The sequence below is a fragment of the Falco peregrinus genome, chromosome 5 (assembly GCF_023634155.1).
Source record: "Falco peregrinus isolate bFalPer1 chromosome 5, bFalPer1.pri, whole genome shotgun sequence".
NCBI lineage: Eukaryota > Metazoa > Chordata > Aves > Falconiformes > Falconidae > Falco > Falco peregrinus.
Window position 1 is genome coordinate 53,561,953 of NC_073725.1, and position 114,485 is coordinate 53,676,437.

At 38.9% G+C, this 114,485-nt stretch overlaps 1 protein-coding gene and 1 long non-coding RNA gene across 4 annotated transcripts; one reads left to right on the forward strand and one right to left on the reverse strand.

The window, feature by feature from the left end:
- Positions 1-451: 451 nt before the first annotated feature.
- On the reverse strand, positions 452-15,923 carry LOC114011200 (uncharacterized). 2 transcript variants are annotated; one of them, XR_003553047.2, is made up of 6 exons: positions 15,633-15,923; positions 7,173-7,290; positions 6,096-6,228; positions 4,506-4,661; positions 3,091-3,281; positions 452-2,991 (listed from the first exon to the last, which is right to left on the reverse strand). It is a non-coding gene; the product is annotated as an uncharacterized LOC114011200 (long non-coding RNA). The 2 variants fall into 2 exon arrangements; XR_003553046.2 differs by having other exon boundaries at positions 3,091-4,661.
- A 98-nt stretch (positions 15,924-16,021) lies between these two features.
- VIPR2 (vasoactive intestinal peptide receptor 2) lies at positions 16,022-72,952 on the forward strand. 2 transcript variants are annotated; one of them, XM_055804932.1, is made up of 13 exons: positions 16,022-16,341; positions 19,348-19,450; positions 33,238-33,345; positions 35,242-35,339; positions 52,502-52,599; positions 57,536-57,677; positions 60,841-60,991; positions 61,918-61,978; positions 63,301-63,370; positions 66,592-66,683; positions 69,930-70,059; positions 70,146-70,187; positions 71,850-72,952. In XM_055804932.1, exons 1-13 carry the CDS (start codon positions 16,291-16,293, stop codon positions 72,021-72,023), a joined length of 1,320 nt encoding a protein of 439 aa, XP_055660907.1. In that variant the 5' UTR covers positions 16,022-16,290; the 3' UTR covers positions 72,024-72,952. The 2 variants fall into 2 exon arrangements, with proteins under 2 accessions (XP_055660907.1, XP_055660908.1); XM_055804933.1 differs by lacking the exons at positions 52,502-52,599; positions 57,536-57,677 and having other exon boundaries at positions 16,100-16,341.
- The last annotated feature ends 41,533 nt before the right edge of the window (positions 72,953-114,485 follow it).

Below are 114,485 nucleotides of genomic sequence, written 5' to 3' on the forward strand. Positions count from 1 at the left end.
TGATATTTATGAGTTTTTTAAGTTACAGGGCTGGGTGGGTATGTGTGGGAGGTGGGGGATGGACACGCACAAACAAACCCTCCAAACAATCTTCAACCTAAACCCCAATTTTTACAACTGGTGGAGAGCAGATACATATCAGCAGTGTGATCACAAAGGGCTCACAGCCTTAAGAAACCAGATACAACTTTTTGCAGACCACCATTAGGACAGGGCTTCAGATCTGCAGCCAAGTATCTCCAGTAAACCTCTTCATCTTAAATCTTAGCAGGTGTGTTCATAAGAGATAAGAAGTTTTCTTACTTTAAAGGCTGAGACCTCACTGACACATGCTTTACGGTCTGTAACTGAACCATGTTTCGCTCCACCTTCAGCAAAGGAAAAATACTATTAAAAAATGTGTATACGAGTATGAGTCTAAAATGAAAATTTCAGGGTAATACTCTAGAAATTGGAACTATGAAAACAAGTTTTATTATTATTTTCAGGTCAGCTGATGTGAAACTGAAATAACCTTTATCAAAATTATGTTGACACAGTATTTCAACAAGTTTATACCATCTTTTTCATCTAGTTATTTTAATACAGCTTGTTTTCATATCTTTATGCATTTGGGGGCAGGAAGTGGTGGAAGATACTTTACTAGCTGGGGTGGGATGTGGAGGATATCTTAGATACCAAGTTCATTCAACTAGTTGCCTATGCATATACAACGAAGTGAAGAAATAAAAGGCAGTACATGAGAGAGACTACAATCTCATTTTGGAAACTGCTAAAAGAACGTTTACTTTTTGTTTTATTAGCAATTGGAATATACACAAAAGAGAAGAATCGCATATTTCCTGCCCTAATGGTTTGTTCGGAAGTGCAGTAACTATTCTCAGGCTTTCCTCAGTATTTTGAACAAATGCCACAATTTGATCTCAAAGACATTGAAAAAGAGCATCTCTTCATTTTCTGCAGCCTAGAAGACCAAATAGGACCGTTGGGCTCAGGAGAGTGGAATTCAGCCTCTGGCCCATAGACTGACCTCAGGAAAGCCACCTCATCTCTCCAAGAAACTTCAGCTTTGCTGCTTGTTTGGGCTGGCTGGGGTCTTGTGAATGCCGTGCGCAGAGGTACAAATTTCAACATGAGAAATTACAAGTACTCCTTCCCGGAACAAACATTTTCTGAATGATGGGCTTAAGCCCCATTACATAAAGAAGAACTCTGCTCCCCTGCACTGATTGGATACTCTTAATTGCAAGGGTTTGGAGCAAAATTATTTTTTTTCCTCTCAGTGGACTCTACCCAAGAGGTCCAAGCAATGGAGGGCCTGCCTGAGACCCTGAGCTCCCGCAGATATGCTGGAGTGACAGAGGAGCCTTAGCTCACAGATCTCTCTTCCGTGTTTTCTGGAGATCGGTTTCAGCTGTCCCCACTCACAGCATTGGCTGTTGCAGTTCTTCTGAGATAGGACAATTCCCCACATTTACTACACAGGCACTAGGGAGAGACTTTTTACTTCATAATACTTCTGATCAATGGATAGGGACAGGAAAACGTAATGCACAAGTGTCTGAGAAACCACGAGAAAGATGTTTGTAACTGGGGACAAAGAGAACTGATGGAGCACAGTTTGACTCAGGATGAGTAGGAACAACTAGAAGAAGAAAGACCTCTACAGAACTCTGTGAGCAGTATGAGAGCTTTGACATAATAGAAGTTGTTGAGTTGGAGGTATTTAGAAATAGGAATGACTTGATCAAAACTTTTGGCATAGCAAAAGCCTATGCATAGACTGTGGAGATGTTAAGAAGAAAACCAAACAGCTGAAGAGGAGGATCAGAGATCAAAGTAAAAAAACAAATTCACCTGGGACTGCTATCTTCTACTCCGGTAGACACCCCCTACAGAGAGCTCAGGGTGTTCAGTAGCAATTTGGAGGCACTTCATAAACTTTCTTATGAGACATGTTGCCCATAGAAGCACAAAAGAGAACCTGAACTTTGTTACGTTATAGTCAGACTTATTTTTAGACAAATAAAATATTTTAAAGGGGCATCTTTTTATATGAACTAAATAGTTGGAGTACTAGAGAGTAAATTGCTAAAGCAAAAATTCTGCAATATTCATTCTGGCATAACTTTATTTGAAGTAGGTTAGTGCAGATCAGGTAGAAAGGCATGAAAGCCATCCAGTGGCTAATATTTGGTCTCACAATCAAGCACTGCTACCAAAGCCTTCAAACAGAATATCTGGGTTATTTTACCTCATCTGGAATGAGGAATTGGAAACAAAGACCTATGCTAACATTCACAAATGTACTTAATTTTCTTTTACCTGATACCCAATTATATGTTTTAAAATCTGGGGGATAAATTTTCCATCTTCTGTTTGTGGATGGAACTGGTTTATAGCTGTTTATCTGATTTGTTTATAATTCAGTAGGAAGGATTTGGAAATTAGATTTATCTTTCAGAGAAAGTTATTACAGAGGAATGAAGCAGTTTGGAACAGAAATAATAAACAAGGATATGTATTCATCTTAGCAATACTGACCTTGCAGGAAATTAATTTATGTTTCTGGGTAATTCCAGGGAAAACTTTACTAAATAATACACAGCTTGTTACTGAAATACATTGTATAAGTATAAATATTTGGAGTTAACTAAACAGTTTGAGCATTTGTATTGGGACCCAATCCAGCCTTGTGGTGTTAAGGCTGCTTAGTCTTCACCTAGCAGCACTTTTTTAGGATGGAATCCTAAAATCATAGCCAAAGTCTAGAAACACATTGATACATGCTTTTGGAAATTACAGTCTTCCAGGAAAATAAACAGAAGCTGGCAATTCTTCTCCTCAGGACAGTCTGCAAGTACCAGGGTTGAGCCCAGAATCTGCTGAAATACATTTTTCTTTTGTCCACTAGCAATTGAAGTTATAAAACTTTCCTTTTAGCTGAATTCTGGACAATATTTTTTAAACTTCGCCTATGCCAGATTTTTCCTGATTTGAAAAAAGAAAATTAACTGTGAGAGAGATCTGGATAGTCTTTAGAAATAATACAATCAAACACAGCCATACTGTCACCATATCCATACATACCTAATGAGATTCGAGGAAGAAAATAGTCCTTTCTGTGTGCAGTTTTTTCCGAGTAACCCCATATCCATTTTGCTGCAGTAGCCATACCAGCGCAAACTTGTGAGCAATGTTGAAGTCTGAGAAGAAGTATCCCATGTTCCCATACCAATATGGAAGCTATTGGTTCTTTCTATCAAGGTACTCACTGATCACTGTAGAAAGCAACATGTTGCCAAATGACTAATAGGTGTTGCTTAATCAGTTACTTCCCATTTATTGGTAAGTAACAAGAAGCTTTCTGGGGATGGCATTCACACACTATGCCAAATCATTAATGACACTCATACAAGGACAGCTTCCCTTCAGGGAATATCCTTTAGGATACGTTTATACACACACCCATGCTCTTGAGCCAGAGGCTTTTCAGTCCTAACAGTACCTGCAAAAGACATTCCTCCTTCGTGTCCTCTCTACTTGAGATGAGAGGAAACCTGTTTCTCCTGAGTGTGTTTTGCCTGTAGCCTTACACCTCAGAGTATCATTCTTCTTCAAGTCCCTTTGCAAAACAGTATATTGCTTTTCCTTTAAGGAGGTATATTGTCTTTTTCCTTTACATCCTGCCCACTTTTTGTTCCATAACTTTGCAATGTTCAGCCTGTGTAAGGGGTTGTGTTAAACGGACATTCCTTGCATTTGTTTGGCTTAGGAGAGCATGATATTCCACAGGAATATCACATCTATGCTGCCAAGAGCTAATAAAGAGCATCTTGGAAGTTCTTTTAGTTCTATCTCTGGCGCAGGCGAGCCATGCTGCAGAGAGTAACTGATTGCTAATGCAAATTTTGTTTTGGAAGTAGTGAAATACTGTGAGTATTCCTGATAATGCTGCAAGTCTTTGGAGCTCCTGTTGTGAATATTATTTTAAACTTCAAGGATGAGGGGACTCCTAGACTGTATAAGGTATGTTATACCTAATCAATTTATGGAATAAGCGGTGTAAGAATCAATCTATTTTCCAAATAAAACATCAATCTAAATGGATCTTTCTCTGCTTACTAGTTTGGGAACACAGTGTACCATGGACTTGGCTAATACATATTACTAGTTGTTGTTTCTACCCTTTAATAAAATCTTTTGAGGTTGATATGATTTCAGTTTTCTGTTTCCTTACAATTAAGTGAACACCAAAAAGTGCTTAAGCAAACTTAAAATGGCAAATATATAATCATTAAAAATTATTAATAATCCTGCCAGTCAACAAGAAATAAATGTGCACTTCAAACTAGTAAACAAGATATTTGCTAATGTCTATACATTTACACAAAGTGTATGAAAATCCAAAGCACAAATTAAAACCAAAACTAATGTGAAAAAAAATTAACTAAAAGGCAGAGTTTTGATGCTGCCTGCCCTTTTCCTGATTTTTGTTTCTTTACCTTTCAGTCACTTCTAACACATTTTGGGTAAAGCTGTAGAGGAGTTAAATAAACAGGGATTATTTGCCTCATTTCTTCATCTCCCAGGGAATCGCTTCACATCAGGTTACTGAGGATGATTCTGGAGAAGGAACTTGCCCTTTTCCTGTTAACTACCTGCAGAAGAACCAGCAAAGACAAATTTGCTTATTAAAACTGTTGGAACAGAAAGAATACCTAAAAACCATCAGGATTTCCACATTAATCCAATACCCTGTCTCTGACAGCAGCAAACAGCAAATAATGTAGAGAAGAGTATAAAAACAGCACAAAGACAGTTGGTCTTTCATAAGTATTCTCCCAGAATCCAGTGACTTGCATTTAACATATTTCCTAAGCCAATGGTAACATTTTTGTACTTAACCCTCTGTGGGTTTTTCTTCCATTAATTTGATCAATATCTAACCTGTATAAACTTTCAGGAACCCCAGCATCCTCTGGAAAGGTCTATGCATTGTGTGAAAAAAGTAGCTCTTTTGGTGGTTTAATGTCATGTCCTAACTAGTTTTTTCTATTGAGAGAGAGTAGTAGCAATCTTTCATTATTCATCTTCCTGCTACCCACACATGTCCCCTGGAATACCATTTAAAAATCTGTACTTTATTAGCTCACTCTCAATCTTCTGCACCAAATTTTAAGTAAGAAATTGCACACTGTTGTTAGCAGCTTGGATCTTTCACTTGGTAATTCCTTTAGGATCCTTTGGGAATATTGCCAGAGCTGGTAGTTACTGTTCTTTTTGTCTCTTTGTTCTGTAACTTCTACCAAAATCTTTACTAGAGACAGATTTTCCTGAAACACTGATTATAAGCAAGGGTTTACCAAGGTGAGCTCTCTAGACTCCTTCACTGTGATCACAGATGCAAGGAATCCATTTAATTTTTCTTCTATGTCTTATTTTTTTAAAAGTCTGATGTACTTTGATCCTCTATTGGCTGTACTGACACTCCAGTAGACTTGTTGCTTCTGATGCGTTTGAGAAAGATTTTACTATTAGTACTGATGCCATTTGGAAGCTCATCTCCTGTCCTATTCTGCTTGTTTACATGTAATGTGTGAAGTTTTATGATTTTCTGGTTTTCCTCATTTAGGCACATTTTCAGCTTTTGAAAAGTTCTTCCTTTTTTCCAGTAACCTCCCCTACCCTTCTGTTCAGCCATGCTGGATTTTTTTTGGTCTTTCTAAAATTGGATGCACTTGCCCCGAATCCCTATGTGGTATCTTTGAATAGTCTCTGCTACCTGCCAGAGTGTTACCCTGTGACTATCCTTTTTATTGACCTTCCTCCTCTGCATGCAAATCTTTTTGAAAATAAGAGGAACAGCATTCTTGTTTATGTATCTCCTACCACAACTGAAAATGACACCAATGCCTTACCCAGACATCACTTATCCCTTAACCCAAGAGGCCCAGGGGAATCAGACTCCACAGAAAGTGACAGTGTCGAGTATCATCCTATACACCTTGTATGGAATACATCATCATTCCATGAACATTTATTGCGTTTCATCATTTCATGAGCAACCATCTATGTCTTCAGATTTGTGCTACCTCCTTGAATTTGATTCTTCCCTTCTGTATCCTTTCTGCAGCATCATGTCTTCATCATTCTTTCCATCAGCATTAACATAATCAATGCACTTATCCCTTGGCAGAATGGCAAGCCCTTCGTATTTCAGAGTAGCTACAAGAAAACAGAAAAAAACCCCAACCATTCATTTTCAGAAACACATAATTCTTTCCAGAAATAACAGAAAGGCTGTTCATTTCAAATTCAGTTAGGCAAGTGACCTCTACGAGCAATATATTCAAAACAAAGTAGTAATGAAGTTGCTGTGGCTACTGCGGTCAGAATCTTAGTCACTGGGTAATTTGAAATCCTGATATTGACCACACATTGGGCTCCCCAGGTAAGTCAGCATCATGGCTTGACAAGTGGGAGCTGGCAAATGACCTTAAGAAGCTGTTGAGGGAAAAAAGAGTAAAATTACTACCAAACGCTATCTAGTGCCCAGCCAGTACAAGGTGGATAGACAGCAGAGCAGAAAGGCCAGATGAAAAAATGAACAGTGAGAACACAAGTAGATGACACTTTGAATCTGAGTCCTGTAATTCATCACCATACCACAACCAAAATGCAGAACAGTAGCATAGGGTGATGAGTAGCAGTTAAGGGACAGAACTTCAGCAAAGACTTAGAGAATGTGTGAGCTGGGGGCTGTTTCAGCAATAGAGAAGAAGAAAATCAGTAATACCAACATGTAAATTTAGTATTGCATGAAACCTGGTGTTAGCATTTCATCTTTCCTGTCTTCCTGTGCCACTTACGGACTGAGATACTTCTAGTGAGTACATGCAGTTAGTTCAAGCATAATGTAATTTGAAGCTCATTTACTTTAGAGCAGCCCAGGCAATCAAAGCTCTGTCATGAAAGCTGTTTTGCAAATAAAAAAAACCCATCAACATTAAAGGTTTATTACCAATCGGCATATGCAAATGCATTAAGAAAAAGAGGGGGAAAGTGGAATGACTAGGAAGGGAAAGTGCACTGTGTGTGCTCTTACTATGCTCTATTTGGGCAGAATGTCACATTTCACTATACCCAAAAAATATAAAAATAAAGTAAACCTTAAAATCTCTGTAGGCAATTGCTCATAATCATCTTCTAGGACATTCTGAACTTGTTCCTTTGTGTTGGGTTCTTGTCTTGTTTTAAATGCTTTTTGCCCTGTGCCATTGCTGACAACTGTGGAAGGAATATGTAAAATCTCATCAAAATCTGAAAAATAGGACATTACATCCACTCCAGTCATTTTTCTCCCACGTAAATCACTACGTAAGGTGAAAGGTAATAAAGATTGAGCACCATTGTATTTCCATAGCTTGACCTTAGTATTAAATCCTATGACTGGTGAGTCAGTTTCTGTCTGGTTTTTTGACATTTGCCTCTCACTAATCATTCTGCACAATTCCATTAAAAACAGTATATATTAAAGCAGCGAAATTACATCTCTTAGGATTAATTTCTAAGCTTCCAACCCAAAATAGCTTTGCAACTGGGGAAAAGTTGAATTGGCATTTCAGTTCAGCAGGCGTGGTTAGCTAATTGCTGGCATATTTAGTTAGTGCTTATCATTCCTCAGTATATGAAATGCCCTACACTATAGGTACTATAAGATACTTAAAAAAGGAGAAGACTGTGCCATCATTCCTCTGATGATCATAAGCCCAGCCAGCTATGTGCTCACCTCAAAAAGAGCAGTGTGATTTATAGAAATTTTAGGTTGGAGCAGTATTTACATGGTTTCAAGCCAAGTGCTTGACTGTGTTCCCAGCTGAAGCCAATGGGACTGTTGTCATTGCTCTCAAAGTGAACAGGGTTGGGCCACAAATGCAGGATTAAGGCTAACAAGCCAACATCCAGTTTCTCTTGAGGGTTCCATGATTCCAGTCTGAGCTTCCTCAATACCCACTTCAGCTACACAAACCCAAGGCCACTCAACACACTTCTAGAATCAGAGCAAGCGATCTCAGAGTTAGTTTCTCAGGACTTACAAGTTGTTAAAGAATGATTCAGGAAATATGGGGCAAGATGCAGCCCAAAAACATACTTTTTTTTCCAGCAAGATGTGAGCATCTAGGGCCTACAAGCACTTTATTACATCTATTTAAAGCCATAGTTGTTAAGACACATCTGTTGTGTAATACCACAGCAATGCACTGGCCCAGGAAGTGGGAAATGTGGGTTTCCAGAGCCATGTAAGCCTGAAAGGGTTTGAACATACAGCTCCTGGCTGTCCAATCTACTCTCTCTGCTCAAATGCATCCTCCATGTCTCCTCTTGAAGCTGGACCATGAATCTGGCTGTCATTTTCCATCCATTTCTAACAACTTTCAAAGCAAGTAGCTCATATCAACCAAAGAGAAAGTATCAAAGATGCCATCTCCACACGACAAAGCACACCTTTGTTCCTAGTATTTCGTTTTGCACAAATGCCCATCTTTCTTCACCCACTAACACTAGCAGCCTGTGTGACAACTTTTCTGTTTAACTTGGGCGCCTGAAGTGGGTGGTATTGATTTTGTCTGTGGAACATTCCTGTGGATTACAGGGGCTTGTTTTGTCAACATGTATTTCTTTTACCCTCCTGCTATGTGGGAAAATTCCTCATACAAACTTCAGTAATCCATTCCTGATCAGAGCATCGTTCAGATCGCATTACACTGAACAATTAGGCTTCAATTACTACCTTATGCTGTTGAATTTTTGTCTTAATGGAGACAGCAATTTTCATTTGTTTAGAAGTTTGATTACACTAAAGATTAAGTTTCTCCTTTCATGTCTCCTGGGTATACTTGAGCTAAGCAAGAGAAATCAAGTCCCATATTGATAACTACACTGAAATCTCATCTCCTTTCTGAATTTTTGCTTTATGTATAACCCATTAGGCTGTTGGTTATTCAGAGGTTTTGGCACAATAATGTTCTGGATTTCTAAGGTATGCCAAGCTTCAGTCTTCTTCCTGAAGTGTCGGAAAAAAACCCCATGGTATAAACAACATTCTATCCTAAAGATACAAAACCTTAACAATCAAAGCAACCTCAAGCTGTAACTTACTCTGACTAAGAATTCACTATATATGTACTTGGCTGTATTAAAAGACCTAAAATCCTTCAGAATTAGCACTCTAATGTACCAAGACTAGGGGTGGCCTGGATTTTTCATCTCCTTTTTAATCACCCTTTAGTACAAGCCTTAATGTTTCATTTTCCACTGTTTCTGGAGAAGAGCCCAGTACAGGGCTCTTGACACAAATACTCCCAGATTACCAAAAAATGAAGATCCAGATCCAGCTTTTGTAAATTGGCCTAAAATCTGTTTTGTACCAAGAAAAGGTCCCACTGAGTGAAAAATCTTCAGAAAGTAGAGCCTGGTAGAGATTTTTTTTTCCCCCTCTAGCAAAATCTATGGTTGTTTTGAAAAGCCCCAAATGAAAAAAAATTATACAAAAGCTAAATATTTGTATTTCTGGCAAAAAATAGACCTGTTTTTGATGGAAAACAGGTATTTTCCACAAAGGTGTGCACTTTGTATAGAGAATTACTTTTTCTGTGTAAAAAGTCAAAAAACTCCAGCAACCAATTTTCTGTAGAACAGTTTTAAAGGTTTGGAGGGGGACTACTTACCACAAGGTAGGATACGGGCTTGGGAAAAGACCTCTAGAAAAGCCTGGCCTCCTGTTTGTGCACGGGAACACAACACAAAATCCTTTTCACTGGCTGATCAAATTCTACCTTGAAAAGAAATTTCTTTTTTTGCCCTCACTGTTAAAATATTTGTCCAGAACAGCTATCTGGATATCAATCTATGCATTTACTCTCACCTAGGTTAATCCACCTGTTTTTTTGCCAAATTTCCTTAGTCTACATAGTTCCTTTCCTGGCAACATATTTCATCTCGCTTTATATTTTAGCAGGCGATTGAACCAAGTGTTCTCTAAAATACTTAGGTTTTCATTTATTTGCTCTGCACCTTCTAAATTAATCGTTCTTGGCTGTGGATTGCTAAATTTATATGCAACACTCCAGATAAGATCTGACCGGTCCTTTGCGTGTTAGTTAGCCTCATTACTTTTCTACCTCTACCAGCAAGTATCTCTCCCATATGTGTTAAGATCACAGCTATTTTTCACAGCCATGTCACATTAATATTCGTATTTGCCACACACTGACTTGTACACACAGGACATCCTGCTATTGCACTTTAGCTTATGGTGGAAACACTTGCTCTTTAGCACATGACCTTCCATTTTGCTTTGTTTTATTTCCAGCTTTTTTCTAGTACTTCATTTTCAGTTGTTCCAGTTCTGTAGGATATCCACATACTGCTTACTATTGACAACACCTTGAATCATTAGCAAATTTTGTTTTGTCAATAATGAAAACAATTGCTAAAAATAATAAAATAGGACCCCAGCATGATCTCTGAGGAGCTTTGCTGCTATTTCCTTTTATCCTCCTATTTACACATCAGCATTATTTGTCAGGTTCATTTAACCACATTTTGGCCAAACGGATTTTTCATTAACCTCCATCATTTCAATTTTAACTAGCAGTTTCTATGGCACTGTATCAAATACTTTACTGACAGCTGTCTAGAATAAATCTAGTGCCTTTTCTTTGTATAGTAAGACAATTTCTTACTTTTTCTCGGTAAAGAAAAGTATTGAATCAAGCTGATACTGACTTCTCTTGATAAATACTATTTGTATTTTATTCTATTTTCCATTTGTTTTCCCTTCTGCACGTATTCTTCTCTACTTTTCTGAAGCCTTGCCTGCCACTTTCTCAGTTGTTTTTTGTTTTGTTTTGGGGGTTTTTTTGCAGTTTTTGAGTTTTGCCTCTAGCATTTTGTGGCAAAGTCTACCCTTTAAATTGTACAAAAAAACATTATCATCATAATAACTAATCATTACAAAACCCCTAAAAATAATAGGGAAAATTTTCCTCTCATTGCATAAGAATAAAAAATACATCAGAATAAAAAGATTAGATGTCTTCATGGCCAGTAAAAGACTCAAAGCCCACTGATCAAGCCTGGAGCTTTGTAGCATATTGTGGCTAAAATTACATTAGCCAAGTATTTTCCATTATGCCAGATACCCAAATAATTTATTTTATATTTAATTTATAAACTTAAAAGATCAGATTCTGCTTCACCTATATACGTGAATGTAACAGAATACTTACTAATGGAATGCGTTCAATAAGTATTAATGAAAGGACTTGCCAGAAAGGGCCCTTTCTCTTGCCTATAATGGAAATAGGAAAAATAGAATACCCTAGAAATTGGAGAGGTTTATTATATTGAAGGGACTTCTCTCGCTCTTTTGAAATTACAAAAGATGCGGGAGTCTTACAAATTTGAGGGAGAGGTGATAAAATTGCATACTTCACACGTAGTATTATAGACTACATGCTGTGTCTTTGTGAAAAATGTCCCTGTGCCATATCCTGACCGAAGACTTCATGGTTGTAGACATCTCTTTAAACAAGCAGTTTAAAAGTCCTGGGCTTAACATACCAAAAAGAAAAGTCTATTTTCATAGAATTTCTTTGTGCTTCTAATCTGCAAAGACCTATTTTTGAGTAGTCAAGCTACCTGCAGATTACAGAAAGACCACTCTGAAGAGTTCTTCATATCACTATGTTGTTGGTTAGGAATATGCACTGTTTCGGTGCATTTGGCATGCTGAGGTTGGTAAATTACCATTTTGCAGGCTACAGCAAAAAAAGCAGTTTGTGGAGCAGTTTGTGCACCACCAGTAAAAGACATGCTCTCAGCTACAGCATGAAGCTACTACAGCGGGGCACTGTTGGGGATGCTGAAATGGAAGAGAATTAAAAAGTTGAGGTGACCCTTAAAGATAGCTTTTTCTTAGAAAACTCTCCCTCTGCATGGTATTGCTTCTTTTTCTAAGAAACAAGTATAAGGTTCAAGTAAGATGATCAGTAACAACAGAAGAAGTTCAAAATAACTAGAACTTTTTGAACACTTGCTGGAGTTGCAGACAAAATACATTGGTGAGGTTTTTTTGTTTATTCAGAGAATCTACATTTCACCTTATCCTCTTTACTGCAGCTACTACATTTGGTGCAGGAGGGTCAGCTGCTGGACAGTAGCAACCCTACACTGCTGCTGAAAGGGGGGTGTGTAGCCCTATGTCCCCCGGCACCTGCCCAAGGTCTGGATTCCCATTGTCATAAGCAGGACACACGCTGTTTGCTCCACTCAGGCCTGGCACCTTCTTTGATATGCTTCCATCTGATCATTGAAAGAGGCTCAATAGGATCATTCATGTTAATAGTTACTGATGCTAAAATTTTGGGAAACTTTAATCTTCTTCCATATAAAAGGTCCAAACAGCGTGTACATTAAAGTCACAATTTCTTTTTCCTGGAAACCCTCTCTAACCTCTATTTCCATGGCTGAGGAATCTTAAGTATCTGGAATTCTGGGGGTGGGGTGGGGTGGAAAGCCTAACAAAATGCAGGATGACAGTAGAGAGTGCCTTTGGGAGATTTGCGAGTATCTGACGAAGACCTAGTGTCTTTGCTAAGTGTGAAGACTTGGGAAGTGCATTCCTTTTGCAATGGGAGTTAGTACAGAATTCTGCATAAAGTGAAAGCAAAAAATCTCTCTACAGTCTTGAAAGCAGGACTCAAAACATGGGAAATAACTCGAGCAGCTCAAGAGATGGCCACCCTTGGAAAAGGCATGTTATCTAAGACATCTTGTACACATGCTTTGAGGGAAACCCTTCTAAGTTTTTCATGTGGTTCAGGTATTTCTGGCAACTGTATGTTATTGCATTGTGTAAACAGTAATTTTTAGATGATTGAACAAAAGTCAACCTCCTTTTAAACAATGAAAGCAATAGTTTTTTAGTCTTTATACACATGACATGAATATGATTTGTGGATAGAACACAAGTTGTCAAAACATCTTGAACTCCACAAACAATTTAAATAAGGATTAAGCTAAAATGGGAATGGATGACATTGCTTCAGTATGGAAAGCCTGACCAAAATCACATCAGCTACTTTATTGCCAACACTGTGTATTAGAGGATTCCGAAGAAACAGATAGCCAGACAGAAGGTACTTACTACTTCTAACCGCACTGGCATGTACCTTTCTTTGCAGCTAGACTTATCTAACAGCTGGAATTGGAGCAAACCTTTTGGCTTCTGCATATGCTGTGGGAGCAGAGAGCCTGCGGTACCTTGGCACTGCTTGCCACTACGTCCATTACCTGCTGCTGAACTTTTGATTTCAGCTTTTACTGCCCTTACTGTTAACGCTCAGGCTCTGCTGAATTCAAAACAGTATCTGTTTCAATCAAACTGCATTTACTTTTCTACCAGCTTTATTGTGAAGAGAGGATGAATTTCTCTCCATGTTTGGACTCCATCCTTTTCTTCCATGTCTGTGCAGTCCTCCTGTGCCTCATGGATAGCTCCACAAAATCCCTCTTTGTTCTTTCCTTTGAACTTGACAGGTTGTTCTCGGAAATGGCATCAAATCTACACTGACTGTCTAAATTTATATGACTCCTTGGCTCCTTCATAACCCTATCCATTCTTTGCTGAATAAAAGCATCAGTCTCATTCTTATATATATCTATATAATACATAGACATATATAACATAAATATACACCATTCATATATATGAAACAGCTGGTTTAGTTCCATTCTTGTTCTTTTTCCCCCCTCTGCTTCTGCTATAACAGGACTCTGAACTGTGCTATGTTTAAGTGAAAAGAATTTGAACCACATTTTATGGGTTTCATCCATCAATAATTTGTATTCTCTTCAGGAAAAAAAAAAAAAAAGTACTTAGCTATATCTAAAAAAATATTACTATTTGATGCATCTCTTTCATCTGATGTCTCTTTCATGTCAGAGTCACTGGGAATAGCGACAGAAGAAACGGCTGAGAAATAACTGATGATTTTTCTTTTCACCTAAAAATGCTGATTCATTGCAAACAAAACATCACAAAAATCTGACTCTGGACAATCTTCTTACAGAAAAGGTGCAAGTTTCAAAACTTTTTTTGCCAGTTGTGGGATATGTGGACTGCCTACTACCCAAGATACTAGTTTCTGTCATTCCACAGAAGGAATAATGATGACAGTTCCCAAGACTCTTTCTACACAGCATGTTAATACTAATCCGTTAGTTGGTTTCCCAGGCTACTCAGCTTCAATAGCTTAATGAATCATTTGCTCAAGGAATCAAACACTGGGTTTTGGTGTCTGGCAACTCTTGTGTCCTCAGCAGCTGGGGCAGTGCTGCTGGTGGACAGTCTGTCTGACAGCTCCTCCACACACAGACTGCTGTTGGGTCTACTGCTGAAGTAGCTGAAGAGCCTTCTCGGCATGTATAAATTTCACTCATGAGAGTGACTGCTTTCTTAGCAGGATGCCAGTCATTATGACGTGGAAAAAAAACCCACCCCAAACTTGTAAAGAGAAGACAGAAAGGATTTTTCCAAAGCCTTGCAATAATGATAAGACATCAAGTTCTTGTGAAAGATAAGATTTAAAAAATGGTTTTGAGAAATGGTTTGGAAAAGACCTACGGCTCTTAAGAAATTGCAAGGAGCGCGCCCAGGCTGCACGTGTCAATAACCAGGAGCCTGCAGAGGAACCTCAGGCATCGGTGTCGGGAACCAGCGGGGTTCCGCTGTGCAATTCTCCATTTCCAAGAGGTTTGACCTGAGAGGCTGCCCAGGAATCTCAGAGCTAGCGGCAGAACCAGGTTCTTCTCCAACCCAGCTGTTTCAGGAGTAGGTGCAATTTGGCATTTCAGTACACCTGTCGCGTACAGATCAAAGTCAGTCCAAAGGGGTACTATTTTCTGTCACAACAAAAGTATTTTCGTTACTTAATCATATGCTATCCTACAAGAAGTTTTTCTTTCTGCATTGTTTCCCTCTGCTCTCAGCATGCAGGTTATAACACTGCTCATTATGGCTTGTGGTATTTCTTTTTAATGATATCACAGGTTATAATCAGGTCTTTCTTCCCAATATATGAAAACAAGTTTTGCAAATGCATTTAAAAATGTGAAAAGTCTCTTCAGCTTTCTTGCAGAAGTGTCCTTGGTTTGCTTATAGCTGGTTATTTTGGGTGGCATATGACTATTTAGGAGAGTCTTACGTTGCCCACTCAGTCCCTTTTCACACACAGTACTTAAATTACAGCACATACAATACAGGGGAAAGACAACTACTTTATTCTCATTCTCAGCTTTTAAACCAGCATACAAACTCAGCTTTTTCTACAGAAGCCATGGGCTAACATAAATGTCACTTAATTATATATCTTATATGCCTTGTGAGGCGAACCCAAGATCCACACCTGGTGTAAACTGCCAAGCAACCACACCGAGTTGCCTTCAACTTGGTCCTCTGTTGAGACCTCGAAAAAGAAGCAGCTTGAGGGGAAGAAAGATTTTGTGATACAGTTGCTGATCCACCCGGTGACAAGACTGACCCTGCCAGGGATCATTTCACTTACCCCGCATCGGGGGGCGGGGGTCGTGTGTGTCTGTCCGCGCTCGGTTACCTCAGCGGTTTCACGGCGCTCCGGTGCCGGCTCCGGCAGGCTGCCCGGACGGGCACCCAGGCCCTGCTGCGTGTGAACCCATGAGAAGGGGCTCCCCCGGCACACCGAGCCAGGCAGAGAGGGGTAAATGCCGTCCGTAAGCCGGCGGCAGCCCGGGGTGGCGGGGGAGCACCTGCGGGGGGCTGGGACGGGCGGGGGGCGTCCCGGCGGCGGGGAGCGGCTCGCACCTCTTATGGGGGGAGCAACCGCGGCAGGGAGAGGGAGGAGGAGAAAAGGAAGCCGAGGAGAGGGGCTGAGGAGAAGCGGGAGGGAAGGGAGCCAGGATCTAGAGGAGGAGCTGAGCGCAGAGAGGCGGTGGGCAGGGGCTCAGTCGGGCCGGGAGCTGACGGCCGCCGGAGCGGCGGGCAGGAGGCGGCCGGGGCAGGTGCGGGAGGCGCCTGCAGCCACAGGGCGGCAGCCGCCCGCGGGGCCGGGGGCTCGGCTGGGCGCGGCGGCGGCCCCCGGGCCCTATGGTGCCGCGGCGGGACCCGGCCCCTGCTCGCCGCCTTAGAAAGGGGCCCGCGGAGCGGCGCGGGGCAGCGGAGCCTGCCGGCCCCGGCATTCGCCTGGCATGAGGAACCTGCCGGTCCTCCTCCTCTCCCTCTGCTGGAGCCTGGGGCGGGTAAGTCACCCCGCGCTCGCCGCCGGGAGCAGGGTAAAACTGGCCCCTCCAGACCGCGGACGGGGTGACCCCTGCGGCTGTTCCCGCCGCCCCCGTCCCTGGGGTGCCTGCGCGGAGCCCCGCGGGCTGGGGTTGCCTCACAGCTTCCCCCGTTCCCGGCCGCGGCGGCGGGGGGCTCAGCGGCAGCCGTAGCAGGTGCGGACACTTCGGCCCCACCGCGCTCACTTCGGGAGACAAGCGACGCCCGCCGCTCGCCCTCACCGGGCGCCCCGGGCAGGGCTCTTGCAGAGGGGAGCGCTCCTCAGCCGCCACCGGGCCGGACGCGCAGACGGGGGGCGCTGGCGCCCCGCACGCCCGGGCGGTCCTCGGGGGCCGGGACGGCTCCGCCCCGGCGGGGCAGCGCGGCTGGGCCCGTCCCCACCCCGGCGGAGCGGCGCTGGGGCGGCCGGGCCGTGGGTCGGGGGGGGTTTGCTCTGCGCTGTCCGCCGGAGCTGTCAAAGCTCTGCCCGGTGCGGCTGGAGGATCGCTGGCAGCCGTCATGTGGGGGAAAGCTGCCGCGTGGTTAAATTCTCCTACCGCCTAACAACGTGCAAAGCACTCAAGAGTAGTAAAGTCGTCAAATTTAGGGCGTCTGTTGTTAACGTGTTTGTATTTTTTAAGCATCTCTTTGGTTATTTGTAGAACTCTGTAACGTTGCTGGCAACGCGATTTACGAAAAAATAAAAAAATCTGCCCTATAAATGTTTCCATCTTTTTTTACTGTAAGTTCAAAATAACATCGCTTCCACCAAAAGTCGGGAAGCTGCACTGAAGGTAAATGTAAGCCGCTTTTGTCAGAAGAAATGTTTTTCCAGTCAAACTGCTTTTCTGGATGACTGTGAAACTGCTAAATCCACAGGGAGACCCCCCAGCCAGACCCCCGGCTCGCTGTGCCTGAACCTGTGCAGTGTGCTCAGTACTCGGTGGTTACAAAGGGTATCCTACCCTTGGGAAAGCAGAGGGAAAGGTGGATGAGCACCAGCCCTGAAAGGTGGAGAGTGCCCTCAAAATCCATTTTGGGGTTCTTGATGTGTTTAGGGATGTGGTCAGTGCCACAAAGTCTCGAACCCTAAATCTCTTTAGCTTGGTGAAGTACATGTGAATGAAACGGGTGTATGTATTAGAACAAAGTATGTTACAGTGCGGCAGGTGTCCCAGGTTTGGAAAGTAATGCCTTACCTTTGGGTCCTAACAAATTTATATTCTCAAAGTAACCATCACTATTAGGTCACTGGTACTGGGAAGCTTGCAGTTCTTTTGGAAGTATGAGAGACAGAGAAGTCACTTTGGCAGGTTTCTTAATTGTAGTAGCTGCTTTTATTTATCCCTCATTTAATTAACGTTTATATTTACTGGCATCTAACTTTCCAAGACCCAGTAATTATAATACTTTTTGATGAGTAGATCTACTCTCAGTTACCAAATGTTTCCAACAGGGAAAAAAAATATTAAAAAACTGTTACGTGAAAGGGAAAATGCAATTGAAACTATTATGTATACATGGGACTTTATTTTACATGGCAGCTATCTTGCAAGTAGATAATACATAACAAAACACATAAATTTTCAGTATAACACAGAATTTCTTTTATAAGTATTAGAAGTCCTTATTTCTGTTAAGGATTTGTACAAATTCACTTTAAAAAGAGAAAAAAAATCTGCCCTGAAAACATACAATTTCAATAGTCAATGTAGAGAAAAGATGGGGGAAAAGGAGTAAGGTTCTGATGTTGTAGATGGTCAAATGAGACATTTGGAGAAGAGACAGATTTTCTTGAGTTTTCATAAGAGCTCCTGCTGTTATGCTTATGGCTATTACACTGTATTTTTAAAAGTTGTGCAAATGGCTTGCCCACAAGGAGACTGCAGAATAACTAGGTCCTCAGTCCTAACTCTGGGTCCTAGTTTCTGGGTCAAAGATCACAGCTTAATTACTACCATTTAAAAAAAAATACTGTCTCATGAATCAGAGATTATTACCAGATCCTATTATTAAGTATCTCCTGAAAAAAAATTAAGACAGAAACTTGGAGAGAGCCCACACTTTTCTTGGTAACAAGCATGAAGGTGACTGAAGTATTGCATATTCACATTTTATTTCATTATGATGTTATTTCATTTGAGCTAATCTCACTGTCCTTTCAGCTCTGGTGAAGTTTCCTACTGTCCCATTTGTCACCTGCTACAGTCATTTCTCCCATGCAGTCCCTTACAGACTCCATGTGTTTCTCATTTAGGCTCTGTCTGCCTCTTTGACTCTACCTGTCTTCAGTACAACTTCACAGCGTCTTGTTTCTTTCCCCTACATCCCTGTCTCTTCCTGTGGACATAAATAGCCTTTTCTGAAAACCAAGGAACTGGGGGCAGGGCTCTAAATCAGTTAAAGGCAATAGTGCTTTCATTTTTAAAGGAGTAGGGTTTTCTTCCAGTGTAGCGCTTGCTTGAATCAAATAATCATGTTCTGGGGCCTTCAGGAGATAAAATATACATGGCTGAAAAGGGAAGAAAAGCAAAATTTACCATGTCAAAGAGAATGCAGTTTGATCGGTTTTAGTGTTCTGTGATTTGTATTAAACTTTCAGCTGCCTAACTTACTACAAAAGCAAAAAAAGCAAACGTGTTTTCTTTTTCAGTTTAACTCAGTTTTTCTTGGAGGAAAAAGTCTCATGAAACAGTATTGGTGAATGCACTAGAAAGTTAAATATTTTCTTGTAAATTACAGTTGGCCTTGAAATGCTACGGGAAGGACCAGTGAATGCTCTAGTAGCTTATTTTAACATTTTGTTTTGAAAAGTCAATGTGTGAGAAGCTAAAATGGGCAATGACTGTGTCTCTAAAATGCCTAGCAAATACTTGGGCAAAGCCAGTGCCAGTTAAACTGTGGCTTTCATTATTGGTAGTTGCATCCTTCATAAAGCATTTTAATTCATCTGTCGAGATCCTGGCCTATTTTTTAATTTGACACAGGTGAATGGTGTCCATCCGGAGTGCAGATTTCAGCTGGAGATTCACAAGGAAGAAACAAGGTGCATGGAACTTCTAAAGAATGTAAAGCCGGTGGACTACAAAGGTAAGAAAAGATAAGCTGTGATGTAGGGACGACTGGAGTATTCAGAATTTTCTCCCTTTACCCTATTTGCTGTTGTGGTTGCAGTTGCCATATTTGTCTGTACTTATAGTTTTATGTATTTTAGAATTTATGCAGATTTTGCATTAAAGGTACACCTGCAGCAAACGTGTTGTGAGAGGTGTGCCAGGTGCTAGGCACACACTGGGTGGGACACTAGATGGGAGCAAATGCATTCACATGTTTTAGCTGTTGCTGCTAGTATTTTCTGACTAGTGGAGAAGCTGCAGGCTGGTGGTGACAGGACCAGCAGAAAGAACAAGTCTGAAGAAAGGCTGAAAGCCTTGGATCCAAGCATCTCTCTCTAGCTATGGTCAGAAGTAAGGTTACAGTGGCAGGAATAATCACTGGGTTTCCCAGGCAGAAGATGTTTCAGACGTAACATCAGATTCACACACAGAGTACCATGGAGTCATGCAAAGGGAAAACTGGAGAGCAACGTTACATCTCTTTTAGTTTATTGGTTTTATTTTCTCTAAATAGAAAGATAAATATATACATACAAATATGGCCAATTGTAATTTAATAGAAGAAAGAAGGAAGAAGAGATGTAGTTTATTATTTTTTAACTTTAGATTTTACTAATTTCCTTGCTACATTTTCATGACTATAAAATAAGATTATGAAAAAAATGACATTTTTTCTTGGGAGTTAGAGCTACTGATAGAGCCATTTGATCAGCAAGCAAAATATGAAGGCAACAAACAAATCCAGACAGCCAAATGAAAAGCAAATCTGTAACATTAAAGTAGCAAGGGAAAAACTTTGCTAAAAATTTTTGGCTTTTTAGGAAAGCTGGAAGCGTGTATTTATTTTTTAATGACAAAGGTATTGATGTTTTATAATTAGTTACCGTTCGTTAAATTGTATGCCAGAACTTCTGAGCAGAAAGGAGTCTCTACACACCTGCTGGTGCGAAAGTAGAAGTGCTTCTTGGAGTGCTTCATTTGCTGGTGACAGGTGAAATACTGAAAGGAAGGGTGGACTTTCAGTGAGACTTAGATAAAGGGGAAAGAAAGTTTAGATCTAAAGAAAACTGGCTTTTTTTTTCAGTTCAAACTACAATTTCGATTTTTACAAAGTAACGTCACACCTAAAACTAATTATTAAATTTCTGCTAAATGATCTTTAAGTGGCTGGAAGTATTTAATTTCAAATTGGTTCCACAAAGCCCTAAACCTCATCGGTGTCCTGCCTTTTGCTATGGTAGTCCAGGTACGTATAATCTCAGAATAACTGGGCTCCTTGGAATACCACAGCTCTTGCAGTGCAGTTGTTTTCCTTTGGCTGAACTAGGTGATACATAGTGTATTTGTTTTTTCATATTCGGTCCGTTTTGAATGTGCTCCGAAGATTACTATGGTACCTCGGGGACCTGCCATCTGCGGTGCCCTTTGAGCATCAACATGAATCCCAACTCACGATACTTTCTCCACCTGTCTTCTTGATGTAAATGTGTAACTCCCTCAGTGCATAGTCTAGTACCAATTTGTATACACTAAAATAATTAAAAGGATCATCAGCAGTTTGTATGTTATGATAATTCCTCCTTTTTATTACTCAAGATCGGTAATTAGAAAAATTATAATAACAGTTACAAATTTACATGGAGATCTCTCCAAGCAAAATCTTAGTGGAATAAATCTTCTACATTTAAATTTTTTTATTTATATGACTGGTGAAGAGAGATGGCTGTTAAATAAATAACACTGGTGTAAAGCCAGATGGAGAAATAATTAGTAGCCCAGCTTAATGAATTAAATCTTGAATTAATAAATTCACTGTTGGCTATTATACAGCTTTGAAATTCAAGCTTTCTTCAAGATCCACTTTTGTGATCCAGACTCTGGCCTGCTCCAAGGGTATTCTTGTGATGCACACCAGTTTTATTTTGGGTTCCCTAGGGGAAGAAAGAAGTTTTCTGTCAAAATTTTCTTCACAGCCTCTTTTCACTGGAAAAGAGGGGTGCCTCCTGAAGGCAAACTGCTGTGGAAGAACTTCACGTCTTAGGAAGAGACAGCGTGTCTGATGGTGTTGATTCAGCCCCGCAGGTAGTGATAAAACAGCAGTGGAAGGACTTACACATTTAATTGAATGCCTGGCTGAATCTAGGGGTATATTTCATTTTGTCAGAGACATAAAGTCCCTGTGGTAATGAACCCTTAAAAACTGTATGTTTAATGTTACAGGAGAATTTATCCTATGTTTCACGTTACAGATACCTTTACCAAGAGCCTGTTCAGAAGAGCCTACATTAAATATATGCATTTGCATTTCCAAAAATACCCATTCTCTATGTGTCCTTATTTTCCTGATAAACTCTCTGTATTCATACAAAGATGTGAGGAGTATTTTGAACAGAGACTTGCAGATTGTCACAGTGACACTCTGACTGCTGATAAAGAAGAATTACTAATGAAAATTGGCAAGCTGGAACTAGTCCAAGTCCTGGCTCCACACCTAAAACTTGTAGTACTTTTGAAACATAATTCATTACAAGAAATTCACAAATCCTATTTCACTTTTTCCTGAATTGGAAAGGTGGTTATGCAGCCTTTGTCAAGCTTCTCTAACTTTAGTATTTGCTACCTGCCTTAGAAAAGCTATCATGAAATCTATGAAGGTCCTGTCTAGAATTTGGAAATAAAGGTTTACTGAGATTTTCCACTATCTCAGTGGAAGGCCAAGGCCTCCCCTATCAATGTAAGTGGGATTTTTTTCATTAAATTCTTGGGCACCTGAGAAGCCTTCACACCTCTGTGTAACGTGCTCCAGAATTCGGCTGGCGTGCACAGCTACTGAATTTGAAGGATCCAAATTTACGGGACAGGCAATTTCTCCTTTGTCATAGATGCCAATTACGTATTTAATACCTTATCTAATACTTCTCAGCTCCCAGTTAGGGAGACATAAAGGAAAGATTTAGTGGTGATTGTGGTTTGTTTTGTTTTTACGTAATAAAATGATGTTACCTTACCTGAGCTGCCTCATTACATGGGCTGAAGAATTTCACTGAGTAATTTTTGGAGCACACCTAAAATCACTGACTATGAAATCTGTGAAGGACTTTCTGACTTCATGGCTGAATAAAGCAATAGTGTGTTTTGCAGGGAAACACTGTATAAATACTGTGTAAACATCCTTTGAACAATGCTAAGGATATGTTAAAACTGGAGGACCCAGTTTGTCTAAATTCTGCTCATTTGCCAATGCCAAACTGTTAGACATCTGGACCTCCTGCTTTGCACCCTTTGGGGGATTTTCAGGCATTAGCACATACTCTTCCATTAGTGGAGAGCATTACACTCCATTTAGGGAAGAAAGTCATTCTCCAAAGATCTGTAGCAGTGCCTTCCTCTCTGTAGTGCTCTAGCAATTCTAGTTGTTTATCTTATGAAGACTGCATTAGCTTCTGTCTGCATTTATTTTCTTCTTTGCTTCTATAATTTGACACCTGAGGTATGGATGCACCTTAGCTGGAAGCCTAGCAGAGATATTTTTTTTTGCATACTCATTTTTGGAGGGCAGATGAATTGCATTCTAAATAGCTTATAATAGCTACGAACTTTGATGTCTACGTGGAAAAACACTGGTTTACTTTTTACTTACTACCCACAGCTTGTCCCAATAGAGAGGTCCCAATAAAAGTGATTGAAAATACATAAAAATTGGCCCACTGCAAATTTCTGTCTTTATTATTTAGAATTTTTCCTTATAAAGTAATTGCCTCATTTCTGTTCACCTTTAGTGAAATCTTATGGTAAAAAGTGTTAAAACTCAGTCAGTAGACTTTATAACAGGGTTCTACAACAAAAAGTTTGAAAAAGATTTTATTATGAAAAAATGAAGTCTAGGATTTTTTTATTCATTTTGGACTGAGTGGCTGCACAGTTATATGAGTCTTCTTGGCTCTTGCTTTCCAAAATGTGTTTTTGTGAGACCCCATATGCCAGATGACATTTTTAATTTTAGATATGACATCTTAACTTTGAGGAAGGGATGTAGATGGAAGGAGAAATATCTTTGGAAGAATTTCATAAATCTCTCAGTGAGGCTTCATAATGCAGCTAGTAATGGGAAATTAAAACAGACAGGACTACCAAAATGACACTCTTACTTATTCATAAATTTAAAGAAAGAGGGACCAATATTGCTATATAATCCAGTCTCCTGGATTAGGCTGCCAGTAGAATTTCACTCAGTGATTCCAGTGCTGAGCTCATGATCTTGTGAGTGAAACAGAGCACATTTTTCTGAAAGCTCTTCAGAATAGTGGGATGCATATTCAAATGTTGGACCCGTGGGAAGTTGTCCAAAACTTAGTTTATCCAACTAACCTCTGCTGTTAAGGTTATTTCTCCAGTAAGAAAGGTGCCTGTTTTGCTGTCCAAACCCACACGTACGCACACACATATATCTCTGTATTGCACAAAAGGACTGACGTAGTATAACAAAACCAACATGACGATCACTCTCACCTCCATGTCAGTAAACTGGAGACACACAAAGCCAGATGAGACCTTTCTTTTGTTACATGAAAAGGAATCTCTTCAAGGTTTCCCCTTTCTTAATCCACCCAATCTCGTCAGGGTCTTCTGTCAGTTTTTGTTTGGTCTTTCAGCTATTTCCTCTGTAAAATAAGTCAGTAGTTCAGGCTGCGATGCTCTTTAGTTATCTGAGGTAGCATTGAAAGTAGAATTACATGAGAGAGCGGGATCATGGAACTTCCTTTCATGTAGCAGCAGGAGCTCTTGGCAGGACAACTTTAGCTTTCTTGAATCTCTGTGCTGCTGCTTTTCTAGCTGTAGTAAGACATATTGCTACTTTTTGGTTCATGCGTTTGTTTTTTTTTTTTTATGAGGGGAGCTAAAGGGGCTGCTTTGAATGTTTGTCTATTTTGGCTTCCGTTACTTGAAGTGTCATCGTTAATGACACTACATAAAACTGATCGTCCTTGTGGTGTTCACGATGTCTGGGCTTTGTGGAAGCTATACTTAATTATCTGAGGGCAGAAGAGAGGCAGAGCTGGCTCATCTTTTGAGGAGGCTGGGCGATAGGTGAGAAAGAACCTTGAATGAAAGGAGTTGTCTACTGAAAAATAACCAACAGGAAATCAACATTGAAGACCAAGAAAATGTCCTCATCAGCTCTATTCAAAAATCTGACATAATAAAGGTTACTAAGAGTGAAAATAACAAACTTTTTTGGAAAGAAGAAAGGCAATACGTAGCCACAGATACATTCTACAGTTTTGAAGGTCTGAAATTTCTACCCCCTCAAAACATGAATAGCAATTCAACAGTCAACATTAATAAATGGCATTTGGAGCCCTGAAAAGGAAAACTGCACAGCCAGTGAATTTATTGTGTTTTTCAGAAGATTCTGAAAGAAATACTGCCCCGCATAGTTTTGCACTTGAGTCCTGATAAAGACAGCTGTGGCCATGGCAGCCTGCTCTCCATGATATCCAGAGTTCAAATACCACAAGGCAGCCACCTTGAATACCAAAGCACTAAAAAAGCTCCAGCTAATACAACAAATAGCACATGGGTTAGGCATAATCCAAACTAACGGAAATACGCGGTTCCAGTACTTTACAGAGACCATTAGTATTTTGTGGTGGTTTATATAAACAGAAGATTGAGATTTAATAGTAGCTTTTAAAGAATGTGTAGCATGTCTAAATTGGAGCAATGCGAAGATGAAGGTACCTCTTACTGCTTTGACTATACACCCATTAATATCTTTGCACTATAATGGAAAATAGTTTTCTTATGGTAAGGTTAGAGTGCGGTCCAGTCATACAGAAGTAAATGCTCTTGCCTCCAAAGAACATTTTGAGTAATTGGAAAGCAGGATTTACTTGCTGAAGAATTTGGATGGAAATATGTTTTCTTTTTCAGAGGATTTTTTCCAAAGTTTTTAGCAATTTCTGTATTCCCTCATGGAACCCTAAAAATAGGTAAATTCCATTAAAAAATATAATTGGCTTATAGATTTTTGATTCTCTAACAGGAAACTGCTCTTCAGAAGAGAAATAAGGCATTTCTTTTGAAATATTTCATTTAGTGAAAAGTCAGTAGTACCCTAGGAATCTTGGTAAGCACATTTTTGCCATGCCTGGTAATAGGAGTGGCTTTTGAAAACCTATAAACTGCAATCATTTTAGGTGAATATGAGATAAACTCTAATGGTTTCATCATTCTGTGTAACTAGTTACATCTGATGTGTACTGTAGACTTCCAAAATTCTACATGCTGTGTAGGAGTAGTTTTTGTTGACTGGCAATTAAAAAGTTTACATTTGCATTTCTTCAGTATTCCTGACTAATCAGAGCTTGTATACACTACACAATTTCACAACAGCGCTTTAGTTCAACATAAGCATATTGGAGCTGCAGTTTGCAGCCAGTGTTTTGGTTTTCACACGGGTGCAGGTTGGCAGCTCCTTGCAGAGGGGGATTGGGGGCTGGTGGGCAGGCAGGGCAGGCAGGGCAGGCAGAGCCTGTCCCACCAGCAGCCAAAGGGCAGCCACGGCCAGCCCCAGCCTGGGGCATTGGGCACCTCCAGGGGTAGGGACAGCTGTGGACGTTAGCCTGCAGGGCAGGGGTCAGGATCTGGCCTGGTGCAGGGGACCAGGGTCGAACACAGCCCTAGGATGGCCGGGCAGGGCCGTAGTGGTGGGCGGGTGCCCAGGCAGAAGGTGGCACAGGTGCTGCTGTGGCAAAGCTGGTCAGGTGCCCCATACCACCGCTGGAGGCCCAGACCTGAGCTTAGATGGGACCCTGGACAGGGGAGTGAGGCGGGACAGGGACGTTAAGGCCTATTAGTGCGCTCAGGGCCCAGACAAAAAGTAGATGACAAATAACTTCAGCAAACTAGCTTGAGGCCATAGTATTTTTGCTACCGTCTTATTCCTATTACCACTTTAAGCAGTTTTGCTGTGGCTTTGCTTCCACTTTGCTAGCTCGCTATTTCTTTAGTGCCTCCTTTCCCTTTCTTCATTATTACTTGTGTGAAAAAGCAGAAAGAATTTCAGTCTGTGTACGTTCATAAATTCTCAGGTAGTCTAAATAACGTGCTGCGGCATTCAGACCTACAGTCTGGAAAACCTTTCCCGTAAGAGGTGAGATTGCTTCTGCCTTGTCAAGTAAAGTACAAAAAATCAAAATGTTTCCCCATTCGAAAAATAAACCCTTGACTAGCTGACAACTTTCTGGCTGATTTTGAAAGCACTCTCACTTTTTTCCATGTATCACACACGCCTAGGCAGTTTAAAAAACGCTAGGCCTCTCTTTGAATTGGAAATTTTTAAAATACAAATGCAAAGTGCCACCTAGTGGTTAATGTATGGATAAATGTATATATAAACAAAACTTTCCAGTACAAACCCAGTGTTACACATTTTTATAGATGAAGAAGCATGTAGGTAGGTAAGCAAACTTGTTGCTCAAAGACTGGCCTTCAGACTGCAGGGTGATGAATGCGTTGACCATGCTTATGTAAGCTGAAAAAAATGAGAAACAAAATGTAGTTTATAGTCTGTTATGTTTCCTTTCATTGTGAAGTTATCTGCAAAGGCATCACAAGCATTAAAGACTAAATATTCAAATAAAGTAAGTGATCTCATTGAAACTAGCGAAGAATAGCATCTGCAGTATCATCTGGAGGAACAGGAGGGAAGAGCAGTAGAGGAGTGACACTGTAGCCACACTTTTGAGCGAGTCATTGAGTAAAGGTTTTCTGAGAAGGTTGATTCTTTGCTTGGATATGCTGTGAATGACACACCAGAGAAATAAATGATGCAAATGAAGAGATTAAAAAGAGATTGCTGTATGTACAGTGCAGGAGTGTTCTTCTAGACACCACAGAAGCAGGCCTGAGGAGGCTGTTTTTTGTTGGGTTTTGGTTTTTTGGTTGGTTTGTTTTTTGGGTTTTTTTTTTTTCTTTGCTAGCTTTATTAATTGGTAAAGAAGCCAGTAAAGAGTGTAGTAGTAGAGATGCCCAGAAAAAATTGAGGAGCTAAGAGAGACAAAGAGTTGGACTGGTTTTATAAATGTACATATCGGAGTGAAAGGACAAAAACGTTGAGAATTTATTGAAGCAGGATGCAAAACATAGAGATTAAATCCATTAATGAACATAAAAGTAAAAGGATAAAAATGTACATGAAAATACTTTTGGGTCCTTAAAATATTTTTAAAAGTATGATAAAATTGAAGACTTTATAGGTTATAAAGATTGAAGCAATTTAAGTCTTATTTAAAATGTGAGACATTTTCTGTAGAATTATTGGTAAAATTGTTATTAGAAGTAAAACTCGAAACCTTATTTAAAGCTAAAGATAAAAATGTTTTGTATATTTGTTGATTAATATCCTTTGGAGAAAGTAGGAAACAGGCTTATATACGTGGGAGATGAGTGAAGTTTCTGGAGAATAAGAGCATACATAATGGTTTATATGAAGTGCAGCGGTGATGGATGACAGTCCAGAAATCCTAACACTGATTGAATTAATGGTTGGACAGAGAGCAGTAGACAGTGAGTGAGTAGAGAGGAGAATATCAAGCTTGATCAAATTAGATATTCTACGTGCAGAAAGAGACACATTTAACCTAGTATTTATTGCACCTTCATTTTCCAAGTGTAGGTATTTATAGCACTGTAGGCCGCTGTTGTAGTCACTGGGGGGAAACAGACAATTGTTGGGAGCAATTAATCTGGCCTGCTTTCATATGTTTTAGGATGAAGTGATTCCTCCTCTGCCATCCCCTGACAATATCACTTATGTCATTGTTTTAAAAGGGTACTGTGGTGCATAAAGAACAATATCTACTTGAAGACCTGTGAAAATCACCACGGTGTCCAGTTGTGCCACACGTTGAATTTCCAAGACCAGTGAGAAATTAATTGCTAATTCCAATTGTGCACAATTAAGCTCATGCTGTACAATAGAGATATGTTGTTGGAATGGAAGAGACAAATTGATGCAAGTGTAGTAATAATGGACTTGTTAATTGTATCCCACCTCTGCATAAGGGTATTTTTTGCTAAGAGAAGAAAAAGATACATGACTGCAATATTGTCATAACAGAGGAAGGGGAAATGAGGAAAGGTGTGGTCTGAAAGCCCAGAAAAGTGCATGTTGTTTAACAGTTGTACTTCTAGCAGCCTGTAGCAGTATACCAGTAACACTATCATTTCAGTATTCAGTCCTAGACCAGTTTTCAGAGGCACACTGTGGGCATTCAGTGAATATAAATGCCTCCAGGACATTTTAGCAGTTTTCTCAGATATCCTGTACCATAATAAATAAGCCTGTAAATATACATGAAATGGAGCTTTATGTTCATCTTGGAATTCTGATGACAGCCACTCAAGTTTCACTCTCATGATTGCTGATGCATTTGAATGTAGTCTAGGTGTAAGAAGTACATCTTTTGTATTATTTCATCTATTTGATTTAAGGAGTCTGAAAAAGTATTCTCAGCTGTGCCATACATGCCTGTAAAGTCCTAAAATACTGAGGGAAAATTGAGGTAAAAAATACATGCCCCAGAAAACATTAGGGACTTGTAATGTTTTGAATATCAAAAACTTGTATACTGATTCCCTTCATGCAAGCTGGCTTCGAGATCTGATACAAATTGTGTTGATTAATTTTGGTGGGAATAGGACTTGGATCTCAGTTTTTCTGTGTAATATTTCATGTAATGGAAGACTGAGTAAGAGTTGTGTGGGATTTTGTGGAAAATGTAATAACAGAGCTCTGAAGTCCCATGTTGTTCAGCTGCCTTCTAAGCAAAATCTTCACCTAGTTCATATAGCAGTGTAGCAAAAATTTATAAAAGCCTCTGAACTGTTTGCAGATTACTGTAGCAAATCCACCATCTTTCAGAGAGTATGTTGAACAAAAGGGAAAATTTGTGAAAGTAATCAGCTTTTATGGGTGTGCATGAACACTTTCATGACTCATCTCAGCTTTCACTTATTAGTGGAAATGGGGATGAACTAAAAAGGTCTGAAGTTGCACAAGATGCTAATTATTCTTGTGTACTCCAGGGCTTGTTTATGCTGGCTCAGGCAGTACATCCATCAAAGCCAAAAGAGTTTCATTTTGTCGCTATAGTTCTGAGTGCTGGCAGATGAAGAAAATAGTTTCTTTGTCTCTCTGGTTACTTGTATGTCATGTTGTTGATGATGTTTCTGGCTTAAAATCAATTGGGGAGGAAGCATGACCTGAATTGGCTGAGGTGAACATTCTTTTACTTTGCATAAGCCCTGGTGCTGCATCATGAAGAGTTGGACTTTGTTTTGATCCAGTACTGCAACTCAGGAAGCACTTCAGCATGTTTAAGTTCTGTTGACTTCAAAGGATGTGAAGATGACTTGCTCACATGTAAACCCCTTAAATTATATACAGATGACCAAGTCAATATCATCTCAGACATGCTATAACTAATGATAAAAGACACAAGAGCTACAACGGAGTACCAGGTAGACAGGTAAAACAGAGCATAGATAAAACTCATGAGTTAATTCTTAAATAAATGTATGAACCACCTGTAGGGGCAGATAAATTAGAAAGGACAAACTCTGCATGATCAATGGGGAAAATAGGAGCGTATATGGAGTTCAAAGTGTGTTACACTCTGTACTAAAGGAACCAAAACAGTTAATCCTCTTCGGGTGACTGGAGAATTCGACAAGCTGAGGTTAATCCCACAATATTAAGAAAATAAGGATGGGGTTGATTGGAGTAAACACAGGTACCTAGAGTCTAGACTCTGCAACTGGATTCACAACTTCAGGCTTTTTGGGGAAAAAATAAGCAATTTTTTTTAGGTTCAAAATTCTGACCCATTTTAGGAGTTGGCTTTAGTTAATTTAAACATGAGTCAGCAGTGCACCCTTCATACACTGTGCTGCTGGTATATCAAGAGAAGCAATTGTCTGTCTCTATTTGACACTTGTGAGACTGCATCTCAGTGGAGTACTGTGTCCAGTTTTGGGCTCCTGTGTAAAGAAAAGCCATTAATTGGCTGAACTGAGGGCTTGGAGATGGCACTGGTATATGCCGTATATAACGACTAACTGAAAGCTGTGTTTATTTAACTCGGAGAAGAGTGATATGAGTGCTCTCTTCATCTACCTAATGGGATTATAGAGAAGATAGAGCCATAGTCTTCCCAAAGGTGAACAGAAAAACAAAAAAAAACAACCAAGAAACACAACAGAAAGCAATGGAAGCAACCTGCAGCAAGGGAAATCCTAATTAGATGCATAGAAAAATTCTTCATAGAGGAAGTTGTGTGTGTGCTGGTTGCCTAGAGAGGTTGTGGTATCTCCATCTTTGGAGATTTTTAATGCTTGGCTGGAAAAGAATATGTGAATATGGCAGTGTGTGTGTAATGAACATTTAGTACATTTCTTGCATACCTCTTTGGAGGTATACAGGGCAGTGGAGGATAAGGCATTACAAAGAAGAGCAACAAAGCTGGTGAAGGGTCTAGAGAACAGGTCCTTTGAGGAGCAGCTAAGGGGACTGGGGTTGTTTCGTCTGGAGAAGAGAAGGCTGAGGAGACCTTGTTGCTCTCTACAACTACCTGAAAGGAGGCTGCAGCAGGGTGGGTGTTGGTCTCTTCTACCAAGTAGCAAGTAATAGGACAAAAGTAAATGGCCTCTTGTGCCAAGAGTGGTTTAGATTGGATACTGGGAAAAATGTCTTCACTGAAAGGGTGGTCAAGCACTGGAATAAGCTCCCTGGGGAAGTGGTTGAGTCACCATCTCTGGAGGTGTTTAAAGGAATTGTAGAAGTGGCTCTTAACAACATGATTTAGTGGTGGAGTTGGCAGTGTTAGATTTACGGTTCGACTCAGTGATCTTAAGGGTCTTTTCTAACCTAAATGATTCTGTGATTTTGTGTTATCTATCCACACAGATAAACTTTGTGAAGTGTTCCCATTAGTAAACCCTTATATTTGGTATCATCTTTCTGAATATAGAACAGATGCTGCATTTAGAGCTGTACAATCCTAAGAGGAGTGAAGAAAGACTCAGTCCCCATGAACAAGTGACTCCTCTAGAAAATAGCATTTCCTTGGGAAACTGTGTAAAGGGGACTCTATGGAATTGGTGACTGAATGCAGCATTTGCCCCATAATCCTCCTCTCATCTTCTTTTTTCATCTCCAAACCCTGTTCTTGGTACAGCAGAGAGGCTTCCTTCCAACTGTTACACTTAGATGTCTTCCAAAGGAAAGGAAAGCCCATGGAAATGCTTTGCCACTGGCACTCCTTCATGCTGCATACAGGACATGCCCACAGGTGCAAATCCATCTGCCAGTTCTGTAACACATTCCTGGGTTCTCTACTTTACATGTACTTTGAATGTAACTAAAACTTTGAAAGTAGGGTACTAGACACTTTAAGTCAACACAAGCTGTCCAAGTTTAATTGCTCTAATGTGGTTTAGAACTTTTAAATATTCCTTTTACAGCTTCATTTAACTCAGTTGGCTTGATTTTGGGCATGACCTCACTAGTACAGAGTAAATGAATAGTGAATTTCTATTACTATAATTATTGTGAAGAACAGTATTATACATGAATGTGAGCAGTTCCTAATCCAAGTTTCATGATCTGTACTGAAAGGAACAAACTGTCTGTTACAGTTTCTAATAATCTTATGGAGATAACACTGGTAGGATAAAAGTTTCGTTTCTCTCTTTAGTGCTAATTAAAAACATAACTTGTCAATTGTCAGTTGCCTTATTTGAAGACATAAATGCCCAGAATTCTGCACAATTTATTTTTTTGAGATAACTTGAACTAAGACAATATGAGTAACATTTCCTTACTTTTTTCTCGTAATTCTTCCTAAGGCTTATATTCAGAAACCTTCATCACTCTTCACTTAGGTTAGAAGGCATGCATTATAAGTAGACACCTGTAAGCAAATAGAGCATGGTTGATCCAAGTGCCTGTAGCGGGCTAGAGGAAGATTTATGTTCATTCAGAAGATACCGCTTTTGAGCCACATTTATATAGATATCAGCATGGGCAAAGCTGTAACAAGTTGTGACTATCTACTAGTTACAAGTTATTACTAGTACTATTAAAAAATATGCCTATAAAATTTTATGACACACCACACCCCCCATCCTGAAATCAATATACAGAACCATTCTTTGTTCAAATCTCTGTTATTTAGTTTAGGAGAGATGATTTTGTAAGTCCACACCCATTGTTCCTCATTTTTCACTCATGAAGTGCTCATATCGTGCTTGTGAAGCTGAGTCCAATGAACTACTTAAATATTTCTTTGTGATGTTCAATCTGCCTATTACTGCAGATAAAAAAGTTCATTCTGTGATTAAGAGACTCTCAAAACTTTGTTAATCTTGTTAATAAGCCATATTCATACTCAGAAGTTATTTTGTAACATTTCTTATCTTTTCTTAGCATCATCCCATCAAAATGACATAGTTTTAATGAGGCGTTTTGCAAACAATATATTAACTGACCTAAAAATAAGCTGGTTAATCAGCAAACTCTTAAGATTCTCCTAACATTTTCATAGAAAATACCACCTTTGCATCTTTCTTGGAATAGTCTAATCTTTCTTGAGCTATTCATCCAAAACTTCCACCAATTCTTGAGAAGGTAGATAACGGTCCAGTGATTCAGGCCATACTGAGCTTTCAAGACTGTTACTGCTGGTTTTGTTTCAGGATGTGTTGGAGTTTGGGATAACATCACCTGTTGGCGTCCTGCAAAGATTGGAGAGACTGTCACTGTCCCTTGTCCAAAAGTATTTAGCCTTTTTTCTGGCAAACCAGGTATTATTTCATTTTAAGGTGTATTTTTGCTTACTTCTCTTTGGTATTTTATAACATACTGTGCTAAAAATGGTTTATTTGCAGTTGAAGGTTTTTGTTTTCATTTTAATGATAATTGATTCTTAACAGAGCTATTTATGATAGATCATGAAAAGACCAAATAATGGTCTTTGTGGTCCATATGGTGTTCTTTGAGTCAGATACTAAATATGTATTCTGATATAGTGTTACTCATCAAAGCTGAAGATACTGCTTGCTCTTTTTGATCTATTTGTGTTCATTATTAAGGCAGCCTTAACCTTTTTAACAGTTGTGTGGAATGATGGTGTAGAAATAAACAGTGTCTTCCATAGAACATTGCCTAATTCTCTCTAAGGTAGAAGGCCTTACAGTACATGTAGTAGAAAATACTTCAGCATCTTGAGTACTTAAGAGTCATTTTCTTGCAAAACTGGCTTTGACGTAATTTGTCATGCTGGTAACACATTCCTCTTCTCTGTCTAGTCAGAGAATCATGATGTACTTTTGAAGTGAAGACTCTTCAAAGTGTGTAAAAACGTTACATTTTCTTTAAAAAATTCCATATCTATGCCAAATAGCAGAAGTGGTCCTGGTGTTTGAGGAGACACTGTGGTTTGAGGTCAAGGCCTTCTTATAAGCCAGAACGATTTGGTTGTTTGCTGTTCAACCATTTGTAGGATATTTACAACTTTCCACTGAAGACTTTATACGGAGAAGAAATTCCAGTAACCAATCAGCAAAATAAAAATCACAAAAGCTTTAATTTGAAGTGTATATGTAAACACGCTTGGTTATTCTTTGCCAAAGTTGATCTGTGACACATAAATTTGTTCTTGTGTGGTGAAAACCACGCATCTTTAAGTCAGTTAAGACAATGGTAAACTGAAAACTAAAGCAATATGTGATTATATATTTCAAGTATGATGGATATAAAAATTCTCTATGAAAAGTGAGGGCAAGTTGCTTACAATTTAACATTGTAAAAGTAAGTTATAATAATTTTAATGACTATTCTTTATTCTGACATCAGACTCTTCAGTTTTCTCCTATTGAAGCTGTTCCATGTTGTATGAACATTAGTTCATATTAATTAGATTAAGGAGCAGAATCATGGGCTGCCCCCATCTCATCTGCATGACTTTGTCTGGGAAAAGAGTCAACTTCTCTCCGTTCCAACCGAAGAATCCTTTCTGAAATTAATAGATGCTCAAAATTGCTTTCCAGCCATACTCGCACATCTCCTGCATGTTCCTTGGGCTACATTGTTTCAGGAATTGGCTCAAGGAGTGAGATTCAGCATGCATATTTATTTCCTTGTTCTTTAACCTATCACGTAATTTGGCCTTTAAAGTGCATTGCCAACTCTACAAACATTTGCTGTAGCAGTAAATCATTGCCATATTATCTAAGAGCTTTTATAACTCTCTAGATCATTTGGCACTGCCTTCTCAGAAAAGCTGAAATAGGAGGTTAGAACAACTCTCTCTTAAATTACTTTTCTATCAAATTGCTTTACCTCCGAATTATCCGCTTTATGGAGTAAGCTGAAAGAGTCCCTCTAGAATACTTCAGATAAAACATCAAAATATTTTAGGCTTTTGCAGGTGTAATAGAAATAGCTATTATACCAAAGTGGAAGCCTGCCATCATAGCTTGGAATTACTTTTGTTTTTCTCTAGTGCAAAGGCAACTGAGCAAAATTAAAAGCCAAAGTAGTATGAATGAAGAGCACATGAAAAGAAATGGCTGCGTTGCTTTAACAGGTGTGCTAGGAAATACAGGATGTTAACAGAGAATGACAAAGTTGTCCAAAGATTCATCGATGAGGAGAATTTAAAATCTTTCTGATTTAAACTCTCTATCGTTGCTTTACAGGAAATATTAGCAAAAATTGTACGACTAACGGATGGTCAGATATTTTTCCTGACATTTTAAGTACTTGTGGATATAATGACTATGAAGATGATTATAAGGTAGGAAAAGTACTTTTTCTATGAATTTAGATGCTGATGTTCAATACAGCTATCAGACATGTTCTGTTTCTAAATAATTACTGGTTTACTCTATCAGAATTAATGAAAATCGGTAGTAATTTTTAGTAGCAGTCTTGCCATATGCTTGGATTGCAAATGTCATATAAGATAAAATCAGAAATGTAGAATTCAGTAACTGAAACTCAAGGCTGTAAGCAGTTGGTAATTGCAGTAATGCATCTGTATTTCTAATATTGCAGTGTTATTTGGCTTGCACACAGTATGTTTTACATTGTGTTATTTCTAGATGTTTCTGTTATAACAAATCCTAATAGTGTAATAATCTGTTAATAATACATGCATCACTTGATTGCTGGTATGGGTTTAAGTAAAATAGAATGAATTTAGGTCATTGGAATTATTGTAGATTTATATTGGACTTTCAATTGAATTAGCAATTAGAAGTGGTTCACGAAGCTAGCAAGATATCTTAAATACACTATAAATGGAAAAATTAATTTGATCACTTTGCAGATACTATTTCTTGTTCTTTTTGTTGAGGAAAGTACTTTTTCCATCACATTTTACCTATTTTCTATCTGTTTTCCTGCTGAGGCTAACAGAGCAAGATTTTGTTTATAAGCATGAGCTCATAGTATCAGTAAAACTTGTTATCATGAACAGATGGAGTCCTCTTATGAATAAAGATATTTGGCTGCTTGGGTTTTTCTGGATTTTAGTATGTGTAGAGTGGCTTTGGCAGATCTGTTCCGTCTGGTTTGCAGAGATGTACTGGCATTCTAGCTAAGACATGCAGTTCATGCCATGTCTTTCGTTACTCAAAAGCCTAACCATTACTGCAGCTGAAAATAGATAATAAAGAAAATGTATAGATTATGTTTTTTCCCAACTTTTCTGAAGACATATTCTAAAACATTGGTATCATCTGACAGCTTGGGAGCAAACATGCGTTACTGCTAAAACAGCCGTTTTAAGACACCATCAGTCAACCCAGACAATTGTCATGTGGAGTGAAAATGGGTCAAGATTTAAAAATTCAAATTAACAGAGGATAACATTTCTAGTAGTGAGAAATACTTAATTAGCAGATGAACTAGTATAACAGAAGAGCAGTTTGTTTGACATATTCATTAGTAATTTGAAGAAGGAGAATGAAGTTCAAGTTGACTATACTTGCAGTAGTAAACCTAGAAAAACTGGAAACAGGAAATAGTTGTAACATTTACAAAAGCCTGGAAAAGAGCAAATAAGAAACCAGTGAAGCTAAAAATCAGAAAAGAGATGTGAAAAGCAGATACTGAAAAAAAATTATTAACAAAAATACAACAGCTAGAGTATCATAGCTACCTAATACAGGTATGGAGCAAATGCACAGCATGTGGCAGGGAGGGAAAGGAGAAATGCAAGAACTGATTGCACTTCAAGCAACATGGCCCAAGGGCACTGTCCTTTTTCTCAAGTACCAGTGTCATTGCTTAGGGAATATTCTTTGCCTGAAGATCATAAACTGGTTGTTTCAGTGGGACAAGACAATTTTTCTGACTTAAACAGTGACAAGTCGAAAAGTGGATACAGCAGTGCTGGCTTGTCAGAAGCTAAGCTGTTCCTATGCAAATGTTTTTGGGGTTTTTTTTAGTTAAAGAAAGGACAAAAATTATGAGAATAAAATCTGAAAAGGGAAACAGGAAAGCATATGTTTAAACCCATCTCTTCATGGGAGGTAATATAAAAAAATGAAAGTATCATGCAATTGTGAGATTTCAGAAGTTATTTAAGGTTCTGCATCAGCCAACTGCTGCACAGAAAGCTTTCTTGAATTTGGATCTTAGTGCTCAGTGGTAGCACCTCAAAACAAAGTATCTTTACTCAACATAAAGCAGTATAGTTCATTTTTATTTGACCTAGAGTTTCAGAAAAAAGAGCTAAAAAGGAAATCCTAAGTATTTGGATACAAGATATTTTGGACACAAAAGTTTCATGCAACAGTATGCTTTGCAGATGATATATGACGTTGCCCTCAAAACTGCAGTAGCTAAGGAGATAACACTTTAGGGAAGGTGGCAAAATGCTTTTCTTGTACCGAGTCTTAAGTTTACTTCTCTATGCTTTCTCTGAAGACAATGTTAAAGGAGTAGGTAGAAGCTCTGACGTCAGTTTGGTGCCTGCGTCACTGCTGAATGAGTTTCCATTACAGATCCAATAAAGTATTTATTCCTGGGGTTTTTTTTGCTGTCTTTTAGGATATGGACTTGTGTCTTTACTTCAAAGGGGACTAATGTATATACATATTTTGTATTTATTTATTTATTTATTTGTATATATGCATATACAGAGACAGATATCTCTCCAGATATGTGTCTGCTGGCTTGAGCAGTTTTGAATATTCTAGAGAAGATTTAAATGATAGAGATTGTTAAGCAAATACAGAATTCTTTCTGCTGAAAGAACTTGTCTGCTTCAACAGTTTGCATTGATTTTAGTTACAGTTAAAATGTACAATTTTTATTCCATGTCAAATGGTGTATTAGCAGGTTTTATAAAAAGGAATTATTTGCTTAACATTTTTAAATTAACCGTAAGTTTCTGATACAGCACCATTAAATTGAGTATTTTATCTTATATTAGGTCTTCTGCTAGTATTCTTTAGTACTCCTGTCTGTATTAATAGGGGACCAATATGTCAGGTAGGACAGTGTCTGAACAAACTATCTGCATGTTGTTATTACATCAGACTGTATATCTAAACCTTTATTATATACTTCCACTCTCTTTCCTATAAGTAAACCTACTTATAGGAAATAAGTAAACTTTCTATAAGTAAACTGCTAACCTTGAAGATTTAGGTTCATCTCAGTTATCTAAATAAGTGTGGGTTTTTTTCCTTTTATACTTCTGTTGAGCTCATGGCAGCACAATGGCAAAATTAATAGCTTGATTTGACCATGCTAGAAACACACATCAAGGTATGTTAACACGACCCGAGCCTAACTGCAGCCTTTCCTTGACATATTTTGACATCTTCTGCCTAGACTGAACAAGCTAGAGAAGTGTCCTAGGTGTCTTCATACAGAGTATTAAACTCGCTGTCAACTTTATTAACAAAACGGCAAGATGCCTGGTGAATGTAGAGGACTGAAATGTGTCCACTTTGTTTAAAATAATGACTGGGTCAGTTAATAGAGCTTTGTTTGATCTTACGATGAATTGGCCTAAGATTTATTAGACCACACAAAAACCCCAATACATCCAAGTTACAGGCTATGAGATTTGAACACCTAGGGTCATACAAAGACAAATTCATGGAAAGAGATCCTCAGGGCTGTTAAGCATGGTGATACTGTTGCAACTTGTGATTAAGTAGAAGCATCTTTTATGGAAGAGGTGTTCCCATATTCTGGCCAGATTCCCAAAGCATTCACTCTTAGGCTGCTCTCAGAGATAACCTCCTGGATGTGCTACCTAGTACCCAATGCAGGTGTGTTACGCAAGGCAAGGGTAGTCAAGGCAGTGAGGTCAGGACTGACACAAGCCCTGTCTTGAATGTCTGTAGCCACCTTTACAGAACAGATGCATTACTACTGCCTGTGAAGTGGATCATTGCACTAATTGGACTAATGGATTGTTTGTACTGAGTTTAAATTGAATCCTTCCCTCTCAACAAAATGTAATGCAAGGCAGCCATCTACCAGCGCTTTTTCTTTGTGCCTATAACTCATACTACTTTTATTTACATTACATTCTGCATTTTTCATTACTTTTTCCATGAGATGTGATTAAGAGAGCAGTATTCCTTAAAATAAATACAAAATCTTCTTCCTGTTCTGGTTTCAGCAGGGATAGAGTTAATTTTCTTCCTATAGCTGGTAGAGTGCTGTGTTTTGGGTTTAGTATGAGAATAATGTTGATAACACACTGATGCTTTTAGTTCTTGCTAAGTGGTGTTTATACTAAGTCAAGGACTTTTCAGCTTCTCAGGGCCTGCCAGCAAGTACTCTGGGGGGCATAGGAAGTTGGGAGGGGACACAGCCAAGACAGCTCACCCAAAGTGGCCAAAGGGATATTCCATACCATATGACATCATGCTCAGTACATAAAGCATGGGGAGTTGGCTGGGAGTAGGGGGGATTGCTGCTTGGGGACTGGCTGGACATCAGTCAGGGGGTGATGAGCAGTTGTATTGTGCATCACTTGGTGTTCTTTTCTTGAGTTTTATTTCTCTTTCTCTTTTTGTTATCTCCCTTTTCATTACAATTATTAGTAGTAGTAGTATTGCTGTAATATTTTACTTTATTTCTATTATTAAACTGTTCTTACCTCAACCCACGGGTTTTACCTTTTTCTGATTCTCCTCCCCATCCCACCAGGGACAGGGGATGTGAGCAAGCAGCTGCCTGGTACTTAGTTGCTGATTGGGGTTAAACCACAACACTTCCATTGACTTCAAGTGAGAAGTACTAGCTCCGAATATAAACTGGTATTCTCTCTTCTAGAGCACAGTGGGAATTGAATTTATTAATTGCAGACTGTCCAAAGACACTGCGGAATATCAGTATGCAGTGAGAATGTTCACACTCATGGACACATATATGCTGGTGCATGTTTACACATGAAAATATGGAGGTCTGTACATCTGTAAAATTGTCGTCACTCTCACTATGGTTAGGGAACTTTGAGTAAGAAGATATTCTTACTGTCATACTTAGAATTAATGATACTACTATTATTAAGAGATACTTAAGGCACTGCTGGTCTCATCTTTTTAAGGTGTTGTTTAGGCTTAGAGTGAATTGAAAGAGAAATGTGTCAGAAAAGGTTATCATTAATTACTTGTATAGAGGTTATTAAATAGTATGAGGAATACCAATTTTTATTATATTTTTATTTTAATATTGCATTTTTATTAAATTTTGGTTTTCTCTGCACCCTTAAAAAATGTGTAGAAGTGCCTGATAAGAAAAAAGTGAATCCATCTCTTTATCTCAGTTTGCCTTTATTCTCTTCTAAGTAAGTACTACAAGGTTTTAGAAACGGCTACTCTGTTGTTGAAGTTAATTTTGCAAAGGGAAAGAACTGGGGTTCTTTATTCCACTTTTATTCGCATTTGCTCATTTCGGTGCTTGTAAAGCGCTGAACTCATTTGCTAGGCCCAGTTCTGATTTACATTGTTTGTGCAGGTTAAGGTTTTCTGATATATTCTTCTAGTATGAATATTTGGATATTATGGAATGTACTCTGACACATGTATCATGAGAATGTAAGACCACAAACTTTAAGCAATCGTATCTGCGAATACTATACTCTCTTACGGGAATGTACTAGCCCACAGAATAAACAAAATGGTAAGTCCCTTGGGATGAAAATGATCGCCAGTACTTTACTAATGATCAGTTATATTTCTGGTTAAATGAATAAAGAGGTGTGGGGTGTTCTTTTATATTAAGGGTGGCTTCTGGCCAATAGCAAAACTCCTTTGGACAAAGAATCAAGGCTTAAATGTTAGAGCGTTTTGACCTTCAGGATTAAATTACCCTCTCACCCCTAGAGGTCCTTCCAAACCAAGGTTAAAAGATCCACTGAGTAACTGTCAACTTTGCCTAGGAAGCTTCAGTGCTACATCTATTCTCTAAGCAGAAGAATTTTGTCTCCTGAACTTAGTAAAAATAACATGACACTAACTTTAAAGGAAACATTAGCAGAAAAAGGTGTCTGTTCTAAGAAAATGTAAGAATAGATGTTTCAAAAAAGTGTATTGAAGATAACACTAGTTACATGAACTTGTACTAATCAAATTTATTGTTATATCTGTGGGGTTTTGTACCCTTTTAAAAGCTGTTAAGTAGCCACAAAAAAGGAGGAAACATTTTAGGATTAGATCTTTTAGTCTAGAAAGCAGTTACAGATTCTGTAAACATTTCCATAAAATTGTTCTGAAAACCATAAGCCACTGATTTTTGCTGTGCCTAACCACCTATTGAGTTCAGTTTAGTGGTTTTAATTAGCATATTGTCCTCAAAACTTTAAAAGTAAATTGTTGGATTTCAGTTTTGGAATCAGTAATGCTCAAATAATCATGTGAATATTTCGCAGAGGCCAGCTGTTCTTACTACTGTTGCAAATGTACTATTTTTGTTAGACTTGCAGAAAATTTCATGTCATTTCAATTTCATATGCATGGCTGTATTTATTCTGTGCTAAAATCTTTTAAAAATACAAGTATAATTTCGTTTTAATTTCTGTTTTGGTCAATCTCTACCTTCTTTGCACTCATTCTTGCCGATCTTGCACATTTTATATTAAGTTCAGAGGTTAAAGCTAAAATTTAATTGAGATCTGACTAATTGTGGTTTACACAGAATAGTAAATAAGAAAAAAATATGCCAATCTTACATAAAAGATATTGATTTTTATGTGCTATCAGATTTGATATTGCTTTGTCTGCTTATTTTGCAGCAATACAATATAAAGAACTTGTTTCTAAATGGTATTATGTAAAATACAGAGTAGTGACAAATATTTATTAGGTGTAACTGCCACAACACAATGCAGAGTTTAATTCTTTGTCTTTACGAGGGTCATGTATATTTAATAAACACATAATTTCAGAACACAATTTGCCAATTGTTTTGCTGAGTGAGTAGTATTTATAGAGTTCTTACAGGCAAATTAAGACACTTCTATTTACACTCATACAGGAAATTTAAGTAGCAGTATGATTGCATCCTCTTTGATGCTGAGACTGATAAAGTGCCTCATACTAACCATTTTTGCTTGTTTTTGAATATCGTAACTCCTAAACTTAAATAGTTGTAATTTTCAATGTAATGGATCAAAATGTAGTAGCATTTACTTAGCTTTGCAACAGTTTGAAAAGCAGGGTAAATTTTTGATCAGTCAAAAATAGTAAAACATTTCAGATTTCTGACTAATACTAGACGAGTACGATGGTCTGAAAGAAGGAAATGTGTTTATTAGCTACACTTTCAAGTGTAGAATAGAGAATAATTAAAAATCTCTGTCGTATGACAAAGCTATTGTAATTGTGTATTTATTTCTTATTTGCTTGTACTCAGTTTGAACAAAATGACCATGGTCAGTATTAAGGGAATGTCAAAATACTCTTGGCTGATTAGCTTCAGTCGTGACTTATACCTCCATGTAGCTGTTTTGTGTTCATCCATTTGGCAAACGAATGACTGACAGATAGTCTCAGTCCTGCTGACACTGACAGCTATTGTGGTGGACTAGAAGTACACAGGATTATTGTTTTGATTTTACTCTGACTATTTGTTGTAGGGGTCATGTGTGTGTATGGAATGCCAGAAACATTATTTTAAATAATGTGTTTTTTTCTGGAGGAAGACAACATCTTCTGTTCTCCCCAGTGGGTAGAAGTGACGGGAGTCATTACACATGCAGCCTGCCTGACAGCTACTGTCAAGCTCAGAGTACATAGCTAGAGGCTAAATTAGAGGTGCAGTTACATCCAGTCTGGCTGGACAACTGATGCTTTGTTTGGAAGTTCATGTGGGATTTCACCTTTTTTTCCATCGTTTAAGAATTCTGAAATCAGATACAAGTAAGACAGGCTCCAGTTTCAAAAGAGTCAGTCAATGGAGTTTTTCTCAAATCAAATCTGGACAGATTTTTCAAGATGGCACAGAATGATAAAAAATGGAACAAGTCCAGCTTTTTTGTTGGGTGTGTTTCAGTCAGCCCAACACTGAACCACAGCTACTTTCTGTATGCCAAAGTACAAAACGCTGTCTTATTATATAGTCTAATGGCTGAAAAATATTCAAAGTAAGATTTTCAATTCTGTAATATCAACACCTGCCATGCTAGTTTGTTTATAGATGGCAACAGTTTTGGTAAGTTTATGCAGTTTAATGCAATTTATGTATCTACATCCACAGTTGGAGTTATTAGACAATAGTCTAGCTCCCAACTTGAATAATGGGGTTTATGATGCCTTCAAAATTGGCAAGGTGAAGGACCTTTCAACTTCCAATGCTATGAACATAGTTAACATAACTGGTATAGTTCCGTATGCTTCAAAAGGTGACACATGGCTTATATATAGAGGGCATGACTCTTGGGAGAATGTAAATAGGATGGCTCCTGTATTTCTTGCCAGTGCTATAGAATTGGCCATTAGATGCTTTCTAAGCACTGAGATTATCTGAGTTGCAAGTTGTTAATATCTGAAGCACAAGAGAACTTGAGTAAAGGATATCTCTAGTGGGAATCCTTTATTGCTTTCAGGGGATTTCTGCACCATTCACTATTTCCTTTAGCAGATGCTTTTACTACTGACTTTGGAAATTCACTCCTTACACATAAAAATAATCTCAGAAATGCTGTTAGATAGATTTGTGTTGACTTTTGTGACTGCCTGCAAATCCAGTTAATCCGCTTCCCTTCTTTTTGAATATTTAGAAATATTTTTTTAAAAGTACATCACTTTTTTTTCTCCATATGTTGTTCCTTTTGTCTATTTGATGCCTTTGCAAACTGACAGCCTCCAAAGTTGGTTAACTTGGCAGCATGATGGCAGATACAGTCTAGCCAGGCCAGTCCAAGAGCAGGAATTGAAAGGAACAATTTGTCCACTTAACTGTGAGCACCAAGGGATTATGGAATGAGATATAAACTCTCCAGTAAATTGTGGAGTCATTATTACAGACAGGTCAGTCAAGAACTTTGTGCAGTATACCTTATTGGTAAAACCAGCAGAGAGTATTTTATTCCTAAAGGAAGGAGGCCATTAGGCCAAAAAAAACTTTCAATGATACCATTCTCTCTCCCTCTTCCTATTTGAGTTTAGATTCGCATCTCAGGAAAGAGATGGTACAAGTCAAAAAGACAAGTTATACAGTGAGGTATTAAGAGCAGACATAGCTCTAAGACATTGATTGTAAGATAAAAAATGTGTTAGAGAAGGGCTTTTAACTCATAATTTTTTTATCAAGCTTTTCCTCAAGCAAATGCAACGTAAAGGTGCTATTAAGAAGCAAGAAATTTTAAATAGACATCTTGGTTTTCTTTAACATGCTATAAAATCATTCTGCAGTACTGTCTTTGCAAGATACCTTTTAAGAGAAAAGCAAAGGATATTTTGAACAAAAATAACATCTGCAGTTTACAGCAGCTAGATTTGGAACTGCAGTCACGATGTGCTCTGTGCTTATTTTGGATCTGTTGAGAATGATAACTGCTTTTAACCACTGTCTCACTTAGAATGAATGTATATTGCATCAGAAGCAATGAATTAAAAAGACTAAAGCTCAAACTCTGGTTACCCAAAAAGGTTAATCAATTTAACTATGTAGTTTTGAAGTAAGCTGAATTGATGAGCATAGTCTTTAATTCTTGTTAAGTTAGTTTACTTGAATTACATTAATTTCTAACTGATGTATAAAATATACATACATCTGTGTACATGTATATATTAAAGCCCCTGTCTATTGTGAGAATGATGCAATGCAAGATTAAAATCCACAATTTTATATATTTCTGTGGAAAACAGTACTTGAAGCAGAGCTTAATCAGGGACTTCTGACAGCTGATCTTTTAGTAAATATCCTTTTAAAAATGCCTCCTCCCTCACTTCCCTGTAATTTCTCCGTACCAAGCACTGCTGGGTTCTTCCTCATGAGTGTTTAGCAACATGGGGTTATGTGTTCATTGTGTTACACACTGGCATCACTAGGACTGTGTGCAGTTACCAGTAAAAGCATGATGGCTGCTAAGGTATGGAGACATTACAAAGACGAGATTTTTTAACAGTATGCAAAAAATACATACTCTTGTGTGACTAGAATTACAATTCCAATGAACTTCATCTGACTAGATTGTAGTGTACTCAACAGCATTGAATCCAGACAGCCTATGCCTTCTCTGCAATGACTAATTCTGTTGAGTTGCCTACCTTTCAGAAAGATTACAGCCCACTGTTAGATGTATTAAGCTAAATGAGTTTTACTTTATTAATTTAACCTAGTCATCAGTAGTTGTTTGAAAGAGTTTAAAATAATGTTACATTTTTATTCATGATATTATTACTGAGAAAACAGATTTGTGGTTTCAGAAATCCCTTGAGAGTTAGACCTCAGATGGAAAAATGACAAATAAAAGCAAAACCAAATGCCAGACTCCAAATGTTGGCCTTCGAAACAAGATGGAAAAAAGAATAAAGACGAAAATCTTAATGGACGTAAAACCAAAGCTTTGTAATGCTTTTACTGCCTGATGGAAAGCTGACCAAATCAGTGGAGAAACTCCTGGGACAGAGTCATGTTGTCTAACTTTAGACGTCTGGCATCTGCATCTACACTAGTTTCTCTAGGTTCTGTTTGTATTTAATGAAGAAAAAGTAGGTGGTTTTACTTCACTATCCTTCTAAATTATTTTAGATGCCTGTCTTGGGATGACATGAATAGCACTCTGCTGCTTCACTGGTTGTAAGGAGATTCTTGATACCTACCTCAGATGGAGTCATCCCTGCAAAATCCAGTGGCTATTAGTGCATCTGCTTATTTACTGTACTGTCCTGCACTTTATTCTAACTTGCTTTGAGGAAGTAAACAGGAACTCCGCATTCCTGGGCATGGAAAACATTTAAAGGAAGACAAAACTGCTTATCCTAAAATCAACTTTATAGAGATCTCAAAAAAAATTATTCCACAAAAAATGGAAAAATACTTAATTGAATTACATAAACTAGATAAATTTCAGTGTTGTTCTCAGTGTAATGGATTCCAAGAAAAGGAGAAGGAAAAGATATATTGAGTTCAAATTGTTCTTGCCGTGAAGCAATGCAGAACATATAAGCAGAATCAAGGCTTTCCCATGGAAACATTGGTCTGACTGCAATTTCCCAATAATGACTGCTGGTCCAGAATCATTCTTATAAACATTTTAGTGCATGCCATCTAAAGACTATAGTGACTGTGGGTTGTTAGAATCTGTAAATCAGTTGATTCTGTGTTCTTAATTTATGAAAGTATAACAGGTGCTGTCTAGGATAGGAATGGGAGGAGGAGAAGAAAGTAGGAGCAGTATAATTCATTCTGAAATGAAGATGGGCAAAAATATGGAAAAAGCAGACAAAGGCAATGCAGACTAAACATAGATATAAATTTTATATACTTGGCACCAAACAATTTACAATTTCCTAAAAAACTTCCAAGACGAAACAAAAATTAAGGAGAATATACAGTCTCTCTCTAGATCTGGTATGCTTGGGCCTTTTAAAGTAGCATTAACATAAAAATGCAATGCATATATAAGAGAATTATGTGATAACTTAAGTGATGACTGTTTTATAAGCAGCAAACTTGTTCAACTGCAAATAATTGCATCAGAAGAAGTGATCAGAAAACAAAAAATTTGTTCTTACCCATTCAGAGTAGAAGCCGAATGTGAAACCTTTCACATTATGCATCAGGGTTTCTTATCTGGTGGGCACTGACTTGGCTGTGCGCAGAACATCAGAGCAGGTGCTGGAAAAAATTTCTTGGGTCTTTCAGTCATGTCTGTGCCAACACAGCCACATCAAATTCTCTCCAGTCGTTTGCATTTACATACTTACCATGTATTTTAAAACCTGGAAGGCTGAAATTCAACTTGCAAATCAAAATTCCTAAAGGTAGATATTTATGTAGGTGTCTAATCACGAGTGTGTGGAAACAGGGTTTGATGTGAATGTCTAAACATAGGTATCTAGTGCCATTGGACTCGCCACTGCCATTCTGGCAAAGAGGTCTTCTGACACATCTGCCATGCAGATGTCTCAGATCCCCCAGAGCATCTCACGTAATAGTAGATGACTACATTTAGGCAAGTAGGTAGTTTATTATGTTGGTGGAACTTCCATTGACCAAAAGGTGATGTATGATTCTCTGTTTGGTTTTCCTTTACGTATTTGAAAGAAGAGAATGAATGACAATGAGTTGAGGTATTCCTATGCTGACAAGCAGAATGCACACTTTTGACTGTGATTTAAGACATTAAATGTAAAGGTGCTAATGCAGCTTAACTGAATCACGATATATGAGAGTAAGATGTGTAGTATGTTTGTGTCTGTGGATGTTGTACAGCCTGGATTAGTCACTTAGAATGGTAAGGACATATACCCTTTATATATGAGACCCTACTATAGTCTTTAAAATCCACTCCCTGTAGTAGATACAGAAAGCCTTTGGGTGAATCAGTAATAAAGAATGTTATGACTAATTTTTGAGAAACTAAGGTTATATTCAGTGTCAGATAGAAGCCAAGGCCTTGAGTAATGAGTTCTCAAAAATGTCAAATGTGTTCAGGAGCAACTACTTTCTATTGTTGAAAGGAAACTTGCAAGTTGAAGTTATTTCTCATAGCTGCTCGACTGATCTCTCATGTAAATATGGGCTAAGTAGCTACTAGCAACAGAATTATATAATCAGAATTGCTAACAACTTTATTGCAACCTAAATGTATTTTATTAATTCAAATATTTTTAAAGATCTGTGCATTAAAATTACAGTGTTTCTAGTACTGTCAGCTTCCTAATAATTCCTGTGTATCTTGTGTGCATAGTTATCTATGAGATCTGCAGGAAAATGGTTTCAAGGCTGTCGTGGGCTGACGCTGGCCAGCAGCTCAGCCTCACACAGCCCTTCACTCGCTCCCTCACAGTGGGATGGGTGAGAGAAATGGAAGGGCAAAAGTGAAAAAACTCCCGGGTTCAGATAAAGACAGTTGAATAGGTAAAGCCAAAACTGTGTGTGCATGCAAAAGAAAATCAGGAATTCATTCACTGCTTCCCTTCGGCAGGCAGGTGTTTTAGCTATTTTCAGGAAAGCAGGACTTCATCACACATAATGGTGACTGGGCAAGACAAATGCTGTAACTCCCAACATCCCTTTCCTTCTCCATTCTCCAGCTTTTATTGCTGAGCACGTGTCATATGGTGTGGGTTCAGCTGTCCTGGCTGTGTCCCCTTCCAGCCTCTTTTGCACCCCCAGCCTCCTCACTGGTGGGGCAGCAGGAGAAGCAGACAAGACAGCACTGTTCAGCAATTGCTAAAACATCAGTGTGTTACCAACACTTTTGGTGACAAATCCAAAACAGCACCCTATGAGCTGCTATGAAGGAAATGGACTCTAACCCAGCCAAAATGAGGACAAATGTCAGCAGTGAGAGAGTCAGAACAAGGGCATTTTTTAATGAAGCGAGGAGGTGATGGGGGGAAGTTTAAAGTCTAGCCAGAGGGAACTAATTTTAAGTCTGGAGTATAGAGACCATGGTACTTAGAGAAGAATATACAGCTGGGTCAGTTTAGCCATCAATGTAACAGCAAATGCGTGAGTTGGTGTGTGTCAGTCTCACACACTTCTTGCCTCAGAGTTACTTCTGCTCCTTAGGCAAACCCAAGACTCTCTTTGGAGCAGGTTTTATAGTCAACTCATAGCACACGCCAGCTGCTCAGGAGCAGAAAGGAACCTTACAACTGCTGTAAGATTTTCTAGCACAATGAGAAACTTCAATAGAAGGGAAGAAGTAATTTCTGCTGGGCACTGGGAAAGTCCAGGACACAATTTACATTAGAAGTTCTGCTTTGTTTTCCTTTTGAAGGCTATTAAAAAATAAATTACAGGAGGCCAGTGGTTACTTTAACATATCAAGATTTGTTGAGCTACTTGGTAGTTCCCAGGATAAGAAGATGAGAATGGTGCAAAGTTGTCCCTGAGTGCATTCTTTCCAGGTGTTGTGTGCATGGCTTTAGGATACCTGGGGAGACCCCTGTCTCTGCTCTGCAGTAATGTGATGTTGAACATCACTGTTACTATTAAATCAATTTTTTCCATGAAAGTGAACAAGAAATCTTCCACTCTGTATTTAAATGGCACAGATTTATTGCCATTGCAACTTCTTTTGCAAATGACATTTACCTCCCTGAAATTTGTAATATTTATGTGGTGGGTGTTAAGAAATTTTGATTTAGAGACCATTCAGGCTTCTATTTGTACACTCAGTGTAAACGTACTTAGCAGAAATGGGCTCTGCTAATGCCAACAAGAAGATAACAAATAAAACATATTGTGGAATTGCTGTGCATCGCCGTCATGGTTTAACCCCAGCTGGCAACTAAGTACCACGTAGCGCTCGCTCACTGCCCCCACCCCCAGTGGGATGTGGAGGAGAATTAGGAAAAAGGTAAAACTTGTGGGTTCACTTAGGAACAAATTAATAATTGAAATAAAATATTATAATAATAATAGCAACAACAATTTTAACAACAACAATTTTAATGAAAAAGAGAGAGAGGGACAGAGAAATAAAACCCAAGGAAAAAAACAAGTGATGCACAATACAGTTGCTCACCACCCACTGACCAATGCCCAGCCAGTCCCCCAGCAGTGATCAGAGGTTCCCAGTCAATTCCCCCCCAGTTTATATACCGAGCATGACATTCTATGGTATGGAACATCCCTTTGGCTAGCTGACCTGAACTAGCCAAAGGGATGTTCCGTAACATAGAACCAGTAGAGCACGGGAAACTGAGAAGTCCTTGATTCAGAGTAAGCACTACTTGGTGACAACTAAAACATCTGTGTGTTATCAACATTATTTTCACACCAAATCCAAAACACGGCACTGCACCAGCTACTAGGAAGAAAATTAACTCTATCCCAGCTGAAAACAGGTCAGTCATTTCTCAGCTTTACACTATATTTGCAACTCCCGATGGGCACAAAGTCGGGAAATAAAATTCCCTTTCTTCCAGAATACTGTTGATGGGGACATGAGGCTGCCAAATTGTTAACTCATTTATCGGAGTATCCTTTTTTCCATTATTTTGCAGAGCAGATCAGGTTGAATAAATGAAGGGGGACACCTGAAGTATTTACAGTGTTGGTGCCATGGGCTGTTGTAATTGCTGCTGAGAAACTGTTTACCGCTCTGTTCCCAGAAAATCGCCTGGAGACTGGCTGATGTTCCTTTTGCTGTGACAGAAGCCAAATTAAAGAAGCGTAGGGGTGGTCTGTGGTGTTTATCTGTAGGCATAGTTTTCAGAGCTGTCCAAAAATGAGCTGAACTGCAGTATAATTCTGCCATTCTAGCAGGGAATTGAAGGGCAGTTCTTCAGAACTGATTTTGTGTGAAATTATGTTAATTTAGAAAAAATATTTTTCACATTGTATTTGAAAACCATTTTAGAAACATTGTTCAAGAAACATTGCGCTAGTTTAGAGTCCTATTTGGCAAACACAGGATTCATGTGGAAAACTAGGATGTTTTGGGGGCATCCATCTAAGTGCAGGCATTTGTATGCTCTAGGTAGCTACACTTCAATTAGTCACTGGGGGGCCTCTTCATTGCCTGTAGAAATAAATTCAGTGAAGTCCATGTTCAGTGCTTACATAGGTACAAGAAGTACTTTCTCGAAGGCCCTGTGAAGACACCCTACATTGCCTTAGATATTTATATTTGCAGTGTAGACACCTCATGGTAGGTGAAACAGAGCCTACAATAGATGCTCACAGAGTCCTTAAGACTGCAGTGGAGCTCTGCAAATATACAGCAGACTCTTTATAGAGAACAATAAAGTAATACTTTAGGTTTTACCATTTTAACCAGCCAGGGACACCAATTAAAAAAACAACAAACAAACCCACAAACAATTCCCCCCCCCCCCCCCCCCAAAAAAAAAAAAAAAGCCAAAACAAAACAACCAAAAGAAACAAAGGCAATATTTATTCAGGATTTTAACTAAGGAACTTTATTATGGTCATTCTAATGGCACTGGAAACTTCATTGAGTCCTTATTTTCTTTCTTTATCTCTACAGTCAGTGAATATTATATAAAACAAACAAAACATTAAAATGTCAGGACTGTTGTGAAAAAAAAATCTCAGCTTACTTCCGTAATTAAAAAAAGAGATTTGTTTCCTGTGGCACCTCATGTACCACTTGTAGCTCCTAACAAGCATGACTGTTGCTATGAATAAATTTGAGATCTATTGCAATTATGTTTCCCTTATTCTTGTCCTTTAACCATATCTATGATAGTGCAGTTGCAAGATTCTTAATTTCATTTCACATTTCATTTAGTTTTTTCCGTATCTGTGTAATATTTGCTAAGTGGATGTTCAGCTGATTTCATCGTGAATTGGGATTGCTAAAGTTACCTCTTTACTTGTCCTTTTACATGTTATAAAATAAATATAATTTGCTTTTCCTTTTGCTATCTTAGTTTATTTAAAGAGTGATATAACCATATGCACTGAATATTGAAATTGTCCATTATGCATAGCATATTCTACACTGCTATTAAAAACTTTAATTTCATACCATAGTACAAAACTTTAATTTCATACCATAGTACAAAACTTTAGTTTTAATATTTTATCTAGCTTGAGTGGAAAATAATGTCAGTCTAATGACTTTGTTGTAGGCATAAAAGAAGCAGCTTAATTTTGAGAATATTTAGCATTAGTTTTCTTGATGTTGTCATTCAGAATAGGAGTAGATTTACAGATAGCTGCAGTGAATCAGTGGCCTGTGCACTTCAGTCTGCTTTTCTTCTGTTGAAGAATTTCCTTTCCAAGTTTTAGCAAATAACTTTACTAAAGGAAAAAAAAAGGGTTGTTTGGGTCACAATTTAGTAAAGTATTTGAACATTTATATTAGGAAACTAATGAGATGTAAACAGGTCTTTAAAATTAAACTCATATACAAATGCATTATAAAGTACAGTAGAGCAGAAGGAACTGAGACAGATTCTCTCTTTCAGAGATAATCCATTGTTTCAGTGTGACTCATTCTTCAGTTTGATTGCATTTATGGAAGCTGATGAATCTGATGCTTTCTTTGACCTCATTGGCATGGGATAATCAGCTGAAATTGTACCAGCTTGTGTGTCTAAAGTTTTGAGTTCCTGAGGCTGAATTTTCTGTTGAGGTCCATTGGCTTGAGATGTTGCATTGCAAAAATATGTTGGAATAAAGATAAAATATTCTCATCATGTACTGTAGAGCAAAGAGTGAAAACAATACTATTTATTTAGCCTTCAGAGCTACTTAATGGAAAACTATGTAATTTCACAGTGAATTTTATATATCAGTAAGTGGTTTCTGCATGTATATTTTTCTGTGCAGGTCAACTTCTATGTAAGGGTGAAGGCAATTTATACCCTTGGACACAGCGTATCTCTGATTGCTCTTACAACAGGAAGTATAATTCTTTGCCTTTTCAGGTAGGTTTTTTTCATGAGTAAATATGAACAGTGATAAGATGGTTTTTACTTGTCTGATTGCTGAGGTATTTAGAAAATGCATGTATTTTACACTTTTCTCAATTAAACAGCTGACAATAATATAATGCTAACTTGATTTTTGCTAGTACCATATTAAAAAATTTCAAAGCACTTAACAAATTTACAGACATTACAGCCCCTGTAAGAAAGAACAGTCATTTAGGAATGGATTATATAAAGCATTTTCTATTTGATTATTAAAATTGACACCTTGAATTGCTCTTGAAAATCAGTAGGATGCTGGTCTCAACACTGGACAAGTGGGCAGCCATATTTTGCAGAAGCTTCTGAGTGGTTTCCAGGGGTACTATTATCAAAGGTAATCATTAATTTTTCCAAGTGGGGTTGTAAAGGTATGGATCATTATGCTGAAGGATAGTGCTGTGAGCGCAATGGTTTTGTTAGGCAGTATTAGGAAAGGCAGTACTGCCTGTTAGTTTTGCCTAACTTCTGGGAGTTTTCTGAGACTGAAGGCAATCTCCAGCTGGTAAAAGAAACTGCAAAATGGTATGATCAGTATCATAGATTTTCTCAGTCTCTCCACCTTCATGCTTTTATGTATCACTTCTTCCTGTCTAATAGAACAACCTTTATATTCTCCATTATAAACTTCACACAACTTCTCCGTTCCGCTCTGCACCAAGAAAAAAAAGAAAATGCATCTCTCAGATTTGGTAGAAAAGTACACATAATATGTAGAGGACAAGCATGTTGTTTGGCAGAGCCTTATTCCTCTGATGAAATATTCCTATGGAGAGTTCTGTAAGCCTTTCAGTCTGTCATCATATTTTATCAGTATTTAAATATTCAGATACTGTTAAGAGCAGATACATAGGCCATAATTATATTTTGTAATGTGTTTGAAAAAAATTGAGACTGTCGTGACTGAACTCCAGCTGGCAACTAAATGCCATGCAGCCGCTCACTCACTCCCCCTGCCCCTGGTGGGATGTGGAGGAGAATTGGAAAAAGGTAAAACTTGTGGGTTGAGATAAAAACAAATCAATAATGCAATAAATTAAAATATAATAATATCAACAGAAATGTAGTGAAAAGGAAGATAACAAAAAGAGAGAGATAAAGCTCAAGAAACCCAAGTGCTGCAGAGTATAGTTGCTCACCACCCACTGACCAATGCCCAGCCAGTCCCCCAGCAGTGGTCAGAGGCTCCCAGCCAACTCCCCCCCCAGGTTATATACCGAGCATGGCGTTCTGTGGTATGGAACATCCCTTTGGCTAGTTCAGGTCAGCTGTCCTGGCTCTGCTCCCTCCTGGCTTCTTGTGAACCTGCTCCCTGGCAGAGCATGGGAAAGTGAAAAGTCCTTGATTTAGAGTAAGTACTACTTGGTGACAAATAAAACAATGTGTTATCAGCATTATTCTCATACTAAATCCAAAACGCAGCACTGCACCAGCTGCTAGGAAGAAAATTAACTCTATCCCAGCTGAAAACAGGACAGTCACTCACGGTTATCTTCTTCTTACTAGGAGATGCCTCAGGCAGATTGTGCATTTTCAAAACTGCTAAAATTAACAATGCATGTAAGACAGTGTGTTACAGCCATTTGAATGTTGTCCATCACCAGAAGTCAGTTATAACAAACAGATCAAGAATTTCAGAGGTGTGCTCCAAACCTTATATATTCAAGTTGAGAGCTCCCCAATCTCTCTGTTGAGTCAGTGGAAAACCCAGGCTTTTTTTCAGGGAGGGAACACAGGGTCTTCTAAGTCTCCCCCTAAAGAAGCGTGTTTCTCTGCTATCTACAGGGAGAGTAGGGACCTCCTAACACAGTGAGTTGAGTTAGGAACCCAAACAAGTTGTAAAAATAACCTGGTCAGTATATAGTTTCCCAAGCATGTCACAAGCAGCCAATTATCATGGAAGGCTTTAGCTGAAGCAGTTGTAAATTATCAATAATAGAAGAGAATGCTGATGGCTACGCATGTATGTCTGTCTCAGGCATGTTGTAAGGCATCCCATACATTATGGTCATTTTTAAGGACAGAGTTTGGAAAATAAGAATGTTTCTGTAAGTTTTAACTTTTCACTACTTAGCTGGTAGCACCTTCTATCCAAGAAACATACTTTCTCTAAAAGGTCTCAGAGTTTGTTATAGGTAAAGTCAATATACTGTTTATTAAACCAGTTGCTCACCCCTGAAACACATTCACCTTTGAATGTAACCAGCAAACTTTCAGCTTGCTGTGTTTAAAAAGGAGAGCAAAGAACAACTCTTCTAAGCAAAACTATCTAAAGGAGATTTGGTAGTTAAGTACTGAGTTAAAAATTGGGAGTTACTAACACAGTAGGGTTGTCAAAATCCTGACTTCATCCAGCAGGATTAGAATTTGAACTCTGGATATTAGTAACACAAGAGATTATTAAAATTGTGCATTGCTGGATTTATTTATGTATGTTTCAAATTATACTGCGTTTAATCCTGAATTTGTGCAGTACTTTTAATGAAAGAAAAAATAGAATAATGTGGATTTTAATTTAATTATGGGTGATGTGTTCATGACAAGGAAGTGGATATTCTTTTTTACGTATTACAACTTGACTTCTGCAGTCCATTTTATATTATTATGTACTGTCTAGCAGAACAGATAGATCGTCAGTGCTTTGCAGTTGTTCACAGCATCAGCTGTAAGCACATGAAAGGCAGAACCATTCAGTGGGGAAAGGAGGGTTTTTTCTGAAACCTTCCATGCAGTTGCAATATTGTTTTGCATTTCTTCCAAAGAACTGGACTTGGTTTGAATCTTTACAGAAACATTATAAGGGTTCCCATTTATTAGTATCTGCAAAGAACACAGAAGCATTGTAAAAGGAAAGGATTGTATATCTGGCTAATCTTTTAATCTCAAAACAAAGGCATAAAACATGAATATCTGTAAATACCTTGCCAGACTAAACTGACAGCGTTTTTCAAGTCACTATATGCCACTCCCCACATAATATTCTATGTATTTATCATAATTAAAGTTAATTGGCAACTTTCTGGCACAATGTTTTCCTGTTGGAGGTTGCCAGTTTGTCAGGCACATTCTTGCTTCTCCAACCTTAATTTATAAACAGTGAAGCTAATCATTTTGATGCAGTCAAAAGAAGCTGCTTGCTTTACCCTTCTTTGAATGCAAGTTTCTATTTCTTGATTTTGAATGTCTAAGTCTTAATATGTCATAAAATTTCAGAAAGGTGGAAATCAAAATTATTACAAATAAATATTATTTTTCAGATATTTTAGAAAAGGTTTATTTGTTCCAACTCAGAGTGAAAATAAATTGTAGAACAGCATATTTCCGCATAACACTGACATTCTAGATCTTACCATACTTCCTTCAGGGTTAGTCCTGTATAACAAAACCTTCCCCCCAAAATGTCGGTTTCTCTGATACGTGTTTCTTACCGAGGAGAAAAATATGAATCTTCATCATTTCTGAAAGATGGCCTCTCATGTGCATTTGCATTAACTGTCCGTAAACTTTCCTCACATGATAGTTTTGTGTCATCAGGTAGTCACATCAAAGGAATAAGCAGCATAGTTTTTGTTTCATTGTTAAAAAACAGCATTTCTTTGTTATTCTGAAACATCATACATATCCCATATAAAAAAATCTGGTTTGACAGCCTTATATATATCCAACATTTATTATTTCAGCTACTGTATGGGGTGAAGAACTAATCATCTAAATTAGTTACTCATGAAAAACATTTTCCTCCCATTTGCAGCTTTCATGTATCTCCGAATTCCATAGGAACACATGATGCAGTCCAACATAATACTGGTATTTCAGTTTTTCTCAGAACCTGGTTCAGCTAGGGACATGCAGAGCCACAGAAACCACTGGATCTTTGAACAGCTGCTGTCAGTTCAGCCTGGTATTCTGTCCCTTGCCGAACTGTGGGCTAGCAAGACAGATCTCTTATTTATTTCCCTACACTCATTGTAGCTGTCCTTGTTTTAGTAGTTTCAGAATGGATTATTTAGCATTCTTTGGTGCAAATCAAAATGTGAAGACTACTTGGAAGCTACCACTGCACACCACCATAACATCCTATTGCATCTTTGTTCTTTCATTGCTCGTACTTGCTACAATGCCCTGGCTTCTGGCTTATTTCCAGGTGCAGTTCAAGGTGCTGGTTTTGACCAGAAAAACCAAAAGCAGTTTGGTTTGTGAGGATTTGCTATGAAAAAATTCTGTTGAATGGGAAGGTCTTGAAGGAAATGTCTTTTAAGCAAAAAGCCCTGAACTTGCAACTTTCTTCTCCTGAGCACTCATTCACTTACTTGGAATATTTAATTTGTCATTTGTTTGTCAGGCTATCACATGCCTGCTGGACTTAAGAAGTTTTACATCTCACTGGATAGAAAGGATAGGCGATCTAATATTGTGAATGCATTTTTTAATTGTAGCTGCGTACACTCAAATCATAGGATGAAAAGCCATTATATAGCAAAATGCAGGAGTTAAATAAAAACTTAAACCAGAAAATAACAGGTGAAAGCATGTCTGGGATATATCCAGGATAATCAGTTTTATTTGCAAGAAAAACACTGGGATCAGTGCACACACAGAAGGTTATAATATTCTATGTTTATTGTAAGTTTATGTTAAAGTGTGGGAGAAATATCACTGGGATCTTTTGGGCTGTGATACTGAAAAGGAGTAAGACATACTTTGTGTATTTTGGACAGCCTATAATAATGGTGAGGATGATGATGATAAAAGAAAACAGCAAAGTAGCACTGAATATGACAGAGGAAAGGATAGGCTCTTAATCAAGGTTCATATTACTAAGAAATGACCAGAAATTAATAGAAGAGCTTTCTGTCTCAAAATCTAAAATGTCTGTTTTTAAATCTCTTCTTAGAAAACTTCATTGTACTCGGAACTACATCCACCTGAACCTGTTCCTCTCTTTCATTCTAAGAGCAATCTCTGTTTTAGTCAAGGATGATATTCTCTATTCCAGCTCCAACACAGCTCACTGTCCAGAGGATCAAACCTCATGGGTAATGAACCTCATTTGCTACCTGGTATAATACTGTTGTGTCACTAAATTTTCCTCCCTGATCCTTTTAAATATTTAACGATACCAAGCTGTCAGTGCAGACAGTTCTATAGAGAATATAATGACTAGCAAAATGGTCTTTTAGAAGTAGCCAGAGAAAGAAGGTTGCAGCACAAGTAAGAGAAGTTAATGTCATTTTGCATGTCCATGAAGGGACGTGTCATCTGCCAAAACAAATCATGACCAGCTATACCTCAGAATAAATATGGCCACTGCATTAATCAGCTGGGAGAGTTTAAGAGAAACAGGAGTTCCAATCAACTGGGAGTGATTAAATGCAGCTCTTCTGGAAGTGTTCTAGTGGCTTTATCAGGAGTCTAGGATTTGGACAGGTATCAATGGAGGGAGAGAAATGAGTCAGGGAATTAAATATTTGCAGGAGCTATCTTTATTAACTCCTCTGTACTTTCTGGCTATGACAGGAGTGTTGTCATCTGCATTCTTGGCAAGCTAATATGTTTACTACATTTTCATACCCAGGGGTTAAAAAAATTCTCAAGTCTTGCTGTTAGAAGACTGACCGCTATATGGTAATCCCTATTCTCTGCCTGCCTTGTTTCAGTCAAAAGTGCTGCAGAAGAATCCTACAAATATTGCTGAAGCCCTTCTGAATTTAATTTACTTCAGTTTAAGCTTGTGAGAAAAAAAAGGAAGATATTTTTACATTGATGAAGCTGTATTGTCCCACAGCATAAAGTTCTTAGCAGTGACTACCAAGCTGTATGCATGAATTTGTAATCTGGGATATTTCTAATGAAGACAAATAGGCTCTGAGTTAATAGACGCAAAGAAGGCAAAGTAGTTAGAAGGCAGACTGCCAGGGGTAATCAAAACGTCTTAGGTCCTTGAAAGATTAGTCAATGGACTCTCAAAATACTGCTTGATTTCTGCAATTTCTTTTATTCTCCTGTTATTCCTGCCTGAAAGCCTCATATTTTCCTATTTGAATATGTCCAGTTTTGTGGACCGTTGAGTAATTTTTGGTGCATTATACGTGGGATAATCTGATGCCAGCTTAGCAAGGCTGTTTTGTCTTGCATTGGCTGGATGCTGCCTTTCTGATGTAACAGCCTGTGGGCTTTGCCCCTTTTGTCACGTGTGTGATGTTCCACAGTTCTGCTGCATGCACAGGTGTTGAAAAGCACGCAATTCAGAATGCAATGTAACTAGGTCCTGGATCTGAGTGACACAGAGCCACAGTTCTGGCTAACGGTTTATTGACAGATACCTTCGCTGTTCAGCATCTGGAAATACACCTGATAGAGGTGTATCCTCCTGCAGGAGGAAGGGAAAACATTTTGTTGCGGAGTTCTGGTGTGTAAATTGAGAATATAATACAGGGGAGTATTGGAATTTAAAAGGTTTAGACTTTGCTAATCTGGTTGTAAGTAGTCATAAGCATAAAAGCAAATCGCAACTTGCATTTTGAAATTTTCTGGCCATTACTGGTCTGCAGTGGATATCCCTCCAGTGGATGCAAAGTCCAGAGGTAAGATTAGTCTTATTAAATGAGATGACTGAACTACGCTGTTTCTCTGGGCTTCTGTCTTTCTCACTGGACAGTTTATCTCATCTGCTTTTAAGACTTTCTCTGGTCATGCCTGTCTGTCTTCGTGGCTGCATAAGGAGCTGGTTGGCTAGTAGATGGCTAGCATTCACCAGAAACCTTGCTTGTAGGCAGCTAAAATTAGGTGAAATGAATTCAAGCCTTTGGATTCTTATTTGGTTGTCTATGTAGACATGTACATGGGTATAAATATAGGCATGTATGTTACTTGGGATGCACTGAGATACCCGAGACACCACAAGGGGCTGATGGATACAAAGAAGTGTCTCTAGGAAGTCAGTGACCTTCTGGCTTAGCAGCTGGTGACAGGTCCCTGATGGCATCTCACCTTATAATAGACACCCATGTTTAGACAGAGGAATCAGTCACTAAATTAATGAGTTCGCTTCTTAGGTATTTGGTGTACTTGGAATTTTAACAGAAACAGTGGAAGTATGAAGGGTATTTAAAACGGGGAAGGGAGGAAAGCAGGCAGAAGCTAGAAGTTTTATTTAGTGATTCTCTGCTTCCCAGGAAGTGGCCAAACATCGCCTGCTGATGGGAAGTAGAGAATAACATCTTTTGTTTTGCTTTGCTTCCACTGATGAGACTTTTGCTATTGCTTCATTAAACTGCCTTTATCTTGACCCACAAGGGTTTGTTTCCATCTTTTTTTCTCCCCTGCCCTGCTCTGCTGAGGAGGGGAGTGACAGAGCCGCTTGGTGGGCACCTGGCATCCAGCCAAGGTCAACCCACCACAAGTCCATTTTGTTTAGTCTGTTACATTCACCGTATCATCACATTTCTCAGTTCAGAGTCAACGGAAACATTTTTATGTTCAATTCTCACATCCCACATTCCTGCTGGGAAGTACCAAAGTAGCAGCAGCCAGCACTGTGGAACATCAGCAGCACAGACAGCTGAAAATCAGTTCTGAAGAGCAGCACATAGACTGTAACTGGGACTTCATTTCATGATACCTGTTTACGTGTTTTGTTACTAAAGAAATGCTAAAGCATTTTCTACAGGGAAAATGTAATTTTTAAAATTCCAGTCTTTTTCTTCTAAGTCTACTTAGATTATTCATCATGTAAAGTTATATTTTTCACTCAGTTTCTCATTTAGTCTTGAGAAATTAATAAAGCAGTTTCTTTGTTAATTTTCCTGTTAGCTGGGATTTTAATGTATTTATAAACCACCTACTAGATGGTCATTTAATCTAATAGCTATGTGTTAACTATTGCAAATGTGTGCATTTATTGATAACTGTTACCTTTTACAATATTTATTTTGAATTTGAAATTATTGAAGGTTTCAAAATTTCTGAGCAAATTTGCTGAGAGCCATCTAAATAATTTTTTAATAATTCCTTTTCTTCATATATATATCTACACAGTAACGTTTACAATGTCTCATTTGGCATGACTGAAAAAAAAATTTTCAGCTGGACCTGGGTTACTAGTATTACATGGAGAGTTAAGATCTATAGGATATATTAATAACAGAATAATACAGCATCTTTCCTGCAACAACTTTGATCTGTACTCTGATATTTCAGGTGGGCTGCAAGGCTATTTTGGTGTTTTTTCAGTATGGTGTTATGGCAAACTTTTACTGGCTCTTAGTTGAAGGGCTTTACCTCCACATCCTCCTTGTGCTGATATTCTCCCCCAACAGACACTTCACAGTCTACCTGCTGATTGGATGGGGTAAGAACTTCAACATCTTCCAATAATACTCTTTTTTTTTCTGTCTGTATATATTAGTTAGGTTCAATATTCCATACCAAGGGGGTCATGCCATTTCTGTTGGATGACTCCTCGGACTCACTAGTTCCACGGTTCAGCGCCAGCAGAGGTTACAGCTGCTGTACCATGGGAGGGAGGGGGCACAAAAGTACTGAGGCATAAGTGCTAGTTTGGTTCTTGGCATGGCTCCGACCCGTGCCGATGTGCACATTGCCCAGGGGGTGTTCAAGATATAGGATGGTGCAAGGACTGCCACTGCAAAACGTATAATTCAGGCTGTCCTAATTTGGGAGGAAAAAGAAAGTTTACCTGCACAGCCACAAGCTATGCTATTTGCCTTTTTTAGAAGCCCAATCATATTCTCCATCTGGTTTTAAATACGTGTATTCCTTTCATTTCCAGAAAGTGCAATGATATCTACGCAGAGCACTTTAAAGCTTCCAGTAATTGGTGGTCATAAAACATTTAGGTATTGCTGGGAAATGGGAATAAACCAGTCTGTGGGAATGGTTCTTTATGAAATGATTTACACTTCAGTTTTATATTGCAGCCCTTGGAAGTGCGTTGGGAATGCATAACTTGTATCTATTGCCCTGTAGGTCACTCCGACAGCTTGAAAGAAGCCTAAGGCATGTTCTCTGTATATTATCATTGTGGCTGCATTTTTATAAGAAATAAACCCACTATCCCTGCAGTCTTTGTTTGCAATACATTGCTTACATCACATAGCTCATCAGATGGGCCTCTCCATGCACATGTTTACTGTGTGCTGTGTGTTTGGGGAATAAGTGGTTACTAGCAGGCTGAACTTTTTTCTTTTCTTTTCTTTTCTTTTTTTGTGGTCGTATATTTTTTTGATCATCCTCTAAACCTCTGGGATTTTTCAGGAATTCCTACCATATTCATTATTACGTGGACAGTGACACGGATCATTTTAGAGGACACTGGGTAAGCACATGGGGGAGAGAAATTTTAAAGCCTCTAATGTGCCAATACAATCCTTGCCTTGGCTATGGTGGTGTTCACACAAAGGTAGTTTGCTGTTTTGAAGGGGATGAGCACAGTATTGAAATTTCAGATACGGCAATAAAGGGACAGGTGTTTAGGAGCTCTTCAGCATGCTGCTTATGCTGTTTATTTGAAAAACCTTGAGGGCAGGAGAGAGCAGAGAAAGGTTTTGACTAACGTTACCCCTTGAGACCCACACTTAGAGCTATGTGCTTTGGAGGTCAAAATAATACTTAAAATAGCAGAGGGGATCCTTGGGTTCAGTGCTGCAGTACAGCACAGTAAGATGCTGGGCATTCTAATTTGCTAATTAGCAACTTAAAAGATTGAAATCTAGATAACTTTGGGTATATCTAAATCACATTCCCAGAAGTGAAGCAGTGTGATGTAAACATATTGAAGATGCACGTAGTCAGGTAAAACTATGACTAATTAGAGCTAGGCCTGGCTAGCTTCTCCCTGGGAAGGGGAACTGAGATAAGAACTTTCTTTCTAGGAAGATCAGACTTATGCTGTCCCCAGGGAATGGGAGAGCATTCCTAGCTAGTGGGACAGTTTTCACACTCCTCTCTTTTTTCAACCTGGCTAATATTTTTCAATTTATTCTGTAATTAAATTGAAAAATCATGTCCTACTTAATTTCTAAGTTTTCTTTGCAAGACCTCTAACATGTAAAGCAAAGCCTGACTCCTATTTCCTTTGCCATTGCGATCACAGTTAGAGGAGCTCTGAAGGGTATTGCCCATGCTCAAGATTAATCTTTCAGAGCACTTAGATCAGAGTATTTGCACCAAAAGTGCTGAGCCCACAGCAAAAGTTAAATTTTCAGTTTTTCAGACTAAGTTTCAGGTTCAGTCTCACATTTTCCTAAACCAGTTCCAGCCATCTGTAACCTAAATACCCCACAAGGAATAATGTCGTTTCAATTGTATCTGTCAGCTGCCCAGAGGCTGGTGTTAAGCGCTTATTGGAAAAGTGTCCTTACACAAAGTGAAACTAAGCTTGGTCTCCCTAAAGGCCGACATCCTCCGTGATGTCTAATGGTACAGTCTAGTGTGCCTGGTGTTTTAGCTGATTTGAATATGCATGTTAAAACCAGGGAAATAAAATTACAGGCAGAAAAAGATTGAACGCCAAATTCTAGGCTAGCACAGGCATTATTTTACTGTGCTTTGACTTGTGTATAAGAAATACTTCTCCTCCTAGGTCTTGCTTGCCAGATGATATTAATGTCAACATAATTTTCCTTTTTTTTTTTATAGTTGCTGGGATACGAATGAGCATGGTGGTCCCTGGTGGGTTATACGAATACCAATTTTAATTTCTATTATAGTAAGTAAACTTTGAAGCATGAATTATAGATCAGTACAGCATTCTGCAGTGCATATAGCCATTATTCTTTACTGCTAGTTACAGATAGGCAAGAATTCTGTTTTAATGAAAAGAAATTGCGCTGTAGGAGAAGTGTTAAACAGATGCCAAGGCCATTAAAATTTGTTCCCTTCAAAATTTATCTGCCTCCTATTAAATGAGCTGTTGCTTTTATTTGTATGTTCTTCTTTTGTTAACATCTCTCCTGTTTATGAGCCTGGGGGAAAGAAAAAATCTAATTATACTTTTCAATGAATTGCAGATTTGATTTTGTGTGTAAATAGATAACCCTGTAATTGAGAATCTGATATTACTGCAGCCATAAAAAACTATGGCTGTGTATATCTTTCTTTAATTGGTAGTCTACTGAATTATATATTGAACATGAAGTATTTGCAAAAGAATACCATTTGAGAATGTTTCATGGGGCTTTTCCTATGTGGAGCTCATCAGAATTACTGGAGTAGCATAATAAAATTCCTGCTCACTGTGATGATTGTGTAATTAACTTTGGGCATAATATCCTATGGTTGTATGTCAGTTTCTGAAAACAGTCATAGTGCAAATTAATACATTTAGATACACTTGCATTATTTTTAACATTTTAGTCAGAAAAATTGGGACATTATTAGATTACACAAGATGTCAAGATTGCACATTACACTTGGGCTTGCCTTTGGGTCTGTGCCTGCTGATAATCATTTTGAGAGAACTTTCTATCATCTTCATCAGAGTAAATTCTGCAGTGTTTAAAGAGAAAGCAGAGTAGGCATATGTGTGAAATGACATAAGGTAAGGACTCACAGAAAAGATGTTTTATGATATGAAGAAATGGGCATGCAACAGAACTACAGCATCCGTACAGAATATGTGTACCTCAAAGGAGCTGGAGAATGAGGGATGGTCCAGAGTCAAGAAAATATGCTGAAAGATAAAAGCAAAACAAACCACCTGGTGTTTACAGAAAGATGAGTCTATTCTCTGGATGTTCAATTTTAACAGCTATCTGGTAGGTGGCTGAACTTCATGTGCCAGAATGCAGTGTTCCTCCAAAGAAGTCCTAGACCTGGAAACAGAAGTTATCCAAGTGCTCATTGGCAGACTTTAATGGCAGCTGGATCTTAGCAAAGACTGGGAAATGAGTTCTGAGTTAAGAAAATGGAGTACTGGTCACTCAGCAAAAATTCAGTATGTCTTAAAAGGTGGACCAGAATCACTATTCGTGGCAGGGTTTTTTTTCTTTTTTTTCCCCCATTCTTTTTTTTCATGGTTCCATTACTGATTTGACACAAAGGGATTGTAAGACATAGGGAAACATTTTGCAAATAATCTTTTTTGGCTTGCTGGGTGCACATGTTTAGGATCTGCTGTCTCCTTCCAGATATGTTTCTTCTCTTAAGCAGCATGTTTTAGGGATGAGAGCAACTAAAGATGGCCAAGTGATTCTGCAATGTGTACTTTGAAACCACTTATTTCTCCAGTTCGATGATTCTTCAGCTGTTTCATCAACTGCATTTTGCATTTGGGAAGTTAAGCTGGAAAGGGAGTTATGAAAGCAGTGATACTCGCACTTTCCTGCTGAATAAGTAATGTATCTTGTTGGAACATTGAACTACAACCTGCACATTCATTGTGGCAGCTAGGATGCTGTGCAAACTTACAGCTGTGCAAAGTAGCGCATGCATTCATAGAGCAAGAGGAGCTAATGAAACACCATGTAAAATTGGTCATTGAAAAACACCACATCCATGAGAACATGATTTTCAACTTGCGTACACATGATAAGCCTCAACATTTCCTATTACCTTCTAGAAAAAAAAAGAGAAGTTGAAGATTCAGATCTGAATAATGAGGTCAGTGCTGCCTGCCATTCAACAATGAAAACAGATCATTGCAAGTTTTTTGGATAGGTGTTGTGAAAGAGTTGTGATGCTTCTCAATAAAAGTATGATGTACTTAGATCGTACTCACTTACACAGTGCCTTGAGTCTGCTTGAGAATGTAGGAAGACTGGAAGACTCTCAGAGAATGGTGGAAAGGGTAACCACCAATAAAAAATGGCTTCAGTAGCAGGAAGGACATCTGTGTAAGTAGTCAATGAGGTGAAGACAGAAAAACTCTGACAGAAGCTGAATTCCAGGAAGATAAAGGAGAAAACACCTAAGCTGACAACCCTCATTGACTGTCTTATGTAACAGTATGAAAGCAAGCCCACAATGCGACTAATATTGAAAATCTTTAGGAGGAGGAAGCGTGAAGAACCGAAGAGTAGAATAGTTGTTGCTGTGAAGGCGTGGATTCCAGGTGTTCTCTCAGTTTAGTACGGGCATGCTGCATTTAGTGTGTGGTTTTCTAGACTGCACCAAACAAGCCAGCACCAGAAGAGCTGGTGTACACAAGGTGCCAAAAGCCAAGGATGAACGAATAATGGGAGCAAAACTTGGGAACTACTGATTTTTATATTTCAATTTTCTAGATTGATCGGGGTCTGATCGTAACTTTTATTATGCAAGTGCCTTTCTAGAAAATGAAATATGAAATAAAATATTACTACTGTTTTATGTCAGAGGGCTGTCACAAGAATTAGACTGCAAGGACTCAGTTCCTTCAGTGATAATGTCTGCATCAATACCCAAGACAGACAGATACTTGGAAAGGCCCTTTCTATGCTTGATTGGAGTGGACAGATTATCTGTGCAATGATCTTCTCTTCCCCTAATTCAGACAGAAAATAATAAAGTCAAGGTGAGAGGCATGAGAGAGAGGGTCAGTGTGTCGGACTCACATTTTCCTTTGGGTTTCCAGTTGTGAATCCACCTGACAATTTAGGACAATGCTTGATTGTACCAAATTACATGCAGTGTCCCATCCTGCCTGTCCCAAACCTGTCTTCAGCTGAGATTTTGAAAGGAGGGCATTTCTGACAACTGGGGCTTTCAAGAGCTTTAGCCAGCCTGGCTAATGCAGAGGTGCACTGGACGTAACAAACTTAGTGGGGCAGAACACAGACAGTAGGCTTGGCAGCGTAGAGCTGGATGTGTTCTGGCAGGAGGTACATAGCACCCACTGCTGAGTTGATTTGTCCAACTTGATAAGCATTTCTTTGTGCTGCATGTTGAGTGCAGAAGTCAGAAATCACTTTTTGGGTGTTTTTTTTTCTTCTTTGGTTTTTTTTTTTGTAGGTGAATTTTATACTTTTCATTAGTATTATAAGAATCCTACTGCAGAAGTTAAGATCTCCAGATGTTGGAGGAAATGACCAGTCACAGTACAAGTGAGTCATATTTTTTGATATTATATACAGAACCAAAATAATCTCTGTAAGATTTCCTCTGCCAAAACCTGCTACCAACAATTTCTGTGATAATATAATTACATTTAATTAGGAATATTTTAGATGTGGTTTAATGAACATCTTATCACTATGCTGAAATAGAGATGAACCTAATTGTTTTGTCAAACACTAAATTCAATAAAAAATAAGCAATTTTATAAAGACCAACAAGCTATTCTCGAATTGGAGTTTAATCCATGAATGAATATGCTGATGCAAAAAATATGGAGAGTAATATCTTTCTTTTAATGTGTAAATATTTCATTTTGACGTAACAAAAATTTCAATATCAAAACACTGTTTCAGCCTCCTTAATAGCATTTGTTTGTTTGTTTGTTTCTAAAATACTTTTTCTTGTGATACTTACATATATTTTAAGAGCTGGAAAGAAGTTATGTGGTTTCCAAAAAGTTAAAAATGAAATGTAATGTTTTATGTTGATTTAAAATAGCATCTATATTTTTCTTCAGGAAAGCAATAGTTTCTGACTTAGCTCAACTTCATTTCTGTTTAGATTTTCTTCTTTTTTGTTTGGTTTGAACGTCAAATCCTAACATCCATCGTTGCCACAGCTTCAGAATCAAGGAACGTTGGGGGGCAATTTAAATACTTTGTTAAAATTGGATTTGTTCTTTATTATATTTCCATATCAGTTATTGTTGTTTATTTAAATACCTGCTGGTTACAGTAATGCAGGATCGAAGAGTCTGTTGTAGTAGGTCTTAGTTTAAAGCCCAGAAATAGGCACTGAGTTTGACACTTTAGGACGTTAATACGATATTTCAATGACAAAACTTAACATGAACACTGAAAATTCAAACCCATGCAAATGGACTTTGAAAATGTGCTCCTGGATAACGCCTTTTCTTCATTTAAGAAATACTGAATTTCTGTCCTAAAAGCAGACAAAACATGGTGTGCTGAAGTAAAGCATATCTTTAAAACTAAGAGAGCTAAGACCTGATGTGTTTTGTAAACAACGTGACACATTTGATGCAAAAAGTGAAGAATTCTGATGTGCCGCAGGAAAGGCAACACAACTAGATTGACATAATGCTTTGCTTCATAGAGCTACAAAGGTCCTTTTTTGTGTTTGCTGCGTGAATTAACGAAATGTGGGAGAATCAAGTCAACTGGGATGAAATCACACAGTTGCCGCATTATTATTTAGCACAATGACCAACCTATGGGCAGGAAAATTCCTCAAGTTTACTTCCTGTGACAGGAACTTTTCTTTGATTCCCCATGGTATTTATGTATTTTATGAAAATGAGACATTCCCTTCCTATCAGTCTCATAATTTTCCACAGTTTACTCTAGTGCTTCATAGTATAAAATGTTCATTAACAGCGACCTTGTCCTTCGTTATTCAGCCCTGTGAATTCTTTACTTTTAGCATTTGATTGCCTGATTAAGTTTGGATTGGATAGTCTTTAGCTGATACCCAGGAGAACAGTAGATTAACCTCCTCAAGAAATACTGCATCTACAGAGCAAATTAAAGGTTTGGAAGGCTTGTTTTTCAAAATGCAAATGCATTTTCTAAAATACAGAGAAGAATAAGGCTATTTTGTCTGTCTCTTCACTAAAATGTAACTGCAGTATAAAGTAGTATCAGCTAGACAAAAATTATTAAAACAAGAATGGAGTGAAAGTGAGACATGAATCTAAAATGAATACTACTCATACAAGTCACCATTTTTCTTCCCTTCCTCTGTCCCACTTGCTTGTACCTTGTTCCATCCTTTTCGTTGCTCATTTTACTTTTGCAGTGGGTAATGTTAAGTTCAAATAAAATCAGTTTTCCTTTTCACTTGGGAAACGGGGAAATTTGATGCATCGTCATATTCTCCAGTTGTAAATTAATTTCTTCTGCTAAGGAAATCCTATTTGTCCCGCCTACTGGCATCACCTTTAGATGTGAAGGTTTTACTGTTCTTGAGAAATTTCGCTGTCAAAACCGATTATTTCCACATAAACAGATGCAGCCACTGAGACATTATGAGCAAAGGCAGGCCATGAAGACTGACACAGAAAAAAAAATATGCTTGAAATACCTTGACTTTTCTGTTAAAATAGGTAAATTCACAACAGCATCCTTTCATTGTGAAATCAAGTTATATTCATCAAGACAGTGATGAATTATGGGACTCTACATTATAATTTCATAATTTTATCTGATACCAGACATCCATAATAATGCATGACTAACCCTGTATAATACATAAAATTGATGTTATTAGAGTGAAATAAGTGACAGATAAGGGATAATTAGCAATGCATCATTTCAATGGTTTCACAGGCAGTTTGTCAGAGCTGCTGTGCTTAATAATTTGAAGTTCTCCTTCCTTAACTTCAGTAGTGTATTGTGCTAAAATTTATTATGTAATTGACAATATTAAAAACTAGCTAATGGTATGTGCTTAATACCATCACTGTGGTTGTGAGATTTTAGTATTTCAGGGTAAATCTGAAATTGCTCCTGAAAATCTCACTGTTGAGATTATTCTGGATTACATTTTCTAGGTACTGTTTGGATATTGTGTATGTGCAATACACAGACTAACCATACGGTCGCACATTTAAAGGAAATTAACATCAATTAATTTCAAAAGAAAGATTTTGCTTCCCATACAAGAGGATCTACCAGTATGACATTGCAGCAAGGCATTATTCCTTTCCACTCTGAACCCATTACGCCAGGTAAAAAATATCGTGAGAGATCTGAGGGCAGTTTATGACACTTTGTGGGATGCGGTCCTCTGGAATAATGCAGTAAAACCCCACGCCAAAAAACCGTGCCATGAAACCAGGCTGGGAGCTGGCTGTATGTCAAGGACACAGCAGAGGACAGGTCCTACACCCTGCTGCTGTCCAGAGGGCAGCTGAAAAAGGGTCGGCTGGTTTAGAGGGGCTCTGTAGCCTTTTACCAGCTTTTGAAAAGCTGGAAGGTCAGCAAGAGCAAGTATAACATGCAACTGCCCACTTTGAGTTAAGAGGTTACTATGTGGCTAATGTCATAGCAAACCTGACAGGAAAACGATTTGCAATAAACAACGCTTTAGTGAGACTGTTTACCAATCTGAAGTCATACAAGCTTTATGTAAACAACATTGCATCAGGTTCTTATCTTAGAAAAACAAGAGCTCATCATTAAACTCCAGCTTTTTCTCTTTTATTTACCCAGGAGACTCGCAAAATCCACATTGTTGCTTATTCCGTTATTTGGAGTTCACTACACAGTGTTTGCTTTGTTTCCTGACCGCAGTTCCAATAATTATAAAATAATCTTTGAGTTGTGTTTGGGATCTTTTCAGGTAAATTTTAAAGTTTTTATTCAAAAGAAGTTTTATTGACCTAGGTTGGTGCTGCCTACTAACTTACAAATATTGTCTCATTCCAGGGGTTGATTGTTGCAGTCCTGTATTGTTTTTTGAACAGTGAAGTAAGTCTCACCTTTCCTACGGAGGATGTTAAATACTGTTTTTAGTAAATGTATAAGTGGCCCTTTAATTTCACTCTGATACATGAAGCTGTTTCAGAAGATGTTTGCATTCCTATTTATAGAATATATGTTTATGTACAACAGGAGAAATTAGTGTATTTGGGTGAAGAGTTAAGACCTGTTTGAAACCGAGGTGTTAGTAAATGTGTCTTCTGTTATTTAACATGATCTAATTCTAGATCCATTGTAAGTAATGTGGATTGTACAAGTGTGGTGCAACAAGTCTAGAAATTTATCTAAAACTTGAAACACCATTTAGTAAGTATTTAGGCATAGTCCTCTGACAGAATCCAACCCCCAGAGCAGCAGCAGATTTTCAGAAGTACTCAGCATGTAACAGCTTTCCTAATCTCAACTGAGGGAGATGCAAGGAATTCCTTTTGATATCAGCCACTTTTTAAGTAGAAAATACATTAAACAGCATGCAGCGTCTGACAGGAGGAATCTGTCTGAAGACGACACCTGCTTGCACAGGGAATTGGCAGTCAGGTCTCCTGAGTGCTATTCTGGTCTTTGATATTCATGAGATGCTTGATGCTGGGCTAATCATTTGATTCTCTGCTTTAAATATGTGTGATTAATAGCTAGATACCAAAAGCTAATGTTGCAGCACAAGTGATACAAAACTGATTTTGAAAGTGGCCTTGGGGCATCTCCTTACAGACAGCACAGACACAGTCTTTGCCTCTGTTTTGTAATCTTTGTAAAAACTGATTTGATACTTTAGAGGGGAGGGTTGCCACCCAGAGGGACCTTGACAGGCTTGTGGAGTGGGGACACGCGAACCTCATGAAGTTCAGCAAGACCCAGTGCAAGGTCTCGCATCTGGGTTGGGGCAACCCCCAATGTCAGTTCAAATGGGGGGATGAATGGTTTGAGAGCTGTTCAGCGAGACGGACTTGGGGATGCTGGGGGATGAAAACTTGGACATGAGCCAGCAATGTGCACTCGCAGCTGAGGAAGCCGACTGTATCCTGCATCAAGAGAAGCGTGGCCAACAGATCGAGAGAGGTGACTGTCCTCAGTGCAAGAATGGCGTGGACCTGTTAGAACGAGTCAAAAGGACAACCGCAAAAATTATCGGAAGACTGGAACACCTGTCCTATGAAGAGAGGCTGAGAGAGTTGGAATTGTTCAGCCTGAAGAAGAGAAGTCTTTGGGGAGACCTTATTGCAGACTTTCAGTATAAAAAAAGGGGATTATAAGGAAGACGGAGAAAGACTTTTTAGCAGGGCCTGCAGCGACAGGACAAGGGGTAGCAGTTCTAAACGGAAAGGGGGTAGATTTAGATTGCATGTTAAGGAAGGAATTTTTTCTGAGTGTGGTGGAGACCACTGAAACAGGTTGCCCAAGGAAGCTGTGGATGTTCCATCACTCAAAGTGTTTAAGATCAGGTTGTATGGGGCTTTGAGCAACCTGGTCTAGTGAAAGATGTCCCTGCTCATGGCAGGGGAGGTGGTCTGGATGATCTTTATTGTCCCTTCCAACCCAATCCATTCTACGATTCTATTCCTGGAGATCCCCATTTGACAGCCAATAAACATAGAAAAGCTCCTCACGTAAAAGAACATTTTCATCTCGTGCATTTTCTTTTTAACACAGGTGCAAGGGGAGCTGAAAAGAAAATGGCGGAGTTTGTGCTGGAAGCAGACAGCAGGCAGGGATTACAGATTCCACAGCTCTTCAATTTCTCGAAATGGATCAGAAAGTGTTTCCCAGCTTCACCGGAATTCAAGGGCTCACTCATTTATGCAGACAGAGACCACCATGATATAAATCAGCTATGTCCCCCAAAACATGAAAACCTATGGGATGTCATTCATTATGCAGCTTGATGTGATATTTTATAAAGTGTACAGTTTAGTGCTTTGCCTTTCTACATGTTGGTATTTGAGAAATTGGTTTGTGCGGCCAACCAGTTAATACAGACACCTGCCCTGTGGATGCTTTCTGGTTTTTTTAAATGGTATTCATATTAATTCTGATGTTCTCTTGCTGCTTACTAGCCTTAACTATTCAAAACCTCATTTACTATAATGAGTAAATTTACTCTCCAATATATCTAAAAGATGTATGGTATCCTGTTCCATGCAGACTGCTTTGCTACATGTTGAAAATTTAAGATGGGAAGCAAGAAAATTTCTTACACTTTATTTATAATAAGGAGAGATTTCTTTCCTTAAGGGTTAGGAAATTCTTTCCTAATTGTGGAAAATAAAATACAAATAAATAATGTAAGACTATAATTAACCGCACTGGGATTTTAGTGTGCTAATCCAGGAGATTATTAACATTATTTATGCAGAGGGAAAAAAGGTAGTACTTGGCCAGTTGTATACATTTCAGAGGTTACATTCTACAGAGTTTGATTCCAATCCTGTTGTTATGTTTAGATGCAGAAAGTAGAGCTACCTTTGTAGTCCATGCAGAAAGGGCTGATAAAGCATCAGCATTTTCCAGTAGTGCTGTTGCAATCAGTTCTTCTCTTCTGTTTAAAATCAGAAATATGTATTTATCTGTTATTAAACAATTTTCTGAAGAGGTGCTTTATTGCTAAAGCAGTCTGGCATAGGATGAACAGCCTTGGATAGCATATTACCCTTTGAAAATATCATTTTAATATAATATTTTCATTGGAATGTGTCTCTAGAAGTACATACTCGGCAGCTAAAACAAGGACTATCACAATAAAGTTACAACTCCCATTTAAGGAATAATGTAAATTCTTTTAGCTTAATTATCCTCTGTATCTCTGAACTGATTTAAAATATAGTCCTGACCATGACTCCAGCAAAACAAATTAGATGAGTCCCTAAAAATTACCATAAAAGGCATAAATGGAAGGAATTCTCAACAACGCCAAGCATCTTATGTAGCCACTTCGCAAAAAAAAAAAAAAAAAGACATAGAACTGACAGATTCTTATAAATATACACAGAACTTTTGCACTGTTTAAGAGAAATAAACCCACTGATGTTTACTTTCCATGTCACGTTTAACCATGTCCACTCTAAACAGCAAGTGGGAACAATATGTATTTGCATGAGCACCTCTGATCCATAAAAACAATTGCCCTGATATTTCAGATTGTATGGCACTAGCAGAATCCAAGGTCCGTAACATTACCAGGTAAAGGGAAGAACAGCAGCAAGGGCATGTCTTGGCACGCATATATGTACATTCTGGAAGATATTACAAGTGCTGGAAATATTGTTGGCAACCATCAAAGTATCCATACACCTTTCGGTCTGATTTAACTGTTTATCAGTCAAACACAATTTATTTTAACAGGATTACCCTGGAGTGATACAAAGTTATGTCAGACCAAAGATAGAAAAGGCCCCGTGGTTCACATGAGTACTGCAGAACTGGTAGTAACTGTGAATCTTATGTGACACCAACCTTTACGTAGTAGGTATCATTTGACTTAATAACCGCTTGAGGAATTACTACTTTCCGGTTTGACTTTAAAGAAGCTACTGATCACCTCCAGTCAGCACGTTTTCTGCTGACCCTAGGTGAACCATGAGATTCTGAAGTGAAGTAGGCCGCCTAATGACAGTCCCATAGGGTCTGTAAGATGCGCCTCTAGACACGTATTTAAACTAAATATATTCCCAAAGGCTTCAGACTCAGAAACCACTGCTAAACTTCAGTATTTTTCCTGGATCTCTGAAGAACCTTATCAACAAACTCTTAACTGCAAATATATGAAGACATGTTGGAGCTCTGGGGGCTGCTTCTATACCTAAATTAAACACATCTGTACACTTTAGGCTTGTTTGTCTCAAGTGGCATTGTGATTACTTAGCTCGCTGAGATGTGACGTGCAGGATGTACTTTTTTCCCAAATTTTCTTGGGTAGAAAGTCACACTTAACAAGCATTCAAGTGTACTCATCTTTATTTTGAAAAGGTGTTTTTTGAGTGAGTTAGCACACAGACAGAATGATGGTTAGAAATAGAGATTTCAAGCAACCATTTCTGTCAGTCTGTGTGGTGCATCACTAATTATACATGTTTTTCATTCGTTGCATCACAGCAAAAACTATCTTTGTCCTTATTAGGTGAGCATGGAGACAATCTGCATTTTAATTTCTGGATTATAAAACAGAAAAGCTTAAAAAAGAAAATACATTTTAAGTTGCAATGATACAGCATAATTTCCTTTAACAGGGCCACAGATGCATTTGGCTTTAATTCTGCTTCTCATGTAAGGACTAAAGTCATATGAGATAATGAAGTTGCACCAGTGGGAGAACAAAGGTTATATCACTAAGTTTGTAAAGGACATTGAAGAATGGCACACAAGGAAGAGAGATGCTGTGTTTATTCTTCTTTCTAACCAGCGAAAAGTGCAGTACTTTGTAGTGCCTTATCCCTCTATTAAAAATCATAGAATTGAAATACAATAAATAGATTTCTGGGGGGCAGTTTAACTTCATAATGCTTGGTGCAAGTACTTTTATGTCTGTAAAGGCCTACAGGGCGCTGTGCTCACTTGTTTTTACTCCCAGAAAATTCTGATTTCCAAATAATTTTATGCAATATTACAGCATCAACCCCATCATCACCTGTTTGACTTCCGGCTGCCTTGTCACGCACAGATACACATCATATTAAACATATATAAAAGCTGCAAAGCAGTTTGACACATCTAGTACTCGATCAATGTTTTGCATCTTTACAACACCCAGGAACAAGATAGTTTCTCGTGGCTTTGTCTTTCATTGCATTTTGCACAGGGGGTGTGGCGTTAAATGCTCCTACTCCATGCTGTGGTGACACTAAGAGTCAAAAAGAAAATGCAAGAAATAATCATTTGGCCTCAGTCATCCCTAAATCTAGTTCTGGCTCGTCCTAACAGCATGAGGGCAGGAGGTCAAGGCAGCAAGACAAGTGTACACTTTACCATCACAGCCTTGTGACATCATGCTCCTCCCTTTTTTTTTTTCCTTTACTGCCTTTTTTCCTTTGGCTGCATCAGAGTCCAAGCTGAGTTGGAAAGTCTTCAGAGCAGGAAACCTTGGGTTTTGTCCCCACTGAAAAGCCAGCACCAACTCATGTAAAGTTACTAAACAAGAATGGTAATACAATTCACTCTCATACTGTGGTTAATTGTTGTACTTTACTTTCCTTGGAGCTGCCAGGGTGGCACCATTCATTCTGAGTGATTTTTGTCAGCATTACCTGGTGCTGATGCCTGAGGGCCTCTCCAGTTGCTAACCATGATCAAAATCTAAATATATAGTGAGTGTTGACTTAAATTTTCCTCTGCAGAGTTCAATTTCAGCTAGGTGCTTGATAAACTCGGGTGAAATTCATCTGCCCTGGTTTTGGTATCTGAAAGCTAGATGTCTGTCTCTGAGCTAAAGACTCTTTTTAAGTGCCTTCCATAGTCATCGTAGAGAAATAGGCACTAGTTGAAGATGATTCATCTGATGTTCAGCTGAGCATCTAAGGTAGGTAAGCTGAATCACCTTTTCCTCTACACTTACTATAAAATGAGCACAGGGTGGCTGGCTAGTGCCTAGGTTTCTCACTCTACATCTGAAATTAGGCAAGACTAATCTCTCCAGAAAAGGCCATTCTGTTATCTGGCTAATATTACCCAGACACTCCTTTTTAAGCCAGGTAACTTGGGCTGGCCAAAGCCATCCTCCAGGACATGTGCAGCATGATTCAAAAGTTCAGGCAATGGAGGATCCCTCCATTCATTTGGTAGGGTGTCACTGCGGTTGACTGCCTCCCACAATGAAGCCAATAGCCTTATGTCCCACTTTGATTTGCCTGGCTTCCATGATAAAGCCAAGAGCCTTATGTTCTGTTTTGATTTGCCTGGCTTCAGCTTTCAGCAGTTGTTTTGGGTTAGGTGTTTGGCTTTTGGTCTGTTGCAGAAGGCTCATACACCAAAACAAAGTGCTACAAAGACTACCAGAAATTATCTTTATGTGAAGTCTCTTGTAAATCACCCTTTAAACCATGTCTTTATTTCCTCTTTGAGAAACTGAATGTCAAATGCTTCAAATTCTGACAGTGAGGTATTTTCTCAAATTTTCTTCCTGATTCACTTCTGTGCCCCATTCCATTCATAATAGCTTCAGCCAAGAGAAGCAAAGAAATTATTTCAGTATCTCCTCCTTCAGGACTGCAGACACCATTAACCATATTTCTCACACCCACTTGCAGCTCGCCTGTTCATACCTTTGAAATATTTGACTTTACATTTTAACTGAGCAGGAACTGGCTAGTAACATGCAATGAGATTATCGCTGGCATGTTTTTTGCCATTTAAACTTTCCAAAAATATGTTGGCTTTGGTTTCTGGGTCAGGTGCATTAGTGTGCTTTGCAAAATAACTTTGGAGAGCACCCTTTTAGCCATTGGAAAGTGCTGGCTTTCTTGAAATGTTAAGGTTTTGAGATGTATTTAAGTACTCCATGCACTCCAGCATGGAGTGCACGAGAACCCAACAGATTGCACCCGAGTAGCATGGCAATGGGTGCTGCAGGCAGCCGCCGAGGAACTACCCAGTTTAAGCATACATTGGAATTGTACTGTAGCAGCAATAACTATTTGCTGGCAAAAAAGCTTTACAAAAAGCCTTCTACAGTCAAGTTGAAGGTAGCCTACCCTACTCTGTAGTATCTACTTCACGTCCTGATTTACCCCAGACAGGCTTCCCTCTGTCTTTAACGTGGTGAAGGGGAAAGCAACAGGCATAGACCCTCAGCAAACCAGAGGATCTGTCTGATATAAGGCATTGCCAAGTGCACATCTCGCATGCTATGCATAAGGACTGAATAGCGTCATTTACATTATTTTTGTCTTATTTTTGTGAGTTCGAAAGAACATCCTCTGTTGACTTAATTTGTTCATTTCAGCAAAGCAATTGTGAATAAAGTCCAAATTCACTTTACACAGATTTTTCAGACATCCTAATGAAAAATCAGTCATTAAATATGCCTGGTAAAAAGGAAGAACCAGCAAGTAACCTGCAGAGAAAGCTGCTATGTATATAAGGGTTATTGTCTGAGAAATTACTGTCAGTGCATAGTGATACAGGAAATACTTTGACTAATAGAAGTACCGTCAGGTTACCACGAGTGCCTAAGCTGTGGGCTGTCAGTACTACCCTGGCATAACCAAATAGCAGAAGTTAGTGTGCAGTGCTGTTCTGTTAATGGGAGGGGTGGGGGGTGGGGGGAAGTTTTCTAACATGGATGTTACAAGAGTTCATCAAGATAACATTTAAAAGGAGCATTGTGTGATACAGTTTAACCACTCTGTGTTGAACCTGGCTTCTGCCCAATGATAATATTATGTAGTTAAAACTAAGTCGGTAACATTTCCATTGTCAGCTAAACCAGTGACTGAAACGTCCCAAGCCCCTTTATTTCCCAAAGCACTAATAATTTTATGGTGTCCTGCAGCTTTATTTCCCTGGCACATTAGTATGAGTATTGCTTTGAAATTCTCTTTTGTCATCTTTATCGAGAACTTTTTATCTGTCAAGTATGGTAAAAGTTAAGCATTATGTAAATGAATGTGATTCTGTAAAAAAATAATGTACAGACTATGATGTTGTATAGATTAACATGTGTAAATAGATTTCCTTTTCATACTGTAATTCACTATACTTTTATTCTGGTTTTGCTCTTTTGCTTTGTTCTGTTTTCAGTTTTTAAATGTCACATACCTAACAGCCTTCTCTGAGATATGTTATATATAAAGCTGTGAACAAATAAGTGTTTACATCTTTATGCTATTAGAGATAATAGTAGTTAGTAACACCACAATGGACTGAAGAGGAATCAGAGAATTAAAATTTTAAAAGTTTTGCACAGAAATTGTTATGTGTGGGGTTTTTAAAAAAAAAAATGTGTAAAATGATGCCATTTTCTTACTGATTCAGTGGATCAGAGCCATGCTGAAGGATGTGGCTAAGTCAGTATTTCAGTTTTTAATTCAACAGCTCTAAGACACACTTGTTAAAGAACACCATCCCCTTCCTGAGCTACTCCACTGAAGGATACATAGCTGCATGCAACCAAGATGTGCTTGCAGGGGTGTGAGAATGGCACACACATAGAGCAGACCCAGGTGATCCCATATGTTGTGTATGTCAACACCTGAATGGCCAGGCCAGCAACTATTTTTGACTTACTGTGTCTTGCTTAATTTAATTGTCCAGGTACCTGTCAGAAGTGCATTATGATGGAGCTAAAACATGGCTAAAAAGCCATGAGATCTTTTCTGAAGAGGGAACATAATATAACATGTATTTCTTCCCTAAAAAATATGTATCTGTTTATATATCTGTAATGTATACATTTTAGAAAATCAGATGCACTCATAAACCAGATTTTCAAAACTGAAAATGGTCCTCCTGCCTTGGCAGCTCAGGGATCCTCAACAATGTAATTAAAATTAAATTGTATTGCACTAAAAGCAAGAGGCCGAGGCTGCTGCTGCCATGGGAATGGGCACAGAGAGGAGACACACTGGGGTGGCACTGGCAGTGCTGCTGGCGAGGCCATTGAGGGAGGTGAGCATGCATGGAGGAGGTGGTGACACCTGATGAGGCAGCGTGTCTCCCCCAGCAGCAACACCACACAGGGACAAAGCATGCAGCGCTGTTTTGCTGTCTCTTATGGACCAGAAAGTCCATCCCCTTCTGTGTGTTTCCATAAGTATTACAGAAGCTACAATACCCAGAGGGGTCTCCTGACCTTTTGAGGGACCTGAGCTGCCAACCTCTCCCATCTTACACGTGTGCCTCCGTGAGCTGCGTACCAGTCTGAACCCTTGCAATCAATTACATGACTGCAAAGCGCTTCAGTGTCCCTGCCCACATGCACCTCCTCTCTCCCCCATTGCTAACTGGGCAGCCCCACAACCAGATCACCTTGATGTCTGCAGGTGAGCTGCTTTAGGGCAGATAGGCCTGAACCTTCAGGAAAGCCAGGGTGCAGGTGAACCCAGACCCTGGCAGCAGCACCCATTCTCATCAGTGCGGGCAACCATGCAGGCAGGTTTCCATGGCAAGTGAGTCCTGTCAAATGCAAAAAATGGATCCTTTAAAACATTTCTGGATAATTTTAATGCTATCGATGCTGACAGACTCCTGTAGCTAGAGGAATGCAGGTCCCCAGAATAAAAGCATTAAGGATGGGAGATTGTAAGGGAGCCCGCACTCAAGAAGCGGCTTCAAGAAGCAAACGCTTCTATAACTTCTGCATCATTGTGCTAGGTGTAGCATAGGCTGCAGGAGTCTCAGCTCTGTACTTGTAACCACTGGCCCACAGGCAGGCTTGACCACAGCAAAGCTGCCGGTTTTCTCTAATTGTACCAAGAAGCCTCCGAGACATTTGAAAAGGTAAATGAGATCAGCGACTGGGATGGCTAGAGTCAGAAAGACTGACTGCCTTCCCCTCCTCTCTGTCAGAGAGCTGAACCAAAGAACTACAGCAGACAGCAAAAGAAAATGTATTGCAAACTGTGTGCGTGTGTTTATATATGTGTGCGCGCAAGTTTGGGTGTGGGCTGTAGAATGAGGCTGCTGTTATAGGACATCTTGTTTTCCCTTGGCAGTGCGTACAGACCAGGAGGACAAACTGGGCTCCCAGTGGGAGGCCTAAGAGCCTGCCATAGGGAAAAGCAGCAGCCTACACCACAAACTGAAGCCTGCTGGATAAAGGCAGGGTCTGTGTGTACCCTCCCCACAACACTGCCTTGTCCGTGGAGTTTGAGGGGGTGACTTCTGCTGTGGAGGCTCCGTGTCAGGATAAAGATTGTTCCAGTTTGCAAGGGGGATTCCTTGGACTGCACGATGCTATTGAGTTAATACAAAATTCCAAATAATCAGATCCTTTGTGTCCAACTGAATAAAATAAAATGCTTTCTATTAATTAAGTTCTATTATTTATGATTGACTATATTTGAATATCTCATCTTTCCTTAACAACATAGGTTGTGATATATTGTGAACTAGCTGACATGCAATTTAGATTGATCTATTGCTTCAAACCATTAAGTAAATGTATGTTGCATCAAACCATTTGATAAGCATATGTTGCATCAAACTAGTCACAGATTTTTCACATAGGGAAAATAAATATTTTTTTTCTAGTGATATCCTACAGGATATGGTCAGTGCCCTAGGGTATTCAATTAAATATGAGTATCAAATTTGGAAGAAAAAAGAAATCAAAATTAAGAGCTGTGCTTTATGTTGAAGCCCGTCTTTATTTCTGAGCTGGTGCCTTTGTAATTGAGACTGCTTCTCAACACAATCCTGTTAAGCTGTGAAATCCTCTGTTTGGAAAGGCTTTATTTAGCAATAGCCCTCAGCCACTGCTTATCCCTGGTTTCCTGCTTACATTCTTCACCTGCTCTTAATTAATGCCTCAGGCTTTGGCTGCCTCTCTTTGTAGGATATGAAAAAAATACTCTGCAAATAATGAGGGAATCAGTAAGCAAGTTTATAACAATATAATTAATAACAGATCCTGACTACTAGGGGACATTGTTATACAGAGCTGTATTTGTGAGAAGCAATTTGAAAATTAAAATATAATCTGAGTAATACATAAAATTGTGCTGTAAAGGATGGTTGTGTCTTAGCCAGGTGACAAATTGGACAATATAATCATTGCTGCATATTTTAGCTTCTGTTATTTAGATAAGTACCCAAACCATATAGCCTGATTTTAAAAACACTTAACTTGACCTTATTACTCAACAGTAAAAACATGAAGAAAAACAGTTTTTCCTCAAACACACAACATCTTTAAAGAATCATCTTAATTTTGCCTGTGAAGACCACAACATCCTGTTTCTTGCATTAGGATAATGATTTATCAATTTAGATGCTTGAAAGTACCATTTTGTCTTGTAACATATGGAATTAAAACTGTTACTAAGTTTTTTAAAAATCCTTTAAAATCCCAGCATATCCCTTGCTTCGGTTATAGCTCTGGTTACTTGTCCTGGTGCCCCAAATATGAGCTGACTCAAGCTTGGAAGTTACAGGCAATACTGGGGTTTTGTCATTTACACCTTTTTTACTTCTATCTAACTTTAAACATCTCAGTGAATTGTTCTATTTATAAATCCCCTTTTTGGCTGAATGCAAAGCCAAAAATCCAGCCCAAGCACAGATTCTGCCTCTGGGATCTCTCACATCCTGCCCCAGCCGAGGCTCCAGTAAGGGCCTGCCTGAAGCCTGCGAGGGGCTGCAGGGGGGTGGCCCGTGTCCCTGCAGTGGGGTCAGCAGCCCTGACAGTGCTGCTGCTCCTCACGCACACATTTCGCTCACGTTGGCAGTCTGACAGGGCTGTGCTACAGATACGTTGGGGTTTTCCCATTCTTTCAGCTGCTTATGAAATCTGAATCTTAATTTAAACAGGGTTATCATTATTATTATTGTCCCACTCCCACGACATTCAGTAGGAAGACATTTACTCTACAACCTTCTCTAGCTTCAGTGCAGTGAAATACCAAATTTATAGCTTTGAAACAGCCTAATGAGGGGGAGGGTTTTATTTAAAAGGATTAATGTTGAGTAGCAACTGTCCTTGGATGCACAAATGTTAGCAGAAGGAGTTTTTTATGGTTCTGCTACCTATGCAAATTTCCATACCAAAATCAAATATTGACTGGTATCACAAACTGAGGCTGGAAGCTACAAAGTTGTTTGTAATCACCAGAGGAGTGAGGTTTTGAAAAAGCCTCATGCCATCTAGGGAGAAATCCACTTTTAGATTCCTGTTTACATGGCTTAGAGGGAGCAATATGGTATGAGTCTAAAAGAGCAGAAGGTTAGACCTCCTGACCCATGTGCTTATACTTCCTACACTCCCATAAAACTAAGGGATCTTGGGGGGAGGCAGGGTATTAACTGCATTATTATTCCCAAAGTTTTGGGAAGAAATAGGAAAAGATGAAAAAAATTGATAAACTTTTCCAAATCTGAGAGTCTAAACACGTAAATGAATCACAGAAATCATTAGGTTTTGATCTGTTGTCAATTGCTATCATAAAACTCCCTATTAATGCTATTTCAGTCATTTGTTTCAGCTGTAGATTCAGTCTGAATTTGTTTCAGCTGTAGATTTAGTCTGACACAGCTCCATTGTGCCTGGATGAACAGCAACTGCTGTTGACGTAGATACTTTGGAAGAAAATGTGAGTACTATAAAGAGATTTTTAGTCTAAGTTCATCTTCTCCCTCTATTGTGCTGTGTATTCATTCCTAGCCTAGAAAAGTTCTTCCAATTACCTATTCAAATACCGATCCATGAATAGTACAACTGTACTTCTATATATGTTCTCCAAATGTCTGGGCTGAATAGTTTATTTTCTGAGTTGTAATTATTCATCTCAGCATTTGGCAATGCTTTTGAGTAGTTTTAACTTTCCTCACACAATGTGCCATCAGGTTTAAAAAATAGTGGGGTTTTTGGACAATTGGGATACTGAAGTATTAGATTGCCTTATGGGTGGAAAGGGGCTTCTGACCTTCACAACTAACTTGCAGTTGACTGCTTTAGTACATTTTAAAAATTCAGATTAATCACAAATGTTAAATTACAGAAAAAGGATGTGAGATTGGGGAAGAAAATGGGATCAAAGCAAGAATCTTACTTTGAAGAAATAATATACTCTGGGAAGATGTAGGGGCAAAGGGATGCTTGTTTTTTTGGGGGGGCACATGTAGTATGAGGTGGGTGGAAAAAGGGTTGTCACAGAAAATCAAGAGCTTTGCTGAATATCCCATTTGGGTCAATCACTACTTGGGGACCATATACATCAGGAAATGCAAATAGTCCTCCAAAAAATTCCCAGCGTGTATGAATGAAACTAAACTAGAAACATGCACTGCATATAAAACCTGAGCAGTTTTTCTCCAGTTCACAGCTAAGTTACACAGGCTGAAAAGTTTAGGTGAATGTACCTATCAGCTGGTGGTCTACATTTCTGTCCTCCTAAACAGAAGCCTTACATATTTTTGGTGACATGAAGGCCTTTTTTTTTTGCTCTCTACATGCAGCAAAATGAAAACTTCTGAGTAAAGAATAGGATTGGGAAACACCGATTCATCTGCAAAGACAGAAAAGCCAAAAGTCTCTCACACCAGACCAAGACAGCATTTTTACACCAATAAGCATATAAGGTAATACATTTCAGAGGCGTTTAATATAAATCATGATTCTTGGTCTCATTACCAAACTTAGTTACTGTGGCGTTAACTATGCCAGCTGATGGATTGTTTGCTGTGATTCCCAAAGCCAAAATCAATAACAGAAAAATAAAATTCTTTAGACTTCCATATGGCTTGAAGTATTTCCACTGTTTCAGAGATTATTTTCTGGACCCAGCACGACATTCTTCCATTTTCCCAAACCAAAACACAGTGATCTTGGCTTTCACTATGTCCATTTTGTACCCATTTAATTGCAAATGGTTCAGTAATGGTACAATCCCAGTAGCCAGCAGGCTGTTAACCATTGTCGCAGCACTCTCCAGACTACCAAGCTGCAACAAGGTCTTTCACCACCTCATACCAGCACACTCTTCATACAGTCCCTCTGCTGCCTTCTCCTTGTCTCACCTCATCCAGGGCACGTGTTCTCTCTCCTCCTGCTTCTTCCTCCAGAAGTCAGACCACACTGCCACCACTCCTCCTCCATCTGACACACACACACCACCCCCTCTCCCACTGTCTCATTGCTATTTAATCACTTAGCAGGAACGAGCTACAGCTGCACATCATCCATGTCAATCAACCCACTGCCTCTGAGGCAAGGCCACAGCTGCATGTTATCGATGCTGATCAACCCACTGCCTTCATCCCTCTACAAATCATCAAAGTATAGATCAAAACCAGCTAAACAGAATACCAGTTTTTGATGATTCATTAATTTGCCCTTCAGTTTTCTACTTGCAAATAGTTAACATTTTGTTTCTTCATTAATACAGCATGAAGTTTGTCATTTACCTCTGAAAAGCCATACATTTCAGGCAGGCAGAATCAAATTCCTGCAATGTAATTTATTGCCCATCCCAACCTCAACTATGTCTCTGCTGTTCCTGACATTCATTCAATCTGTTCTTCATGTCCCTCTGCAGCAGGGACTAAACATCCTTCCCAGGGCAGAAATCCCATCAGGGAATATTTTTGTCATAAGCTGTGGCTGGTGAAGGACCTATGCTTTGCGTACAGCCTTTCTTCAAGTGGGATCCACAGATGTTCTCATATCATGTTAGTTCTTTGGAGAAAAATAGTTGCTGCTCTAAAATAAGACTTCTGCAATGTATTTTACTTCAGCTTCTACAATGAACAAAACAACAAAACCTAAAAGCAACAAAAAACATCCGGTTATCTGTTGACCATAAAGTTTTATTGCTTTAGGTATTCATATTTTCAGCTACTGCTCTACTGTATCTGCTGGGGGTGTACAAGTGATGGTATGGTAACAGCTAGCAATATGTGCCCATCTCCTTCAAATGAACATTCTCTCACGCCCATTCAAATACCTAACGGAGTACATTTAGACCTTTAAACCTATATTTAAGTCCTAAAATATCAGCGGATCTTAAGGAGATGTTCTGGTGTTTTACTGATCATAAACACAGTTTAAAGGAACAGTGCTTGTTCTTCCCCTGCTTATGCTTCATGGTTTCAACATAAATTATACATGATCTTGAGAATCCCTTACCAACATTTACCCATCTTACAGCATCAGTTCGTAAGTCATCTTCTGCATTTCCTCAGGATGCAGTTTCTTCTTTTGCAATACTGTGAATACTTCATGATGTTTTACATATTTCCCTTTGATCTATATAGACACTTCTTCTCTGGGTTGGTCCGCACCTTATTATTGTCTCTGGATACATTTTTAGAATCGTTACGGCAGGGGGAAAACAAGATCAGAGATACAGCTGGGATGAGACCGACATGAGACCCCTCAGGGCAGGAAACTGAAACTGGTACATTAAACTAAAAGGGCAAGTGCCAAGGCAGGGAGCTGGAAGACCAGAACACGTCAACATGCTGCAGGAAAGGGCCTTGAGCACCCACACTGCCATGGGCAGAGCCAAGGAGATACAACCAGAGCCTCCCACGGAGGGCTCTGAAACCTTTTCCTAGTGATCTCAGTGTTGACATAAATTGACACCCTAATAAAAGAGCATGAGGGGAGGGCTTGGATCAGCTGCAGCAGTGCTTAGGGGGCTCTTTTGAAGGCTTTAGTTTACATATTTTAGTAGGGACAGCAATCTTATCTAGGGCCGTTGGACAGCAGGGCAGATAACTCCAGACTTGCAGTATGACCTCCCAGCTGTGGGTTCCAGCAGGATCTCTGGCTTGTACATCAGAAAGTCTTGCTATCGTTGCTCTAGATTTCTGTTTATTATTTCAGATATCTTCTTGTAAATATCAGTTTTAACTCCTGACATGGTGTTTCAAGTACTGAGGTGACTGTTAATTATGGATCTGATGTATGGCTTGAGAATATCATGGGAGTTACTTAAATCAAGATGGCTTTTATCATAGTTAATTACTAAGACTTGAGTGACCTGATGTAGCGCTACATGGAATGGATTCTAGCAGGCCTATAACTATAACAGTGGAAGGAGAGAGCTTGAGTAAATTAAAAACAGTTTCAGATTTTGAAGATAGAGGATACACTGTGCTGTTCACAAGACATAAGAATGACCAGCCAAGATGCAGAGGGCCATTAGGCCACATTTTGTTTCTTCTTTTCTTGGTGAATAATAACTCAGAGATAGCTTCTAAGTGAATTTCAACTGACATTAAACAAGTAAACACATATACAAGTCCATCTAGGTCCCAGTATCACTTAATATTCTTTAAAAATCAGCCATTGTAATGTAGATGAGGAATCCAAACAAGTAGAGAGATGAACCCACTTATTTTCCTTCTAACCTTCAATGCAATCCTATTTTTAAAACTGTGGAATGTTATGGTAGCATAATAAGAGTAGTAGTCTGTATCACTACCTGTACAGCTGAATAATTCTGAATGATGTTTACAGTAATTCCTGCTTCTTCCTATAGCCTTGTTTCTCATATATAGTTCCTTTCGTCTTTTCTCCCCCACATAGTGATACTGTTTGTGATTTATCAGATGCTGGTTTAGTACCCAATTAACACACCACAGAGCTGATCACTGGACACTGAAAAAAATAGGATATAAATCACTGAAACAGGACACAATAGGTGCAGAAGTTACTGTGCCATGAATGATTGTAGTTGAGAATGGTACAGTGTATTTAAAGTACTTCAGGTTCTCCAGTAAGTCTCACACCATCCAAATTAGATAATTGTCGTTAAAGTCATGTCTTTATGACATGATGGGGAAGAGTAAGTAAGCTAGAACTTGTGACTTTCCCAGGTCATCAATTATTGAAAAACAGAGATTTGCCTACAGATAAAATTAGTGTTCCAGGAATAGACAACTATGTGGACTTAGAAGTGAGGGCTGACTTTCTGTCTTCATAGTGTCAGAGTCTCATAAATTTATTTCAAATACCATCTTACTCCAAGAATCATTCAACAGAATTCTATGTTCCGGCAAAGGGAAATAATTGCAGTAAATCAATGATAAAGACTGCAACTATCTGTTATAAACTGAATACTGTGTATATGTCTGCTAGTTTGCAAGAGGTGGGTTTTTTTTGTTTACCTATTTAGAAACATTTCTGAATGCATTGCTATATCATAGATAGTACAGCTTAGCATACTAGATAAATCAATGATCTTACAGTCACCTATACCAAATGCTTCAGGAAAGACACATCTAAACATTGTTACTGAACAACCTCTGCTTGGTTCCTTACTAACCCAGAGATCATGGTTTTCACGAAGACACATGCCAACACTCGGCTCCCCCTATTGCATTTTAACTATTCCATAACACTCCCTCCGGACTGATCTTTTTTTTCCACTCCTACCCCACTGCAGACTGTCCTTTCTAAAGGGTAACTTTCTTTTCAGCTATGGCTGTTGAGCTGATGAGTCCATTTTCAAAGTGCAATGTTTCTCTGCTATGTAATACAATACTTGCATAGTCAAAAGTTTCCAAACTAAGACGTTGCATTTTCTTATTAACTTCTAGCCTCTGGGCTCAAGCATTGCTCTGTGTTTCTCCATTCTGCTTTGCTGCACACCAAGAGGTTTTCATGTTATTCCTGGTGACTGGAAGATGTTCCTTCCCCTTCCCCAGCCCTCAAGTTAGCAATTTCCAAGCTGCTTATGCAGACGAAAACACTGGGATGTACCAATGATTTTTTTCAGGATTTCTACTTGCAAAAGAATGGAAAGCTTCATCACACGTGAAATTTCTCAGACTCTACTGCTTCATAAACCTTGCAGGTTTACAAGAACAGACAAAATTGCAAAACATCAGTAGTCTGCCTTTAATAATAAAAACCTTCCTAGGTTGCTTTCATCCCAGTTTCAGTGAAGGTGGGATTAAATCTGTGATGTTAAGATGGAGTTTTAAGATTGTCCAAAGCAGCAACTTATTCCTGCCTTCCCTTGCTTTTCTCCCTCTGTAAGGACAGCACCCAAAAGCCAGAATTTTCATGTGCTCATGTAAGCTAGAAAGCCTTGTTGTGCCCATTTGTCTGTTATCAAACTTGGCTGCTTTGTTTCTTGCTCTTGCAAGAGAACACCTTATGAGACTTCTTTTTCCAATAAAGAAATTTTTCTCCTTGAAATTGTGTAATATTACCCATTTTATAATTTTATTCACATATCTCTGCTTTCATCCGTCATGTCCTTTTGAAAATGCTCTAGTAAAATCTTTTGTATCACCATATGAATAATTTTCAAAGCATATTTTTTGCCAGATTCAAAGCTATTTTCTCCCTGTGAGACTGTAAAAAGATCTAAAGATGATACCACAGGTGGTAAAACTGGAACAAAGCTACTTAATTTGACTAATATCCCTTTCCCTAATACATAGTGTTTAGGACCACACTGCATTCATATCCTATTCCATTCATGAATAAATCATGGGCCTACTGGCAGTGTTTGTGGGTTTCAGCTCACAGTATTTATTTCTGAGAGTGACATCCAGATTTAAATAATGCAGCATACCCCATGTACTGCCAGCCCTGAGTGGTTTTGTGGAAGGAACAGCTTCCTTCTGTATGGAGCTGGAAAGGGCAATTGAACTGGTTTTGCTGGAAAGGAGCAAGGCTGTGATCAGGCAGTTAATTAAGCAATCAAACTTTTTTGTTTATGATACTGCAGGGGCTGTCAACGCAAATTATTTGTTAGATTCGTTTCACTGGAGATGAGTTGAGACCTAAGGGTTGGTTTCTGTTTCTCTCCTGGAAACCAGCAGCAGATAGCTGGTGAAGAGCAGTCTTCTTTTCAGGCTCCTTGTCCAGAAGGCAAGGGAAGGGAATTGCAGTGTTTTAGCACTGACGCAAGGTGTGCTGCTAATCAGTCTAAGCTTTTCTCTCTCTGATACCTTGGCAAAGGCATGGTTCTGTTTCTGTGCATATCTATCCCAAAAGAACTGCCCCCTGCAAAATGTGATTATTTTTAGCTTAGAGCAGTTCCCAGCTCTGTTTCACCATACTGCCCTGGCAAATGGTTAATTTGGCACACTGAGAGTTGGTGTAGATAAAGGAATGGGGGTGAGAAAAAGGGGTCAGAGGCTGCTTAAACCAGCAAGAAAGACTTGTCACTCTGTGCCCATGTGTGGGGATAATATAAAATCCTACCTGTGGCCTTTTAGAGGAACTACAAGTTGAGTTTTCTTAGAACAGGAGCAATCTCTGAAGTATGAGATACAGAAATTTTAGTAGCTTCAAGAGAAAGGACCGAAGAATGAGTGAAGAGAGAAATAAAAGAAAATTAATTTTAAAAAGTGAAAGATAAGATTATACCGATATTTCATGTTAAAAATCTGCAGTGCATGAATAATTTAGATTCCTACCAAGTAATAGAATAAGTTTTAGGTGCAGAGACACCCTGCTATGAAGAGTGATGAAATATAATCTACATTAATCTTTTGCAGCACTATACTGTCTCTCAAACAAGCTTGTCACAGTGCTTGAAAAATATCAGTTAATAAATTCTCCCAGTTTATTAGCCTGATAGAACTAATCACATTTTTCCTAGGAGGAAAACTGAATATTTCAGATATGCTTAGGTCATACAGGAAGTCTGTGGCAGTACAGGATACAAACCAGACCTTCTGAATCCCAGCCCTGCTATTTAGCTATGAATTCAGCTTTCCTATGACTTGACTTGGTCTCAGTCACCCATACTCACCCCACCACCAAAAGAAAAAAAATATTTGTAATTCAAAAAAGGATTAAGGGTATGATTTTTTGTGGATTTAGGAGCTTTTGGTGAAAATATGCATGGAGGCAAGCCTCAAATTTACCAGCAGACCAGCTGGCTTGGCGTTGATAAAGGAAGAGAGAAACAGAAACTTCAAGAAAAGACATTTTTGAAAGTTTTAAATTGCATGTGAAGTGTACTAAGATGAAGCATGCTGTCATTAACACCGTCTGTTCCCTTTCTGGATGACAACAAGGTCAAATTAGCCATTTGTCTGCCAATTTTCTCCTTTTCAAGAAATATGTACAAGTTTACTAGAACCTTTGGAGACAGTCCTGGTCTATTCTTGTGAAATCATTCTGGAGGGAATAATCTGCAACATGATTTTCTTGAGAGATGAAAATTCTTAATCTCCATTCCTTCCTTAACTGCTATCAGAGTATCAGCATGATGAAGTCTCTCAAATCGTACATTACTCAGACCTCTGGAAAAAACATAAGACCATAACATTGCAATGTATCCTTCAGTACAGATGGCAGCAATCCCAGAATCTCCTCTACATTAGATTTCTTGATCTTTTACTTCTCATCTATCCTACTTATTTTTTTAAATGTTAATTGATCTAGATTATTTTCCACTAAAGCTTGATTTTGTTTAAAAACCTCACAAATATTTTGTATTTTATGGCACACTTAAAATTAAAAGGTCTAGGCAGATGCATCCCAAATCCTGTCTGACTCAGAGTCCTATCCAGCTCTTTCAGCATCTCTTTAAGTCAAAATTAATCTTTCCTGAGCACAGGCTACCACAGCTGTACAAAGTGTCCCATTTGGAAACCCACATTTTCTCAAATAGCTTCTTATTTCTACAGGAAATACCTTACCAAACACCTTCTGGGACCACAAGTTCTTCCTCATAGTAGCAATGGCAGTTCATAGTCAGTGATGTGACTAATAAACGACCCTCATTCTTTCATTCATTCTCATAGAAACATAGAAATGTGGTTGGAAAAGATCTCTGGATCCCTGGTCCAGTCCTTTCAGAGGGAAACTGTTGCCACCCTGGTTGATGACAGCTCTAGCTTTGTCTAGCCAAGCCTTGGAACCTCCAAAGATGTCACTTTGGTTCACAGCCAAAGTTTATAGTAGCAGCCCTTTGCTCAATGGGCTTCCATCTCATGTTATGTTTAATCCCATTTCTAATAGCTTGATCCTCAAATGCCATGTAACTATATTTTCTTTAAACAACAGAACCCTCTATAAGGGTAATTTTTTGTGACTTTGTGTCATCAGCAGTTTTCATAAATAAACTCCTACATTTCTGGACTAAGGCCTTATGAATTTAGTTCATGATTACTGTTAAATAAGATTAGTCTCAAGACTCAAGGATTCCTGAGAATTCCTCTGGTATCTCCCCCACCCTGAATAGGATTGCCTGCCATTTCAGCTTTTTTCTACACTGCTTATACTAAGCCTCATTTTCACTGCCTAACGCATTTTTAGGCAGTCACATACCAAACATTTTGCACTAATTCAGGTACATGTAGCACTCTCTTTGCCTAAGGGATCAGCTGTTATCAAATATGGATATTGGATTTTTCAGCACAGATAGCTTCTTTTTGATTTCCTCCTGTATTCTATTTATTCTATCCCTTAAGTTACTTCTTCCTTTAAAATAATAATAAAAAGGGTGTTTTAAAGCTTTGCACCCTATTCAAGTCACACTACTCCTGTAGCTGTCTGATATCCTTTCCTTCCATATATATAGTTACTAAGTCTGCTGTTCTCTAGATGTGATGTAAGTTTGGTGCTTTGGACTATAAACTTTTTACTAGAGGACTTACAGTTTTGTGTGACAGCTTGTGATACGAGTTTGTAGTCGGCACTGTCAATGGCAAGTGACACTGACCTTGGGCTGAGTCCTGTGTTGATGAACTAGTTCAGTCAATTTAATGCAGTTATTCAAATCTGTTTCCCAGAAACATCTATGGCTACATACTGGTAACTATTTAAATTACTAGAAATGCATTTGTGCTTCTTTTCTGGCCATAAAAGGGTCATTTTTTAAGTCTCTAGCTCCATATTCTTTTTTATAGAAACCAATGGAGATTTCCCTGAAATGTGTACTATTGTAAATGAGGAGAGTTGGTTTACCAGTTCCTATGCAGCTATGGCAATGGGAGCATTTTGCTGGAATACTTGAAGTGTGGCAATGCTTCTGGCCCTTTCATGTGGTCAAGAGCCATGAGTAACATTCCACATACTCTAGATAACTAAAAATAAGGAGGTCTCAAAGACGATGTGAATGGGTGACATAGTTTCCATGGCTTCCCCTGTTTCCATCCAGTCTGAGGCTTTTCAGGGTCCTATGACAACATCATGGCTGGTCCCACTGGCTGTGACTGGCTCATTTCCACTCAAAACCCACTCGGTTTATCTGCCAGGCCTCCTGGCAGTACCATGGGGCTGTCCTGCCATGCCAGCACACTCAAATGATTTGCTGGCTATAGGCAGCTTGAAAACAAACCTCATCATTTTTGAAAGTTCCGGTTAGAATTTTAAAAGTTAATTGAAATAGTATTTGAATGTCAACTTGTCCTCCTTTTCTGCTTGCTTCAGCTGGAAAATATACAGAGCTCTACCTGTCTCCAAAAGAAGCAAAGTCAAAGGCATGTATGACTGGTATGCACCTAGCACAATTCTCCATGACAGTGCAGCCCTGCAAAGCAAAGTGGGGGAAACTGCAGGGCATCACAACATCAGCTAGTGGCTGAGCTCATCAGGGTACCTTTCCTGCATCTTTCAGAAGCTCCTTGACTTCTACTCTCAGTGGCTTTTCTCTGCTGGTCATAGTTGACCTTCACAATTATGCTGGACCGGAGGCACGGTGTGGCTGACTTGGCAAGCTGTCTGTGAAAGGGACACATTCCAGCCTGGAGAAAGCAGGAGTTCATTATTGAAGGCTTGATAAATAATGACTTCCTCATAAATAACAAAAATGGAAGTAGAATAGCTTGGAAATTTATGAGCATTTTGAAATGGCAGGAGCCATGTTACCCAGCACCTAAAATACATTTAAATTACTATAAATGTTGCAGATCAATGATTACTAAACTGCATATTGGAAGGAAACTAGTGTTGTAGAAGGGAATGAGAAAAGCCAGAACTGAACATTAGTAATTTTCTTCATAAAAAGCAGTTTTCCATGACTCATCATATACATGAATTACATGTGTTTAGAGGCTGAATTTTAAGATTAAAATAGTCAACTAAATTTAACTGTGCCATTATCTTTAAGTTCTTGCAGAATTGTTTTGCCTTGGCAATTGCAGAGAACAGCAAGGTATTCTGTGAGCATCAGTTATGGTAGCATCTGCCCATAAACTCATTTACTGCTTATAAAAATGTGTGGATAACATTGAGGGGTTTTTCCATTCTTCTAAATATTTGCTTGCCAAGGTGACACTGTTTAATTCCCATCTCCAAAGAGTTTTATTTTTACACATGCATTATTAGTCTTTTCATAAAGATGTTAGTTATGTGCCAAGCAAACTGAACCTCCTAATGTCCTGGACTGTGATGTTTAGAGATGGCTGCAGCCAGGTCGGCTCATGCTAGGCATCATGGTTTTCACTTCCTCAGTCTTGGTTCATGTTCACCTATGAAGAACTTCTTGGAGAATAAGAACATAAATGCTGTACTATATCAACTCAGAGATCAGGTGATCAATCTGTCTCTGGCACAAATTTGTAACGGATGAAGGGGGGAAAGTGATGGGAAGAAAACAATGGATAAAATTATTCTTTCCGCTGTGTTTTCTCCTAGTTTTCAGATGGGATATTAGGAAAAACGTCTTCACCAAAAGGGCTGTCAAGCACTGGAACAGGATACTCAAGGAAGTGATTGAGTCACGATCCCTGGTGGTATTTAAATATGGCACTCAGGGACATGGTTTAGCAGTGGTCTTGGCAGTCATAAGTTTACAGTTGGACTTGATTTTAAAGATCTTTTCCAATCTAAACAATTCTATGATTCTATGAGTCAAAGTTGCATCCAGCAGCTGCTTACTACTTAATACTCACTCTTAAATTTGCTCTCCCTAAATTAGATTGGACACAATTACACCTTTTTGACTGCCACAGCATCCTCAAAGTCCGAGTACTACAATTTCACTATGCATTTTATGAAAAAGTAGTATTATGAGAAGGTGTGAATAATGTTTCCCTTATTCCCCATTTGTGAGTTGACTCTAGGGTACCTCTCTGTGGTCATCATCCTTCAAAACCAGAAAGCACTAGGATATTGTCCTGGATTTGGCAGAGGTAGAGGTAATTTTCTTCATAGCAGCCTGTAGAGTGCTGTTTTGGATTTGTGACTGAAACAGTGTAGATAATACAGGAATGTTTTTGCTATCGCTGAGCAGTGCTTACACAGTATCAAGGCCTGTTCTCCTCACCCTGCCCTGCCAGTGAGTAGGCTGGGGTGCACAAGAAGCTGGGAGGGGACACAGCTGGGATAACTGACCCCAACTGACTAAAAGGATATCCCACACCATATGGCATCATGCTCAGCGATAACAGCTGGGGGAAGAAGGAGTAAGGGGGGATGTTCAGAGTTACGACATTTGTCTTCCCAAGTCACCGTTACGTGTGATGGAGCCCTGCCTTCCTGGAGGTGGCTGAACACCTGCCTGCTAGGGGAGAGCAGTGAATCAATTCCTTGTTTTGCTTTGCGTGTGCATGCAGCTTTGGCTTTACCTATGAAACTGTCTTTATCTGAACCCATGAGTTTTCTCACTTCCACACTTCTGTTTCTCTCCCCCTTCCCACTGAGGGAGAGTAAGCAAGCAGCTGTGTGGATTGGGTCTGAGCTGCCTGTCGGGGTTAACCCACAACAGCTATTTAATCTGTCTCAATATGGTAGATGCTCTGTCCCTCTGATCGTGTTCTTCTTCCCTCTTTGTATCATCTCTAGCTTTGCTACATCCCTTTTACAATAGGAATCAGAGCTGTACAGCGTGATAAAAAAAAGTGGGTGTACCATTGATTTGAACAACTTGGTGATGATTTCTGTTTGTTAAGAAATACATATTAAAGGATCTTAACTAATGATGATTATTTAATATTCTCTTTGACTTTTGATCACCCCTGAGCACCAAGACAGAATTTTCATGAGATTATCTAAAGGCAGCTTCCTGAGTGGCTATGTCTCATGTATGTGTGGCTATAGCCATATATACATGCAGTTAAGGGTTTGATTCCCCATCCTCAGTCTTCTCTCAGTGGCAGTATCCAGAATAAAAATGAATTAAAGCAAAACAAACCTCAGAAAAGAATACATCAGAAATCTGTGAACCCTGTCGATAAAATTCAGTTTCTTCTTCTTAGAACGCCCTACCTTGAAAGCCTTACAGCACAGAAGTCCTATGGATTTACATGAAATATTTGAGCAAATAAGAATTGTTGAACATGAATCTGAACCCTTCTATCAATCAGCACTATATTCTCTTCTGAAACATTTGGTCTCTCTTTTCATTACATGGCATAGCAAGAGTATTTTCAGTTGATTGAAAAGTAATTTATAATCAGTGGAAAACAGAACATAAAAAGCTGAATATCCATTTCTTTTCACATTCATCTCCCGATGAGCTCTCACTTTTTTCTCACATGATTTTGCTCCATCTTAGGAAATACTGCAATTACTGTCAAGTAAAATCAGTGCAGCCCTTAATTAGAATAAGTTGATTCCTAAGGAAATGGGGGAAAAAAATACCACCAATGCCAATAAGTGAAACCAGTTACTCCTGCTACGGATTTTTGGTATGGCTGTATTTGGACAGCTTGTAACAGAACGCCTTTTCCTTCAATAGAAATTGTTTTATCTAAATAAATTAAAAAAACCCAAAAATCCTAATTTTCAAATATTATCCATTAGTCCTTTTACTAACGGTCATGCTCAGAAATGGCTGAGAGATGGTGAGAGGAATTTCAGTTGAAAGGAAGTAATTTCTGTTAGTTTATCATGGATTATCAGAACAGTTGATAAAATGGGAAAATATGAACAGGTGAATAATCACATGGAATTTATTTTAATTAAACAAGATGAATAAAAATAACCTAATGAAGGACTTCTCTGGACACACATAGGGTAAATGGTGTTAGGTCTTTTAAACCTAACAGAAATCCTACTGATTTTCTCTTTACAAATATGTAGCCATTTACAGTAAATAATAAGGCTATGCCTTATCTTCAGGAACATCTGAGAGCCTAAAGTACGGCTTTCTAAGCTCAGTTTGACTGAATGACATGATCAGCTTGAAAAATATTATGGTACATGAGTGTCTGTGGTTGCTTCCTTTCTCTGCCAAGTCCTGATGCGTCAGGAGCAACAGATACCTTTGGAGACACTGAACTGCAAAAGCCAGCACTGACGTGAATGAGGAGATACCTCTTTAATCATTTTTATTTTGACTAGCCAGGATCCATCTTGCCAAGTCCTCCCAAAGACTGGTTTAATAATGAAAATAGTGGGTTTCCCATTCTGTTTCTGTCTTCCCCTTTTCTTCCACATTACAAATTCTTTCCTTGCTCTTTCTTTTTTCCTTTATCTAGTACTGATTTGATGATCATTCCAAGATGAAATTCCTATAGCTATTCTGACTTCGGCTTTTTCATAATTGCCATGCATGTACAATTATGATACTTCATAATTTCAGAACTTGTGAAGAACAAACCCACAATGATGGAAAGGTCATTTTCTGCAGGAGCACTGAGGGGGATGAATACAGACTTTATTTTCACCTCTTTATATAGTTGGCTTGACAGTTCAGGTAATATTATTTGGGGACACTTCAGTCATTTGTGGCTGTTATTTCACTGTTTGTTGCGTATTTTGCCATTGTACCTACAATTCAACTTCTAACAAGACAAGATTTTAGTACCATATACCCAAGTGACTCTAAATTCTCTGGTTGTGATTTTCCCCACACCAGATGATTTTATACTGTCTTTGGCATTGTGATAAAAATCCTCAAAGCAACTTTATACTGGCAGTTTTGATTTATCTTTTAGTCACTTGACTCTCTGTGGTACTTCTTTTGTTTCTCTGGGGTTTAGCAGTGGCTGTGGTATTTGTGGAACAAATCTGAATGCTATACTGATGCCTTAAATAAAATGGAATTCCTCTGGTGTACTTAAGTCTTTTTCATGCCTAATTATTAAATAAAGTCTTTAAATCTCGAAAAAACATAACCAAAAAACCACTGTTTCTTCCAACATGTCCCTGCAGGCCTGGTCTGCAGGCAGAGGGTCAGGGCCCTGCAGTTTGGCAGCTCCCTGTGGAGGGCATTTGGGGGCCACAGGGCAGGCAGGGCCTTGCAGGGCCCATGGGGCAGGCAGGGCCTGACAGGCAGAGCAGGCAGGGCTAGCAGGGCAGGCAGGGCTCATCCAGCAGAGCTGGGCAGCACCCATGGGCAGCCCCAGCCCCAGGCATCAGGCACCTCCCTGAGGCCAGGGACAGCCAAGACCCCCCCCCCCCCCCCCGAAAGCCCAGGGACAGGGACACTGGCAGCCCCAGGCAGCAGCAGCAAAACCCCTAACACAGGGCCCCTTTCAGAGCCATGACAGCTCATTTTTTTCTGGATTTAAGTAAGGATTATTCTTGAACAATGCCAGATAATAAATTTCTCTCTTAATATAAATTATTTGTAACATTCTTCATTAAGAACCACTCACAGCATTCAAGGCCCATTCTCAGTTGCCCATTAATCATGTATTACGCACATAGCAAGAGTTCCCCTGTGTGGGTTTGCTTGATGAAGATTTCCATCAAAATGCAACGTGTTTGTGAACGTATTCTCAGCAGACATTTATCTATGAATATTAGCAGGTCGTTACTCCAAAAGTAATCTATGAAATATCTCATCTGCTGAGTACTTCAATGAACTAAGTCAAGGCATAAATTGTCAAAGTAAATAAATCCATTCAGATAAATCCAAATCTGCCTGCTCTGATAGTTTTGAAACAAAGCCTGTATTTGCAGTGTCTTGCTGTCTGCAGTTGTGTTTGTTGCATGCCATTTGCAGAGCAAGTAATTAAATTGCTTCATGGATAGTCTCAAAATTTGCTCAGTGAGTTTAAAACAAAGCTTGGGCTTATGATCATTTCATACCTCAGCATTAATAAGATTACTGTGAGATCAAACACCAAGGGAAGAAAAACCATGCATAATTTTTTTAAATTTATTTAATTAGCTGCCCAAAGCAAGCAGAATATATGGATTGTTAATTTCACATTCAGTAGCTCATATGTAAACTGATGCATCCCAGCAATAAAAGTCCTAGTAAAACACACTAGTTTGTAGGGACACCAGGGATAACTGACGATGAAGACCTATGCAATGCCAGCTTAGCTGCTGCTGGGTTGCTACAAAGCTATTTAAGTTAATTTAATGGCACAATATCCCTGGTTTAGTGTATTCGGTGAATTAGTATTGAATTAGTTCAAGTTACAAGGAAGTGCCTCAGAAGCCAAGCAGCATAAGATAATTACCATTATGTGCTGACAGGATAATCTCTGTTTTTTCATAGACCTTGACTGAGCAAATCACTCATGTGCCTGCTTGCCTGGCAAAACATTTATAGTTGATTAAGAATCCCATATACATGAAGCATGTTCCTGAGATACAGTATTGACCAGTCATCACCTGTTTTTCAAGAGATTTAAATAGACTTTGGATCAAGTCCCAGACTGCAGTGGTCTAGCTCCTTACAACACTCTATTAACTGATAGAAACCTCAAAAGGTCCTGAAATTTTCTTTTATAAGAGCAACATAACTCAACAGAGTGAAGAGAGGGCATACAACACTCCATAAGGTTAAGCATTAACATGCTACTTCCTGGTCCTGCAAATTATTATTATGTATTGCTAAAAATATTATCTTCCATCGGTTCTGTTTTCCAATTCTTTGTGCTCATGGTTTGGTACTAAAAGTAATACTCAAGAAGAGGCTTAAGTGTTCTTTGGGCACAAATATTCAGCAGTGTATGTGTCACTCAAGCTGGGATGTTTTCAGGCTGACCAGGGAAGTCAGTTCATAGTTATAATACATGTTTTTGTGTGTGCTACTGCACAGTTTACATGTGCAAATAGCCACTTGCATAGTTTACATGACTCAAGGTTGAAGGTCTTTGAAACTGACCTTCATAGAGCCTAAAATGAAAGAAAAATCAGAGTCGCAGAATGGCATCAAGAGGTTTTCACTAATAAGAACTGTGGTATCGGCTTTCTACTACAGTGAAATAGCAAATGCAAGAGTTATTTCCTTTGTTATCCTTCATTTGAGATATATTGCTAACACAATACTGAGGATATGTGTGAAACAAATCATTTCACACACAGCAGTCACTGAAGTGTCCATTTATTTTATCTTGGTAAGAAGTACAACCCATATCCTTATGCTGTTGAATTAAATTAATTTTGTTTGTCTCTTCATCTTGCTGCTTTTATGTTTGAGATTTTTGACATCCACAGGGGTGGATATCTTTAGGCAAGATGCATCATTTAGTGTTCTATAATGAAACAGCACTGACCGACATACATGCCATCAATAGCATAAGGAACGCTATACAAAGCGTATCAGAAGTTAATTTCCTCCAAATATTACTTAATGAGTTGTTTGAAAATGTTTGATATATTGTTGGTAGAGGCTTATATGTATGTGAAATGTTTCATAATTTACAGGGAGAACAGACCTTTGACATTTGTTTCTGCAGAATGTACTATAACCAAATAAGAGGGGCAGTACTGCTTAATGCAATATAGTTATACTCAGTATTAAATGCCTTTTGGTTAATATACTAACAAGCACTCCACACAGCCTTAGAACAGTGACAGAGATAAGAAATTTGTATCCGTAGCAGCAATTCACAGTAACCAGTCTGTTTCTACTTACTGTCTCTTGTAAGGAAACTGCATAAAATGTTCTGCTCAGCAGGGAGGAAAGAAACTAGCATCCCACTTGCTGATTTTGTTAATAGGAACATGAAGTGATTAATCATTAGAGAACAAAATGTAATATATTTTGTGGGAACAATGATGCTATCAGTAAGAGCAACACAAAGGGCACGTACACAAGTAACAAATCCATGCTAAACAATGCTGGGGGTTTTGGCATTTGGGATAAAAATCAAGACTGAATTCCTAACCATTTTCAAATCTGTTAACGTTTTCCATTTTTTTAAGTTCTGTGAAAGTGCCTTGAGGTACAAAGAACATCTTCTACCACCTCTGAAACCAAACTCTCAAACATGTTTTGTGATATTGATTCCCTCTTTAGAAGAGAGGTTTTACCCTGCAGAGTAATAATGTTCAAATGATCTTATTCAGCTCGCCACTTTACTCAGCTGTTCAGTCCAAGAAGAATATTTCAATTCCATACTGTTAATGTGTCTTTTGGTTTTGTCTTTTCATTACTTCTTTCAATTAGATAGAGTGTTCTATGATTATTCCTGCAACAGCAGACCAAACAGACAAAACCCACAGGCACTTAGAGAAGAAGTGGAAGATATACCAAGACAGTAACTTTTAGTGCAAGAACCCAGGTTGTTAAATTAGTTTTTTAGGTTGGAATCATGAAGATAGACCAATGGTCCCTTTTTCTTTAACCTAAACTAGAGACTGGGATGTGAATCACTTTCTGAAAAGCTGCTTTCAAATATCCATGTAGAGAGAGGGAGAGGCTTTTTTTCTCATTCTCTGCAAGAGAATTCTCTCATTCCCTTTTGCAAGGCACAAAGAAAGGCTAATAGAGAAAATAAGATGGAGACATATGTTTTAGAAGTTATCAGGGCTCCAGTCCTGACTCCCACTGCTGCTCATGTCTTTTGTGCTGAAGACCATTGACTAAAAGACATAGGTGATTAAGTGTCACCATACCCCAAGTCTCTTCTCCCAGAAAGACTACACATCCACAAGCAGCACTTTGGTTCCTGTTTTGTGACTCTCCCTTTCCATTTCAGTCTAATGGCTTAGCTTCACTAGTAGGGATGAAGGGCTGACACATTTTATAATCTGATGTTAGTCTTAAGAGAATGATAGCACTTATGCATGTGACTGAATTGTCTAAATGATTGTTTAATTAAAATCGAGACAGTGCTGTACAAAACAGCTTCCAAGTGTTGCACAGTTATAGCTCCTTCTGTAGCTGGCCTGGGACAGAAATGACAGGAAGACTGTGACTCTAGGACTATCTCCTTTCTGTTGTCCTCACGAAACCAGGAATCCATGGGCCCCTCTTTTTCTTCATGGGACATTACAGATCTTCAAAGAAAGTCTGTGTTTATTAACATGCATTGCACTCATTTCCATCCTCCAATTATACTGAATTCTTTTGCACCCAGGACCACCATTTCCTTGAGCAATGACATCTACAGTTGGATAGAACAAGTCACAGGGTTTAAAGCAAGTACTAGCTTGACACGTTTTCTTCCTTTCCTAGAAAACTTTGGCTTTGGAGTCTCCAAAGCATGGGAAGACATCAGGGATACCTATTCACTATACTGATCTGGTGCATGCTTAAGAGACTTGTTTAAATTCTAGCAGCCTGGGAACTGGTTGTGCTATGTATCTGAAAAGATAGAGTAGGGTCATTAAGTTTACAATGGAACAGACGTATCTTAGTTGTAATATTCTCTGGAAAAGCGCTTCAAAGAGCTAATTCCTGGAAAAAGTGCATGAAGTCACAGGCGATAAATACAGCTAATGTTTATAAAATCTGTAGAGTTTTGAAACTACTGAATAAAATATGCTCACAGAAAATCAGACAGAAAGAAGACCTTTTGTTCTTGGCCTTACAGTTTGTTTGGAAGTTCAAATGAAATGTGAGGTGAGGGACACTCCCACTGTGCCAAGGGCAGGAGGTAAAAAATTCACTACTGTAGGCGTGGGCTGTCCAGCGTCATGTCTAGGGCATAGAGTAAGAAGATGAGAGAGTTAATAATTGTTTTTTTCTGAGGCCCATAGCCCTTCTCATTGGTCTCAAGTAGTTCATTCTGTTCCAGGTCCTTTCTGAAGAGGTACAAATTCCTGAAGTTTTTCTGTTAATGAAAGGTCAGAGAAAAATTTTGCTCATTGTGTCCTTCTGAGGTCTGAGAGGTCACTCTCTGCCCATACTCAATTTCAGCAGACTGAGACATGGCAGGTCCAAAAGGAGTGAGAGATCACCAAAAAGTGCTGCCCAATGAGCCAAGGCTTACTGTAGACCAGAGGAATGGCAAAACAGGGTTTTCTCCATTTTGTCTAGAACAGTCCTGTACTGGATGTATGGGACCAAAACCACTGTGGCCATAACTGTAAGATACTGGCCATGGGAATGTTTTTCATTTCAGCCTTTCATAGGGATCTTCTTTTTGAAGGACTTTTAGCTGTTCCTGACCCTGAGGTTGTCTAGCAATGGTCAGCTTTTGAAATCGCTGTTTCATTGTGGTCTTTCGGTGTGTTTTTGTTTGTCTTTTAACTATAAAAATCTTTTTTCTTCTTAATAACCTGAAAATAAAAATTTATTTTGGTCACTACCAGGCAAGTCCTGTCTCCTGGTGCGAAGCTGTGGCTTCTTAGCAACTTTGTTGATCGAGCCATTTGGCATGAACCTGTAGAGACATAAATATGTTATCAGATGCCAGTAGATGACTGGGACCACAGAGAAAAGACTCATCCTTCCAGATACATAGGTACCACTGAGGACAGGAAGATGCTTTAGAGAAAACTGCAGCTTCAAATCACAAAAATAGTTCTGATGGAATGTTAAAATTGCAACATATCATCAATGAACACATTGCAGGGGACTCCAACCTGATCCACGTCAAACCCTGCCATCTCTTTTCCCCAGAACACCCAACAGTTAAGCCTTGTACTCTACCTGAATCAGGACACCCCACACTTAGCAAGGACATCGTAGTACATACCCCATGGGGACAAGATAAAGTCTATTATCCATCAAGGCCATGCAAATTTCTGTGCATTTAAGTAAAATATTATTATCTCAAATATAATTTCCATAAACAGCTACAGAAACACCATCCTTTAAGCTCCTGATGAAAAGTACTCTTCTACTTCTATTTATACATACATATATATTACTGTGTATTCACATTGTGCACACATACATGGAAAAACACCACCTACATGCAACAGATGGTTTCTTAATTCCTTTTTGTTTAGTAAAATGTCTATTCAAATAAATAGTAAAGCCTATTGAGTCATAATCTCCAAGACTTAAAAAAGGTGGCATCATAGTCTCTATTAATTAATAGAAATCTTAATAAAATAATGCAGCATCTTTAACAGCAGAAAAAGAATTGAACCTAATAATCAGTTGTAATTAAATTGAGGGCCACATAGGAGATTTTGTTTTGGAAATAACTTTTATATAGAAAACAGAGTAAGTCAAGAAATCAAAAGAAAGAGAAACTTAGTACATAGCTCACAGTTCAAGAATGTTTTCTGCAGTGATCAGTGGTAAATGTTTGTTCAGAGATATATCTCTCTGCAGGAGGGAAAAACATCTAATGGAATATATGCTGCTGTACAGAAAATTAGCAAGTAAGTAACATGACATATATAAAAATTAATCAGCATATTGATACATCAACACCATGATATTAGCATTAGCATATATATGTAAGAAAAGAAAGAAAATTTCTTAATTATATTCACACTGAACTCTAAAAAAAAATCCCAGAAAGATTATTAGAAAATTTGTTCTAGTCCTAGAGAGTTCTACCTTGTAATTTTTAATTCTTAACTTTTCCTGCTTAATTTGACTGGTTTTTTAAATAGATCATAGAATCATGGAACCCCCAACTTTTTGTAAGAAACCAAGAAATCAATTTGCAACTTCTGTTGTCAAGGATCAGCTGAGTCTAAACCATTACTTCAGCATCATTGTGGCATCAAGATTGACCAGGACCTGTCCTGATAAACCTTGCTAAACAATTTCTGAAGCACATTGTCTCATCTGTACTCAAACTTTTCCATTAACAGAAATTCAGAGCCACAGGGTAACTGCTAAGCAGCCTTTTTCTTTTTATTCTGAAGTGTTCGATATCTTTCAGGCTATCAGTCTCCTTATAAACTATTTTCTGCTGTAATAGACATAGCAGTTTACAGACATGACTTTACAATTAAATTACATTTAGGGAGTCCAGTGTACAGCTCATTTATACTTCATTCTGAATTTTTACAGAAATACCATGTGGCAACTGCAATAGAGGAGATGGAAACCCCTTCTTAAACGATGCCATATTGTCACCCCATAATATTTCCCAGGACTTCATAGTCCTGCTTGCTTTAAAAAATCTCAATAGAAGAGGGAAAAAAGGAACAAATGATATCTTAAATTCTCACTGCTTAATTACTTTCACTGACATTTACATGGCAGTACTTTTCATATATTTCAGTTTCCTAAATAGAGGACTTTGAGAAAATCACTTAAATAATCATTAGATCGTTATTACCATTCAGAGAGAAAGCATTCAAAATGTCATTGCACCGCTTATCCCATAAATAAAGCACTCAAAAGCTGAGTACAGTTTTATGAGGCCCAAGCAGTATTTTGCAGTTAGCATGCTTTCCTGACAATGAAATATAAGAGGACAGCCCTATTACAATCAGAGGTAGCCTCATTTTTTATAGGAATATGTTCTGTATCACTGCCATAGCTTGACTATTCTCTAATTTAAACTCAACTCAACAGTGCTTTCTTAATGACTGTTCTCTATTTGTTATACTTTACAGTTTGCTCTTGGATGTAACAAACATGCCATATATCTTGCACAGCACTTGAAGAAATACTACACTTCCCATGCCGTCTTCCAGACTACACAGCTCTGTAGCCATGAGCTGAATACCTTTTGTCTTTCTGCTTGCTTCACTTAGTTTTGAAGTTTTCCCTTCAGAGTTAGAGCTCAGCTAGTCAGTACCACCAATTCACCCACTCGCTTGTCCTCTGTGCCAGAGATGCTCCATCCATTTGCTGTCTCATGCTCATGTAGAGGTTGTTTGCATTTCACAGTTATTAGCAAGTCGGCAGGTTGTGCTGTGAAAAATTGCTCCATTGGGTATCATTTACTATCATTTCAAGTAATATCAAATACTAGTTTCTGCCTTGTGCTCTGCCTCTGTTTTTCTGTCACATACTTATTTAAAGACGTGATACAAGAAATAAAACTCATGTTGGAGATGACAGCTTCCAACATTTTTCATGGCTGATAGTAGTAGAAAGCAAAGAGAAATTTACATTTATGTATTTTGCCTACCAGAAAGAGCACAAAGATGCCTCTTCATCACTGGTGAGAGCAGAGCTGATTTCAGCTGGCTCTGCCTCCAGCTCCTGACTGCCCATGCTGCTGTTGTCTCTGACACAGGGTCTGGGCTGGGGTTACCGTGCCCCATGCTCAGGGTCACTCTCTGTGGTTGGGGTAAACTCAGCTGTGGGTATTTCCTTCCAGCTTTGAGTGCAAAAGCCCAAGCCCAACCGGACAACCTTAGCACATGCAGAAGTATCCCTGTGAGTGCCCCTAGTCTCAAACTAAATCTGGACCTGAGTGCATTTGCACGTTAATGGTGTGGATGGTAAAGGAGGCTGGGCTTTAGACCAGGCTTGGACATTCGTTTAATGAATGGTGTAAGTATATGGGAGAGGAAGATGAGCAGAGAGTCTGGTCTAAGTAAGTTTGAACATGAGGTCAATAAGATAAGTGCAGTTTGGAACAAAGAAACAGTAAAGAAATCTTTTCCAGAGATGGAGTTATCCTCATTTTCCCCACAAGTTTGAAATTTTATTTCCCCTTCACCTACTGAGGTGATAATTACTTGGGATGGCTATCAGAAGTTGAGCACTGATTTTTCTAGATAGTGCTCCTTTCTCAGGAAAGTAGCTGCACCCATTCTGACAGCACGCTCCAGTGTCATTAAGGACAATCAGCTCAGCAAGAAATAACTGTTCTGCCTAGTAACAAATCTTCCATTTCCTTTGTTATCCAGACAGCTTCTTTCCACTGTGGCCAAGGACTGTGTGTTCAGCCATGAACAGAGAGCACAGGCCTGCAGGAAGGGGAAGATGCATAATTTACGCTGCAAGCCAGCAGTGTCTCACACACTTTAAAACAAGCACTTCCTATTTCATGACTTCAGCCAACTCCACAGCTGGAGAGGGTTTCTGTCCCATTGCACGTAAGCCTCTGTTCCATATTTCAGTGTCTTAGTCCTACAGCAGAATTTCTTTACTTAAAAGGAAACGAAAATTTTCTTCATTCTGCCAGCAGTCTCAAGATAAATGTCTTGTCTTTTTCAGGCAGCTGCAGAGAATGAGCGCTAGCCCAGAAAGGGAAGGATATACCTCTGTTATGGGCACAAATTCTAGTAACTGGAGAAATTATGCCCTCATCTTTGACAGCAATTAATCTGTGGGAGGACATAAGTGTTTTATTTTCCTCATTGTTCTGTTATATCGGACGTCATTTCAGCCCCCAGCCGTGGCACATGTAACCCCTCTTGCTGCCCAGTGAAGCCAGTAAAGATGTGAGCCTGGTCAGTCATTCAGATACTGAAATGCAGACATGTTGCATTTCAATCTGCCTTTGCAAGTCTATGCTACTTGAAAGACGCTGTCAGTACTTAGGGAAGAAAACAAACCAGGATTAAATGGTAGCCAGCATACCTGAAAGACTGGTCCTTTTTCCTCAACAGGATCCAAATAACACCACACAGACTGATGCCATGGAAGGTTCTTGCTGGACAGGAACAGTAAGAAGGCAAAGAAAACCCAGGATAATTATTTTATGAATTGTCTTTTCATTAATAATATATTAAGTGGTGCTATATTACTGGCAGTGGATCAGTCCATGACAGATTTCCTTTGCTCTGTACTCAGTGAGAATTGTGATGGGAATAGTTAACAGCATTTTGAAATAATTTTATTTTCAGTGCAAGTCATTCCACATTTTCATTCCCTTTATACAGCTTAATTTATTTAATGGAGAGTTGTTGCTGTAGTACAGCATTTTGCTTTGGACATTTCACTTAATGTTCTAGACAAATGAGAAAATTTAGAGGAGAGAAAAAAAAAACCAAAACTTCTAAAACCTTCAGCCTCTTAGAAAAAGTTGGAAGAATTATCTTTATTCATTTTAGACCAAAGAAGTGTCACAGAAATGTAATAGTCTTCATACATATGCAACATTGTTACAGAGTAAGATAACCCATGTTTTTCCATCTCCACCAACGCAAAATAAGATTGAATCAACTACATTTGCAGTCAGAGGAGTCCGGGTTATGAAAGCATTTGTGCTGTAAGAACTGATAGATCTTACTGTAGATCACCAAGGGGGATGAAAGAATCTCCAACATGTAAATATACACTAAGATTGATGGATTATACGTTGTGTGTACATGTCTTAGACATATACCTGCTAAAGATGTCCTGGTCTTACAGATGCAGAATGGGGTAATGAAATTACAGGCCTTTCCCAGTCCTCCTTTCCTAATCTATTTGAATTTATAACAGGGAAACTCAAAACAGAATCCAGCCCACTCAGCAGTTAGAAAGGCACATAAATTACAATAAATCTTCTAGAGGAGATTTAGAGCTTTCACTCTTTAACCTATCAATGCCTAGACAGATACTGAGTGATCAAGAAATCAGCTTGCTGATTTTTTAAGCAACATAAAGACATGAAAAGGTTGTCTGTGCTGCAGCTCCTACAACATTTACTCTAATCTGATTACTCTACTTAGGGCTGATGGAAAGGTTGAGAAGGGTGGGTTGCTTTTCCTAAGCTGAAGGGACTGACTCATGCCTTGGTTTCCCATCTATCAACTGCAACAGCAATGGGCATGTCATAGAGTAGAAGATGAGCCCCTGAGTAACACCTTCTCTCTAAACTGTTCCAGGTTATCTCAGAAAGTTCAAATTGAAATCTTATGACCATTGAATTTGATGGGAAGTTTTCCATTAACTTCACCAGAATCAAAGTTTTCCTCTCACATCTGGGTTGAATACCTTCCAGAACAGAGGATGTTTAGCTGTGAACTGTCTCCAATAACTCCATCACTTTCAGCTGTGGGAACACAATCTTGCTTTAAACTAAATGAATAATCTGAATCTGTGGAGTCTGTAAAGGCTCATCAGATCAGACACGACAGCTGTGAAGTACTTTCACTGCTCGAGATAGGGAATACCAAGCCTGTACACTGTACCATCAGGTTCTTGTTTTGAATGTAACCAAGCTGCCAACTTTTGTAGGTAGTGGCTGCATTTGGAATAACTTCAGAAAGTCAGCAGGAACTAAAAATCCCTGGAGATCCTCCTTAGCTCCCTTACTGGCGTCTAACATGCTCATTATATAACACAGCAGCTCCATGCAGGTTTATATAGTTCTTTCATCCCCTCTCAGTTCCTGGTACCTGCAGCTCTCCACTATGGGATCACCTCTGCCAAATGACCCGGCCTGGGTTTCATCCGCCCCATATACAGCAACGATGCAACTACTAAAACAGCAATGCAATGTACTACACCTACCACTACCAGACATCTATCTTCCTTATATGTGTGAACTAATGATTCATGCATGAGACAATGGTACTTTCCTTCACTGGATATAAATTTACTCGATTAATCTTCAATGCAAAACGTGCTGCCTGGCACTAAGTATGCCACTGGCCTTTAATTCCTTGCCTGGCATTCTTTTCAGGATTTCACCCAGCATTTTCTTTTCTTATCAATTCCAGATATCCCAGAGCTTGGAAACAAGTGTGATTGCCAAAATGTGCAGTTTAATCAAACCGCTTTTGAAGCTAGAGCTATACCATGGTATTCACCTCACTGACTTTCTGACTTTCTTAAACGTTCCTAAGAATCTGCTAACAGAATATATGTATTCCCTTCAGCTGCATTCAGTCAGTCAGTAATTGGTGTCAGACCCAGTAGGTACCTACGAACAATTCTTCTACAGTCCTCCCAGCATGTTATAGAAGGGAACATTTGAAAAGATTATTCCTTACTTTAAGACTCCCCAAGATGCTGTGAGGTGCTCAGAAAGCAGACTAACATGGTAGTTTGTTTATGAGTTTCTCAGGAATATTTTACTGACTCATTTTCACATGTAAGCTTTCTATGGAGTATACCTATCCTAAACATAATCTCCTCTATGTTGTTTGAGCTCTTGACTTCTGCCTAAACTGGTATGCCTGCATGCAGTGATGTAAACTTTAATCACCCTTTCCTTTTCCATTACTTACCATTGTGTATTGAGATGTTCATAGCCATTGCATTATTCTCTTGAGTAACTCTCCTTAAAGTCTACCTGCACTATGATTACTAAAGACAGTTTAACAAGAGTTTCATAGATGGAGTCACCATATGTTATTTATAAATTGCTGTTCTAATAACTTCAGGTACTGACATTGTTTATGAGGTATGAGATACTATTTTTATAATGAAATATAATAAATCTTCAAAGGTCAGCTCGGCAAAATAGTGTCTCAACAATGGAAATCACTAAAAAGAAATACATGAAATCAAGCGAAGCAAGATAAAACCGTAAACAGCATTTTGACAAATAAAAATAACCATCCAGGGCTCTAGCAGATATGCCAGTGGTAGAACAAAGTAGGAGGAGCAGAAACCAAGCCACGTTAATAGGAGAGTATTGCTGCTGATACTGGTTAGCAACAATGGATGTAAGAAACCTTCATAAAGGTATTTTGAAAATAGCCAGACACAATAGAATAGTATAGAACAGATTTTTCATTTTAAAAGTTGTTACTGCACTTTTGACTTATAAAAGAATGAAAAAGAAGTCCTAAAGAAGTATCTTGCAGGACACATATGAGTTATGAGTTCACTTGGTTCCTATTCAAAAACTGAGAAGCCCAGAAAAGCTGCAAACCCACACAACAAAATTTAAGCTAGCCTTCCCATCCCTTTGCTGTAACAAGAAAAAAAGAATTGCATCAGTAAGAGGAAAGAATTTGCACACCCCACTGTTTCATATTTCTTTGTTTGACCTTACTGCATTTTCCTCTGGGATGTCCTGTCATCATCAGAAACTGAGCTACTATTCCCCAGTGCTGCACTTGCTTTTTGCTTACCTTAACTGCAAAGTTAGCTTAAACCACCCGACTTCTCTCAGCACCTTTGGGACAGTCCAAAAGTCAGTAAACAATCAGTTACAGCAGCTGAAATCTGCTTTGCTGCTTGCAGCTGACGGTGTAATGTGAATAGTTCTTCTGATGCAAGAACTGTCCAGATGCTCGGCATTTATGACTTCTCATACTTGTTTGAAAAAAGGCATATGCTTAGACTATTTTTCGTATGTGAGCTCCCTTGTTTTTAACCCTGAGTACAGCCCATCTACGAGAGTTGAGCAGTGTTGTTTCTCCTGCGAACAGTCCACACAAACTGCCACCATGGCTACCAACAATAAGTAACAAGAGGAAGCTTATCATAACACTTTAGCATGGGCACAATTACACAGAGTTAACTGCTTTGTTCCATCATGCTGAAAGACAACCAGCTTTGCACCAAAACCGTGGCCTCTTTGCTGTCCATGTATATGCTGGTTCACACTCAGGCTCTTCTCTGACACAGGTCAGATAGCTTGAGGCAAGGAAATACAGCTGGGACTGGAGGCTGGACCTTTCAGAGATTTCTGCTCTACATGTAGCATGGGTGTGACCAGTGACCAGTGTACAAAATCAGCTATACTCAAGGAAAGGACCAAAGCCACCTGGCACAGATTCAAAGATCTAGCAGAGATTTAGTTCTTAAATAGTGGAGAACAAGCAATGCTTCAGCCACGCACTGCAGCACATACTTGCTTTCAAGTGAATGCTTAAAGCCAACCTTAGCCAAAAAAAGTTTAAGTTTACCTATGGTTTGGTGAATCTTTACCTGAATCAATGTCAAAGAAAGCCAACTCGCCTCTAAGGTCTCAGAAGGAGTTGGAGAAAAATGTGTTCTCCCTTCCTTCTATCCAAACCAATTTTTGTGCACACTAATAATGCACTGCACTTTAAAAAAGTGATTGATGTGTTACACAGAGCAATCCTATCCAGGCATTGATTGTGACAATCTAACACTAATATGCAGACATTCAGATTTAGCTATTTTTCAATTTGTAACAATGATCAATAACTGTTACCAACCACTGAAACCCCCACGTCTGAAGGGGTATTTATGCCCTGCTGGGCATTTACACAATGAACATCACTGTGTATATGTGTGTGTGTGTTGTGTGCAAACTCCACAGAACTGACAGCCAAATCAAACAGAGCTTAACTTCACTCCCTGACTCTGCAATGATTTCATCCTTAATAGCTCGTGCTGAGCTTTTCTAGTTTTTCATTCTGCTCTGATATCATCAGCCTCCAGAGGCAGCTGATGGGACTATGAACTTTGTTTGTGTATTTGGGTTATTTCTGTTCTGCCACAGGAGCACCCAACATTGCATGCCAGTTACCTGCTCCTGGGAGTGTGTGGGCTGGAGGAAGAAGACGGACAGAAGTTCAGACACCAGCAAGAATCAGGAGCACCATGCTGTGCTCTTAATAGCAAGTGTCAAAAGACATTTCAAAGGATACTTCATTCCAGCTTGTACCGTGAGGTGGTGAAAAGCACTGAGCCGAAAATGAGTGGGATGACCTATGTGTTGTTTTTTGCAGAGGAAAGAATTTCAGCACTCAGCGGCATGTCATGCAGTGGTTCTGCATGATCGGTGGGTACAGCACAATCAAGGCCAAGAGGGATGGTGATGACATGGGCAAAATAATTTCATTTATTACTTCAGTATATCAGCAAGTGCTGTTCCCAGAGATGAGCAAACGGCACACTCGCTAGCAGCAAATCATGTACACGCAAGCAGAAGTTACTAATTCCACTTAACCCCACTTCCCCAAAGGAAAAAACATTTCTGAGTTTCATTGGACCTGAAATCAGAGCCACACATGAGTAGCCTGGATGACTAGGGTTTGGATGAGAAGTGAGATTAGCTGAGTGTAGCCACCACACTCCAATGGTGACTTCCTTTGCTGTGCTCAGCTCCAGAGTTACTCCCCCATGACCAGTCATCAAGTCAGGTCCTGCCTCTCATCATCCTCTGTCCCTTGGGCAGAAGTTTCAGAGAAATAAATCAAATCACAGTCTCGCTGATGGAAATCTCTGGAATTGGCTTCAGATTGTACCTACAGATTTCAGAGGTCTTTCCAACACTGCTTACCATCACCTGGCTTGCTGCATTTGTAGAAAAACTGAAAAAAAGAATCCTCTCTTTCTGGCCATTTCTCAGAAATCGTTTGCCCAAATTGGTCTGAATTTTGGGTGACTCCTACTTGCTGTAAGCTTTGTGAAATAGAAGGTACATTAACCTCAGTACAATAACCGCGCATTAGCCCTAACCTTTAGTTTTTATCCATGTTGATGTTCACTTAGTGAGACTATTATCTGCTCCATTTTCCAGCCTGTCCAAAGCTGTTAAGTAGCATTCTAGCAATTTAGGGTCACATCTTCATTCTTGTTTGTGTTATCTTGGCATTTTGGTTTCCATGAAGGTATTGAAAAATGAAATAAATGCAATTTGTAATTAAAAGGTTGCCCATACTTAGAGCTTCACAAATGCAACCTGGCCTGTGGAGGGGGGACTCTGATCTTACACATCTGAGACAGAAGGTGAACAAGCTTTTGATTGTCAGTGGGGAGATGTGAGAGGACAGTTTGTCCCGTCTTAAAAGAATTATTGAAGATAGCCCCTCCCTTCCTCACTCCACTTAATAGGATCCGTATTTGTGTGCTGTTAAGGGTTTTTTTGCAGCGCTTTGCTCCACCTGACAGTGGAGTTGCTCCAAGTGGCATGGTTCCACCCACACACAAGTGAGACAAATCAAGGAAATTGTGTTATGTGACTCTGATATTACCAAAAAATAAGCTGCCTGCAGACAGATGAGGTTAGATGACAGCAGTTGTCTTCTCTGTAGCTGTATTTTTTAAAGGGAGAGTTCTGTAGAACTAGTAACACAATACTTCAAATTTTATTGCATATATATAAGAATTTACTTTACTCTCTTGTAAAATTTAGGAAAACTGTGAGCTGATTTTGGCCTTGCAAGTGGCCAAGGTGAAAGAATAGCAGAATAACTTTCTCCTGTGTGCACAAAGATGAGCTGCAGCCCCAGCACAGTGCTATCCCTTGGGCCCAGGAGCCTTGGGCTGCTCTCCTGATCACTCACTCCAAAATGAGCCCTTCACTTCCCAAATCCAACAGAGACACCAGAGACTACAAGGATCATAAGCTAAAAAAGACTATTTCAGACAATCTAAGTATAGCTGCTACTGCCTTTCACCCTCCAGACCCATCTGGAAATCTGCACATAGCTGTAAATAATGCCTTTGCTGCTGGAGAGTCAGTGCTGGAGAAATCACCATCACTCAGGCACAATATGCAGTAGCCTGGCAGACGTCCAGAACCCTCATCTGGGACTCACACCTTACACAAACTGAGAACAAGGCAGTTTTCTGGCTTACACATGGCATGGTTCGCATGAACACATTTATTTTTAGAAACAGCCATAAAAAGACTGGCTCGTTATTAAAAATAAAATAAATAAATAATGAATAGCTAGAGCATTTCAATTTCAAAAATAATTGAAATAGCATTTTCCAAACAGCTAAAATTCTCCTTCTAAGTCCTGACCCCTTCCTGTTCTATCCTAGGTGGCAGACAAATGGTATTTAATTTGCTCTATTTGTTTATTTGGAGGAGCAGTGCATTACAAAGTGTATGATTTATAAGTGAATGGCAATTTTTTACTTATCAAAATGAGTAACATATATTTTTGAATATTATTATTTATTCAAGACTATTACCACTTATGTATGCCTTTTTCTCCCTTATTTATAGTGATATCTTCAGACATAGCACATATAATAGGCATTAATCTCTGGGATTGAGTTCAACCTTGTCATACTATGTCCCCTCTGGTTATGGTGCTCAGAGGAAAGTCCTGTACACCTCGCCCTTTGCCATATAAGTACAAAGGTCTGGTGCAGGGATGATGTAGGTAAAGATCTCAAAATTCAGCTTTCCTAAATGATACCATAAATCAAATATCTTTTTTTCATATTTTAGCACTGCTTGTGTTTGCAGGAGGGTGAGGAATGTGTGATGTCCCCCACCACACATTGGCTTTGGGCCAACATGACTGCAGCCACTGGTGTTTTGCTGATGCCAGTGGACACCACAATTGCTGTGATTCCTTCTCTTAGCAAACCTCAAGCTATAAACTCCTTGTTTCAAATGCCAGACAACTTTCATCGTGAGATAGGTGCAGCCAAGACATGACACAGCAGCATTCTAGGTGCAAAACTAAGTTTAAAAGTTTTGAAAGTGACACTTGAAGAGAGAGTGGTTTGTACAGGTGCAGTAGAACATACTGTTAGGTGACTGTTGGTATCTTGACAGGTCTGCACACATCTTGCAATTTTCTGAGCACCAGTGGCACTTTTAAAATGGCACAAAAATCACTGCAATGTTTTTGAAATTTCTACCTACTTTCCCCTGCCCACCTCTTGTGATTTCCTGTGCTCAATGAAAATGCTTTCGTTGCCTCTCTCCAATTTATCTTTTTTTTTTTTTTTTTTCCAGTCCCAAGGTCATTAAATGATAGTTGTCCTAAATATTGAATTATAAACCTGTTCTGCTGACTCTGTTGTCAGCTGCTACTCCAGAGTGGCACTCAGTGCTCTTGCTAAAACAGAAATAGATGGCAATAACCCAACTGCAGGCACCGCAGGAGGCACTGCAGGAGCTGGCACCCACCCCCTCCCAGGGCATGGCCTGCCAGCAGGCATCACGGTGGCC

What these genes read in the sequence shown, in the direction of transcription:
- VIPR2 (XM_055804932.1), top strand. Translation starts at nt 16,291, where the DNA reads ATGAGGAACCTGCCGGTCCTCCTCCTCTCCCTCTGCTGGAGCCTGGGG. An exon ending in ATAATTCTTTGCCTTTTCAG is followed by an intron (nt 52,600 to 57,535) that starts GTAGGTTTTTTT and finishes ATCTCTTCTTAG; the next exon opens with AAAACTTCATTGTACTCGGA. An exon ending in CAGAGGATCAAACCTCATGG is followed by an intron (nt 57,678 to 60,840) that starts GTAATGAACCTC and finishes CTGATATTTCAG; the next exon opens with GTGGGCTGCAAGGCTATTTT.